Raw genomic sequence first — 105,285 nt, forward strand, 5'->3', positions numbered from 1 at the left:
GACTTCGGATCTCCTTAGTATCACAGAGTCTAACTGGAGATGTCTCAGGATTCTTAGAGTCGGCCTCGGCTCAGTGGACGTCCAAAGGCTTCGTCCCACAGAGGACGTTGGGAGCTGGTACAGTGTCTGGATGGGTGCAAAGAGAGAAGCAGTGGAAAGGGATTAACATATCTGTTGTTCATAAAAATGTCGTTCACTGTCGAGCTACTAGTAACAGTACATCCCTCTAAATGGGAGTTAAGTTGTGAGAGTTTCTGTGCACTGGTTTTTGGACCTATGAGTAGTATTTCTGTCTTATCGGAGTTTAACAATAGAAAGTTGCAGCTCATCCAGTCTTTTATCTCTCTAAGGCATTGAGTTAATTTGGACACTGTGGCTATTTCATCTGGTTTTGATGAGATATATAACTGTGTGTCATCAGCATAACAATGGAAACTAATCCCATGTCTTCTAATAATGTTCCCTAATGGAAGCATGTATATAGAGAAAAGCAGATGTTCTAGAACTGATCCTTGAGGGACCCCATAATTAACTGGTAATAAACTGGAGGATTCACCATTTAATTCTACAAAATGGTATCGGTCTGACACGTAGGATCTAAACCAACTTAAAGCCTGACCATGAATACCTGTGTAATTTTGTAAGCGATCTAGAAGAATTTTGTGGTCTATAGTGTCAAATGCAGCACTAAGGTCAAGTAGAACTAATAGTGACATACAGTCTTGGTCCGAAGCTAAGAACAAGTCGTTTGTAACTTTAACAAGTGCAGTTTCTGTGCTATGATGGGGCCTGAAACCTGACTGAAACTCTTCAAGGATGTTGCTCTCCTGTAAGAAGGAGCTCAGTTGAACAGACACAACATTTTCAAGTATTTTAGACATAAATGGAAGGTGTGAGATAGGTCTGTAATTTGATAGTTCATTAGGATCTAAGTTAGGTTTTTTGATGAGTGGCCTAATAACTGCCAACTTAAAAGACTTCGGGACGTAACCTAAAGATAACGAGGAGTTAATGATATTGAGAAGAGGCTCACCAGCTTTATGTAACACTTCTTTCAGTAGTTTAATAGGGATGGGGTCTAGTGAACATGTTGTTGATTTAGCTGTAGTAATAAGTTTATCTAACTCTTCCTGTCCTGTACTTGTAAAGCTCTGTAAAGCCTTAGGTAAGATTGTGTCACTGGATGCTCTCATATGTTGAGCGTCACCTATTTTATTCCTGATACTTTAGATTTTATCAGTGAAGAATCTCATAAAGTCCTCACTACTGAAATGTGATGGAATAGTGTGTTCAGATTTCTGTTTTTTTGTTAAACTAGCCACTGTGCTAAATAAAAACCTGGGATTGTTCTGGTTATTTTCTATGAGTTTGCTCAGGTGCTCAGCCCTAGCAGCTTTTAGAGCCGGTCTATAGCTGGACATACTGTCCTTATACGCAATTCTGAAAACCTCTAATTTAGTTTTTCTCCATTTCCGTTTGAGGTTACGGGTCTCCCTGTTGAGGGTGTGAGTATGACTATTGTACCATGGTGCAAGTGTTTTATCTCTAACCTTCTGGAATCTGACTGGGGCAACAGTGTCTAATGTGCTAGTGAATATAGCGTCTATGCTGTTAGTCATTACATCTAGGTCGTTTGAGTTTAAGGGTACAGTAAGAAGTCCAGAAAGATCAGGCAGGTTATTTGTGAATCTGTATTTGGTGGTCGGAATAATGGTTCTACCGAGTCGATAACGTGATGTGACATAGTTAGTCTGTTCTATAGATAGTGTGTACAGTATGAGGTAATGGTCTGTGATGTCATCACTTTGAGGTATGATATCTATATCAGTGACATCTATTCTGTGTGATATTATTAAATCTAGTGTGTGGTTACTGATAGTTGTGATTTTTCTGGGGTTTAGCAACCCTCCCCTCCACAAACTACACCCCTGCTGTGATTACAATAAGAATAACCTACAGTACATATGTACAGGGCTTTATTCTTAAATATTTATAAGGTTTCTTCTCATTTCTTCTCATATAATGAAATATACTGCCACAACTAAAACTAATCCACTTTCAGTTTCACTATATTGCTTCCCGCAGTGATGACTTTCATCTCTGCTATAATTCTACTATGTTACTATGATATTACTTAAATAATAAAAAATAACATTAGTTATTTATTTCTTGATATCATATTGTCCTTTGTATGTTCCCATTGGGGTTCACCACAGTGTCTCATCTTTTTATCATCTTATCTGACCTTAAAATGTGACCTCTCAGTGTCAGGGTTGGTTCCTGCTAGGGAATCAAACCCATGCCACGGTGGTGAAAGTGCAGGATCTTGGTGCTGCTGTTTTATAAACATAGAATATCTAACAAACTGATTGATTTCAAAGCAGCTGGTGTAAAAGCATCAAATATTAAAGTACATTTATACTGTAAATACACATTTCTTCAGAATTTATTGACTTACACAAATGTTTGTGCAGCAAATCTTAAATTTCAATTTGGTTAGATAATGAATAACAGACAGTTATGATTCCTGCAATAAAAGAGGAGAAAAACTTCTTAAAACTGTTTAGTACTCAAACTTTGTAAAATTGTACAACTCAATTTATACATAGGACAACAACCTCATAATCAGTACACAGATGTCAGACTGTATATGACTGTAGAAAGGACATTACTCATAATAATACACAATTTATGATTACACTCTCCAGTGTCACCCAAATGAGGATGAGGTTCCCTTTCGAATCTGGTTCCTCTCATGGTTTCTTCCTCTCACATCTAAGGGAGTTTCTCCTCACCACAGTTGCGTCAGTCACCACAGGCTTGTTTATAATGGAAATATACAAACAAATTTTAATATAATTCTAATATTAATCTTAAACTGTTTTATAACATGAATATTTATATGATAATTTTAATTAAATGTTTTGTACTGTATGTCTTATGTTCTGTAAAGCTGCTATGAGACAATATTAATTGTTAAAATAGATTGAATATTATATATTACATTACGGTCACGTTTGTAACTTGTGTTTACAGTTTCATTACATTGAAAACAAAGAACTTCTAGCGCTTTGATTTTCTCAAATCCCAAAATAGTTTAAAATAAGGTTTGTTGCAATGTGATACTTTATACGCTATATAAATGTAATTTAGCTAAGATAGATAATAATCATATTTAATGAAAAGTAAAACAGTTAAGCACTTGCAGTTAAAAAACAACGTTCACAACATAATATATTTTGTCATAAATTGCTAACAAATTTAGCACATAAGATTAACTAACCATTATGGCGGGAACCTGAATTACTGATATAACATGCTGAAGTATTTGACTGCCATCTAGTGGAGAAGTATGTAAATGTCACTATTTATATTTCATAAAATTAGAAATTAGTTCTCGTCTAAATACCTCAATTCAGCTTGAATAGTTCATTTAAAAAAACGTATTCTATACTGCATATATAGTGTCTTTATAAATGCATACATATTATTTTTATTTTTCCAAGTTGCTTAATTTGGTTAAATTATCTAGGGTTATCAAGGTTTGGACCCAATTTGTAACCAATTCAGATAACTTGCTATTAACAAATGTCTTATGGATTATTTGGGACGTTTGGTTTTTGGAAACATGCCCAACATCACCTGGGGCTGATTTCTTTCTAGCCCATACTACATGTTCATACACCCCACCGGAGAACATTGTTTCAGGTGATTACACAGAGTGAAAAACTCCCTAGATTTCCCTATGCCCTGATATTTTTCCATCCTGTTTTTCCTAAATCTCTGTGTCATATCATCAGTACTAAAGCAATGTGAGAATACACAAACACAAATTTTTTTACATTCCTCCCCAAAATTGTGTTGGGAAGCGAAGCTAAAATTAGTTATGTTTGGCACATGCTGTCCAAACCATGGGAGTTGCTAGGCATAGGCTAGGAATTCTATTAGACGTATAGCAGCACTGGAAGATTACAGTTTAAAAAAAATCATCTTAAAGCATGTTGAAATATATCAGACCCAATAGAGAGCAACTCTTCTTGTTCAACTTTTGTTTTGTTTGAATTGAATCGAATTTAATGTGTGTGTGTGTGTGTGTGTGTGTGTGTGTGTGTGTGTGTGTGTGTGTGTGTGTGTGTGTGTGTGTGTGTGTGTGTGTGTGTATGTGCGTGTTGTGCTCAGTACAGTTCAGCTAAGTTATTAAGGAGTCTGATGGCTTGTGGAAAGAAACAGTCTGGTCGAGAAGGTCTGAATGCTTGGATACCTTTTTCCAGAGCAGGAGGGTGAAGAGTGTATGTGAGGGGTGTGTTTTTAACAGTTGTTAGTATTGCTCTTGCACTATGTGCATCAAAAGTACAAAATAATCCACCTTAAGATATTTGTTTGTCCATTTATATCAGCCAATCCTGCTTCTGTCTAATGTATCCACCAGTCATCAGTGTGGTAAACCTATTAGAGAGGTCAGAAGGGTGGAGTCTCCTCTGTACAGCCCCTTTAATCACAAGGTGACGCCGCGTCATTTCCACGTGACTCCGACATGTCCACGTGACTCCACTGCTCAAAGTTTTGTTTGTTTATGAAGGAAAGAACACGTCAAACGAACCAGACATCGTTCACATTGTCGCTTTTAAAATGTCATGAGACGATGGGAGAACTGAAATAAACAAAATAAAGAAATAAGAATCGCTGACCACTTTATTTTAGCTGTGAAAAAGGGGTGACTTTCATTTTTAAGCTGATCATGGCGACGGAACAAGACACCAACACTGAGTACCAAAACACACAAGTTGTGGAGAGTTTGATATCTTCTGGGGAATTCGGTAGACCGTCGTTTCAGGAAAATAACGGACATTTCACCAGCAGCCCAGAGGAAGACACTTTTACACCCACATCCGTCATTTACTTTAAAGAAGCCCTGTCTTCTGCTAGTGTCCAGTTTGCTAAGAAAACCTTGAATCCTCCTGCTACAGTGAAGTACGAGTTTCACATCGAAACAACCAAGAAAACCAAAAGTGAGTGTTTATTACGGTATTTACTTTTTGGGTTTGTTTTTGGTGTGCGCGAGAGCAGCGTTAGCTTAGTTAGCTAAGTTAGCTTAGTTAGCTTAGCTAGCTATATGTTTACATGGAGCTCACTTCCCTAAGGTTCAATGTCAACTATTAGGAATTGTTCAAATTAATAGTGTAAAAAAATTACTATGTATATCCCTGTGTTATTTGTTTAATTGAAATAAGAAAACGAATATAATCTGCCCTATTTTTTTTTTGCTAGAATATAAACCTGACACTTGTATTTGCAGATTGTATACATTCTTACTTTTTAAAAGTAAGTAAGAAATTAGATTTTTGTCTCCTTTCAACATTTACCAAATGTCAGCCTTCTGTGTCACTCACTGACATTTACAAATTCATTGTTTAATAATGGTTGGAAGTTTGGTACAGATTTCCTCACAAAACTACACTATTTAAGTCTATTAAGAGATTTTTTGTGTTAACCTGTCAAAACATCTGTCTTGAGAATGAAGTGTTTTCTATTTTGGTTTTAGTTTTATGTCTCTAGATCAAGTTTGACACAAGGCGTGACAAATCAGGTTTACAGGAAAGCAGTTAAGTGCTTAGTGCACAAGCTTTAGGAAAAATGAGGAAACTCCTTAACGACAAACTCCAGGCTTAAACACAACACATTTTATATACAAGTATTTAAGATCTGTTATTATTAGGGTCGTAAAGTTTTGGTTGTAGCTGTATTTGTATTATTCAGGTTCAGGTTTGTGGTTGTCTGCTACATTGAGGTCTTAACAGGAGAAGAAAGTTTATAAAAAAAATAATAACAATAATAAATTGCTGTTTGTTTGTAAAAGCAGTGTCATATTAGTGAGAAATGTATTGCACGAGTGGTAAACAAGAGCAAGTTAAAGCTTTGGAAGTTGCTATGTTTGTGCAGTGTATATATTTCGAGGTGAGAGAGCCAGCCAGACTAAAGGTGAGATGAAGGAAAAACTAAATCACAGGCATCACCATCAGCAGGTAGATACAGGTTATTGAGGGTTGTTTAGGAGACCAAAATATCAGTGAAAAATAATGGAAAAATGGTATAATATTTAATCATAGAATAACCCTTTTGCACAATTGAATATCAAACATCTTGTATTGAATGTTGACTGGAAAGACATTCAGGATGGGGTTTTCCTATAAGAGCATGACCGAGAAATGAGAATTTATAAAGGGGAAGATAATCACTTTTGGCCATCCCCAAAAGCAATGTTACTATATGATGTGTAAAGGAACCAAGTACAGTGTAATTCAAAATGTTTGAAGTTTACGGGAAATAATCTACTGTGTAGAAATGTGAGGAGAGGTATATGTCTTTCAGGCGGTCTGAGCAGGTCGTGTCACTGCCTCACTGTAGCCTCACATTCCTGTTCTTGGTTGATAGAAATAGACCTTGATGAGCTGATGTGTAGCTCATCATTAATCATAACATAGTTTGAGTTTGAAAAAGGAAGTGAAGGTTCTGTGTAGTCTCTGGGCAGCAATGGAAGGCTGAATGTTACAGCAGTTGACTCACCGAGGTCCAGCGAATAGGCAGGATTCGAACAGGGCATGCACATACAGCTCAACAAAAGGTACAGCAGAGTGCACATACTGCATGACAAAAGACACAATGGGTCATTAAATCTGTTTGGAGTGCAGAGTCGTCTGCTTGCCATGTGGTGTTTACAATAATAATAGTGCACGAGGAAGATGTGTCCCAAATTCTATGCACTATGTAAACCTTTGTCTAGTGTATGGATTTTAGAAGGGTAGTAACATCTGAAATATAGGCCTAAAGTTTCCCAGTTTATGACAATTGACATGAAATTGATGTAATGTGATGTCACTAGTTTTTTGTGAAATACAGTGAATTTTTAAAATGTAAAAAAAAATAAATCAGTGACAGTGCAGTCTTGTTGGACATATTGGAAAAAAAAATGTTTCCCATCTTCAGCGTCTGGTATCCCCTTCACCCCTCATTCCACCACATAAGCAAAGTCATGAAGTGTCCAACACTCCACACTTCACACTTCTTCTTGTTAGAATGTTCAGCCTGAACACACTACTGACACAGTCAACAAGTCTGAGTGAGCACAAAAACATTAAAATTCTTTTGCCTTACTTCTGTAGCAGTGAATGCTGAGATCCGCATCTTTTAATCTTAAAAATAATGATCAAATGTATGATAAAGACCCCAGTCTGAACTCACCAGTTCTTTCACTCTTGCTAAAGTTTTCACAAACTTGTAGCTGATTAGGAACTCAGACATTGTGAAGTATGTGTGCTGAGTCCTGTTACACTGGAGCAAAGCCATGCAGGAATTTAGGTCACTTTTCCTGAGCCGTATAGTAGTCGCTTAGATTTTTGCTCATTTTCAACCGAGTGTCAATATTTAGGCATTAAGGATTAAAATTCAACCCCTAAGATCACCGTATAGCATTTTTAGCATTGTGTGTTATATCCTACATATGTACATGATTTAGTACATGAGGTGGAACAAAAACATTTTCAACCATAAACTTCAAAAACAAATGAATGATTTTTTTCCTCTCTAGAAAGGATGTATGGTATGTAGAACACCAAATCTCTTAACCACAACATGGTAAATGACTTGCAGACAGTTTGTCAACGACCTCAACATGATTTTATTAGAAGAAAATAATAATTAAAGGCTACGTGTTTTATGCATCACTGATTTCTCGTGATTTCTGGTTTGTTCTTGTCATGAAAGCTTTTTTAATTTTAGCTTAAAACTACCAGTATTGTTGGTCTACAGAAAACAACCAAACTACAGCACTTCACTAACTGCAGAGGGTGAAGTACTATAAGGCTTGCTTATTTATTTGTTTGTTTGTTTGTTTGTTTGTTTGTTTATTTATTATTACAAGGTCATTTGCTCCACATTAATTAGTCTGCCAAAGATGGAGTTTTTTTGTAATTGTAATCACCAATGTTACTTGAATTGGCACAATTGCAAGCTCTTCCTTTAAATTCTTACCAGTGAAATTACTACTTCAACACGGAACAGGGCTTCGGCTAAATACATGTCGTGATGATATCACACAGTGCGTCTTGGCACAAAATCTTCTGTAATCTGTGACACTGTACATTGTAGAGGTGGGTGATAACATCAGAGTTCTACATCTCTTTTTATTCTGAAAGAAATGGAAATGATCATGGTTACACTACACCTAGTAATATAAAAGGTTTTAAATGCTCCTAAATGGTTAATCAGTAATCAGTTGATTGTTCCTTGTTCCTGTGGGATCGTGGCAGTTCAGTGAGAGGACACTAAAGATCATTTGAGTGAATTATTAATTATTAATAAACTAGAAGCAATTTGTTGTTGTTTTGTTTTTTTAGATGAAAAGTGAGTGTTAGGATTGACAAGAGCAAACAAAATACAATCTTTATTTGATCATCTAATCTAAAACTGTCAACGTTTTTACATCCGGCTGCTTCAGGAGTTTAGGAACTATGACAAGTGCTCATGTTTATTGCCAGAACTGTAATAGGTATGGGAACACTAGCTAGTCCACACACACACACACACACACACACACGCACACACGCACACACACACACACACACACACACACACACACACACACACACACACACACACACACACACACACACACACACACACACAGCTTAGTTTGCTATTGATGAAATATTCTTTCTGCAAGCATTTTTCTGCATGAATATTTTATGCTCATAAATGGGGAAAATTACCAAGGATTTGTGTCTCTTCCATCGTCCGACGGAAACGTGCACTCATTCCATTCTCGAAAGCATTAAAATGTAAGAATAATAATGATTACAGAAAAATAGATATAACAGCGAAGTTCTCTGTATACTTAAGCAACTGTGTTATGATCATATGTGTTATCATATAGAATTTGTTACTTATCTTTCTTTCTCCAGCCCCAAAATAGATACTACTGTATAGCTGTGTAGAGTATATTTAGTATACTGAGGGCTAATATACAGTCGAATGCAAAAGTTTAGGAACCCTTGACAATTTTCTTTATTGTCATTTATAAATATTTGGGTGTTTGGATCAGTTAGTAATTCTTGTCCACATATGATTTCCTAGCTCTGTCCTTGGTAGGCACTGATTCATCACCTTTTATTGATTGTCTAACATCTGGTCTTTTTTTTTTTTGACTATTGTTCGAGTATTGCCAATTTTTAAATATTTTTTTATATGTATAGTATGGTGCTGTTCTTCATGACCAACAGGTCAGCTTTAAATGTAGTCACTGTTTCTCAGTGCAAAATGCAAATCACCAAGCAGCAAATGCATTCTGTTCATGAGGCTCGATTAGTAAAGCCTGTGGGTTTCTCTGAGCCAAGAGAAAAGGATCACAGATGAGCTCAATCCTGCATCATCCCGATCCCCCGGGAGTTCGTCTCTCTCCGCTTGCACCATCTGCTCACGTGACTCCCACAATGCTGCTCAGCATCACCGCAGCCATCTTGGTCAACACCCACTCATTTGCAGCGCAAACAGCCAATCCTGTCAGCTTGAGTGGGGGCAGTGCGGAGCGAGACGGGGGGAGAGAGAGAGAGAGAGAGAGTTGTGATTGTTACTCCACCACCAAGCTGTTTGCAGCATCTCAATCCTCTTGTCCTGCCGAGTGAGTTCAGCTTCTATTCTATGCTTCGGATTTTCTCCTGATTCACTCTGGGAGGCAAGAGGGAACTTGAATATTTTTCTTTCTTTATTTAATTTTTAAAGAAGCCACACAAGAAGAAAATCATCTTGTTTAGTAGCACCGTACCACCGGCTGCTGTCTTCCTTTCACTGGGCTTATCCCATTGTTTCCTCTTCCTCCTAGCTTTCAAGGACTATTGGTAGGAGGTTGCTTTCATTCCGCTTTAATTTGTATTCTGCTCTGTATTTGGGCCCTTGGGCGAAGGAGGCCATCGTTGTTGTTGTTGTAGTAGTCACTGGGCCTCACAGCTGAGTCACTATGTCGGATCTGACGCCGCAGAGTGAGGCGCCCACCCCAACCACAGACAAGATCACCCAGGCTGCCCGCGAGACCATCTACCTGTGCAACTTCCGCGTGTCAGTGGATGGCGAGTGGCTGTGTCTACGTGAACTCAATGACATCTCGCTCACTCCCGAGCCTGAGCCAGCGCATGAAGGTAGGCGCTCGGGCAACCATGCTGCTCAGTGAGCATGCTGGGAAATGTAGTGTTAGAGTGTAATTATTTTTTTTTTTTTTTTTTTTTTTTTAGTAATCGACAAAAATCCACTTTTTTTTATTGTGTTAGTGCAATCCAATTATGGTCATGTTGTAAAAACTAAGCATAGTTTTTCTCTCATAAGCGTTGAAGAGGAAACCCTGGGGATCTGCCATGTTGGCTTTTGTCTTGCTAATGTGTCCCATAATCATTATTGAATTACAAGCAGCATTATTTTCTCTTTTCAGGAAGCTTGCTGTACGTGAAGCGTTACAAAATGTTTTCACATTGTAACTGCAATGAAAACTGCACATTTGTTCTTCTCACTTGTAGACTGGATTTTGTAATCCCCAACCAGAATAGTGGATTTAGCCAAACTGACATGCTTTTGTAAAACAGTGTGGCCTAAAAAAACTTATATATATATAGATTTATATTATATGTGTTACATTTATTAAACCTATGTAAGCAGTGTTAACTGATCCAGCACTGATCAAGCTTTCAGGTTATTCCTGAAGCTTCCAAGCATAGATACTAAACTTAAACTGAGGCACGGACCCCACTTAGTGTTTACTTATAAAACATTGTAGGATCCATAAAAAAATCATCTAATATTTTGACTTAATTTATGCACATGCTGTTAGTATCTCATCTTGTGCACACTTTGGGTTTGCAAGCATCAATAATTCAAATTTGTTCTAAATTCAGTTGCATTGTGAGCTGCATATAAACGCTCTAGTGGACAATAACTTTAAATGGGTATCTCAGCAGGCACAATGCTGTCTTTTTCTCATTCTGTCACTGCTGTTGGAGCTGGTCTATCCAGATAAAAAAGCAAACATTATCAAACTAACAGTGTACATGTGCTGAATAACTCGTTCAAATTCAGTATAATATGACGTCTGTGTCCCGTGTGCCAGTTTTCGGGATCTGCTGGGCTCGGGTAAAGCTTGTATCATTAGCCTGCTTCTAATCACGCTCAGTTTGTTTGTGTGTGGAGTCGTGATTAACGGGCGGAGATGCTCCCAGTAGCTCTGGGCTAAATTACCGCATCTGTCTTAGAGTTGCAAGATGTTAGGCGGAAGAGCTGTCTGTTATTTTTACGACTATATTTCTGTACTATATTTAAAATCTGTCAGAAACTGTGTTTAAAGGAATCCCCATTGTACCAAATATAGCATTAAGATAGCACTGGCTGTCTTTTTCTTTCAGACAAGTATTGATTTATACCAGCATACGCCATGCTCCTTCTATCTTCCTCATCCATCTATCATCACAAGTTAATTTCGGTGTTCTCCACAGGGACATACAATGCCCTGACAGAAGTCAGCTCCCATTTGTGTGTTGTGCCTTTTATACAGAACATTTTATTTGCACGGACAGCTTTTGCCACTATGCCGAGCACCAGTGTTATTGCGTTTGGCTCATCGGGAGCCTTTTATGGTTGGATGTTATATGTAAGCTGTAGAGGAGCTGCGCCAGGAGAACTGCAGGGTGTTTTGCTATGAAAGTGATGTTTCTTACAGTCGTTTATGGTTTTCAGGCATTTATTTAGACAAATGCTGGGTTTTATTTAAGCAAGATGCATGTTGCCTGTGCAGAAACATGAGTTCTATTATGATGGTGGCATTTTAAGACAATTTCATGTTCACTGGATTAACACTAGGGATGAGTGTAAAGTTTTGCAGTAACATCCTGATACATTTGATTCATTTGTGGCTTTGTGTAAAGACCTGGGATCTTTACCAGGTATTTAACTGATTTACAGCAAAAAATAACATTGTCAAAGCAAATCTAGATTATTAGTTTATATTTGCAAGATTTGATTCGATTTTTATGTATATTTATTATATAGTGCTCATATGCAGGGTTGTAATATTGTTTTAGATTCTGCACAGTCAGTGTGTGAAGTCAGTAAAGGTCTTTTTCTCTAGACAAGTCCTGTCTTTGAGGCTTAGTCAGTGATCAGACATTTTTATGTCTGTCTTCATGCTACCAAGCTCATAAACCTGACACAAAGAGAAGAGATTTTCAGGCCAGTACATTTCATTTCTGTGGCTTTGGGCTTGTAAGCAGTGTGTTTAAACAATAAAGCTTTAATTTTTGCCTTATATGAGATCAAGAGTGTAAATAAGGGGGATATGGCTGTGGTATCTTATGCAAAATATATGTGTATATATATTTTTTTTTATAATTTTTTTTACTATATATATATATATATATATTTTTTTTTACTATATATATATATATATATATATATATATATTTTTTTTTTTTTTACATATTTTAAAAGGAATAAAAGGTGATGGGGCTTGCTGAAAATCTGAGACTAAATGATGCAAATGTTACTAACACAAATTATTATTTCCTTGCTTTATTCCTCTTATACAGCGGTTTGCCAACATGTTTTATTCATTACAGAATGTTGTGTCATACTTTGTATCCTTCTCTGGTTATGTTTGTTGATGGGTTAGGGGAAAAAAGCAAAGCATAAAAATAAAATAAAAGGAATTTCTGACTGTTACAAAAGTTACAAACTGCTGACACTGGAGTTCACTTCGAAAAATGTTAAACAATTTTGATTTAAAAGATTTTTGTTTATGTGGAGACTGGGAGTAAGGTGTTGTTTTATAAATAGTAACATATTATATGGAGCCTATTATACATATTATTAATACAGACTGTCCGCTGCACCGGCTGTCAGAGCAGATTTACCGAAACTGAATCAACGCTATTCAGACTAGACATTTCAACAACGCTGAGCGTAATAATAATTTACATTTACTAGAGTGACTCGTTTGTGATACAACCTAAGTAGTTCTAATGTTTTTCTGCGTTTGTTGATTTAGTCTGCATCCATGAAATGCATGAAACACCAAACAATTTCTTTATTTTGTTTCTTTATTTTTGTCCATTATCTTTTGCAAAGACTCATGGGAAGATTTCACAGAATTGATGGAACAAATGCAAATGCTTGATGAGTTCAAAGGTGCGTATAGCGGCATCACTTCCTCCCTTCACTCCCATCACCTCAGGCATCATTTGAAAGCCATATAACCTATGTGACGTAGCCATCGAGACCTGTTCAAATCAACCAGTAGCTACACTTCCACCGAACACTGTTCCGCATGGCTGCCGTCAAGCCCGAGTTCTCATGGGCCGTGTCTGTCTTGCTCGTATGCTGTTTCTCACCTTTTTAGTTTCCTGTTAGTTGTCTAGAAGAGCTTGCTTCTCTTTGTCTGCTTTCTCAGATTCTGCTGCTCTGTCTGCCACACCCATTACTTCTGGCTGATTTTTTTTTCCTGCCACTTGCATGGCATTTACGGCATTTCACTTTCACTCCCATTCCCTGGGGCAATGCACATCTAATTAGTTCCCACAGGCCTGAGATTTTTTTTGTTTGTTTTTCCTGCTGAATATGCTGTAACCTCATCTAGTCTTTAGTACTGCAACACTGCTTGTCCTGTCTGCTGAAGATTTAGGTTGTAAGTGTGATTTAGAGTAGCATAGATTTTTCAGTATTGGGGTGAGCCACACTTTTTCATATCCTCTCACTGTCCTATAAATCAAAACTGAAACCATCTGTCAGGCACCAGACCTTAAGGTCCGTTTATGCCTCTGGGGGATAAAATCCACCGATGCTTTCAATATTCAAGAGGAACAGCAACCCGTCTTTCTGTTACATGTGACGGAGTGTACATGCGACTCGAGGTTAATAACTGCTAATAGCTCCCAGTTTCTTTTAGGATACAGGTACTGAAAACCGGGGAATGTCTCAGTCAGCTCATTAGTTCAGTAGTCAGGGCACCGATCATGGAGTCAATCATTTTAAGTTGTCAGTCAAAGCTCCACAAAGTGCTTACTATATTCTCTTACTGGAAATGATGTTATATTTTCTGGAGCCTCTTCAGAAAAAAAAGGCTGTCAACAAATTCTCAGCCAACTTCATCTACAAATGCAAGCAGGTTGTTATCATTCTCAAATTATTACATACATTAACAATTTTCAACCTTATTTGACTTTTAATATATGGATTGTTTGAGTCTAGTGACCTTTAAGTGTTAACTGATTTAAAAAAGGGGATCTACAATCCTGAGAAACGTGTGATTAAGCTAACAACTTTTTTTTTTTTCCGTTAGTGTTCCAATTTGTAGTGATACAAATTATACATGTATTCACAACCTAGGGAGCTGACAGAGACGCACCGTTTCTTTATACTCGTGTAAAATCCTACTACTTTTATCCAGACTCATGATCCTGTGTTTGTTTCAACAATAATTTCAATAGTGTTTGTTTATAATGATAATGATGAGCCTAGGCTACCTTAAACACTGAATTATCATTAAACAGAATGCAGGATCTAGCGATCACAGAGGTGTGTAATTGATTGCATGTAACTGGAAGATGTCAGATATTTAGTGAAACTTTATGGTATGCTTTAGTTCCATGTGACAGTATATTATTTGGTTTCTTTTTCCCTTCAGGTTAAAGTGTTTCATAAGCAAAAAGCCAGGAATCTTATCATGTGCCTTTTTGTTTCAACTTAACGCCAATGACATCCAGGTCTTTTTTTCAAGCAAGGACGTGATCTCAAATTGGGTTCATCATTTGGAAAGCAGAGACCTGGAACATAAATGGCCAGATTTGGTTTGTGTAGAGATCAGAATGTTAAATAAATGGTTTCAAATTGAGGAACTATATTTGGAACTTCTGCAGGTTTGTTCTTATTATGTACTGTATGCAACCATTCTAGCATAACGGTTGTGTTTCAGCTGGTCACTCAGCGTGCCTGGCCATGTGTTACACATGTTGAAGTGTTTTTTTTTTTTTTTAATATTAATCATGCAAGTTTCAGTCTAAGAACTAAGATGGCTGGTGAATAGAAATAAGAAGGAAAAAAAGCAATGTATTGCATTCTTAGTCTTTGTTTGTACCATTATATTATTTGTACGACAGATTCTTCTATTGTGAGTTTTTCTTTAAAGCCAGAAGCATGTAATCATTTTATTCGACTCTAGTGCTTTATAATGTGTCCTGTGGTGTTTCATGTGCCTTCAGATCCCAAGGATCCCATCGCCATCGAGAGGCTTAACCTGATGAACATGGCCAAGCTGAGCATCAAGGGCCTGATCGAATCCGCTCTCAACCTGGGCCGCACGCTGGACTCGGACTACGCCCCACTGCAGCAGTTCTTCGTCGTGATGGAGCACTGCCTGAAACACGGACTCAAAAGTATGCCACGTAATTTGGAGCACAAATCATTTCATCTTTCTTTGTTCTTTTTCCCTTGTGCTCATACGCCGCTCTCTGCTGTTTTTGGTCCAAATTAAAGGCAAGAAGACATTCCTTGGTCAGAACAAGTCTTTTTGGGGTCCTCTGGAGCTAGTGGAGAAGTTGACTCCAGAAGCTGGTGAAATCACAGCTAGCGTCAAAGACCTTCCCGGTCTCAAGTAAGCCAGGTCTCCTTTTTTTTCTAACCATGTTTTTTAACCATAATTCCCGATACTGATTTAGATTTCTTCTTTTAGAACTCCTTTAGGAAGAGGCAGAGCTTGGCTGAGACTGGCCCTCATGCAAAAGAAGCTCTCTGACTACATGAAGACCATCATTAACAGAAAGGATCTTTTAAGGTGGGCTCTGATATGCAGGCGTACATGTGGAAAGACCAGTTTCCTCTTACCTTGCTTCTAAAAAGTCTTTTTTTGTGCTTCTAGTGAGTTCTATGAGCCAAATGCTTTGATGATGGAGGAAGAGGGAGCAGTGATTGCTGGACTGTTGGTGGGACTCAATGTCATCGATGCAAATTTGTGTATGAAGGGAGAAGACTTGGACTCTCAGGTACTTATTTATTTATATAGCATATGAAATGTCACCTATTATCACTTGCTAGTGTCAGTGTATGGTCAAACTGATGCTGTGTATTTGGACACTTAAATTTTTTTTATCACACAGACAAAATATATTCGTGTTTTTTCCTCAGGTGGTTTATTTTATCCAGCTTGGTTATGTCGTTTAGTCATGTGTTATCTTGACAGGTTGGTGTGATCGATTTTTCCATGTATCTAAAAGATGGAGGTCACAGCAGCAAGAGCACAGAGGGGTGAGTTCATATTCATTGTGTCTCGTCACATGAATAAGAAGATTGCTGATAGTTTGACCATTACTCATATTTTAAATCTTCCTATTTTAGTGATGGACAAATCACAGCAATCCTTGACCAGAAAAATTATGTAGAGGAGCTCAACAGACATTTAAGGTAGAGTTTGTTTTTTTTGATTCGCAGGTTTATACATTTTTGGTTTATAACTTGACTGGCTAACACGTATCGTCCTCCTCGACAGCGCTTCTGTGAATAACCTTCAAGCCAAAGTGGATGCCCTTGAAAAGTCCAACACAAAACTTACAGAGGAGGTCTGTGGTAATATTTTACATCCAGCAGCGTAAATCACAAAAGGCTATAAAAATAAAACTGGTAAAAATCCAGTTATCAGTAACCCGACTCTCCATTTGTGTTCTTATTGCCTTTGTTTCTTTGTGGCAATATGTTTTTGAGATGAGGTTCTGTGATGAGTAAATCTCTGGTCTGTTTCTTACAGCTTGCAGTTGCAAACAACAGAATTATCACTTTGCAAGAGGAGGTAGAGAGGATGAAGGAGGAAAGTTCTTACCTTGTGGAGACTAATCGCAAGGTACAGGGTTGTTAGACTACATAACCATCACCTTTTGTGCACACTCTTTTACATGTTCTTGGGCTTACACACTGGGAAATAACCTGACAAATAAAATCAGAACACTTTTATCTGTTTCTTGCAGGCTTTGAGACCAGATGGAGCAGCAGATGGCCAAGTGCTTGGAGAAACTCGAAAGCAACTCAAAGAGGAAACTCAGCTCAGATTGGTCAGTTGTCATCCTGGCACACGGTTTAGTAGGCGATTTAGTAAAATATGCATTTAAGGCGTTGATATGTCAGAGTTTTTAATGATATGAAAATTTATGCTGACTATTTCTGTGTAGGATGTGGAGAAAGAGCTGGAGGTCCAGATTGGGATGAGACAGGAGATGGAACTGTCTATGAAGATGCTGGAGAAGGACATTTGTGAGAAACATGATGCGCTGGTGGAGCTTAGACATCAGCTAGATGATCTTTGCAGAATCAACCAAGAGCTCTCCCAAAAGACCCAGGTACATGAGAACAGTTTACTCCACAGCACTAGTGATTCGTTTCCTAAAACAGCAGCTCTGACAGCAGTTTCAGCTTTAAGGCAAATCACAGGGCTATATGAACATACTTGTTCATGTACGGTATCAAGTAACAGCTAATATAAAAGGGCCTGTATGGGTGATGCTCTGTGTAATGTGGTTAAAGCGTGTAATCAAAATAAAAAAATCTGTCTGCAAGATGCATTTTTCTTTCTTTCTTTCTTTCTTTCTTTCTTTCTTTCTTTCTTTCTTTCTTTCTTCTTCTTTCTTTCTTTCTTTCTTTCTTTCTTCTTCTTTTTTTTTTGAAGTCACAATGTTAGATATTTGTGACCACCAGAGTTGCAGTGACTGTCCTATTTAGACATATGACATCTGTCAATGCTGTAACATGACAAGCTGTTTCACGGAAGGTCCATAACGTTTAATTTAACTACAAATGCATACAAATTACAGTGCTTCATTCTTGAATAAATCAAAGTTTTGTAACGATAAATTACTGTGTTATAAGACGAATAAAACCCCGGGGCATGATGTCATAAGCTCATAAACTAATGAACACTCACTTAGCTTGATACAGAATTATAAACCTTATAACATAAAAATAGGTTTTGTGCATATGGTTATGTGTCTGGGTGTGTTGCAGAGCTCAGAGACCAGTGTGAAACAGAAGAGTGAGATCATCAGTCGCTTTGAAGAGAAAACAAACCAGATGGCTGCCACTATTAAACATCTGGAGCACAGGTAAGAGTTCATGTGCTTGGCTTCGGAAATCCTGTTAGAATCTGTGACTGATTATGCACGTCAGGCTAAATATATATTATTGGATTGCTTATCTGTTCAAGTTCAGCACTCTACCGTTTCTTGGAATAACTCCTCTCTGCTTCATGTCTCTTGTTGTTTTTGCTTTGTTTCTTGATTTTGCATCCCATCCATGCCATCCTCTTTTCTGTTACTCCCGTCAGCGAGAAAGACGTGGTCAAGCAAGCCCGGAACTTGAATCTGGCTGCAGGAAAACTGCTGCAAAAGCAACAATAGATCACTTGCAAACACATCATAATAGTTTCATCAATACATATCTTAAATTTGACTTTGCATATCATAGAAACAGCTAGGGTATTTATTTTCTAACGGGTTCGAGATCTGTCGCACTTCCTTTCTCTTTCCTCATGGACTCCATGTTTTTGCTTCTACAGTATCGTGATGATCACACTCCAAATGAGCGCTCCTCTCTTAGTCTTTCCAGCCTTATTTTGTGGTTCACCAGATTTAAAATGCAGCCGTTTCAGATAGTGGGAGAAAGATTCAAGAAGGTCGCTTTAATAGAAACAGCTTTCTTTTGTTTGATATTTTTTGGGTGGCGAGTTTATATGTAGGAAATGTTAACAAAACAACGCATCTCTCGTATCTCTGCAGTGTATCTCTTTACTCTTCGAATAACCGAACTTCAGGATGTTAGAACGAAGGCTTTGGCTAAGAAAAGCTTTAACACGCTTTTAACACAATCTGGTAAAACATGTACTATTAGTTATTTGCAAAGTATGCCATTTTTAATACTTCTCCTGGCCAATTTTTAACTTTTGGCCAAATTTATGTTGTAACTTTTAAGCCCTATGAGACTGCAAAAGTGAAATGGACCTGGTTAAGAGACCAGATACCTGTGTGAAGTGTTTAATGAATTATGCTCCGTTGTTAAAAAAAAAAAGTGAAAGCATATACTCAGGAGGATCTAGTCACAGGTTTCGCTTGGGAAGAAGAACATGAAACTAGAAAGCATTCAAGTGTAATATCACCTTGAGTCAGAACCAGCTGCTGCTGTGTTAAGCCCCAAAATAAATTCTTCAAGGTTTCGGTGTATGAGGTTATTCTCTAAATTGCAATTAAATGATCAAAGTGTATGTGGACTTTAACAAACTATGTAAAATGTAGTACAGTAGCATAATAAAGATCAAATCCAACACTTCAGCGTTCTTCAGCTTCTTTGTGTTTCCATATAGCCTCTCACATTTACTACCCTCATTCTCTTGTCTTAGGATTTTCAATGCTTGTTTTAGTCTCTCTGTTGTTCAGTTCAGTTTGCTATTATTGAGATTCTTTTCCCTCTCATGGCATTTTAGTTCTCATTTTTTTTTACCTCATTAAGTTCATTTGGCTCAACTGCAGATCTAAACAGGCAGAGAAGCAGAGGGACCTGGCCGAGGAGGCGAACAGACTCTTCAAGCAGGAATTTGGAGACAAAATTGCAAGTCTGCAGCAAGAGGTGGAGCATTTACTAAAGCAGAGGTATAAAGCATTGTTACACATTGATTTTGCTAATTGGTTTATTGATTGATTTGATCCAAATGTTATGAATATGATTTGATTCCTATATATTTTGGGTTTAATCCTGAAGTGGGTGTGGCCTAAACCAGGAGGTTTAAGTAAATATAAACCAGTAAGACCATGGAAAGCTATGGGAAAACTGTGTAATGGTAGAAATGGCAGCACTCTCTTAACCTTTTGGCTGTTTTCTAACAAAGTTAGTTGGTTTTAATTCCCGTAATTTAAACAAACTGCTATTAATTTAAACCCTGACCAAACAAACTGTTATTAATTTAAACCCTGACCAAGCAGTGCCACATGTCGTGCATCTTTTAAATCTTGATAAGATCACTTGAAAAAAAAAAACAAATAATGTGCATTTGTATCTGTTTAGTACAAATTATTTGTTCAGTCAGTAATATACCTTCGTATTCGGGTTCGATTGTACATTTTCTTTCTGTGTTTTTGTGGTTTACTCAGAGGAGAAAAAAAAAACGAGTTTTAGTCTGAGTGGCATCTGTAAATTTTGTTTGTTGTGTGTGTGATGGTTTGGTTCCCCCACCTTGTGTTCAGAGAGATTTTTGTGTAAGGGTTTATGATCAGGGGCAATTTCTTGGGATTTAGCTTGTGGAATTCTATCTATTGATTTATTTATTTATTTTACATTGACCCCTGTGAGGCAACATCTAATTACACACAGGTTCCATGTCAATAACTGAAATACATTAACTTAAATGTTGCAAACATTACTGGATGGAGGTGTTTAATGGTTGGTTGTGACATTGTGAATTATTCCTAGCTAGTTTACTTGATAATCTTCTAGACAGTCCTGAGCTACTGTTATCTTTGTAATATATCTTTATTTTTTTATGAAACAGACCCATTTAAGCCATAGACTTAAACTCAACTGTGTATCTTTCTTTGGTGAGCAGAAGCAGTTTGGAGCAGGAGCTGAGGAAGGAGCGAGGGAGGCGAGGAAGTCAGCATTCAGATACCATGCTGGGAAAAACCCCTCCGAACAGAGACATGTGGCAACACGTGCAGGACATGAGAAAGGTAAAACACCATTTGAAAACGAGTTAACATTTTATAACTGCAGAATTATTTCTTCTGAAATTAATATTTTATTTATTTATTTATTTATTTAGGAGCTGGAGGTGGTTAAAAAAGAGAACGACACACTTCGAAATGTGCTGGAAGAGAAAACGAGCCTTAGTTCGTCTAATTTGTAAGCACTTGTTTATTCCAACATAAACTCGCACATGATTACTGAAACATTTGTAAACTTGTCCAGTCAAGTGGTTCAAAATTGCAAATAAATACAAGCAGTACATGTTTTGTGTTGTCTAGGTCACATGAAGACGAGCAGGTACATTAGTTTGTTCAGCCTTTATTCATTGATGCATAACAGAATCTATGCATGCTTATGTACATACGATATGATATTTCCCTTTCATACAGAACCAATCACTCGATGAAGAGCCAGAGCTGTTTACCTGCACAAAGTGCAAAGGATCAGAAGCTTTAAGCAGTTCTAAGGTATCCGTTTTCCTCTCTCAAGGAAGATCATGAAAACTACCATAGAGATGGCTGATTGTTTGCTATGAGAAAGAAATAAAGCATTAGGGAACGTGAGCTGTGCTAGGAAAATAGTCAACTTGGTGTGATGTGAAGATCTTTAGGCCGATTACACACTCCAACTTGCAAAAAAAGAAAAATGCATTTTTAGAAATTGTAAGCCATTTCAAATCTATGATCCATTGCTTAACTTTGTCCTTTACTTTATTCCTCTTATGGATAAGCTTTTAAACATGTTTAGTGTTCAGTAAGAGTCATCATATTTACAAAATTCCTATTTACTTCTTTCTTTGATAAATAACCTTTTTGTATTGTCTAAATTAGCTTATTGTTCTTATAGAGAATATAACGTATTGGAATGATTTATAAACATGTGATTTTCCTTGCAGCAGGAACTAATTCCAAAAATAAAAATAAAATAAAATCAATACATTTCGACCAATCAAATTCAAGAAGTCATCAGCTTTGTGGTATAACAATGATTACAGCCATTATTCCTTTGTCATTTGAGTAGATTCAAGGAAACTGTAAATGCTTGATTTGACCCTTTTTTATTCAGCAAAGCCATCATTCGCAAATAAAATAAAAAGACCAATTTTTACACATTATACACACACATTTTAAAATTCTCACAATTACAAATCCGAGCCATGAAACAAGGTTGAGCGTGGATCTCACTAGTCAGAGCTTTGATCAATAAAAAGAAATTAATGAAATCATCACTTGATAGTATTATTAATAATTCTGTTAACATTTTTATATAATTTTATATAATCTTGGGGTTGTAACACATGCTATATTCTATACTGAGAAATCCATTCCCTTCTCAGACCACTGTGCTGAAATGTATTTCCTCTTGTGTTACCATTTTAGCAGGAGTGTAAGAACTGTAAAGAAGTATTCTGCCAGAACTGCGTGCTCAACGAAATCCCCCTGCCATCGTCCATCACCCCAGAACGTGTGTGTGACGTGTGCTACTCCCAGCTTCTGCAACAGTATGCCTCAAACCCATCCTGAGTCTCTTACGTTCATCTCAGTAAAGAATTTTCAATACGTCAACACACTCCATTTAGTCCATGTTTAAGCTTTAATCAGCAGCAGCAGGTTTTTTTTTTTTATCTGGGTATGCTTTTCTGAAAAGGGACTGTTGGTTACTTAAGTCTTACATTATTTGCATCAAATTCAGCATTGTGTTGTAGATGAGTGATGTCCACCAAGTGGACTTGTATAGAACTACTAGAATTGTTCATGAAATCAACTGTACCATTCATATTGTTTTCTTTAGTGATTATGCAGAGCAGACATATCTAAAACTTGATTTCTTGGGTGTGTGAGAAGTGCACATGATTTTAATTATTTTTAGAAAGAAAATATTTTAGAGATCATTTTGTACATCTGAAAAAAAGTGTGTCTGATATTCACTAGGGTTTTAACAGACCGGAGCCAAAGCTTTTTAAAAGCAAATGATGCTTTCAAACATGCAGAATCATCTCTAAATATTTATCAAGCTGTGGGCGCTGATGAAAATTCACTTGTAATAAACTTGAATGTAATAAACAGTTTACTGCACTTTGTGTTTCTCAGCTCTTAACGGCTCAATAAAGATTTACTATATGTCAAAAAAAGTGCTTGTAAATTGTTTCTAATATGTAATAATATATACTACTTCATTTTGTATTGAGTTTATTCATCATTCTGAATAACTATAAACACACACACACAATATTCAGGCAGGTTTAATTACAGTTTTCTCCCCATATTTATTTCAAATAAATATTGCCAAAATGCTCTGTACACACGACCATTCACCTAGAGAGAAAAGAAAAGAAAAAAATAAATAAAAGCAGTGTTAGTAAGCAAATTATTGATTTAATATTGGTTGACAAAATAGCTGACAAGTTCAACAAACCTTTTCGGTCCTTTGTCTCCGTTTACGAGGAATTTAGGTACAGCTCAATATATCTGTCCTCTGCATTGAAAAGAAAAATGAAATCGATTCACACTTGGAACTACTTTTTGTTTTTTAGCACAACACTAGTTATTAGAAATGCCAAAGTGAGATGAATTAATGATTAAATAAGATGAATTAAAGGGCCAGGAGAACCAAATGAATAACTGACTTCATCTAGGCAAGCTGTGGTGAAGGTAATAGTTTTGCCCTATAGGTTTGAGATAAAGATTGAGATGAATCTTTTATTTATTTATATATATATATATATATATATATATATATATATATATATATATATATATAAACACACACACACACATTGTAGCTGATGGAAACAGAAATGTTAATGTACTAAACAGCTTGACCTGGATAGAAGCTTTTCGAGAGATACGGCATGTCTTGAAGCACGTTTCATAAACCTTACGTATGTATTGCTTGTCTTTGGTCATTGCTTCCAGCGCATCCTGTCGCGTTGTGAAGTGAGCGGCTGCCTCGCCGCAAGGTCTCCCGTCGGGCCCGTACTCGATCAGAACCTTTGCCACCCTTATAGGGTGAAAAAACTGAAGACAAATCAGAATACATTATACTCTGAGAAGTGCAGATTACAAGTACGCAATGTTTACAATAACATCTAATAATAATTACTGACGATGTCTTTTATCGGTCATGTCTGGACCTGGAACTGTACACGGAATTGCCTGTTTATTACATACGCACACTGGGATAAGTTGTGAAGGAATCCTGTACCACAATTGTTAAACATTTCCCCTTCTTGTGACTTCCCTTTCTACTTCATATGAAAGAATATCTGTGGAAAAAGCCATGCGTTTATCCATCCATTTTCTGTAGCGCTTATCCTACACACTGGTTACAGTCTGTTACGTCAAGGCAAGGGACAAGCTAGACAGAGTGTTTTCCCATTGCAGGGCATAATCACACACTCATTCACACACTACAGAGAATTAGAGATGCCAATCATCCTACAACACGTATCTTTGGAAAACCCTGAAGTACGTGTAAAACTTTGTGCACACATGGCGGAGGCAGAAGTCGACCCCCTAACCCCGGAGGTGCGAGATAAACATGTTAGTGGAACTCAGGACAAAGTATCGAGATAGTTAATTGTAATAAATTAGTAAATAGGTTCTCACGTTTATGATGTCTTCAGCTGTGGCTTGATACGGTACACCCCTCATGTGTATATAGTGTGTGGGAAGAGAGACACTGCCAGCTGCAAAGAAAACTATTTGTTAACAAAAAGAAGAAAAAAAAAGAGTATTTATAACAGCTACAGTAATCAGCCACTTAAGGAAAAAAAAAATATATGCATCTGCTCCTTTATGCATCTATTTCATATAATCAGCAATTCACAGATACAGATCAAGAGCTTCAGATCAGAATGGAGAAAAATATCATCTCTGTGACTTGTTTTGTTCCAGACTGAGACTTTGAGCACTTAAAAAAAAAAAAAAAATTAAGATAGATCTGAGGTGGTTTAAGAGCAATTTGGGTCCTGCACAGTATTGGTATAGTGTTCCTAATAAAATGGCTGATGATTGTCTATGATCACACTGTTAAATGAGCCAAAACTTGGAGTGGCATCTGTACAGTATATACTGTAAGTCAATACTTGAATCTTAATTATGCAGTTATTACAAAAAGAAATGTACTCTTTTGTGTGCGGACTGGGTTAGCTGTAGCGTCTCCTCCTCCTCTCGCTCTGCTGTACTGCGTCTGAATCTCGCTCTTCTTGCTGGGGTACACCTCAATGTACCTGTTGGGGAAGTCGACGTTGTCAAGTAGTATGTCAAATGATGTGGAAGTATAATAAAGGCATTATCCTGTATGCAGGGAAATTACAGATGTTTCATTAAATTTCGTTCTAACACACATGGTTATTTTTATTTTAGCAGAGTCGCACACCAAAGCTTCGTTTCAAGTTTGACACAATTGGTATCTTTTAGTTTAACATAATGGTCTGACCTGTTTCCAATAACGTCTCGGTCTCTCTTCAGCGCTTCATCAGCCATCTCTTGTGTAGCAAATTGCACAAACGCGTCCCCTGAACTTCGACCCCAGCGATCCATAACCAGCGTGACCCCATCCTTCATGATGCTCAGTCCTGAAAGAGTCAATTTTAGAAGATGACTCAATTTTAGAAGATGAATTGGATCTGTAGGAGGACTGTTATAGTGTGTTAGGTTCACACCTGAAAAAAACTGGATAATTTCCTTCTCTGCGCAGTTAAAGGGCAGACCTCGGATGCGAACCACTCCGTCTAGGCTCTCACCTGTGCCCTTCAGTATGGCCTCGGCGTCCTGATTGGTCACTTCATACACTGCAATACACAGTATAATTCCATGTCATGCACTAGATGCAGATATGTTGTTATACGTTCCTAACTACATTATAAATTTTAGCTGCACATGCCTTCTACATAACGGGGCCCAAGATACTGCCTGTGCATCTCCAAGGCTTTGCTGACATCCTCCTCGTCCTCCAGCTCGATGAAGGCTTGTCCGGTGGGCTTTCCGTTCTTGTGATACATAAGATGAATCCCGTTCACACCTTTGCGAATGCGACACTCTGTATCAACAGATAAATTGTTGCAGTTATGGATCTCTTAAAAGAGAGCTTTTCCATGAAGGTAAATCTTTTTCCTCGTAGGGCAAGTAATGGAATTTCTGCCCGTTTTGTGACGTCCATATTCAGCACTGAATTTTTTTGTTATGACACAGTCCAGAGTGGTGCTTAATGGCTCATATAAAACTAAACACTCAGGGCTTTTTGTTGTTTTTTGGGGCAATATATTCATAATAAACAAACAAACAAATAAATAAGGTTAGTATTATTTTTTAACGCAAATCCTCAAAGTCGTCATTTCTGCTCTGTGAGACTCCCCAAGTGCTTGTTCATAAGTATTTATCCTTATTTAATTAGCCATTATCTTCAACTACTGAAATTCTGTGTAAGGTTTTCAACAGAGGGAAAAAACTCATACTGAAAGCTAACAGTGTCGCGACTCATTTTATATCAGACGTCTTGTGATACAATAATACATTTGTTTATACCGAGTGAAAAAGTCTAATAGGTCGACTGCACCAGTGAACTGATATAAAGGGGTAAACAACAAGCTGCTGGTCTACATTCATCAGTAGACTATATTTGATTGTGACTTGACATTTGTTATAAACAGCAGCAGGACATACCTGAGAAGAATTTCAGCAGATCCTCAGCACTACACGTCCACGGCAGACCTTTAACCCGAACGATGAACACTTCCTTCTGCTCGCCCTCTGGAAGAGGAGCATACTCTGGAAGTGGTGGATAATCATCTTCTTTGTACGGTGTCTGAGGGGAACAATTACATGTTAGTATAAACATTGGTGCTGAGAAGATCTAAAAACTAGGAAATAAGCTGCCTGGGTAACAAAACGGCAACAATTCTGTGTTTCTTAGATGTTACTGATATCATCATGGATATACACTGATCAGCCATAACAATACAACCACTGACAGGCGATCAAACACTGGTAATCTTCTTGTATGGTATGTCTCAAGGATTGGGCATTGTTCTGGGAAACCTTGGAAACCTTGTGGATGCTATTTTGACTTGTACCACCAACCTACTTAGTGCTGCAGCGCAAGGAAACCACTTCGGTATACAGCAGCCTTTTTCTGCAGGATAATGCGTCTTGGAAAAGGTTCAGCAATTGCTTCACGAACATGAGAAAAGTGTTGACTTGTTCTCCGAATTCCCCAGAACCCAATCAGATCAAACACCTTTAGGAGGTGCTGGGCAAACACATCCCATCCACGAAGGCTCCACATCGTAACTTAAAGGATCTGTTGCTACCGTCTTAGAATCAGTTACCACGACACACCTTCAGAGGTCTTGTAGATTTCATCCCTTGACAGGAGCTGTGAGCTGTTTTGGAGGAACCACACAATATTTGGCAGATGGTTTTAATGTTATGGCTGATTGTTATAGAAAGCAAAAGGTTTAGGTTTATAAACAGAGTGGCAGCAGGAACTCTAGTGTCAAAGTTTTTCAGTTATTTATTCATTCATCTAAACATTTTGTCCTGATCAGGGTTGGACTGGATTTGGGTTCATGAGCCCATTCCCAAGTACACAGGGCATGAGGTGAAAATACACTGCACTGTCTTTCTGTCTTTTGTCCTGCACTGTCTTTCTGCCCTGTTCTGTCTTTCTGTCCTGCACTGTCTTTCTGCCCTGTGCTGTCTTTCTGTCCTGCACTGTCTTTCCGTCTTTTGTCCTGCGCTGTCTTTCTGTCTTTTTATCCTGCACTGTCTTTTTGTCCTTTGTCCTGCACTGTCTTTCTGTCCTGCACTGTCTTTTTTTCTTGTCTATCTTGTTGTCTTTTGTCCTGCACTGTCTTTCTCTCTTTTACCCTGCACAGTCTTTCCGCCTTTTGGTCTTGTCTATGTTGTCTTTTGTCCTGCACAGTCTTGTCTTTTTGTCTTGTCCTGCACTGTTTGCACCAGGTCACACAGATGCACTTTATGTATCTAGGACTACGTACTAAGTCCTTAGCTCTGTCTTTGTTTTATGTAGCACCATGATCCTGGAGAAACGTTGTCTCATTTCACTATGTACTGCAACAGCTATATTTGGTTGAAATGACAATAAAAGCTTCTGGACTTGACGTTTCATATTATAGCGTATGAAATAATATGCAAATCAAGTGTCCGTGACGTCACCTGCGACTTCAGGGGCTGCATTATAACAGCTGTCCTCTGAAGAAGGAGGCAACGGTGAACTTGGAGGAAAACGATCAGTGTAAAATAACGTTACTAACATTAAGTTGTAAACATCACACGTGTGCTGATAAAACATCACTGACCCAGATTACACGCTATTTAACGCTTACTTCAGAAGAAAGACATCTGCGTTGTGCGGCCCAGCTGAATGTAGCCTTCACAGGATGCACTGAACACACATGACTTTCTCTCCCCAGTCTGTATTTTACATTACAAACAACTCGCATGCTTTGGTTTGTCTCGAGGAACTTCCTGACGCATGAAGAGCGACTTCCGCTGAAGTGGCGCACGAACGCAGAGACAAGCGCCGTCCTTCCGTAAGCAGCCATTACCGTAAAATATATATTGTGTGTATATATGTGTGTGTATAAAAACAAAACACACAACTAACTAACACGTGCTAACGAAACAACCACGTTGACCTGCACCGGCAGAGGACACGCTGACACATGACGTGTGAAGTTAAGCGCTGGAAAATAATAACGACGCTTTGATGTGTTTCAAAATAAGAGCTCTAAAAAAACAGTTTATTTTATCTATCTATCTATCTATCTATCTATCTATCTATCTATCTATCTATCTATCTATCTATCTATCTATCTATCTATCTATCTATCTATCAGGAGGAACAATTTTTGAGCTGTGAAAGACACACAGCTGAAACGTGACACTGTTACCAGTTTTGTATGATATCCATTTTTTCCCTTTCTTTTTAATCTGTAAATTATTGAGTCATTAATAAAGAAATAATAACATTATGGTTGTTATTGTTACTGTCTTTTATGTCACATATTAAACTACTGTCTTCTAGTAACGCACACCTTCAGGCCACACAAACATATTGGAGAATTCAGCTGTAATATGGTATAATAAACTTTGTTTATATGATAACATCATTTATATATTTTAATTTCTGCTCAATGTGTTTTGAGGAAACTGGACAGCCGAAGACTGGAAAAAAGCCTGATATTTAAATCTGATGTAGCCTAAAAAAAATTATGTGAATTCTGAGATGATTTTTCTCTTTTCTAATATGCTTTTTATTTTTATTTTTTTAGCAGCACATCTATTTCGTACGCCTTTGCATTTAAACTCTTATTTTGAAAAATTAATACGTTGACTGGACGTAATGGTTTCCTTTTTCAACTGTTGTTATTATTTTCATCCATACTTGTTAAAAGTTTCCCTGCATCGTCTTTACTGTGTATTCGGCAGTTCGTTTAAACTCTTCGCTTTGACATCTTTTACACGTTTTACACATTCGGTGTCTTTAAATCCGGATTTCAAATCGGCGCTGAAAACGATTTCACGCGAGAAACCTTCTTCTCGTGTAGTGTTGCTGAAATGATGAAACCACGCGAGACTTTACGATGCCGACGAGACTTTGAGTAGCGATGAGAAGTTTTGTTGCACAGAAGAGAAAACTGTCGGCCGTCTGTTCGTAGTTCTCACCGTCGCTCGGAGTTTTATCACCTTATTGATCCATTTACGTTCGTCTCGACGGTTATACTAGTGATTTAATAACTGGATAACATTGGTGATAGATATGAGCTTTCTATTGTGAGTATAAAACGTTGAATTATCGGTTTATATCTGTGTTGTGATGATGGTGGTAGCTGTGGAGCTAAGCTATGCTATGCTAAGCTAAAGCTAGCGACATTACTTTTAGAAAGGTTTGGATGTGTTTAACTGTTCAGTGTTTTTCTTTACTGTATTAAATACCACACGCACCGTGTATATGAGCACTAAATACTTATATATAAATTTACTGGTGACGTGAATGAAGAAAAAGAAAAAAACAAATAATAAACAACCCTTAGACAGTGGAGTTTGCTAAAGCTAGTCAGATTGCTAACAGCTAGACTGGTTTTGTTGAATAGCTTCAATTTTTACCTTCATGCTGAAACTGTCGTGGTGTTTTGTGAATTAAACATGGTAGGAATTTTAGCTGTAAAAACGTGTTAATGTTAAAAGTTATTAGTTGTGGGAGTTGTGGTAGTTATTACACATTTATATAAACCGTGTAAGTTTTGTTCTGCTTTGAATATTTTGTAAAGGAACCTGTAGGTATATATTATAATTATAAATATTATTATTATTATTATATTTAAACATTATAAATATAATTATAAAAGTATAAATATTTTCACAATTTATGTAGTTTTTATATTGTTTATACTTTTTTATTTATCTATCTCCATTTGGTTTTGGTTTTATTTTTTTTATCCCTAATTGCATTCCTTTTATGCTTAAATACCGGACAGATGCAAAAAGCATTTCACTGCATGTCGTACCCTGTACGTATGTGTATGTGATAAATAAGATTTGATTTGATATATTTTGGTTTAGACCCAAATCCCTGTGTACTCCATATACATAGTGACTTTCTACACCGTCCACAGTGAACTACATGTCAAAACATAAAGCTGTTTGAGATTCTTCCAGTGTTTTGAATGTTCTCCTTGTTGCTTGATGGTCTGGTGTATCTGTTATATATTCTGTCTGTTATTCTGAGCTTCTGTTAATCAGGAAATATAAAAGCCAGAGTGCACTTCTGCATGAAGTAGAGCCGGGTTTCAGGGATGCAGAATTAAATCATGTGCTTGTCTAATTGAATCTGCTCGTTTGAGGACAATACAGGGGTCACATGCTGTCTTTCAGTTCCTTTAATCTAAATTTAATCTCATCTATGTTTACTATTTAAGGTAGTACTTAAAGTAAAGCATTTAAAACAAATCAGCAACTGGATTGTATATGAGTGCTGGCTGAATGTTTTTAAAAAAAAAAGTAATTTCAGTTGTTGTATTTAGGCCGGTTCTTATTTCAACCAAAATTGGCTTAAAAGTGTCTATTTTTAGACTAATTTTTTTGTCGCAGATAAAATCGCTTGTCGTAGAAATACTTTGGTCAGTGGTCTTGGATTGCATGATGTGACGCTTATTGGCAGCTGCTTTTAGTGCCACTGTGATCAAAGATAAAGTGCTGACAAATGGTTGGTTAAAATCTCACGATTTTATGACTTGCTATGATGTGTTACAAAGTGTAACAAATGTGTTAGAACGTGCCAGCTTTGCGTTGTTCAACAGTTGACCCTGATTCATTGCTGCAGGCACAATGTAACATAAGGGATAACGTAAAGGATAATCTTTGGCCATGAGGTGAGTTCGGTGGTCTTGGATTGTATATGATGTGCTCACCATTAGCTGATTTAATGCCACCTAGCAGTCAGCTAATGACAAAATTCTGGTAGTGTCAGAAATATGTGATCAACATCGACGAGTCAGCCAATAGGAGAAAGGTGTAGGATGACAAAACTCGTAGGAGAGTTATGAATGTTATCGATAATGGTGAAATGTATACAAACTATATGGGGTTTAAAAGAAGAGCAGTTTGTTGTGTTGTGACTGATGAAAATGCCTCTGTAGTGTCTCATCACACTCCTGTCATGACGGAACATAAAGTGAGGCAACATGGAAGTTTTATACCCGACAGAAGACGGATTTTTATTACATCAAGCTAATTTTGCAAGTTTTTCTGTTTGTGGTGTTTTGTGCACAAGCCCTGATTGCTCTGATTGATGATGTAGGCAGAATGAAGTGTTTTTCTATGCGGCATGACGAGTAATAAACTTGAACAAGCGTAAAGCCGGCTTAACAGACAGGCTGTCATGTCAGAGTCGACAGTGACAAACCTATTATTTTTTTATTTTATTAACTTGTTAAAAGTAATGCATTTAAACAATAATGTAAAACATACCACCCACTTAGCTTTTTAGGATTAAGGACAAAATGATGCACAGTTTGGAACAAGTTGTGACCTTGAGTGTGCGAGAGACATTACATACATTATTGTTGTGCTAGATTAAGGTCAGTAGTTTCCACCCGCACTCTATATTAGGCTTTTTTCCATCAGCCAGCTTTGGTTTCACGAAAGCCACAGTTCCTCAAAATGCCCTCTCTCACACTGTGCTGCAGTGTGTTTTACAACAGCTTCTTAATTTAAGAAAATGTCAGCATAAGCTTTATTATATAGGCACATGATGTATGCTCTAGCACAGAACATTTGGTTCTGCCACATAGCAGTCACTTGACCTCAGGAATTGCTGTTCGCATGAGGCTTTTACTGAAAGAACAGCAAACCACTGTTTCCTCAGATTCCAGGGAATGACTTTCGTTAAAATCTGTCTATCTCCATTTTTCTAACATTATCCATAGCTCACTAGAATAGTCAAAGGCTGACAGTGTGTATACATGCATTACTAAGTAGCATATTTATTTGCATTGTAGAACACAACCAGTTGTCTTTAGATCACCTTTTTACTCATTTTTACTGAGACGAAAATCATCCAAAAGTAGTTTAGTGATATAAATAATATCAGTTTCATGTCCTGATGTGACGTGACATACGGCTAAGTACGGTGACCCATACTCAGAATTCGTTCTCTGCATTTGACCCATCCAAAGTGAACACACACACCGTGAACACCCACCCGGAGCAGTGCGCAGCCATTTATGCCGCGGCGCCCGGGGAGCAGTTGGGGGGGTTCGGTGCCTTGCTCAAGTGCACCTCAGTCGTGGCCGACCCGAGACTCGAACCCACAACCTTACGATTAGGAGTCAGACTCTCTAACCATCAGGCCACGACTTGCCCCAATGATGTGTTCAGTCAGTGGAAATATCAGGAATAAAATGACTCCAGTACGTACACTTGTTAATCACAGCTGTTTGCATTTCATCTCTGTTTTAACACGTCCCCACTGACTTTATCTCACCACTCTGGGAAATTCCTCTCACAGTTTTAACGACTTTTTTCAAAGCATGATTAATTCCAGTGACATTTATTAAATGACCCCACAGAGTGCTCAAATGCCGTCAAACGCAGATTAAAAAAAAAAAACCTCTCTATTTTGTTTCTCATCATCTCCCACCTTTTAGCATTTGATTTAGCTTGCTATTTCTCGATATTAAGTACTGAATTAACATGTTCCTGCTCAGGTTTGGAACAGCTGCTTAAAAACACTCATGGCTTGACAGCCGTGTCATTTTAACACGTCCCACTGTTGAGTTTAGGTAGTTTGAATAAGTAGGTTGAGAATTGCAGAATTTCCTCCTGAGGTTTTTTGGTATTCAGGTCTGTAGTAGACCGAACAGTATACAAGTCAACAACAGAGGTTTGTAGTGTAAGACAATATGAATATTAAGTAATAGTGGGCAGCCTCAGAATGTGCATTATATTGGTCAGGAGTTAGTCACATTAAAAATACAGGATTATAGTCACATTAAAACAATACACAGATGTTGAGGACACTCAGTGCTAGAAAAGTGTTCAAAGATAAGAAAACAGCCTAAAGCAAATTACGTGCACTTTTTGGTGCTGTGCGTAAGTGAGGCTTCATGTTAATGCTGATTGGTTGAGACTGGGAGACGTATCCGGTTACAAACTAGAAAAGGTTGTGACCCTCCTTCTGCATGTTTTATCCTCATAGGCTGTACTCATCTGGGCAAATCTCAAGTTTAAACAACATTTTCCTTCATCACACGCAGCACATTACTACTTCTTAACATTTTCCGTTCTGCGATGAAATGCAAGACTCCCTTTAACATTTCTGTTTTCTTTTCTCTGTATATTCCTGTTTGTTACCTGTAACCCTGCCCCTTGGCGCACACGTTCACATTAGGTGCTATAGCACACTGGCAGACACACAGATGTAAATCAGGCCTAACTTGAAGCTCCTATGAAAATAATAATGGGTCAGTTGACGTTGCTCCTCTGCTGAAAGGTGTTGCCTTAGAAGGCCAGGCCCGCGGGAGGGCGTATCATTGTCTAATTTTTTGGGGGCTGGACTGAATGACCAGTGGAAGTCATTTACATTCACATTTACATTTGCGGCTTTTAACTCATGCCCTTATACCGGCGCGACCTGTAGAAGTGCTTTGAAGTCTGTGTATTAAAAACATCCTCATAGTCGTTCACTCCCGTAAACTCTTTATATAGAGGAGATTAGTTCAGCGTGGAACTTAAACACACAGGACACTTTCACTTTATTTGCTTTAACTATCTGGATGATCTTATTTATGCTACTTCTAAAAGACCACAGTCTTCCTGGTTCCCACTTCCTGTGTTTAGTTAGACCTTAATGCACTTTAAGGCTATGTACAGTAAATAATCTGTATTCTAATCACTGTAGTTTTGTACAATGCTCATTTTAATACTTATTCATGCTCAACAGAATCCTATATAAGTAATGCAGTGTATTGCATGTTGTTCTGTGGACCTAAACCTGGACAGGATCTCAGTAAATACTGACTTTTCTTGATGTCCAGACCCTGAAAATTCAGGCTCAGGCTTTAGAGACCGATTTGTTTTGGCTCTCCTGTTCATTGTTGGTTCTATTTAATATTTCTGTTTAACAAGTCATTGCTCAAGCACATCCTTCCCTAGCTTCCTTCCTGTTGTTTGGCTCTGCACCTTTCGGCTCAGACATGCGTGTGCGTGTAGGGTCCAAACATGTGAGAGCAGGGATTTTTATTTTTTACAATTATGAAACTCTAGTTTAAACTCTACATGTTCTGCCAAATGCTGTAAATGTAAATGTGCACTTTAATAGTACTATTGTTTCTTTTCTGAATCAGGCTTAACATCAAGTTATTGCTGATGAGTTTGTGTTCGAGATGGTGCAGCACTTTAAACTGATCCACAATTAAGTCAGTGTGACGGACACTGACATTTCTCTGTTGCTTGACATCTTTTGATGCTCTGCAGATGTAGACGCATGCAGGTTCTCTAAAGCCTGAAGGAAGAGTGCTGCTTCCTTCTCCTCCAGTATGAGAACTAATTTTAATTCTGCGCTTTGGGCAATAAGATTTTGTGTGTTTACATGAACACCTAGAAGGCTCTCGATCAGAAATTGTGGCCAGGAATAACTTGCCTGGGGGATCTAGCTTAACAAGTGATAAAAATTTGTTATTTATTTTTGCTTTCTTCTCCACAGCGGTAGTCGCTCATCGAAGACGTTCAAGCCGAAGAAGAACATTCCGGAGGGCTCACACCAGTATGAGTTGCTGAAGCATGCCGAGGCAACTCTGGGCAGCGGCAACCTGCGCATGGCTGTCATGCTTCCAGATGGAGAAGACCTCAACGAATGGGTGGCAGTAAACAGTAAGAATTGCGTCTGTCTGTGCGCGTGTGTCACTACAGATTTGCTCCAAATCTGTTTTAATATTCATTTAGAAGAAAAATGACCACTCTGATATTTGTGTGTTTGGATAGACAGCTGTTAAATTCTCCATGCTGATTAGTCAGAAGGTGTTAATTCATCAGTGGTTCATATTAATGCATTCAATACATCAATTCTAATACATTGACATTTGTACAGTAACACAGCCACAGCATGATAGATGGGCCACATAATCTATGCCCAAAAATAGACAGATTAAAAATATACTGATGAAGTTTTCTGTAAGATGTTTGTTTATGATTTATGCATCTCTCGGGTGAGAATAAGTTTTGAACGTCAGAACAGTCAGTAACATGACAAACTGCTCGTAAGCGATAACGGGAAATAACTTCTAAACATATCTAAAAAATGTTAGTACAATAACTAGTAATAGGAAATCGCGGTTGTATAAGAGGAATAAAACCCTCGGTGACATGCTATTATAGGAATAGAGTCAGCTTTAGGGTGCTTATATCTGCTTCATGTGTAACTTCACCCTATTCTTGATTATGTTCCTAGGACATATTCCAAATAGTTAAGTTCATACATTAACACACTTTGCATCTTGTGAGCTTGTCTGTGTATAAAAAAGATCTTGTGCCTGTAAGTGGAGTCATTCATGATAACAATGATTTGGAAATCAGAGCTGCTGAAGCTCTCCAGGTGATGACTGTAGCTGTAGGACAAATCACTTATCTCCAACTCCTGATGTGTGGCATCATGAAAGCAATTATGTATTTAGAGTGTGAACAGTTTGATTGGGGCTTTCCCTTTCCCCCCATTTTTTTGTTAAATCTATAAAATTGAGTTGTTTATATGCTATAGAGTTTATTGTAGGGATCAGTGTGTCTGTCTGTGTGTGAGCCTATATGTGTGTGTGTGTGTCTGTGTGCAACATCACATTGCAGATTTCATCCCCTGATATTAGTACGGTAAATAAATTTAATATGCTGGACCCAATATAGTCTATTCGTGTAAGGATTTTCTACTATGTGGTCCAACAAGACGGGTACAGCTAATAAATATATTACTTTTTAAAACAGCAGTATGTTTAAAGCTGCAGTCACTAGCAGGGTTCCAGCAGTGATTTTTTTTTTATGTTGCATAATTTTATACTATGCCACTTTCTCTCTCTCTTCTCTAAAGCTATGACCTGGTTCTAATGCATTTTATATAGCAGTCTGACCCAAGGCATGTGCTCGGTGCTGTTGTATCTCAGTGCAGTTTTTTATTAACAACAAAGACACAGCAGCGTAACGCGAATGGCTGTAAGTGATAGCCTCAGGGAAGGGTGGATTTGTGACAGCAGCTGCTTACTTGAGATGACTGAAGTGTTTGATTTCATCTAATTACAGAAGAACAGGAAAAGATAGGCGTGGCCTCTTACCCGTCAAATGAGAGGAGATGGACATTGGGTACTGTCCATCCCGTTGCTGTAAGGGATAGCTTTAGACTAATTTGTTTCCACAGACGTGTGGAAATGTCCTTGTGGTTAGCGGTGCTGTTTGGTTCGTAACTAATATACCTGCCTGCTCAGATAGATTAATGACAGGTTTGTGTGTCTGCACTATTGTCCTGTTGTTGTTTCTATAGTAACATATGAAGAACCTATCGAAGCAAAGCACCAGAGCGTCTGTAGCTATGGAATTTGTAGTGTTAGAAAATAGCCACAAATATTTTTCTTTCCCCCAAACACCAATACAACAGTTGCACAAATCCTATTTTACAAAAACTGAATTAACTAACTCACACACATGCGTAATAATGACGTGTAAAGTAATAAAAAAATTGTCCAGGAATCAGTATGCTCACCTAAAGAATATTTTCTTACAAATTATTTTTTTCTTGGAAATGTTTCTAGCACAAAAACGAGTCAGTAACTACAAATGCTGCCGTTTTTTTCTTCTTCTTTTTTTTAGTGTCATTCTTTATGTTGCACAACAATGTTTAATGAAATGTTGAGTAAAAGTGATTTGTGCAGTGAGCCCAGCGTGGACACTGTACAGAGATCAGAGAAGTTTTGGCCAGTTTCCTTTCTTTAAACACCTAAAGCACTTTTCTCTGTGACTTCAACTGTACTACACTTTTTACATCTGATTAATGTCTACAACTACAAATGCCACAGTCACCGGTGCTCAGTTGTTTGGTCCAAACATAGCAATTGCTTGTATGCTGGATGCTCCACATAATCTAAGGCTTATAATGAATGGAGTTAATTGGTATTTAACAAAGAGGATAATGACACATGAGCAGGATGATTATTATTAGTAGTAGTTGTAATAGTATTAACAGTCATGTTAATTGTTAGATGTTTTGTTTTATGCTCCATGAACTTGTCATACCAGCTTAAGGAATTTCAGACAGAAGGTCAACAAAGTGCGACATAATGAATTCATGTTATGTCTCGTTCAATAATTAGCAGATGTAAAGGAATGTAGGCCATTGTAAATGATCATGGAGTTTGTGATGTAGTATTTGTGATGTTATTAATGCTTGACATTGTGTTTTTCTCTAGCTGTGGACTTCTTTAATCAGATCAACATGCTGTATGGGACCATCACTGATTTCTGCACCGAAGAAAACTGCCCGCTAATGTCTGCTGGGCCAAAGTAAGACCTACTTTTTTTTTGCTTTGCAGTCTTCAAAAATAGATGTGCTGACCATCTGCTTATAACTTTGCCTCTAGTTATTGATTACAAAGAAAGGATCCTCCGAAAATTTCAGCATGCGGCAGTTTGCGTTAAACAAGTCGCATTTAAAAAAAAATCTTTATCTTCAGGTACGAATACCATTGGGCCGACGGGACCAACATTAAAAAGCCAATCAAATGCTCTGCTCCAAAGTACATTGATTACCTGATGACCTGGGTTCAGGATCAGCTTGACGATGAAACCCTTTTCCCTTCAAAAATTGGTGAGATCTTATTTTTTTCCCTTTAGAATGATGAGCTCATGAAGTAAGAAGCCCTTTTTGCAGTAAAGTAATAGCAAACGATTTCTGCTACACGAGGCAAGATGCACATCTCTTGAGAAATTGGACACAATGAGCGGTTGAGCTTATTTCCATAGCAGCCATTACCATATAAAATAGACTACACATACCAGTATGTTTGCACAGATACTACTGTTGTCAAAGTGAAAGGAAGATTCTCTCGGTCTCCCTTTCTCAAAGCGAGAGATAGTGAAGAAAGGAATTAAAGCATAGCAGGACACACAACCCAAAACACAGACATCCAATGATTGTGCCTTGCTGCTTACTGTAGACAGATAAACAGCAGGATGTAGGTTTGTTGTATAGAGACACGAGCAATACGGAGGGTATTTAATTATATTCTTGCTTCATATCCAAGGGCAGGATGAGACAGGATGTTTTATGTGTATCCAAAAGTATCGTTGTTTAGCTATAGTTAAAATGCATCCAGTTATTTCATCAGCTTTAGTCTTATATACCACAGCTCTGGAGAATGCAAATTAACTGAGAGTTAAGAGTTTACAACTGTTTGTAACTCTTATAAATGATAACAGGAGCTAACTGGTTGCTTTGAACCATGCGAGAGGACAAAGTGTGGCTGTCTAAATCTCTGTGGTTTTAGAGGAATAAGCACACCAAGCAGCAATTGATTATTTACTATAACATTACGTTTCTGAGCCTGTTGTGTAACAGTATTGTAAAAATGTCGGGTCTTTGCGTTTGTATTTCAGGCGTGCCGTTCCCTAAGAACTTCATGTCTGTGGCGAAGACGATCCTGAAGCGGCTGTTCCGCGTCTACGCTCACATTTACCACCAGCACTTTGACTCCGTCATCCAACTGCAGGAGGAGGCTCATCTCAACACCTCATTCAAACACTTCATCTTCTTTGTCCAGGTGCGTACGGCCATTTTCTGTAAATCTCCTGAAAACAAAAGCACGTTCCCGTTAATGTGCGGTTTCCACTTGCCCATGCTAACAAGGCTCTGTTTGTTTGTGAACAGTGATCATCGATGATTATAATATTAATTACTTTTTCAGGTCTCTCATCTGTTTTTGTTCTTTGTAGGAGTTCAACCTGATTGACAGGAAAGAGCTGGCCCCTCTTCAGGAACTGATCGAGAAGCTTACCTCTAAAGACAGATAGGTTAAATGGATCATTATTTTCCCCCGTTTCCCTGATTACTGTGCACAGCAGCCTGGTTTTGTTTTCTCTGTCGTTTTACAGGTATGTGGGACTGGCTCCTGGATTAGTCTTTTATTGTGTACTGTTTTAAAATAGGCGGCGAATGCTCCTCGTGTTTCTAATGTCTGTGTGACCTTTTGTCTAAAAAAGTCGATCGTATCTACGTAAGTGCCTGGCGTACGTCCACCCGCAAATAGTAACCGTTCTGTGAAAAAAGCACCACTCGTCTCCATAGTGCAAAATTTCCTCAAAATACGGTTTTGGGGTTTTCTTTGTTATTTACTGAATAAAGCATGTAGACACTTTGGTAAGAGATAAAGCCAGTAAAATGCACCTCATTTCTGCTGATGTTTTCATAGCTGGAGTTGTTGTTTTTTTTCCCCCCCTCATTTCTTGAGTATCATATTTTATTTCTCCTGGTCACAAAATAGTTCTGTATTTTTATTTTTTTTTGCACTGAGTCCGCTGTCACCTGACATGACTTTTTTTTACAGATAGAGTAATTCAGTAGTAATGAATCGTAACATAGATAGCTTTACTTCGATTTTATCTATAGGCTCTTTAAAAGTGGGGCGTTTAGTTTATAACAGGAAGGGAATAGGGTAATGATTACTATGCAATGTCCATCTTTTCTTTCTTTTTTTCCATTCTTTCTTTCTTTCTTCTTTCTTTCAAATGTTGTCCTTTCCATAGGCGAGGCTTGTAAACCCCAGAGCTAGTGCCAATATCTAACCCTGAAAAACTGAAGCAGCAGAAAACCTGAGAAAATTCTGTCACATCTTTTTATTTGTGTTCATTTTCCTCGACTTTGTTCCTGCACGTCGGTCAGGTTCTTTGTCTGTTTAGCTACACAAATGTTAAACAGAGCAAAACATGGATTAAGCTTATAGATGGAGTATACAAGTGTAATAACTTTACACATAAATGACAGGGTTGTGGTATCTAATGTGTGATCCTAGCCATGCATCTGATGTAATATCGGTTGCTGTTTTGTTGCGTGCACTTTGAATTATTTGCATAACGAGAGGTTTTTTATTCCACTACAGCTGACTTATTATTGAGACACCGCAAACATGTTGCAAAGTGGTTAAATATCATGTCGAAACTGCTCGATGATGAAACGTTATTTGATTTTAAATCTGATTCACCTCATGGATGTTAACAGGATGTAATAGATATAAATGCTAGGCCTTTTCTCAAGCCCTTATTTCTAAATAACATTAGCATTTCCTTTCAGCCGTTATTGAATACACTGTATTGTTTTTGCTGAGAAATTGTAAATAATGTACACACATAGTATGCAGTGGAAATGAGATCAAAATGTTTAACGTGCAAAACTTTTGTGGTACAATATTGAATGCTGTTTATAGTGTAATAAAATGTTTGACCAAGATTGTCCTGTCTTGTTTCCTGTGTCCTCTGTAATCAGCTAACACAAGCGCACATGCTTTAGTTAATCAAATCTAAACTGTTAGTGTGGTGATTCACATCATCTTCCTGTGGCTCCTTGTAGGTTTCCTTCAGGTTTTCTGATCATCTCTCACTCAAAAGCATTCTTGTGCTGTGGAATTTGAAGTTTACCTGAAATTGTGTCTTTGTGTGTGTGTCTGTGTGTGTGTGTGTTTGTGTGCGTCTTTGTGTCTGTGTGTCTTTGTGTGTGTGTGTGTGTCTTTGTGTGTGTGTGTGTGTGTGTGTCTTTGTGTGTGTGTGTCTTTGTGTGTGTGTGTGTGTGTGTGTGTGTGTGTGTGTGTCTTTGTGTGTGTGTGTGTGTGTGTGTGTGTGTGTCTTTGTGTGTGTGTGTGTGTGTGTCTTTGTGTGTGTGTCTTTGTGTGTGTGTCTTTGTGTGTGTGTCTTTGTGTGTGTGTGTGTGTGTGTGTGTCTTTGTGTGTGTGTCTTTGTGTGTGTGTCTTTGTGTGTGTGTGTGTGTGTGTCTGTGTGTGTCTTTGTGTGTGTGTGTCTTTGTGTGTGTGTGTCTTTGTGTGTGTGTGTCTTTGTGTGTGTGTGTCTTTGTGTGTGTGTGTGTCTTTGTGTGTGTGTGTGTCTTTGTGTGTGTGTGTGTCTTTGTGTGTGTGTGTGTCTTTGTGTGTGTGTGTGTGTGTGTGTGTCTGTGCCTGTGCCTGTGCCTGTATGTGATGTGTTCATGGTGTCCTGCAGATTGGCTTCCCTTGCAGGATGTCTCTAGATCCTTATCCCTACCCCTGAAGAGAATAAAGCTGTTCATGAAGATAAATGAATGAAAATAAATCATAAACACACAAAGTGTGTGTGTACGTGTATGGGCTCATTAGATTTTATTTAGCTTTTGGATAATTTAGCTGTCAAAATTCCATATCTTTTAACAAGTTATTATAGTCAGTTGCAAAGTCAAAATAATTACAAAATCTTTTTGCTAATTGTGAAAAATTACTGTCAAAAAATGTAAAAGTTAAGTCAAAGAAATAAGATATGTGAAAGTAATGAGAAACTAAAATAATTAAATAATGGGGGGAAAAATGTTGAAGTCAAAATATTAGATGCTGTACCATCTTGAAATATTGGGTTATTTAAGCAAGAAATGTGAGATTTTTAAATAACGTATTGAAGTTGAATTAGAATTAATATGTAAAAAAAATGAGTTGCTCAGAAATATGAACAGTAAAATATTTAAATAAATGTTTATGGGTTATAAGTCAATGAATAAAAGTGAGAAAAGTATTAAGTTGGGATAATTAGATAAACTAATGACAAAGCACTTTGTGTGAATTATTTTTCATATCTTGTGGTTCAGGGCTTCTGTAAACTTTAGCCAAGTGGAAGTATTTCTACTGTGGCGAGTAATTTGGCCACAAGAGGGCGTCGGCTCACTGAATATAACTGAGACCCATAAAATATCTTCCTGACAAGTTTTCTATAGTTTCAAACCTTTTTTAGTCTCAGACATTTTTCTACATGATCTATGACAAGTGTTTTGCATTCATATATTACATTTCCATTAATATTACTAGAAAATTAATTATTAGATAATGAGCCATTTGAACAATTGTGTATTATTTTATACAATAATTTTTTATTGTAGGGTTTCATTCATGCTAGACTTCACTGCACAGATATCCTTTACATTCCTCCTGTGAAGGAGATAACTGTTATAAATCTTTATCCTACATGATATACTGTCTGCATACCCCGCCAGTGATGAAATGAACGCTATTCTTTGTTTCAGAACATTTTTGGGGGAAATATTTCAATGTCTAATGAGTCATATCATATTGAATAAAAAGGCCAAAAAGATTTCATAAAAAAAATTACACATATGAATATAAACATGCACAAAACTATTACACATATACACATACACACAAATCTATTACGGTACACATACAGATATACGCATGCACAAAACTATTAAACAAATACATCTATACATATTCATCTATACATATACATGCACACTGTTTTCCTTGTAACACAGAAAATCTCTCCTGGTCATTAAACAGCTCATAAACAGGATATTTGGATAAGTTTCTCCTAGTGTTGAAAAAAATGTGATTGACATTGTAATCCACCTTGTTCACGCTTAGTTAATAGCAGTTACACCCTCTACTGGCCCTATTACAACCGTAATCACACTCACTGTTGTGTTTCATGCGTATTATGGGTGTGTCATTAAGGTGAGTTTAAATAAATTAACCTCTGGGGTCACTGCACCACATTTAAATACTAGAAACAACTGTACAGACTGGGCTAGAAAGAAATCAGCCTTAAACCTATTAATTGTTTTTTGTTTTTATAGAAGTAAAAAATCTATTTTTAGGCCAAATTTGACAAAATAATGATTCTTTTTTTCTTTGTGTAGACTTTCTTAACCTAGACGTAGGGCTTAACTCTGTTAGCCTGTTATACAGGCTGCTGCAGGTTCACTTTATTTGGTGTAGGATGGTTTTGGCATCGTTTCCTGCCTGTACTCTTACAGAACATTATGCTCTGCTCTCATGATTCAGCCTGAGCTGAGGAATGTGCCCAGAGGCACATGGTGTGTCAGAACGCTTTGAGGTTGACGGCGAACAGTCTTAGGAGTCCTTAACTATTCCTTTAGATGTTTTTGTTTCCAATATTGCGTTATTAAACCTTCTCCTCTGTAGGCCCACATTGAGTTGACTGGAATAAGCAGGTAGCAAGGAAGCTCTCCAAAATATTTAACACAGACAGAAAGCATGACTTTTCATTCATGTCCTTGAGTATCATCTCTTTTGAGGCGATTTGAGTTTATTATTATCACATGTTTCTGAACTCAGCAATCGATCAGATCTTTTAAGTAATACTTTAACTCCACGTAGAAAGCCACTAAATCAGACTGCACGCCAAGGACACTATTGATGGTCACAAGGCCTAGCGTGGGAGACCTGCAACCTTTTAGCTAATGGTTGATCACTATTTAGTACATCCCAGGCTCTGATGAGCGTGTGTGTGTGTGTGTGTGTGTGTGTGTGTGTGTGTGTGTGTGTGTGTGTGTGTGTGTGTGTGTGTGTGTGTGTGTGTGAAAAATCTGTACGGTCACAGGTCAACCTTGAAGAAATGCAGTCATATGGTCACACCTGGTCCTGATTTTTCACAGAATTAGTATCAGTCCGTGCGTCATCAGTGGAATATTGACTATGTTGTAGGACACATTGCAAATCAGTTTATCTCTTCTGACTTTCTATAAATTTGCGATTTAAATTCCATATAATACCACTGTGATTAAACGTAGTGACTACCACTAAAATAAAAATTATTTCTGAAAAGCTTTTGCAGAAAGCATCGCGATTTTTTTTTTAATCGTCATCATTCTGCAAAACTTTAGTCGACCAGATTATATTTCTCGCACATCAAGCATCATTTTTCATTAATTCACCAACAGAAGCTAAAGAGAGGGATTTTTGTCAAATGAAACATTGTAGAATAATAAAAATACCAAATAACCAGATGGCTATACTGCATCTGTCTCCTGGCGAGTGACCAGCATCTAATATTGTGTTTTAGCAGTGTAACTACTATTGTGTTGTCTCACACGACATTATTCACAGTTAAAGATATACGCTAAATTTCTTACTTTAACAATAAATTTCTAAATAATCAGTGTTTAGTCTAAATGTGTTAGTCCAAGAAGTTCTACACTCATTCTAAATTGTTATGGAAATTGCAGATGTTGATGTCAGAGGGTTCACCCTACGTTTACTCTAGCACAAATATGATTTTTTTTCCCCCCAAGCGTTCAAGCTGTCCATCTGGAAATTCCTCCAGAAGAGGCCATGCTTAAAGGAAAGTAGAGCATTAGCTGTTGAAGTACATACTGTAGGACTTCTGGCTCAGGAATTTTCCATCTTCCATGGAAGCCATGCAGGCTCAAATAAACAGATGGCTTAGTCATTAAGTTTCTGCACCAGTGACTGAAAGCTTGTATGTTTAGATTTAAGGACAGAAAGACAAGCTAAACTGCTTTCCTGGCCTTTTGACACCTAAACTATGTCACGCCTAGTTATGATTTCCTAACTGTCAGATCTCTAAATGGCTGTTTTTACATGGAACCTTTAAACATTTCTCAACCTGCCTGATAAGTCTATGCTTTTGAAGAATAAACACTTTTTGAATGACACTGCTGCCATAACTGCTTGAGTCATTGGTTGTCTACAAACAAAGGCTAAAGGACTACCTCTTCAACAAGAGCTTGAATCAGTACTTAAATGTATTTAAAAACTACTGACTTGTGTGTTTCTTTTCAGCCTGTTCTAATCTCCATTACAGAGTTTTTAACTATTCTACTAATGTGATGTAGGATATGTTTTTGATAGACTTCCTTGGATAATCTTCTATAAGTCGTTCTGGACAACGGTGTCCGGTAGAAACAGTAAATGTAATTGTAAACTACTCTTTTAGTGGAAAAGGTCAAATCTAATAAGGTCTTTGGTTACCTCTTTTAAGCAGAGTTCTCTTTTAGGAAGCTTAAATCAACCAATCAATCAATAAATCAATCACTCAATCAATAATTCAATCAATCAATCAATCAATCAAATAAAAACATTTTTTCCATTGCCTTGATCTTTCATTAAATTTTCAAAATTCTGTCTAGACTATTTAAAAAAAGAGTATTATTTGTTTGTTTGTTTGTTTGTTTGTTTGTTGCCAATAATGTCATTCATACTTGAGGGCACTGTAAGAAGAATCGTATTGTACTGTACCATTATATTCCCTCATAGTCACTGGTAATTGATTCTTGGGGTTTTCTTTTCTTGCATTTTTTATTTTGTTTGCTCATCTCTCATTAATTATTCATAGTGCAGACAAGCCTGTGAAGCATATTGTCAATTTAATTGTCTGACCGATTAGTGGCCTACATCTCCTCCTAGCCTGATGAGGCACGTTGTAGTAATATGCATCTCTTTGTTCATAAAGAACACGCACAGAACATGTTGTCACTATGAGCACTGCACTGAAATGAGTCAGCCATCTGATAACGTGCTGTCACAATGCAGGTTACCGAGCCGGGTATGAGATTGAAAATATTTATTTTTGTTATTTAGAATGGTATGTTATGCTATTTGCTACAATAGATATCAACAAGCTTAAACATTGTCTTCAGAAAAATGGAATAGTTTAATCAATTCCATTAATTCATCTTCAGTGACTGCTTTATCTGTGTCAAAGTTGCACAGGTTCTACAGTCTGACTAGAATGTTGGTCTGCTGGCACCATGCACACATCATCAATCCATCTGGTGGACAAGTGTGAGGAACTGGAGAACCTGGAGGAAACGCATTGCGCCCACACACCACACACACACACACACACACACACACACACACACACACACACACACACACACACACACACACACACACACACCAATTTTGACCCACTGGTAGCTCATTTTGCAGACTGAAGTGAAATTGACTTAATTGCCTGATTGAAGATTAACTACTAAACTAAGGTCACATTAGATTAAGTTAATTATTACATTCATGTCTGAATGTCTGATATTTACATGAATTTCAGAGATTTTTAGAATTTGGTACATTCCCTTTAATGACATTGTGCACTCCAGTTGGCATGGACTCCACGAGTTCATGCAGAATTTTACGAAATGTTTTAGATCCAATCAATCAGAACACATGACAGGAGATATTAAACATCTGACCAATATCACCTATTTGTTTATATTTAAACGGGACCTAGAAATAGTGCAAATCTTGAATATTTAATATTAGATATATTTGTTTGTTTTTAATATTTCAAAATTCTAAAACCTTTTCTTAATTTCCAAACAAAAATCTCACATTTTCATTGTAGTTAGACTTTTGGGACCTCACTGCATACTGTATATGACAGTAAACGTGGGTTAATGCAATTAAAATTAAATACAAGAAGGCAGAACATATTTCTGGATGCTAAAGATCATAGTAAGACTCTTAAACCTGGGAAAATTACAATGTATTTATTTGACTTTACAGTTTATATTAAAATGTCTGGAAATGAGTTGAACAAAATTGAACACTCTTCTAAAATCTTGGGAAAAACTCTCATCCACGGTTAAAAGCAATTGTTTGCGGCTCTAGACATGGACCAGGGCAGAGGAGGTTTGAGATGTAACTTGGTGCTGTGCCATGTAGAGATTAGAGCTTTACATTTTTAATATGTGTTTCAGTCAGAAGTGGAGAGAGGCCTGTACAGTGAGATGGAATCCCATGTGGGGTCCAAAAAAGTTTTGAGATACAAGTAATAGTTCATACTATATACAAAGTCATTGGAAGAGAACATAATGTCCTACATTACAAAAAATTATGATACAAAAAAAATACTCTAAATAATAAAAAAAAGTTAAAGTACTAATTTTTGTCTGTCCTATTCCCTCCAACTCTTATATACCATAACATTACCACGCTAAATAATTTAATCAGGAAGAATACCTGAATACAAATGCAAATCCATTTAAAAATATTGGGAGGTAAATCACAGCCTTGCATGTCTCATGTGCTTCAGTTAAAATTATTGATCGGTGAACTACGAGGCGACTTTCTACTTCTAATACTGAAATGGCCTGCCGTGCTACTTAGACCTTGAAAATGCAATTAGATATGGTTGGTGTGACATAAGAGCTACACCTCAAAGAGCAGACCCCTAAAATAAGGATATGAGCTCAGGGTATTTCCTTTAAGTGCCATGACAGACTGAGAACTTCAAATAGGAGCTGAGTCTAACATGAGACAGTGCACTAAAGTTATCCTGGATCAAAAGTGTGCCATAATAGATTGATTGAAAGTTTCAATCCCAAACCGCAGGAAGGTGGCACTCAAAACAGAAGTCCAGTTGAGGACATGGAAGGTCCCATAGCAGATATAGCTTTCTTTTTCTCTTAGTAATAATGCACAGGATTAATAGCTGTGAGATAATGCATTAGAGTGCATTAGGCATGTTTATTGTGTTTATTGTGTTTCCTTTAAAATATGTTCAATATCCTTGAGCTTTTTTTAATCAATATATTGTATATGCTGTCTTTGCACAAATTCTATAATTGATTATAATCTACTCAACATTTATTGTATTCTGATGCACCTAGCCTTAATTGTATCTGTGTTTGATGATGTTACCTTAAGACCATGACAGACCTCATACAGCATGCCATTTTGGTTCACATTTAAACTCAGAACCATTCTTTTCAGTTGGACCGAGTGCCCTAATGGACCGAGGATGAGAATCACTACAGAACTCATCACAGATCACATTGCATGCAATGAAGCAACATCCAATCTGTAAAATCTGACAATAAAAATAATTTAAATTTTGACACCACTGCAGTGTTGTCTTGGATGGAGCAATATCATACATTGAAGGAACCTCTCAAGCTGCATTTGTGTATTCTTGTGTGGACCCTTCTTCATCCAGTGGACTACACTTTGTGTAGTGCTTCTCAAAGTACACAAAGAGCTGCTCAGTTCCACATAGCGCTTCAGAGACCTAGCTAGACCTAAAGCTAACCTGGACACATTCTCCTCCTCAGGATTAATACAGTTATAAATATGTTGCACTGTCGACATATTGGCAGGACTGTTGCGTTCAGCCACAGTGCAATGTGATTGAACTCATGTATCCCGAAACAGGTACTGAGTGCTAACCATTAATACATGCAATTCACTGATTCGTTAGACACAATGCTCGCTTACAACAAAGCTCAATTCTGTAAAATGTGTAGTTTGTTGCTTGTATTGAACTCAGAACATTGAAGCTCAGTATATGCAGTTTATTTTAACTGACAACAACAAAGTGTGTAAGAGACTGATGACTCAGCTCAGTTCGATGTCCAGGCTAAATTGAACACTAAACCACTGTGACTAATAGACGTGCAGTATATTAATGTTTAACAGTACACAAAATCTTATATGGGATCAAATTTAGATTTCTAATGCTTGAATTAGATTAAGAAAATAAACTTCTTATTGGGAATTCACTTTTAGAATGGTATGAAAAAAACGTCTGTGTGTCTGATTATTTATAGCACGTCTTATGGGCAAAAAAAAAGAGTAAACTGCTTTTTCCTTACGGCCAGAATGTTTAATAAAGAAAAAACATTTCATAAATAATTATGACTACTAGTACTACTAATATCTTTCTAGAACTCCCTTGATTTTTTTTCTTTTTACTTCTTTGAGTAAGTTATGGCTATGACACTTGCATGTTTTACAGCATGTTTTAATATATTTTAGGCATTTTCTGACTAAAAATAGCAGACCCACATGGACAGCTTGTTAAGGTTAAAGCTATGATATGAAAACATGTCCCAAATTATCTAACTATATACACTATATATAACTGTCATTATGAACGAGATTATGAGATATTACACTATTATCAAAATTGCACCACCTCTTTTTCTTTCCCATAATTTTATTTATTTATTTATTTATTTATTTATTTATTTATTTATTTATTTATCCATTCATTCATTTATCTCTCTGTATATCTATCTATATAATTACAAGTCTGTATTTCTATCTAATACATCTGCTTTGTGCTTTACATCAGTGACAGACACTGAACACTGTCAGTGACACCAGTAACCACAGACTAGACCTGCACACTGCCCCGAATCCGTTTTACCGTTGAATGATACTTACTTAAAGTACTATAAGTATTACAGCTTTTTATTTTACAAATCTAATGAGCATCAAGCCAAACTATTTACCAGCCTGTTCATTTTTTTCAAAGTAAATCTATTTTGATTTGTGACCAGTCATAAAAGCAAACATTTATAAGAACTGAGTAATACAAATAAAAATAGTAAGTCAGATATTGATAGATTGTTAAGGAATTAAGCAAAAAATAATTATGAACCCCCAGAGATCTGCTTCACAGGTCTGTGTATAACAGCCACACTTTGAAAAAAGTGCATTTTCACTAAGCCTTTTTTCTTTTTTCTTTTTTTTTCTTTTTTAAAAAACAACAACAACAACACAATAGATGTTTTTAAATGTTTTTAAAACACAACAGAATTTAATAGAATTTTTAGTATATCCGATAGGGGTCGCTGTGCTCAGCATAAAGAGGCTTAATCTGACAGTGAAGAATACACAGTAACAACCTTGTGACAAATACAGAACTAATATACAGAGTAAATTTACAGAGTATATATATATATATATATGGCTGAGAGTGAGAAGAGTGTTTAATTAGAAGTGAGTAAAATAATAGTCTATAATTATTACTACAGCTATTATTATTAATTATTATTATTATTATTATTATTATTATTATTATTATTAGTAGTAGTAGTAGTAGTAGTAGTAGTAGTAGTAGTAGTAGGTTCCTGTGTGGTTTATTCACCTGTCTGTTGTACAGGATCATCTCTCTCATCTCTACACAGGTGAGCTCGCGCTGTCACCCCCTTTTTTTTTCTTTTTTTTTTTTTCCTCTTCTGACGTCTCACTTCTTGTCGTGACGTTTTCGGATGAGTGACGCTTCAAATATGAACCGGAGACGTCGAGGCTTCACGCGCTTTAGCGGAAAAGTGCGAGTTCACGTGTCGACCTAAAGGTCTGCGGAAGAAAAAATAAATAAATAAATAAATAAATAAATAAATAAAAAAACACTGAAGGTAATTTTTTTTAAATATCTTTGCCTTAATGTATATGTAGAATCTTCCTCTCGTCCCCCCTCCTCCTCCTCCTCTTCCCTCCTCCCCTTTGTTGTTATCCTTGTTAGTCTCTGTGAACTTTTGCTCCCCAGTAATATTGAGCTCATATGAAATCCGCTGCATGTGTTTACTTCGCTTTTCAAGTGCATATGTACAGGAAGTCATTGTTTTCTTTTGCTTGTTGTAGCAGAGGAAAGAAGACCAGCTGGACTAAAGCTGAATGATCGACAAGATACAAAAAACATGAGCGGGGCAAAGACCAAGTAAGTGAACGCAGCATTCATGTGTGCTATGTTCAAAAATTCTACTCTCAGGTTACAGCAACAGCTCCTGGGTTGAATGAATACAGTCAGTGTTTAATTTTAGAAATGGAGTCCAAATATGCTGCATATTTATACACACAGACAGACAGAGAGACAGACAGATATGGAGCATTCATGAGATTGAAGTTCTTTATCATGTAACTGAACTTGCATTTAATATTCAGGTCATTTAAGGCTTGTGCATTGTGCTGAATGAACACCTAGAAGATTTCTGAGTAAATGGTTGTGGAAGCATTGTGTAAAAGATCATACAAGGTGATTTTAATGTTTCAGCACAGCAGAGCTGATGTAATAATGCAAATATTTAGAAAACTCTGTGATATAGAATTATATGCATGTTGCGTAAGAATGTACTTCCTCACGCTTTGTATTGAAGATTTCTAAACATCGACTAAAAAAAGCACCTAAGACGGAAGTTAAGCAACAGTTCATTTTTTTGCTTTTCTTGCCTCAAAGACAGCTCCTGAGTCTGACTTTTAGAACGAGCTTCTACTTAAAATCCTTATATCTCAACCCTTAAACAAATGACCAGCTGAAGAATTGGCATTAGAATTAGTTGACTGACTCCTATACAACTCTGATTTGAAATGAATTTCCCACAAAATAGTCAAACACTGAATAATTAACGTGACAGGTTTTAAGTGACCTCTTTTTTCCCCTGCAACAACCAAACAACAACAACCACCAATTTCACATTAATAAATTATTCCTTAAACAAGAACTGCCAATTTCACATTAATAAGTTACTCCTTAAATTAGCTGATTTTGTTTTATTGAGCTTTCATCTGTGTAGATCCTAAAACTTTAAACTTCATTGATTTGTCAGGTTGATTTCTATGCAGATATGGCTTTCAGCACAGGAAAGTAGAATGTGATCCCAGCACAGAGCTGTAAAAGGATCTGACGGCGATACAAGTTCAGAACTAGAACCGACACACAAAACCATAACTAATTTGAGAGCTAGCACTTATGTGTAATACACACATACACACATAGACATGCATGTACACACTCACATAGAGAGAGAAAGAGCCACGTCTTGACATGAGAACTGGAGTGTGTACGGTAGTTGCAGTCAGGAGTGCAACAATTGTGACACTGTTGTTGTGCGTTCAGGTGTAATGCAATGTACATTTAGAATGTTATGTACATGTCTATATTCCAGTCATCAGTGCATGCCTATTTTTTTTCACCCTGAGGTTCTCAGAGACTTACTGAAGTTGTGTGGATGTGTTTCATTGCTGTCAGGATGAATGCTAACATGAGGCAACATGCCACATTCAGCAGGATTATGGTATACTGTTATTAAACTTGTTGGCACACATTGGCAGTGGGAACTTTAATGCCGGCAGTCCTGCCTGCAGAAGGCTTGTTTTTTCTGGGTTTGTTCCATAGATGGCATTGGAGTTTTGGGGGAGGCAGAAAACTAGCGAGGGCCAGAGAAAACATCTGAGTATTTTTAGCACGGAGGTGTAATCGATACATGTGGACCTTCATATTAGTGCTTGTATCCATGGAAATGATTAATAATATTATTAATAATAACAATAACAAAACAAGAACAACAATAATAATAAGAATAACAATATTATTGTTGTTATTATTATTATTATTATTATTATTATTATTACTACTACTACTACTAATAATAATAATAATAGTAATAATAATAATATTGAGATTATACTTTTTATTATCCAATCAAATTACAGGGTTTGTCAGTGTTACTTAGAATACCTACCTACAATATTCTTGGGAACCATCTTATGATGTCATGTCCTGTGATACTGATATATCATAGTGTGATATGATTATATATCATGGACTGAATCATCATGTGCCTAATTAACATTTTAACACAGAAATCATTTAATAATTTATTTCTGATGCCCTAGACATGTCCACCTGCATGTTTAATAAATTGTCATAAATGCATACCTTTTATGTTTTATGTAGTTTTAGTTAGGAAATTTTACCTCTGACATGTTTGCATTCACAAGTTCTCTGGGAACTGATACAGTTTGTGGAAACAGCAATTTCGGAAGCTTTGCTGTTTATATGTAAACAGTTATTCCATAGTAATAGCCTTTCTGTGCCATTTCGCTGACTCAGGAGAAGTGTGTACTGTATGTGGCAAAGACTCATTTTTTCTCTCTCACTGTCTTTCTTTATCTCTCTCTCTCTCTCTCTCTCTCTCTCTCTCTCTCTCTCTCTCTCTCTTTCTCTTTCTCTCTTTTTCTCTCACTTTCTCTCTCTTCTCTCTTTCATGTGGCAAAGACTCATTTCTCTCTCTCTCTCTCTCTCTCTCTCTCTCTCTCTCTCTCTCTCTCTCTCTCTCTCTCACACACACACACACACACACCTACACAAACACACATTTCTATCCATGTATCTGTCTCTCTTTGTCTTTGTCTCTGAGATTCTCTCTCTCTCTCTCTGTCTCTGTCTCTGTCTCTCTCTCTCTCTCTCTCTCTCTCTCTCTCTCTCTCTCTCTCTCTCTCTCTTGCTCATTCTCCCTCTCATCTACTTCCTTCTCTTCTTACATGCACAGTGCTTAGAGAAGTATGAGGGAAAGAATCTAGGTTCAGACTGACATACCCTCCTTGCATAACTCTGTGTACTTCAGCAATTTGCTGTAGTTACTGAATAATGCTGTCTGTGATGATGTGGGAATTTTAGTCAGAAGTTTTATAACTTTGTTTCAGTTAAAATCTAATTATTAACTAAATTGATTGATATGTAATGGAATTATCACTTGGTTTAGAAGAAACATTGCTCTGTGCAATACCTTTATGAGCTATAAAATGTATTAACTTTGCAGCTGATAATTGTCCTTTTTGCAACTTCTGTTATATTTTTTTTCATGAGAAATGCTTCTTCACTCGTAAGTTAAAATCTCAAGACTTTGACACATTACATACGATCTTTAGCTGAATCTCAGTGAGGAAAAGGTGCTCTGATGATCTTGTCGACAGGGACATAAGGACAAGTTTGCTGTGCAGTCTTTAAGAAGTAAACGCATTCTACGAGTTTGACCGATTGCATCTGGAACACAGAAGAGATTTGTGTCTCGGGGTTCAGTCACTGCTATCAGATCAAACAGATTCATCTTTCCTGGCTGTGTTGATTCTCTAGCATTATTCGGTTACGATGAAGGAGCAAAAGTGTTTAAATGTTAACTAGACTCATGCTGATTCAGTCTAAAACTATAAGGATTTATCAGTATCACAACACATCACAAGATGGTTTCCTAGAATATTGTAGGTACATATTCTAGGTATTATAACACTGAACAACCCTGTTGTTTCTCCCATTTTGATTGGATAATAAAATAGATTTTTACACCAGATCTTAGATAAATTTTAAACTGCCACTTTCTTATATTTACAGCATTTGGCACACACCCTTATACTGTGCAGCTTACATTTATCTCAGTTATATAGCTGAGCAATCAAGGGTTAAGGGCCATGTTCAGGGGCCCATGTGTGGCAGAATGGTAGGTGAGATTTGAACTCAAGACCTTCTGATCAGTAGGCCAACAATTTAACCCATGAGCTACCACTTCCTTATATACTCACTCCTTATATACTTACAGGAGATACATACTTAATTCCACAAGTATTACATTTACATATATGTATTATGACAGCGCTTTGTGATGACGTTCAGTATTACGTTACCAGGATGTTGATAGACAGCATGTGTGAGCAGCGTTTCTGTTGCTTGGGGCTCTTCTGTCCTCTAGACAGCACGAGGACAGCTTTTGTTAACATTTGAATTCAGTATTGTATGGAAGCTCTATGCTCATCTCCGACAGGCCAGTTGTTTTGATACGACTTTAGACTTTAGCTTTAGCAAGGCTCAAATAAAACCTCAAACAAACCTGCAGAAAAATACCTTCTTGTGACAGTTTAAACCCCAGGATATGTCATCAGGTTCAGAGTTCCATTCCTCACTCTTCTAACTACATCTTTTTCTATTAGTTACTGAATAATTCGTACTAGTTACTGAATAATGTGTTTTTAAAATGAACATAAACTGGAGGTTTAACTTCAAGTCCTATTATTTACATCTTGCTGTTATGGACATGCTTACTGTTATGAATAACAATTCCATATTTATAGAAAAATGTTGATAAATATAACCTAACTGTGTCTAGCTAGCTTGCTATGTTACCCTACTTTGTCGAAGCTTGTTGGTTCTTGTACCATTGGTTAACGGCTACAAATATCATGTACACTAAAAAGTGGCCTGGATTTCTTTTTTTTTCTTTTTATATCAAGGACTTATGGTTTGAAGGTCAACAATACAAAAGATATTATTTGTTCTCGTTGAGGATTTAATAATGTTACTTTATGAGTTTTGGCCAAACAGGTCATCATGGGGAATTTTACTTATATGATAATACACAGCTGAAATTTAGAATGCAAAAAAAAAATACCTCAATCCCCCAAGGATAACAAGTCTCCGCTATATATTATATACGTTCATAAAACCATATACTTAGGATTAACACGTTTCTGTGCTGTTTTGTTGGTTGAGTTGGATAAACCACGAGGCAGCAGTTTGAGATGTATTACATATATATAAATGACAGTAGTACGCAATAGTGAACACATCTATTCACAAGTAGGTCACAGAGATGGTTGAAATCTCAGTTTAAATAATACAGAGTACCATACTACCATACTAGTACCTAGTAATAACATACTACTACTGTATGTGCAACACTGGCATTGTGTCATGACTGTATTATTTGGTCTTTGGACTGTTTACACTTAAAAAATTTCACAGTTGCACGTGTCATATCCTGCAAGGAAACTCCTAACCACTGGGTTTTAGCTTAGAGTGAACAGCTTCACTCCTGCCTATAGCTGTTTCACAACAAAAATAGGGTTAACGCAAGGCAATTTCTATGCAGATTTCTTTGCAGACTGAACAGTTAAGCTTAAATAGGGATCCGTAAATGGCCTCATAAGCACTTTTTAGAAGGAGTGTTGGCGTGCACAATCTGAGGAGGTGAGCATGTCGTTGAAGGAAAGTTCTTTGAGTGGTTCAAATGATCCGAGTGTTTAGGTTTGAAATTGTTTGGGTTTTGTTCCCTGCTATTGGACTTGTTTCTCATCTATCAGTCATGGTCTTACAGAGAAGGTAAAAAAGCACCACAACCCCCTTAAATCCCTTGTTTTTGTTGTGATATTTGCAATGTTTATTGTGACAGACCCGAGTATATTATTCGCTAACTACAGTAAAGTTATAGGAATTGTAAAGTAATAGTGAGCAAATATTCATGTTGAGTGTTATAAGTCTTTAAAACCCACCAGTATTTAAAGCTTGATTTTGACAGATTATGAAGAGCACGTTCCTATAGAAATACTTTATTCTATAACATTAAATATCACGTGCCATGTGTTGTTCAGTAATAAATTCAAAATTGGTAAATAACTGTGGTTTAAGTGGAATAGCACACGTTATAGGAAATGAATCCTGGTCTACCTTCCTCTTACACAGACACAGTGTTTTGTTTTCAGTTGAACCTCCTTCATTTTTAATTGAGCTAGATATTATTTAGTAAACGGCATGTATTACATGTCTGCTATACCTATTATAAGAAAGCCTGGAACCGGAAATGAGCTCTATATTATACCCCCAAAACAAGCTCACCTAATCCTACAGAGTAGACGATTGCACGTCAGCCATGTGCCAACCCACCTGTCTGTTCTCTTGGTGTGTGTTCGGATGTGTGTCTCCTTATTTAGGTCAGAGGACATCTCCCTCTATGCAACATGTGAGTCTAAGCTTGCTAAGTGTGTTTTCTGACCACGTGGATCCTTTGCGGCTCATCAAAGTCAATTAGCATCTAACAGGGACTCTCAGCCTGCCCCCATCCAATGGATTACCCTCCCATGTCCTTCCAGTATCTAACCCCCTGCTAACTCCCCTTCACCTAGATCCAGGTCCAAAGCTAGAACGCCATCATTGTTAGTGTGAGCTGCTAACCTGGAAACATGGCTGGTAACATGTTGCAGGTTAACCAGCCGAGGAGCTATGGCTCCATGCTGTCCTTAGAAGAAAAATGCGAGCAATCTTTCTTCCTCTTCTACTATTACAGGATGGAGGACGAGGCCGTGTTGGACAGAGGGGCATCCTTTCTCAAACATGTGTGTGATGAGGAGGAGGTTGAAGGTAAGATATTTAAAATGATTTTTTTTTAACTAGATTGTATATTCATGTCAAAGTGTGATTTTTTTTTACATTCATTGAGTTAACCTTGTAAGTTATCTAGCTACTACTGTAGCTCAACAAACCCAGTAAAGATATATATTCATATTTATTTATCTACAGAATATTTAAATTCAGTACAAAAGTTCGCCATTATAACTTTCAGCAATTATGAAGCCCAATTATTGGCCCAGCCTTTAGTATTAAACATTCAGCAAACAGATAACATATGGCATTGTCTGCTTAATGTTATTTAGACTTTGGTCTAAATCCCAGAATCTCCTTTTAAATTGCTCTATAATTAATGAGCCATAACAGTTACACCCAAATTTTCCTCCCAAAGCAGGATTATCTGTACCAAGTTCTTTAAATTGCTCAATGAATGAACAGAATTAAAAAGTACAATCAGAATTCTTTTTAGACATGTGTGTACATGTATAGCTTTTAATTCAGTTCACATTTCATTCAGATATCTTTAGTTGTCAGGTTGTTAGGGCTAAGAGATACTATATATCCCAGATGCTAGTGTTTGATAAAACAGCAGTTGGAATTAATCTTAACATGTGAGAGGCTTGTTAATGGGTCTGAGATTGGTTATTTATCCGATTCACCCGTTGTATGTGTATGTTGTTGTGCCAGCTTTGGCTAGATGCGTGTGATTTTGTGTAGGTGTGTGTGGGACGTCTTAAATTGTAATTAGCACAGAAGTTATAGTGACAACCACAGAATCTTGTTATTCATCACCTTCTGACAAGCTGTTAGCTGACCTTCAGCAGTCTTTGGTTTCTATTCATATTTACTTTATTTGTGCTCACTGATTGTTGAGTCGCATGCTGTGAGCCATAACTAATGGCCATTGTTGTTTCTAAACTTTTTACAATTTGGACCAGTTCTGTTAGAAAAATATCACTCAAGAGAGCTATATAAAAACGCAATAAAGCAATAAGGCTTGTAATATGAACATCACCATTTATACTGCATTAGAAGGAAAAAAAGTCACCTCCATGCATCATGTCATCATTTTAAGCTAGCTGATAGGCTAGTTAGCGGTTAGCAGATGCTAACATTCAATGGGAATGTTGCTCACATTCATGTCTACTAATGTTTACAGTGCACTATCAGCTACAAAGGCTGCATTATAGAAACAGCTGAAATGTCAGTGAGTCTTGATAGTAGATTTTAGGGTTTGGGATAAAAAAAAAACTAATGGCCTTCTGTTAAGAAAACACATAGCTTAAGTACTTTGTCAGTACACACAAGGTTGTCTTGCAATGGTCGGTCATTTTTTTAAAATTTTTTTTTATTGTTTTCAATTTGTCCTGAAGGATCTTCTCATATGAGTAGAGAATTAGTATGAGATTAGATTAATATTGATATCCAGGTTTCTTCTGTAATATGGCTGTGATTTTTCCTTTCACCTCTCAATGAACTCTCACACGATTCCTCCCTGCTTCCCTTTGTCAGAGAATACTGAGTGTTCCCAGGTTGTGGAACTAAAACACTTTTGGTGGACGCTTCCTATTCTACTTAGCCCCCAAGTATACTTGAGCACGAGAGTTTATGTGTCAGCCATACTGAAGGAATGCATTACATTTAAAAACAATAAGCAAGACAAAACATTCTCATTCATAAGACAAGAATAAAAATGGACACACGTTTATGGAGCTGGTCAATGTTCTGTCCTGTTCTTATGATATAAATATGCACTGCCCATGTGGAGTTTCTGTGCATGTTTTTCGGTCACCTCCCACTTCCCAGAAGCATGCTGGCATGTGGACTGGTTGTGTTAAATTCTCACTAGGTGTGAATGAGGGTGTGAATGTTTGTACATGGGTTCCTTTGGTGGACTGGAATCCAATGCAGAAGCTACTAAAGATGACTAACTGAATGGAAAAAAAAATTCTGTTTTTTTTCTTAAATTGAAGTTGAGCTGTGAATATTTATAAGTCTATACCCTGTTAAAATCAGGATATACTCTATGTGCTTTTTTTGCTTAAAGGTAGTGATAGGAGGTAGCAAATATTTTGTATCTTTATGCTTGAAAGTTATCCAGGTACTGATTTTTCCATACAATTCAACTTTTGCATCCTGACATGCTTTTCTACTCACCACAGTTGTAAAGATTGATTATTTTCATTCATTCATTTTCTACCGCTTTATCCGAACTTCTCGGGTCACGGGGAGCCTGTGCCTATCTCAGGCGTCATCGGGCATCAAGGCAGGATACACCCTGGACGGAGTGCCAACCCATCGCAGGGCACACACACACTCTCATTCACTCACGCATTCACACACTACGGACAATTTTCCAGAGATGCCAATTAACCTACCATGCATGTCTTTGGACTGGGGGAGGAAACCGGAGTACACAGAGGAAACCCCCGAGGCACGGGGAGAACATGCAAACTCCGCACACACAAGGCGGAGGCGGGAATCGAACCCCGACCCTGGAGGTGTGAGGCGAACGTGCTACCCACTAAGCCACCGTGCCCCCCTTGATTATTTTCAATTCAGTTCAATTTAATTTTAGTTATAAAGGTCTGTTTATGTGTGAGCAACTTTACCAATATTCAGATATTAGATATATTTGATTTATTTTAAATACTGTAGTCATTGTTTCCAGGTCAGGATATTTGTTCTTTTTCACCCCATTCTGTCTACAATAATAATTTACATACTGAATGACTGACCGAGCAGGTGTACAGGTTTTCTCAATAACAGGTATCAGGATATTTAGCTTGGTTCGAATATTTTTTTAAAAGAAGCATAAAAACAAGAATAAGAACGGAAATGTGAAATAATTTGTAAAAGAATCAGATTACTTGCCGTTAGCTATTGGTAGACATTGTAGACCTGTTGATGGTACTATTAGAAAGGTGTATTTTGACACAATTTATTGTATATATACTATAATAATAGTCATAGACACTACACTGTGAATGCATTAGCATGCTGGAGAAGTGTGTATCTGTATTGCTCTTGAGGAACCCCATGTTCCAGCAGATCTGTTATTTGGGGAAACAAGAGGTGCTGAGCTCTGGAAGCCCGCAGTGTTTGGCCAGACTCTGGCAATTAACTTTCACCACTGACAGTCTGTGTGCGTGTGTGCCACTTTAATTCACACTGCTTTCTATGGGTTTGCCCAAATGGACAGGATGTCTAGTACAAAGCTGCCTTCCACCCTCCCTGTTTCTTTTGTTACCATTTTTCACATTCACTCCCTTTTCCTTATTTTACACACTTGCCATCAATGTGATTTCCCCCCCTCTTTTCCTACATCTTGCTTTTTTTTCCCTCACTGTTTTCCTCACTATATCTCATTCAATGTCTGGCACCATTACATTTCTACTTGAGTCATTCATTTCGCAGATCGGTTACCTAGCACATGCCTAGAACTGTTTCACTTTTAGCTACCGCCATGTTTTCACATTGGATTTAATTCCGGGATAGTAAACTTATCATTCTTAAATGCAGCTTTGAAAACAATCCAGCATTCAGAAATACAATATTTGACATCCTAAAACATTAAACACATTAAACATCAACATTAAACAACATTTTATATTTATAACACATTTCTGATTGGAAGCAAAGGCAAGAGCCCCATAAACCTTTCTTTTCCCCAATAACAAATCTACCATAGATGCAAAAGCACCCTAAGCAGTCTGTTTTTCGGTCAATTAATCTGCATAAACTGCATAATTTCTGACCCAGCAACAGTTAATGTTTGTTATCTAATATAATATTTATGAAATCAAGTTGTTAATTGATGGCTCAGATCTAATCATTAAGTCATCATAAGTTGAGTAAGACTTCAAATGCTTGGAGAAATGTGATACCTTTACTTTATCACATTTAACAGGGCTTAGTAGACTATGTAGATTGCCTTTAATTTGCATTGAAATAGCTTTTTAAAATATCAGGGTTAATGTCCTCCTGGCTGTTTTTGTCAACTATGAAAAGGGATTTTTAACCTACTTCTGGCAGTTTATTTAACAACATGGCAGGCACTTAATATTTAATAGGTAAGTGAGTGGCAATAAAATGTATAATGTACTTTGTAAAATGGACTTTAGTACAAAGTAACATACTGTATCTAAAACTACATGGTTTGTACAGCAGTAACTGTGTACATAAATCACTAATAACTTTTAAAGATTAGTATATCACACTTAATCAGTTGTACATACTTAGTAATACTGTAAATACTTAGTAGCTAAAGCTGAAAATGTACCCCTTATAATTCAGCATTTTATGCGAATAAGTAGTGTTTCATTAAATATATGCACTGACTGAAAAGAGTGTTTAGATTGCAATACAAGTGTATTAATGCTTGTAAAAATATACAGTTATTTAATATGTGACTATAAGTAATTGGCTATTGATGATGTCAGGTTCAAACATGGCTCTCTAAACTTTATTGTATTATTTTAAGAACTACGTATTTACTTATTAATTTGCAGAATCTAAGGATTATTAGATTATACAGGATTATACAGGATTATACGGCCAAAAATGAACTAATGCATTAATTACTCCTGCTCTACCTTTGTTAAATTGTTATTATTCCAACAACAATGTTAGAACTGTTAAGTCTATCTTCTCGTGTTGTGTTCTTACTTTTTATCTACTTTACTTTTTTGTATTTTGTACTTTACCACTGATGGCTCTTATTTATTATTCTGTACCCTTGGAACAAGTGACATTTCTTGCAGGGATCCATAAAGTTTATCTTATCTTAATCTTTTTTTAGGATGTGTAATTCATACATGAGACTGAAGGTTTGATTATTTCAGTTCAGTCGATCTTTAGCATTTAGCAAATGAAGTTAAATTTCATCGTCACTAATGGCTGTGGATTTATTTTTGATCATTACACGATGATCAATTTAGTTTTACATTTAAACAAATTTCTTACTTACTTTCATACATTGCTAACATTACTCAGGTTGTAACTTTATGGCTGTATGGTTTAATTAATGTAGTGGTAAATAATGTAGCTTTAGAAGAAGCTTAAGTTACAAGCTTTATGGAAAACCTTTATTTATTATCTGTTTGTTCCATCGTTTCTGGAAAGCAAGCTGAACAAAGACGCCGCTCGATAAGCTCCGATAATGTTTCACTCACAAGCTTTATTTCACTACTGACCTGGTTTGTTTCATGAAATGACCACTGTTTACTGCGGTACATTACATTAAATACACACGGCCTCTGGTTCCCGAAAGCAGTCTCTATATAAATGCAAATAATGTTAGTCTTCAAATGACTAACTTTCTAACAGGAACACATACAAAACATATAATTTGTCATTAAAGATAAAGTCTTAGTTCAACATAGCCTAGAGAATAACAGTTGCAAATGTGCATGATAAATGTTTCCAGTGTGGAGGCCAGTGTGATAAATAATCTGTTGTGTGCATGATGATAAGAAATCTCCATAAGGAGTTTTAATAAAAAAAAGAAACAAAACAAAACAATCAGTGCTTTCTAGCTTTTCTAAGGTCAACTATTCGTCTCATCATCTCACTCTGATTTGAGAAGTGTGTCATCTGTGTGCCTCTGTACATCCTCAAAGGTTACGCACAGAAAGCTGGAACATGTTCCCATGAGAAGAACCTAAGCACCTAAAGTTCATCACTACCTGCTAAAGCCTGATGTCCTTTCCCCAGTTAAAATATTTGCGTAGACGGTCAGTCGCAGGCCCTTTTAACGAGGAGCAGACCATTTTTTTGTGGATGTCTTCTTGAATGACGAAGCCATTTCCTGTATACTTTGTGAAGGAAGTAGTTGGCATTTATTTACATCCTCACTTTGGACAGAACACCAAATGGCTGTCCCAGTGGAGCATGAGGAAACAATTGACACCCAGCTGCTGACCTCAAGGTCTTGTATGTCATTTCCTCTGTTAGAATTGCTTATCGCAAGGCTAAATGGCTGTAAACCCTTTTTTAAAATGATATAATTCGTAGTTTTTCTCATACTGAGAATTTCTGTGGCACTCTGGAGCAGAGGTAAGATGGTTCTGGTTTGTGTTATTCGCAATGGAGTTTGGATCAACTCGCATTTATATTACAGAGATTATATTCAGGTATTTTTGCTCCTAAACAAATGATTTCCTCTTAACTTTGACAGAAGAATTTTTCATTATATAAATGCATCGAAACAACTCAAATCATATATTCAAAGTTTATTAAAAAAATATTTTTTAGCTGAATATTTTATTTTATATACATACACTTACAGTACATTTCTGATGGTAAGAATAAATGTGCATTCTGTCTATAATCAACTGGGTTAAAAAAATTTTTTTTAAGACCTTAACTGTAACAGGGCAAAATGTGATCCTTATGCTAGTATTTAAAAGATATTTTTGACCTCCCTTGCTTTTTGAAAGTTAGCTAAGACTTCTGTCTTATTTTCTCCACTTCTCTCTCACAGGCCACCATACCATCTACATCGGTGTGCATGTACCGAAGAGCTACAGACGACGGAGACGCCATCGCCGACGCACCAGCCACAAGGAGAGGAAGGAAAAGGTGACAGAGCAAACGGAGGAAATGAGCAGCAGCATCCTCAAACCGACTGGTATGTGCTGATCATGTCAACACTCAATTCACTTCTCACACACACACGCGTACACACACACACACATGCACGCATGCATGCACGCACGCACGCACGCACGCACGCACACACACAGTTCTTTACCACATCCAGGATGCTGATCTGATGGGTAATTTTTGAAAGCAAATGTTTTTGATTCATCAAATTCCATTTTTTTAAATTTTGAAAGCAGAGCCCAGTGTTTTGAACAGTGCTTCTGGGAAATAAACATGGGAATGTCTTGACAGGGTCATTTGGTCATCAAAGACAACATGTCAACATTAAGAGTTACAATGAACATACACACACATGCACACACACACAAACAAAAAAATACTGCGACCCAAATCATCTTCAGATTGCATAGTAAGCACTGTCAGCTAACATCAGCACTCAGCATAAGAGTTAAGAGGTCTCTTTTTTAAACACACACACACACACACACACACACACACACACACACACACACACACACACACACACACACAAGCACAACCGACTCACACAAACGACTCAGTAAGAACCGTCAGCTCATATCAGCACCTGCTTCTCTTTCAAAGAGATCACACACACTCCCATGGTGCATGCACACACAAAGCCATACCACACACATGGCCATAGGACACTGCTGGCTGCTAATCAGAGCCAATATCGAGCCTTTTTTATGGTATAAGTGGGTTTGGACAGACAAGAACGAAGGCCCCTATGTGTAAGTAATGGCCTATTCTAATCGGGCCATTATTAACTGATGTGAGGTATAGAGTGAAGTCTATATGAGTTTTTATGTGGAGAGAGCGAGCGAGTGAGAGAGAGAGAGAGAGAGAGAGAGAGAGAGAGAGAGAGAGAGAGAGAGAGAGAAGAGGAACTATTCAGGTAAATGCTCACACTCGTTTATTATATATGTAAATACCATTCTTCTTCTTCTTTTTCTTCAGTTTTTAATTGTTTTATTTTTATTACTTTAGATCAATTAATATAATAAAATACATATTTACCACTGAAAATGTGAGGGAAAATCTATAAAAATGTTGAACCTTCAATATCTCAGAAAAGTATATCATGCCGTAATTTATTCTGACATTGATGAAGTCTGAGTTCATCAGGACTCTGGTATGTGTGTCCAGGCGAGTGATTTGTGCTGGGAAACTGATATTGTAATAGAAAGGATCAGCGCAAACAGAGCAGTAACAACCCGCTGGATTCATGCCACTGACCCTCTGTAGTCTAAAGCCTCTGTATACGCAGTCGAATTTTTGTCTTTAGATGGATTGCTTCCTGATTGTTATCTGTGATCGGGATGCTTGTTTTCAGTTATCAATCTTTCCCTATTAAAAGCCACAACAAAGTAATAAATCTGCCCAAAGCAGGAATAATTTGCCTTTTCGGAAAAGCACTGTAGGATAAAAGATGTTTGTGTATTAATTTCATAATGGTGACCAGAAGTAATTTATCTTCTGGGTTTTTGTAAGTGTCGCAAGTTAGAAATCCCATCATTTGATCCCAAACATACACAGCTACGCTATGCTATACACTGCTGTATTATACAGTGGCTAAGCTGCTGTATTATGCTAATGTGAACTAAGAGGACTTGCTGCAGGACTCTGTGTTTAAGACAGTCCCTCAGACTCCATTTTAAATATTTGCTTATCAAATCTGTTGGTGTAAATGTAGAATAAATGTCAGCTGTGCTGTATTGTACTGTAAATAATGTTAGCACATAGCTAACTTGCTAGTTAGCTCACTGTTTGATTAGCCTGGGTTTGTCACAGGTTGAGACAAGTTAAGTTTCTACATCTGCATGGTTATATCCATAGCAATTGATTTAGTAGCCAAACCTATCGATACATACCACAACAATCAGCAGTGTTTGCTAGCTGTCTAGCTTAAGATTGACATTCTGTAGTGAAAATATTTCCTATTATCTGCTAATGATGTGTTAGCAGATTTGCAATTTTGACTCGGAGGATATTTTTAGTTATGTCAGTGCAAAAATAAACTAACAATATTTACATAAGGGCCTTTTTTGCATCTGTATTTGTGTGAGGAAATACTTCTTTGATGCTTAAAGCCGATGTACTGTAAACTATCTGCTGTATCTTTGTTTTTTTTTCTTACAGTAGGTTAAAATCTGTTATTTTATAACAGAGGTCTCTGGGGTGGCTCTTTGGGTGGGTGGCCCTCATTCCTATAAGAAGTCATACACATTTGCTCTGGTTCTAAAGATGTGGGGAAAAACCTTTTTTCCTTCCGAGAAATGACATTGCTATTTACATGTATCCTATAACAAAAAAACAGGTATTACTGAAAGCTGTTCATGGTGTGGGAAAAATCTCTGGTCTAGAAGAAGGATTTGAATCGATTCATGTAGGAACAATTTGTTCTAGCTTTACTATAGGGGAAGTGGTTGCACAGGAGTTGGTGTTGGACTATGAATCAGAAGGTTGTGAGTTTAAATCCCAAATGCTGTAAATGTAAATGAATGTCAGAGCTGCTGCTCAGTGTTTTATACCTCAATTGCTTGTACTGTTCATAAACATAAAAGACTTATGTTGACATTTGAACTTGTTAAAAGGCAAAGATGTTAACACATGCAATCATTTTTACATGTAAATCTTTGTCTTTTTTTCTGTTTAATTATAGATAACACATGGGGAAACAGTTCTTTTCCAGGTGAGCTCAGTTACATTTGTACGAATTATTAAACCTTTGATCCAAAAGAAATTAAATAATTTAGTCCTGTAACATTTATTACATATTTGCCTGATCAATCTTGTATATACAGTACATACTGGGTTTGCATCAAATATTGTAATTTAATATTTTTAATTTAAATTACTCTGTTGCAACAGAAAAGAGAAAGAAATGCAAATATACGAACAACCTAGATGATTAGACATATTGGCAAGCATGACATTAACTTTGTGAGGAAATAACACTTGATTGCTAGCATGAATTTAGACATTTTTAGACAGAAAAACCATAGGAAAGTTTTTGCCATATTTTTTTTAAACTAGCCAATAATGTCTTGCAAGAAGGAAGTATTCATTTTAATCACAGTGATTTTCCAACAATTCAAATTTTTTATTTAATAATCACTCACTCTAGGACTTTGCAAACTACCAGAAACTTCTTATCTATGTTAGCTGTATTCAGATTTAAGTCACATGACACATATTAGCCCAAATTATAGTTAGATTTAATGTTACGAGACATCCACAAGACGAGGTATTTCCTGTTAGCACATAACAGCTGAAATCAGTTTCCCCATCAGCCATTGAAATTAAAACTGAAGATGAAGTTGACTAAGAAAAAAAACCTCAGCTAGTTAAGTTACAAAGGATGATGAATTCGATCATGTTTCATTTCTATTCTAAAACTTACACAAATCAAATTACTTACTTTACCTTTATTGTAGAAGATTATTGTATTGAAGAACAGATAAAAGAACCACAAACCAGTATAATAAGATTAGTCATTGACCATTGAGTCATGTTACTGGGTGAGGTTTGTGAGCTGTAGTAATCAGCGCTAAATACTGTGTAAAATAACACCACGTTATGTGTGGTGTAGTGTGGAGTTGTATTTATAGTGCCGGGGCATCTTATTTTTTCCATGCAATTACAACACAAAGTGCACAAAGTACAGTATGAGGCTGTTATAACATAGGCTACAGTTTAAGCATAAATCAACTCTGTGAGCTAACATTAATGCTAATTATACATTAACAAGCATCCTTCAATTATCAGAGGATGAAGTCCGTCATAGACGAGGCTCCTGTTTATACGTAAATAAAGATTAACCAGTCGACCTGATGCAGATCTGTGGATTTCACAGAATGTGTTGAAATATGTTTAACCAGTTTAACATTAAAATGTTATGCGATTCCATTTTTATGTAAATCCATTTTACACAAAACACTTGTACCCTAAAGCCAGCTGCAGAATGGAGTGATAGCTGAGATTCCTAAGAGAGCGGATAATAACATAAACAAATAAAAAACACTTGTCGTATTTTTTTTCCTTGGTTTTCACAGTTTTCTTTGAGGCATTGAATGATAATATAATAGTTAATAACATATAAGCTGCTAGATCAAGTTGTCTTTTGTGTCGTCTGCCTTGCTCATGTTTAAAGTGTGTCACTGGCATTTAGCTTGAGTTAATCCTCTTTAAAGCAGTCCATCCTTCTTCCAACCACAGGTGGTAATTAGTTAATCTCACCTTCTTCTGCATCCTGCCATGGCTTCAAAGTGTGCAATGTCTGGTTAAAAAGACAGAATGTCCCTCTAGCTCAAACCCAAACTGCATTTTAAAAAGTTCTCTTTATCTAAAATGGAGTTACATTTAGATTTTGATGCACACAGTGATGATGGAGTGCTTTTATGGGAAAATAGTTAACGGTTTTATTCCTTTTGTACCACGGCAATTTGTCAATGCTATGTCATGCTGGAGCAATATTGTTTATTATATCAGTAGCTAGTCTGGATGTATAGTTTATGGTACAGTAATGTTGATGTGAGGTTATGTGGACTGTATTCAGCACTGATCCAAATGTCTAGTCCTGTAAATTTATTTTGTTAACAGAGCTCTGAATAAAGTGGTCAAAATCTGAAGCAATCAGTAAACAGTAAAAGACTACCGATTTTGGTTCATTTTTAGAGCAAGGTCCTTCACTACCACCTTAGTATTGGTGAATTTTATCGTGCTGTTTTATACAGAAGTTGAGTATTTGCTTCCTAGCCATTGTTTGGAAGCAATAAGCAGTAACTGGGTGGGCATGAGCTGAAAGAACAATCGCCAGTCTCAATGCAGTACCATTGTGCTACAAACAAAAGACAAGAGCCACTGATCATAGGCATGTGACACCTCAAATGTGTTCTTTGCTTTCTCCATCTAGCACAGAACATGACCTATGTGAAAAATACTAACAAGGCTCATGATGGAAAAATCATCTGGTTGTAAATCAGAAAGACCAGGACTTCTGGTTATCTGACACCAATGACTCTACATCAAGTAGAGCTGGAATATAGCATTTTCTAGTAGTTTTGTAATATCTATCTATCTATCTATCTATCTATCTATCTATCTATCTATCTATCTATCTATCTATCTATCTATCTATCTATATATATATATATATATATATATATATATATATATATATATATATATACAGAGAGAGAGAGAGAGAGAGAGAGAGAGAGAGAGAGAGAGAGAGAGAGAGAGCAATAGTCAGTGCTAAAATCTTTTTTTAATCTATTTTTTTTTTAATTCTACCTCTCACAGGGTAAACAGTGAATGTGGACCAGTGAATTGAATCAGAAGTGAATTTCAAGTCCTCTTTGTGTAATGATATGTAGCTAATCACATGCTTCCAGGCAGCTTGTGTTGCCAGGAGCAAGATACAATGCCACTGTCCTTGTCCTATTTATTTCCAGCCAGGAGATGTACAGTGTTTTAACAGACAACCGGAACAGGGATTTCAACATGGAGATCATTCAAAACACCTAGACTTCCTGTTATCTTTTATTTGCAATGCTTGCCTGTTTATTTATGCAGGCTTTATCCATGGTTAGACTCCGTATCAGGATTATGAATATGGTGGAGCCAAAGTATGTCTGGTTCAGTTCTGGACTCCCGCCCAGTATGGTGAATGCTCCACATCATCTAGTATAAATAATATAATAAACAGATTTAGGAAAGAAAAAATAGTAGTTAGAGGTAAGAATGTTCCTTCGTGAAAGGAAAAGTCTTCAGGAAAAGACGTTACACTTTGCAGTTTTTTAGATACATGATAAGCTACATTTTCCTGTCATAATAAAGGAAAAAAAGAGAGAGGCTGTTGGGGATGAGTGTGTAAGCTATAAAACAAAACAATTTGTTTCTTGCATATTCCACAACATTAATGTAACTATAAACAGATAAAAAAAGTACAAGGCATTCTTTACTAAATAGAAATTGTAATTGTCATATCAATGTCATTGTCATTGTGGATTGATGATGAGGATCAGTACACCATGTTCACACTAATCACACAATTGCCTCACACATCATACTCCTAATCTAGCTTTCACCATGTTTGTCCTAAATTTCATAGCGATGATGTTCTGTTTAATCATCAGTGTTTAATGACTTAGTGAGAGTTCTCAGACGTCAGCTTGGTGTACACGTTCTCAGTATTTACTACATGTACTGTATAGTGGATGTAGTAGTTGTTTGGGAGATTGTAGCAAGATTGAGACTCTCCAACTGGAGTGGCAGCTTCACTAAGACCTACTTTGGTCAGTGGGCATTCTCTCCCTCCCCTTCAGTTTCCCATGAGCCCTCGGTTCCACGGACAATGTCCCCTTTGTGCAGTCCTGTGGCTCTTGGCGACTAAGCATGAAGCATTGAAATGCATTTGAACGATGCGATTTTCATTCCCATCTCTTCCTTTTCATGCTTCCATTTCCCTACTCAGTTGCCCTTATTGAAATACCCACTCTTCTCCATTTTTGATCCCTCCCCTCATCCCATCTCTATTACAACCTTGCTTAGCAACTGGGTGAGATGACTTCTTTTTAAGGCTCAGTACATGGCATCCATAGCGATATCGTCTGTATGCAGCGCAGGGGAGCAGTGTATGGGGACTTGGTCAAGCAGCTATATGACCTAAATGAGTCTTGCTGTAGCAGACTCTAACTTCTGCTCAGTTGCTGTGATCAGTAAACCAATCACCAGTGCCATTAAGCAAAATGTTAATAATACTAGTTCGTTTTGATGCATAGCTTATAGTATGAAACACATTCATTTCAATCCCTTTAGTTATTGTATTGCAGTCATTGATGAGACGGTTACATCAAATGTCAAAGCCATAGAAGACCATAAACTGAGCTGAAAAGCATGTTTTAGTAGTAAACCATCTACTAGCTGTACTGCTGTTAACATGTAATGTAATGTATTAAATATCCAAATACAGTTTTAAAAGCCGTTTGCCATCATACCTTGGAAATTTTTATGATTAGATATATAATTTATTCCAGTCAAAAGCAACTGCATAAAAACTGCAATCTGCACTCTTTTAACAACATCCAAAATAATTTGGATTATTTTAGCATTAACATGCAACTCTGTTACTCTATAAAATTTAATTACTATTTATTTACATTCTATAACTCTTTTATCTAAACCGCAACGTCATAGTGTGTCACAGCGGATAAATGCTATCGGAGAGAGGGTGATGCGACAGAATTTGATCGAGTGGGAAGCTGCTTATTTTGTATGCATTGCGCATTACATGCTTCAGGGAAAAAGGTTTTTAAAAAAATATTATATATCACAGTTACTCAAAAGGGGACATTGAGCTGATCAACATAAAGATAACAAGAATTTAAAAAATAACAGTCTAAAAATAGCTTTAGTCAATATTTCATTGATGATCTATCACATCTCGGAACCGGTTTGTCATATTACACAAATTATAACTATGATTGACAGTGCTACAAAGAACCTGAAGATGATTATTTCTTTTTCAGAACTGGACAAGAATGCAAGTTACAGTAAGACAATAACACGATCTGCATCTGCATGTATTTAGTTCTCAAAATATCCATATTTTTGCTTGTTTTTGTATTTAAAAGTGGATATAGAATTATGATTAGCATTCGAAAGGTTGTTTTTGTAAACTACCACCATGCCAGTCACAGTCGAAATGCCAGTGCCTTTGTTTGTCTCATGAGCTTCATATCTGGCTACTTACTTTTGCCCGCATGAAAGGAAAAACCTCCTGTTTGCAGGGCTTTTTTTCCACGTCTTTTTGAGTTCCTCTGGTTTCAACTAGATTCCCCGGGAACATTCTGGCAAGCTTTCAATAAACAAGCAAACAAAAAACGTATAATGCTCCTCCTATTTATTTCTGTATTTCTATCTGTTTAGAACATGCTGTCTGTTCAATCTGAATAGTGCATTCATATATGGTTACATCTCTAGTTCTAGTACTTCCAGGAACATCCTAAATCCCAGAATCTGAGGATTTGCCAGTCAGTGTTTGAACAAAAAAATCAAGTAATTGACCTGTTTGATTATTATAGCCTCATTTACGAGGAAGCCTGTAGCGTGCATCTACTGTATATAACTGACATTTTAGTTCCTTATTTTTAATCCAATCTCATGATGACATCCTCGGGGTGGTTAAAAAGCTAAAGAATAGTAAACTAGTGTTGGTTGTTCTAGCTGTGAAGAATTAACATAAAGGTTGTCACATTTCCTATTCCCATTCCTCTCCCTTGCTTAGTCCTTTTACATTCTTAGATTTCTCATCTTCACCGTATTGAAAGTTGTCATACTGTTTTAGTGAGCACTGATGCCTGACTAATATTCAAATTAGAAGACAAAGGTGTAGCAAAGCAAAGCCTTTTGTAACAGAATGAACTGTTCGGGAAACATTTCCTAATTGTTAATGAGGGACTGAGGGCAGAGTGCCAGAACTTTTGGGCCAATGGGAAAGGGGGAGTATTGATGGATAAGCAGAGGGGTGGGCTATATTGCAGTCAGGGGATCAGGGGACCCCGATTTTTAACTACCAAGGTGTCAGTGTGCTCTAATAGAGGACAGAAGACAGCAAACAACTGAGAAGACTGTAATGAAGGTCTAAGTGCACTTAGCTTAGGGACTGGAGGATTGTTAATTGAACCTTCTTTCCTCTTTCACTCATCCTCACCAAGTCAGGTCCAGCTGTCACTTGGAGCAAAACTTTTTTCTAGGGTTTTGAGATGGAGGCACCAGGGAATGACCCGGAGAGCATGTCGGACAATAATAATGAGGAGAAAAGTGAGGTAGAGGAGGAAAAGGAAACGGTGATTGATCAGAACAGTTGTGCAGTGCAAGATGTTTCCAATGTGAAGATTCCTCTTTCACCTGACTCAGTAACTGTGGTTAACGGCAGGCCCAATGGTTTAGGGGATAAAGGTGAGCCAAAGGTCCTTGGGCATCCTCGTCAACCTCTGAGCAAAAGTATTTTCTCCCTCACAGTTTCTCCAGCGGCTGAACGCATCCGCTTCATCCTGGGCGAGGACGATGATGGGCCAGCGCCTCCACAGCTTTTCACAGAGCTGGATGAACTCCTTGCTGAGGATGGACAGGAGATGGAATGGAAGGAGACAGCCAGGTAAGACTACCTAAACTTCTGACCTGGTGTTTAAAGAAAGTTTGGGAAGATGGGAAGAGATGAGAAATAATTACAAATCTAAAATAATTGAGTTTTACAAGATTTAACATTTCCCATGTTTTTTTTAGTTTTAGTTCTGTGACTTGTCAGACTTGAAAAGTTTGAGGTTTTAAAGAAATATTTTTATTTAGCAAGAACAGTTTGGCCCAAATTGGCTATGAAAGAATTAATAATTTTCTCTGAGAAAGAAAATAATATATAGATAGAAGTTAAATTACTCATTAATTGCACATGAAACAACAACAAAAATCTTTTTATTTATTTATTTTTTTTTTTACAAATTCTTTTCAACGTTGTTGGATTTTACTCATATATTTTTATTTAGCAACAACAGGTTAACCTAAGTTGGCCATTAAAACATTTGTTTAGAGAACAAAAATAAAAATCTACAGGCAGAAGTTTAATTACTCATTAAAAAGTGCAACGTGATGAATGGGCTGTGTACTGCAGCACATTTGAAGCACCGATAAACTCATGAATAAAACATCTCGAGTCCGTGGCTCATTGCCAGTGACAGTTTGGTGCCAATATGCTAAATTGTACCACTTAGGCTGACCAACACATTATGGCTTTTCTTTTGAAAAAAGAACTCGGTGTACAGATTGTTTTTTATGTAATGGTGGATTACTACATTTTAAATTAATTCATTATTACACTTAGACCACAGGAACAGTGGTTCATAGTTGCCAGTTCCCACTTTAGTTCTGCTTGGCATAATAAAAAGTCCCATAAACAGATCATGTTACATAATAGGGATCAGGACCACCTATGCACCTGCTCATTCAGGCAGTTATCCAGTCAGGCAATCTTGTGGCAGAAGCATAATGCAGGAATTCATATAAAGATGCAGCTCAAGAATATCAGGTAATGTATATGTCAATGAACATTAGCCAGAACAATGCCAGAATGGGGAATCTGATTTGAGTAAATTTGACTGAGGCATGTATTTGGGCACCGGATTGGCTGGTTTGAGTATTTGGAAAACTGCTGATCCTTTTTTTTTTGCTGATTTTCACACACTACAGTTTGTATAGTTTGTACATAATCCCTCTATTATTTTTTGATTGTTGTGGCCAAAAATGCTTGATTTATCTGCAGAACAAAAAAAATACGGCTTATCTATCTATCTATCTATCTATCTATCTATCTATCTATCTATCTATCTATCTATCTATCTATCTATCTATCTATCTATCTATCTATCTATCTATCTATCTATCTATTTATTTATTTTCAAAAAACTACTTAAATTGGCAAATTTGCAAGCATTCTTCAATTAAACTCCTATCGGTGAAGACAAAAACGTAATTACTTGTCTATGATAGCTGTAATCATGTTTGATACACATGAACCAAGGAAGGCTTTAGCGTATTGCAAATGTAGCAAATCACAAGCGTTTCATAATATTGTGATGTTGTGTTCATTTCACGATTGCAAAACCATGAGCTCCTGGAGCGACTGTGTAGTGGTTAGAAAGCACAAAAATCATCCACTGATGAAATTAAATCCACAGGCAGAATTGTCTTGCTCATGAAACAGGTCAGAAGAGAATATCCAGGCTGCAGTAACTTCAATAAGGACTCTTTGTAAACCTGGTGAGGACAAAAGCATTTCATCTCAGTGCACAAAACATGTAGAACTTAAGTTACAACGGCAGAAGAGCAAACTTGTTTCCACGCCTGTCAGCCAAAACCAGGAAGCTGGACAGTTCAAAACCTGTTGAAAATGTCAGCAGGTCTTTTTCCTGTCTTCATTGGTCCAGTTGCAGTGAGCAAACCTGTATTTACAGTTTATAACAGGTTTGGATTTGTGCTTTTCAATGCCTCACAGTAAAAACAGACAAATAAAATAAACATCTAAGAAAAAAAATAAGATACCTTATGCTTTTGCACAGTAATGTCAATTTCTAAATAGTTTGCAATCACATTTATGCAAAATACTCTTTATAGTGTTAGAGTCAACATTAGAAATTACACGGAAGAGAAATAAATGGGGTTGGAGGAGCTTCATGACTTGTTGCTTGCTCAAGATGCTTTGTTTTGTACACTGAAAAGCCAGGTTTATGTGTAACAGGTATTTAGCTTGACTGTAGCATCTGTAATTAGGATAGCCACGAAGTCACAAATCATTTTAAGTGTTACTTAGACGTATGTTACAATTAAGACAGTTTTGAATGGTAGGACAAATGAAATATTTGGCCAACATGAGCTTCAGTGAGAATTTGGAAATGAGTAATATTTTAGGGGATATTTTATAATGAGATTAGTGATGCTGTGTGTATATCTATGGTGCTTTCCCTGGCTAGAGTTATTTCAAACTTTCTGTGCTTTAGAACTTGTTTTTAAATGAGTAATAATAATCTAGCAGGGGGACTCAACTGCTGCTGACAATTTATGTAGTTAAGAGTGCAAATGTTGTTATTTCGGATGCTTCCTGTTTGGGGTCACCAAAACAGATGACATTAGATTTGGTGCAGGGTTTATAGAGTTAACTCTTCAGTGCTTGTGTAAGATCCCTGCACGGGGATTAAACCCAGGCCGTAGAAACGAAAGAGCAAGATCCTTCCACTGAAGCACTAGCAGGCTAGTTAACAGTGCAAATGTAAATGCCGTTATTAAAAGTACAGGTTAGCTAGGATAGAAGCCTTGACATTGTTAACAGTTCCAACAGTAGCTAGAAGTCAGTCAGGTTCATGACAGTGGTTGGAGGTGGTGGTGCAGAGGAACAGTTCTGTGTTTGAGTGCCATGTTCCTGCCTCTTTCCAGGTGGATCAAGTTTGAAGAAAAGGTGGAAAAGGGTGGAGAGCGCTGGAGCAAACCTCATGTGGCGACACTCTCCTTGCACAGTTTGTTTGAGCTCAGAACATGTATAGAGAAGGGCACCATCATGCTGGATCTGGAAGCTTCCACGCTGCCTCAGGTTGTGGGTAAGTAAAGCCTTATAGTGAATTGTTTTCTCAGGAATCTGAATATCTACAGTATCTCCAGTGGTTTTGCAAGGAGTCATTAGAAAAATGATGGCTCTGGTTCTTGCAACTCTCTTATTTAGTCTAGTCCACTTCCCTACCTCCAGTTAGTTCTTCCCTGTCACATGACAGCTACAGTACCAACAGTACTCCCCCAATCTCCCCCTTAGAAAACCAGTGTGGTCTAGTGGCAGTCCTGCAGACTAATGTCCCATGATGGGATTTGGCAAGAGATTATATTGAGTAAAAGCCAAAAGTTGACCATGTCAGGATGAAACCCCTGTGTGGGAAGGGGCCCCATGTCAAGCAGAAGTGCCTGATTAAGCAAAACCTCAATTTGACCAGAAGCCCCTGGCTGCATAACGTTGCACAAAAGCTTCTTGTTAAGCAAAGCACCAGGTTGGGAAGATCTTCTTATCCTGATTCGATGTTTAAGCAGAAATCCCATTCTGATAAATGTTGTATTGATGAGGAGGTTGTCCTCAAAGACCACATGCAGTTGACATCACCTCTTTAGTATAGAGTCTAACTGGAGCTGGAACATCTCTAGATGTCTCAGGATCCTCACAGAGCCTCATTTAATGTAGCTGCTGTTAATGATATTAGCCAGCACGTCAAATGTTTTAGAGCACAAGATTATGGGAAGTATCATGTATATGCCTGACTAAAGAGATGAGTTTTTAATCTACATTTAAACTGGGAAAGTGTGTCTGAGCCCTGAACACTGTCAGGAAGACTATTCCAAAGTGTGGGATCTAAAAACAAAAACACTCTACCACCTTTAGTAGATTTTGACATTCTGGAAACTACATGAAGTCTTTAGTTTTGTGAACTCAAAGCGCATGAAGGGTTGTAACGTGTGATAGAATTATTATTATTATTATTATTATTATTATTATTATTATTATTATTATTATTATTATTATTATTATTATATGGGGGTTTTTCTCCAGGTTCTCCAGTTTCCTCCTACAGCCCAAAGGCTGATTAGTATCTTTATATTATCTGGGTGTGTGAGCTGTCCAGGGCGCACCCTGCCTTGTGCACCTAGTCACCTGGGATGAGCTTCAGGTTCCCCGTGACCTAGTAGGATGTGTGGTGTAGAGGATGGATGGATAGATTAGATTAGATTGCAGTATAACCGTTGGGAACTGCACCCAAAAATATTCTTGTTCGAGGCTTCTTAATTGTGAAACGCTGCTCAGGTTTCCTATTCCTAACATCTCAATATGAATTGAAATAAATGAAGTAAGCTATATTCTCTTTCTCTCGCTCTTTCTTTCTCAGAGATGATTACAGACAATCAGATTGATACCGGCCTTTTGAAGGCAGACCTGAGGGATAAAGTCACCTATACTTTGCTGAGGAAGCATCGTCACCAAACTAAGAAATCCAACTTGCGCTCCCTGGCTGACATCGGCAAGACGGTCTCCAGTGCAAGTAGGATGTTTTCCAACACGGATAATGGTAATACAGGTGCCAGTTTGGTGCAGCTCTTTATAAATAAAATTTAGCCTTTATTCGACTTTCCTCCTTTTCTTTTTTTTTTTTTGTACAAAGATTATAAATCATTAGATCTGATATAATTGACACACCTGAATGAACAAATATAAATAGACATGACAAAAGTAAATAGACATGTGATGATAAATATGTAGAGATACTGTGTGAACTGCAGGCCACAAAACACTGTAGTTAATTGTTTTATTTCCTTTAGGTCATTTTTTACAACTAAGCCTTCATTCCCCAGTGTGCAGTGTTGATTAATTCATTGCTAACCTCTTTTTAATACCAGCAGAATTGGCAGAATTTAAGGCTTATCTATGGACTGTGTGAAGAAGGTCTTAACATTTTTAAAAAGCATATCTGAAACCTGCTCACTAAATCTTTATACAATACTCATCTTTACATTTATAGTTAAATAATGTCCTAAGGAACAAAGATACTCTGTCCAATTTAAATAGTGTTTGAAGGGATACTCCAGCATTTTTAACTTAATCTCAGTCCATTGCCTTTGTAGTATAGTGTATGAGTGATTGCCTCAGACAAGAATGTCAACACGTGACTGTTTATTTGATCATTTGTGTTTCATTCTTGTGTATTTTAATGTTTATTGACAGACTTTAGCTGGCTATAGTTACGATTTATACTGTATGTGAGAAAAATGTATTCTAAAAAAATAAATGTCTTACATGTTACACATAAGGCTGATGGAGATGAGATGAAATAAGTCTGGAGTATTCCTTTAATGAAAATCTTTTCTCTGAGTATTAATGTTTTACATGCTGCAGTCAATAAGACGTTTTATTTTGTTGTTGTGAATGGAACTTGTTATGTGTGGGTTAATCTCAGCCAGTTATTAGCTTAAGGTAATGACCTGGGCAAAGTCATTAAGGTAATGACCTGGGCAAAGTCCTCGACCCTATGAAACATTTGCTTTAGTGCTGCAAAACTTTATGATCTTTTATATCAGTGAACTATATATATTGCTTTCCATCGATCATTCCTATTTTAGAAGGTCAATACCAATGGACGTTGACCTTTAATACTACATATGCAGATGGGCGAACGGTTAAAGGGAAAAAACCCTCATGGAGGTTCTGTTATGCTGTCTGGGCATTTTGCTGGCAAAGTAAGAGTCAACTCTTTGGCTAAATAGGAAATCTCATGACAGATCATGTATAAATGATGATGTCAGGGATCTCTTGCAGGAAGAACCAGATCCCATCCTCTGGGCACTAAATGGTTTGATCAGTATGAAAATGATGTAATTCATATGCTGGTGTTAAAAGCTATGGGAGGTTTCTGAGTGACATCACTCCCTGCCACCTCTCTTCCACAATCCACTTATATTTTTTGATTTAATTTGTTACATGCTTGTATATTATAACATAAGATTTTACATATTATAATATACATATTGTAAGATTATGTAAACACTTTTTAAACCTTAAATCTGACCGTACCTAAAGCTCAAACGATGATTAACCCAGCAAACAAGTTTCTCGGGCGTCTCACAAAATCTCCATGTTCATATTCTTGCAACTTACTCTTAACACCACTGCGTTAACTTTTCGCAGTGCCTTTCTTCACTTTGCTTAACTTCTTTCTCCCTGCTCCCTGCTGCCAAAAAGCTCGTAGTTCATTTGAGAGCTCAGTGCCTTGTCTAACAGCTCCCACCTCCGAGGAAGATCTGAAAACCTCAGGAAGCCTGAATACAGGATGGCTTAGTAAGTCTAATGACTGCTCTAGAATCCCCCATTAGACTCCATGTCATGTAGTATGTCCTTACCGTTGCATGCTTGTTTTATTACACTGTGAAGTAATGTGGAGTGTTTTGTGTTTGCGTCATTAGCATCGAGCCACTCAACCCTTTTGTACTTGTGCCGTTAACATTCTCTGTCAAGTTGTCATAAATCGAGGCTTTGTTGTCTGTTGATAACATAATTATCTCCTTTAATATTCTGTTGTATAACCGGAGGTCATATTGCAGTTTGCTCTTTGATCTTTAGCTCAGTCATTCAATAACTATTTTCCATCGTTCTATCTATCTTTCTATCGAACATAGATTTCCATCAACGTTTATCAGTAGTACTGGATTGCGAAATCGAACTACAAAGATCTGCCGTTGTATGAAATAAATGCATGGTTTCAGCTATTTTTAAAAATATCTGTAAGGGCCAAGGTTTGTTTTGTCTGCATCAAACTGACACCCATGCCACTGTTGTGTTATTGAGTCATTTTGTATTATTAGTCATTGCTAAATGTATAAGTATTCCTAAATGTTGTTCCCTCAGCATAGCAGACTAGTCTTTGGTTCATATAGCATAATGATTAATCTGCAGTACAGTCCACATCACCAGTAAGTATTCCCAGTGTTCCAAATATTAAATTAAATCTTAAAATAAACCCATTTATGTGAGAATGTTCATGTTTAAAAAGTGTAGAACAGTGTGTCCTAACATGTTATGCTTGTTTACTTGAACAGTGCAAATTTTCATGATTTTCATGCATATTTAGTTTTGTGGGGGCCGGTTGCTCCTTTGGCATTGCATAGTCTATTTTACGAGGTGTTCCCTGTGTCATTTCATTTGGATACCCCTGACAGACATTGCATGCCTTCCCTCTCCTGCTTGGGATTTGCTTTCTGGTCTTTGTCTCCAGCTATGCTTGCAGGCTGAAATGGGCCACTGTCTCTTTTTGTGCTGAACTCTCTTTCTCATTGATTCTACTGTGAATTCTCAATGATTTGGCAGCTGTGATGAATGAGCTAACCATATCAGGACTGATCATTTTTCTCAGGTAGTCCTGCCACCGCTCATCGAAACCTGAAGTCAAGCAGCATGAATGATATCTCTGACAAACCAGAAAAGGATCAGGTACATCTTTTTTTCTAATATTCTTCTCAAATATTTTAATGTTTAACTTTTTTTCCTTTTTTGCCAGTACACTGGTGTTCCTGTCTGCTGGCGGTTGGGAAATCGACTTTAATCACTATCATGTATTATTTTATAACAAGTCTGATATAAAATATATCCCTCTGTTGGGAGAACCTTACTTAGAATTTTAATGGTTGAATGTAAAGTCTGCAGTTTGCTGATGAACAAGCACTTGAGCATCTCAAAACAAAAAGTGGAAATAAGTTTATCACCATTTACTTTAAAGATAGAAACATTTGAGTGAAAAAAACTTCTATAATGATATTGCCCTTAGTAGGCTAGGTAAAAACAGAAATACTGCAATTTTTTTTAAAGCACAGCGTATCTACTTGCATCTATTATCCATTGTGGACAAACAATTCAATTTTCAAATTCAAAATTCATTTTTGGACTTTTTCGGAAAATGTGTAGAAGCTTACACATTAGCAGAGTTATGACGAATGACCTTTATCTTAGTGGGAAAAGCTACTATACTACTTTCAGCCTAATTGTTGGTGATTAAGCAAACACATTATATAAGGCTAAAAAAATCCTTGATTAAGAATTGATATCACGCTGAGATTTTTGCCACATTTTTCAAGGAACAGTAAGCATGTTTATAAAAATATTTTCATTTTCATTACCATTTCTGTATCAGAAATGTTTCTAGTAGCTACAGCTTCTGTGTGATGCTGTGAATGCATTATGTCCTGTGAAAATTTAAAAGTAACTCCCAACACTATGCACTATCAATCTAAACATCTGGTCAAATAGGTAGACAAGACTCAATGTTTCTGTAACTCGAAGCAATGTCTCCAAAGCCATAAGACATAAGCCAGTCTTTATAGGTACATAAGTTGAGCTCTCTCTTTTAAAAGACTTGTGCGGTCCCTCACAAGAAATGTCTCTCATGTCTTATCATGTTTCTTATTTACGAATCTATTTTTTTATTTTTCTCCAGCTTTTGTTAACTTAAACTCACAGCCTTCTTGTGTTTAGCAGGCACTGTAAGCTTTAGCAGGCACTGCACAGCTACACTAAATTCTGATATGGTGCTTTTTGGCTGTTTTGCTCCCTAAAAACCCCATAAAAATGTGGAAACTTTCCCGAACACCCTGATGTCATCATTATCATGTCAGAAAAGTATTTCCTGCAGATGTGGCTATGACCCATGTGAGATCTGCATGGACACTTTTTTAAGCTGCGAATATGAACGAATGTAATCTTATAGTCGGTTAGAGCAGTGCGATTTCTGAATAAATACATATACTTTGTACACTTCGGTTCCTGAATAAATCTGTTATCTTGGCACTGTTCCTGTAATTTAATGCTATTCAGTTACTTCAGTTATAGAGGCATGACTTACAGCCCTTTAAATGCACTATATAATCCACTATGTGCTTTGGCTTTGGGAAATAAAGTGAACAGTAAATCTGCCTGTGCTGTATATCATGCTGCTCCACTGTTGCCACACTTCCGCTGCCCCTTGGCACAGAAGCAGATAGTAACAACAGTAGCTCACTTAGATTGACTGCATGTTGTTCTGTGCTTTAGGGTGAAGTTTATCCACTGTTGTGTTCTCCTGTCAATGAGTATAACATTACATATCATAGTAGTAGACATTTATGGCAGGATATTAATGTAATCCTGTGTTGGATTTATATATGTATTGCTGTCTTGAGAAATCAGAGTTTTATTACAATATGGTTAATAGATTTTTATCCTTAAACAGTCATCGACTAAAGGGTTTCATTCCTATCAGCTTTTGAAGTTGACTGTCGACATAGAGAAAGTGGTAGGTTTAAAAGGTTATGCCATTATAATGTTAAATGAACAGCTACAACAAAACGGCACTCACAAATCACAGAGAGCAGTGATGCCCTTGGAGTCAGTGATGAAAGATAAGATGTCTAACAGCACTTTGTGTTACGGGGTGGACACGGTCGGAGTTGCAGGGTACTAATTATCTGCAGCCTGTAAATTGTAAGGTTGGGCACCAGTTCAGTGGCTGTGTGTCAGCAAAAGAAGTGAGCATTGAAGTTGACCTTCAGTATACCAGTAGTAGTGTGAGCATGCCACTGTTAGAATGGCATCAGGTCTCTTCATTGTTAATGTTTCCAAAGGTTTTTGTGTGGAAAAAGAAATGCTATGCAAGACTAAAATAAAGAGGACCTGCATAATGAGAGCAGACAACGGTTACTTGTTGCCTTTCCCTGGATAACATCTACCACTCTTTTTGTATTGCTTTAGCATGTAGAACAGCAGAGCGCTCTTTTTGTCCAAGACTTTTGGCATTTGTCGGGTTTGTTAATATACTACAATGTCTGTTTGTTTAGCTGAAGAACAAGTTTATGAAGAAGTTGCCCAGGGATGCAGAAGCATCCAATGTCCTAGTCGGGGAAGTGGACTTCCTGGATGCACCCTTTGTGGCCTTTGTGAGGCTGCAGCAGGCTGTCATGCTGGGAGCACTAACAGAAGTGCCAGTTCCAACCAGGTATGACCTAAACCACACCTCAAAAATCCGAGATTACCAAGAATATTTCTTTATCTAAAACCCTTGACTACTCATGGAGACAGACCTCGAATAAGCACAAATGTGAGGTCATGAAGAATTTGATTAGCTGCATGATAATTACAGTTAAGAAATCTATAGGTCACCATGGGCAGGTCTCGGCCTCCATATTCTAAGTACATACTTTTTGTGCCAAAAATTTATTTATGTGCAATCCGCCTCTAATGGTTTTATGTAGTGTACAATATATATATATATATATCATTTCAGTAATTAAGGCAACACACTTATGTGTAAACTTGAATATATTTTGTAGTGTACTGTTTGTTTGTTTATTTATTTATTTATTTATTTATTTATTTATTTATTTATTTATTTATTTATTTATTTATTTATTTTACTTTTTAATTTTAATTCATTTCAGTTATGTTTTAAATGCCCTTGTTGCAGTTTGAGAGTTGACACACTTTAAAATATCTTGTATTACCTTTAAGGAAACATCAAGTAGATCTGCTTCAAATTTCACGCTATTCTAAGATGTGCAATATACTGTATATCAATAAGGTGAACTCTTCCATACAGGTTCCTTTTTATTCTTCTTGGCCCCAAAGGCAAAGGCAAATCATATCATGAAATTGGTAGAGCCATTGCCACCCTTATGTCTGATGAGGTATGAGAAATGAGAAAAGTTTGGCTTATACCATATAATTATTTTGCTTTAATTTGATATGAAGCTTTTAAACACTGACCTACATGTTCATTATGAAGGTTTTCCATGACATTGCGTACAAAGCCAAGGACAGACAAGATCTACTTGCCGGCATCGACGAGTTCTTAGATGAAGTCATCGTCCTTCCTCCTGGTGAATGGGATCCTGCCATCAGGATAGAACCTCCAAAGTCTCTCCCATCTTCAGACAAAAGGTCCGAATTAACATTTGCATAGCGTCTATTTTCTTTATCTTACGTTCTTTATTTTTTTTTTTTTACAGATTTATACCGATTAATACAGATTATTATGATTTCATTAGATCATCATCAAAATGAGTAGGAGAAAAACTGTGATAAGTTAGATCTTCCTCTAAAGGTGCATGTGTTTATCACCAAAGAGGCTGATAGTTCACACCCTAATCGTGGTGGAGTTTGTGAATTCTTTTTAGACCTGGAAGTGGAAGAGCAAGAGGTCGAAAGTTAAATAAATGTCACCTCTGGACAGGACAGGTGACTACATTCTGATGCCTTAACCTGCTAGGAATTTATTTAAAAGGATTCCAGGTAGTGTAAAACTTCTCAGAGGAGGTAAAAGCACCGGAGTTGGATTTAATCTGACTAAACTAAACTCCAAAGTGATTTGGAGTGACTAATAGATGCAAAAGTGGCCTTAAAGCACTGGCTAAATTGGGATGCTATTTATACTGTACTGTTCAGCATCTTCTGTGTGCCTCTGTCTGTTTATCAGGAAGAACATGTACGCCGGAGGGGACAACACACAGATGAATGGAGACACTCCTCATGATGGAGGCCAGGGTGGTGGAGGACATGCCATTGGTGAAGAGCTGAAAAAGACAGGGCGGTGAGTTATTAAGTGCTTCTAGTTTCTGAAATGTAATTCTCTTTTCTATTCTGTTCCCCTCAGGTCAGCAGTTCTAAAAATAGCAGCTCAAAAGGAAACAGCCATTGTAAAGTGCCAGCATGTTTTGAGGTTAAGCGATCCGTGGAACAGGAAGACTCCAGGCTGATTTCTCATAGACGTATTAAAGAGCTTAGATGAAACGGTTTCACTTGTGGAATACCAATGATGTGGATGCTATTGTACAAAAGCACTTTAATGTAACGCTGGAGTGTAATAAAGTGGATTTATAAATGGAACGTCACCTGTGACATTCTCATATAATCCAAGATCAGAATACTCAGTAGTTTTAAATGGATATTAGTATAAACAGTCTGTGTAGAATATGATACGTTGGCATATTATGAGAATAAACACAATGATATTCAGAAAAGTTCAAAACAAAAATACAGCGAAAGTTACTCCTATTTAGAGATTTGGAGATGCAATTGCTTAAGTAAATTTTCTTGGGCTTTTCTATGTTGTTTTCTACATATGTTGTTCATGGCTATGGGGTTGCCAGATTGTTCTTACGTAGAACAAAAGACACTTCCAATACACGTTGAGGGATAGACTAATTCAGCAATGTCACAGAAATATGATGTAACAGTAAAGCATAATAAACACTTTTTGGGACTTATATGATGAAAAGCACAAGATAGAAATGAGAAAATTGGAAGCATTTAGCTAAACATCTAGTACATAAATAGCATGAATAGTCTGTCGTGATATAACAAAATGGCCCCTGTTCTAATCATTCGTTTGCACTAGAACTTGATCTAAGGCATCCTGTGTTTTTGCATGGTACTATCAAATATTAATAGATGTGCTCCAATTACATGCTTAACATTTTGCGGTACAGTTCCACTGTTTTTAAGCGTGTATACAAGACAAAAGTATTTAGCTGATATTACACACACACACAAAAAAAATGTTTACTTCCGAGGGTCAGAGGTGTACATAAACGAGACATGCTGCTTTACCTTTTGCAAACTATTCATGTACAGTGAGGAAAATAAGTATTTGAACACCCTGCTATTTTGCAAGTTCTCCCACTTAGAAATCATGGAGGGGTCTGAAATTGTCATCGTAGGTGCATGTCCACTGTGAGAGACATAATCTAAAAAAAAATCCAGAAATCACAATGTATGATTTTTTTTAACTATTTATTTGTATGATACAGCTGCAAATAAGTATTTGAACACCTGAGAAAATCAATGTTAATATTTGGTACAGTAGCCTTTGTTTGCAATTACAGAGGTCAAACGTTTCCTGTAGTTTTTCACCAGGTTTGCACACACTGCAGGAGGGATTTTGGCCCACTCCTCTACACAGATCTTCTCTAGATCAGTCAGATTTCTGGCCTGTCGCTGAGAAACACGGAGTTTGAGCTCTCCCCAAAGATTCTCTATTGGGTTTAGGTCTGGAGACTGGCTAGGCCACACCAGAACCTTGATATGCTTCTTACAGAGCCACTCCTTGGTTATCCTGGCTGTGTGCTTGTCATGTCGGAAGACCCAGCCTCGACCCATCTTCAATGCTCTAACTGAGCGAAGGAGGTTGTTCCCCAAAATCTCGCAATACATGGCCCCGGTCATCCTCTCCTTAATACAGTGCAGTCGCCCTGTCCCATGTGCAGAAAAACACCCGAAAAGCATAATGCTACCACACCCATGCTTCTCAGTAGGGATGGTGTTCTTGGGATGGTACTCATCATTCTTCTTCCTCCAAACACGTTTAGTGGAATTATGACCAAAAAGTTCTATTTTGGTCTCATCTGACCACATAACTTTCTCCCATGACTCCTCTGGATCATCCAAATGGTCATTGGCAAACTTAAGACGGGCCTGGACATGTGCTGGTTTAAGCAGGGGAACCTTCCGTTCCATGCATGATTTCAAACCATGACGTCTTAGTGTATTACCAACAGTAACCTTGGAAACGGTGGTCCCAGCTCTTTTCAGGTCATTGACCAGCTCCTCCCGTGTAGTTCTAGGCTGATATCTCACCTTTCTTAGGATCATTGAGACCTCACGAGGTGAGATTTAGCATGGAGCCCCAGTCCGAGGGAGATTGACAGTCATGTTTAGCTTCTTCCATTTTCTAATGATTGCTCCAACATTGGACCAAGCTGCTTGACAATTTCCCCGTAGCCCTTTCCAGCCTTGTGGAGGTGTACAATTTTGTCTCTAGTGTCTTTGGACAGCTCTTTGGTCTTGGCCATGTTAGTAGCTGGATTCTTACTGATTGTATGGGGTGGACAGGTGGACTTTATGCAGTTAACGACCTCAAACAAGTGCATCAAATTTAGGATAATAAATGAGGTGGAGGTGGACATTTTAAAGGCAGACTAACAGGTCTTTGAGGGTCAGAATTCTAGCTGATAGACAGGTGTTCAAATACTTATTTGCAGATGTATCATACAAATAAATAGTTAAAAAATCATATATTGTGATTTCTGGATTTTTTTTTTAGATTATGTCTCTCACAGTGGACATGCACCTACGATGACAATTTCAGACCCCTCCATGATTTCCAAGTGGGAGAACGTGCAAAATAGCAGGGTGTTCAAATACTTATTTTCCTCACTGTAGTTATGTTTGTGGTCTTATGAATTAACTCCTCCCCTAGTTTACATTGTGTGGCTCACTGAGCTCTCTTAACTGTTAGACTGAGAGCTCAGTGAGCCACACAATAGACTCTAACACTTTCTCTGTGACCACTCTATGCATTTTTGTACCGCAAAATGTTAAGCATGTAAGAGTTTTTTTTAAATCTGCTGACTACAGCATATAAGTTTGCGATCTTATCTGGAAATGTAACTGTTTTGTATTCTTTTTTCAGTTTTTGTGGAGGCCTTATACTTGACATTAAAAGGAAAGCCCCGTTCTTTGGCAGTGATTTCTATGATGCGTTGCACATCCAGTCTCTGTCTGCCATCTTGTTCATCTATTTGGGAACAGTCACCAACGCAATCACGTTCGGGGGTCTGCTGGGAGACGCCACAGAAAACATGCAGGTAAAACATCAAAGCTCTCCTTTTACTGATGCTTTATTATTCCTACAATATAGCGCTGTTACTGAAGTGTCCTTATTGTGTGTAACATTATAGATTACAACACTATAATGTAATATGTATTATGCATTTTGTATAACACTTTTAACAATGAACATTGTCTCAAAGCAGCTTTACAGAAATTTACCGGAATATAACACAAAAAGTTCAAGATTAATATTAGGCAGAAGTTCAAAATTGGTCTTATATTTAAATGTCTTTGTATTTATCCCTAATGAGCAAGTCTGAGGTGACTGAAAGAAGGAAAAACTCCCAAGAAACCTGGAGAGGAAACAGACTCAAAAAAAAAAAAATTGTCATAAACACCGAAAAGTGTCCTTTCTATAGTCATGTACAGTCCGACAATAGTGTATTGATTAAGAGGTTGTTGCCCTCAAAGACCTGATATGGCTCTGATATCGATTCATATCACAGACTGTGATTTCAAAAGTGACTGCTTAACTCCACCAAGGACATTCACTACTGATAAACATAACAATGAAGCTTGACTTCATCACTCTCTGAACTGCACATACCACACACAAATAACACAGATAACACTGCACACAAAACAGCGCACATGATGACCTCATGTCAGGACAGAAAGATCCTCACTAGAAAGGTTGCCTTTTTTTATGAATGCTGACACACACACACACACACACACACACACACACACACACACACGCTAAAGCATTCTTAACTGGGTCAGGGTGAGCTGGTGTGCAACGGAAATTAACCTTGCCTCTGCTACATGGCTTTGCATGTGTAGCCCTCACCTTGCTGGCTCTGTGCAGGGTGTGCTGGAGAGTTTTCTGGGAACAGCCGTGTCTGGGGTGGTCTTCTGCCTCTTAGCTGGACAGCCGCTTACCATCCTCAGCAGTACAGGGCCAGTACTCGTGTTCGAGAGACTCCTGTTCAACTTTAGCAGGTTTTTATCCTATTTTATATACACACAGCAGGAATGTTACCCCTAATAGTACATACAGTGTACTCATTATAAAGACCAGTAAACATTTCAACACACCTGCCCATAGATTTTTTCCTATTATTTTTAAAATAACATTACTAAAAATCAACACTGTAAATAATACAGATAAAATATGGAATTGCCAAGAAATTCTGTCTCCTATGTTCCACTGGAAAAAAAATAATTGTTTGGGGGAAAAGTATTATAAGTACATTATAATTAATTGTTTTTATTTCAGAAAAAAAAAATTAACACATAGGCTTTAGCTTCACTATTCAAACTTAAGCCTGTTATATTGCACGGAGATAAAATGCCATGCACTAAAAACAGTGCACTATGTACAAGCCAATTATGCTTTAAGCTTAAGTAAGTGAATAGGGAGTGATAAGAGATTTAGCTAAACTGTTGTTTAGGAATTCGAAGTGATTTTTTTGGAGATATTTTGAATGTTTTACATTTTTTTCTCGATGTTATTCAAATGGCACGTGCAGGCAGGTTGGAGTGGGCGAAGAAAAGTGTCGGTATTGTCAAAGGAAAGGTGTACAAGACAGTAGTGAGAGCAGCTCTGCTGTATGGGTTAGAGCCTGTAGCAGTGAGGAAAAGACATGAGGCAGTGATGGAGGTAGTAGAGATGAGGATGTCAAGGTTCTCTTTAGGAGTGACGAGGATAAACAGGTTTAGGAATGAGCACATCAGAGGGACAGCTCAGGTTGGCTGTTTTGGGGACAAGGACAGAGAGACTAGATTGAGATGGTTTGGACATGTACAGAGGAGGGAGATGGTTATATTGGTAGAAGGATGTTTGAGATGGAGCTGCCAGGTAAGAGGTCAAGAGGAAGGCCAAAGAGGAGATATATGGGTGCGTTAAATGAGGACATAAAGGTAATTGGTGCGAGCATAGAGGATGTCGAATATAGAGTTAGGTGGAAACAGATGATTTGCTGTAGCATCCCTTAACTGGAAAAGTCAAAAATATTAGAAGAGATACATCTGTTTTTTTTTACCTCTTCACTGTAGAGTTTTTCCTAGAAGAAACATTGTGATATGAGCTGGTTAAATTGCTTAAAGTTTCTTAATAGGAATTTTAAAATATATGAACATACATTATGTATTTTACTTTTCTGTATGAGCTTATATTAGACACTGTACTAAATAATGTGCTATTATAGTCACAATTTGTATTTCTTCTGTCACAAACAATACTGCTTGCTGTTATTAAACAAATATCCGATGTTGCAGAGATAACGAGTTCGATTACCTGGAATTCCGGCTGTGGATTGGTTTGTGGTCAGCCTTCTTCCTGCTGCTGTTAGTGGCCACAGACGCTAGTTTCCTGGTACAATACTTTACGCGCTTCACAGAAGAGGGCTTTTCTTCACTCATCAGCTTCATCTTCATATACGATGCCTTCAAGAAGATGCTAAAGCTTGCACACCACTACCCCATCAACTCTGAATTCAAAGTCGATCATGTCACGCAGTATGACTGTATGTGCATGGCACCCACTATAGGTAGGACAAGACTGCTAGCTGCCAGATTAAAAAAATATGGGGTTAGATATTAAGGTCACGTCATGTCATGTAAGGTTTTCATGTTATGTCAGTTCTGTGGTCACATCATATAATGCCTTGCCACCATGTTACTTAGTCATAATCATGCCATCATGTCATGTCATATTGTCATATACTGTGATGATGCAAACAGCAGGATTTCATATGTTACTTATTCACAGAAGTGCAGTAGGGATGTAAACAAGATAGACAAAAAAGCAAATGTTAGGTTGTGCTAAGGCAAACAAAATGATTAAGAATAACAATTTTAAGAATAAATGCATGAATAATGACACAAATAAATGTTTGAAGAGAGGATTTTAGACATTTGCAAAAACAATTGAGGCTAGGGATGACACATATCCATCCTAAGTGGATATCTTAAACATTATGAAGAAGAAATATGCAGACTCTAATGACTCAACCTTGTCAAACCTGATGTATATAAAAACTACATCATAACAGTGACACGAGACCTCATCACTGCCCTCCAGTTAATTGGTATATAGAGAGAATATGAATGGACCATGTACTGAGCCTTGAGGGACGCCAGCAATGAAGTGATATAACTGCACCACTTCAAGCCACAAGAGCATTATTGAAGTCAGGGACTGATGTTGGTCAAGGCGGTCTGGGGTGCAGTCATGATCGAATTAATCAGGGTTCTATTAAGGTCACTCTGCTTCTTCCACTCCAACTTAGCAAGCCATGGCTTTATAAATCATACATTGTGCTACTTCAGGGAAGGGAAGCTGTATTGAAATACAATCACATCCTGTACCATTGTGTGCTTCCAACTTTGTTTCAATACTGGGAAAGGCTCACTTATGGGTGTAATGGTCAGGTCTCCATATTTTTTTATGTGGTAGAATCAATCCACTATAAGAGCTAGATCAGAGCAAAGCTCCCAGTCCCAAATTCAACAGGAAATGAGGGTGTAGTGATTCAGAGTGCAGAAGATGAAGAGTTGTTCCTTTCAGGAACCACCCCACTTAAGCCCAACCTTGCAGTCACATTTGCTGGAGATTCATGACTGAATTAATTTTAGAGTAAAATCCTTACTTGTTAGTGGCTACTTTCAGTCTACACCAGATGCAAGTAGTGATAGTGGCTGAGGAGAGCTAAAATGTCTGCACTTATGAACTAATGCATATTACATTAATTGCTTCCTGAAGCAAAGCTGATTGAGCACAAACTGTCCTTTCACTATCTTTGGTTGCCTTCGATATCCAAGCTGCAGGATATACAGTATATACTGTATAGTGCTTATATATAGTAGGCCTATAAGCCTCGTATACTTTTGTTAAATAAGATTGTGTTGTGCAGTTTCTGTGTTCAGGATTCTGTAAATTGCTTACAATATGGAATATGGTTCATGGCATGTGTTGATTAGTATAAATGCCCCTGGGAATTTCAACAATTTGGTCTTTTTTGTTATTTCGTATGGAGTATGAATTATTAATTCAAGCATTAATGATCAATCAACCCTTTTGGATCCCTATTGCAAAGCAAGATAAGTCATAATCTAATTTCTTCTCAAGAAATAGGAATCTTCAAAGTAGCAACAGTTACAACATGCTGCTCTATTTGGATGGCTGATGATTAGTAACAGAGTTTTCTTGCCAAAATCTGAAAATATAATGTACACAGTGATACTAAGGGGCACTATGTAGCAAGATAGTATAGAAAGGTAAGGTGGGGTAGAAAGGTGAGGTACTGAGGGAAGGTGAGGTAGTGTAGAAAGGTAAATTAGGCAGAAAGGTAAATTAGTGTAGAACGGTATGGTAGTGTAGAAAGGTGAGGTAGTGTCGAAAGGTGAGGTAGTGTCGAAAGGTGAGGTAGTGTAGAAAGGTGAGGTAGTGGAGAAAGATGAGGTAGTGGAGAAATTGAGGGAGTGGAGAAAGATGATGTTGTGTAGAAAGGTATGGTAGTGTACAAAGGTGAGGTAGTGTAGAAAGGTATGGTAGTGTAGAAAGGTGAGGTCGTTTAGAAAGGTGAGGTAGTGTAAGGTAGTGTCGAAAGGTGAGGTAGTGTCGAAAGGTGAGGTAGTGTCGAAAGGTATGGTAGTGTAGAAAGGTATGGTAGTGTAGAAAGGTGAGGTAGTGTCGAAAGGTGAGGTAGTGTAGAAATTGAGGTAGTGTAGAAAGGTGATGTAGTGTAGAAAGGTGAGGTAGTGTAGAAAGGTATGGTAGTGTAGAAAGGTGAGGTAGTGTAGAAAGGTAAGGTAGTGTACAAAGGTGATGTAGTGTAGAAAGGTATGGAAGTGTAGAAAGGTATGGTAGTGTAGAAATGTGAGGTAGTGTCCAAAGGTGAGGTAGTGTAGAAATTGAGGTAGTGTAGAAAGGTGATGTAGTGTAGAAAGGTGAGGTAGTCTAGAAAGGTATGGTAGTGTAGAAAGGTGAGGTAGTGTAGAAAGGTAAGGTACTGTAGTGTAGAAAGGTGAGGTAGTGTAGAAAGGTAAGGTAGTGTAGAAAGGTAAGGTAGTTTAGAAAGGTGAGGTAGTGTAGAAAGGTAAGGTAGTTTAGAAAGGTGAGGTAGTGTAGAAAGGTAAGGTAGTGTAGAAAGGTAAGGTAGTGTAGAAAGGTAAGGTAGTTTAGAAAGGTGAGCTAGTGTAGAAAGGTAAGGTAGTGTAGAAAGGTAAGGTAGTGTAGAAAGGTAAGGTAGTGTAGAAAGGTAAGGTAGTTTAGAAAGGTAAGGTAGTGTAGAAAGGTGAGGTAGTTTAGAAAGGTGAGGTAGTGTAGAAAGGTGAGGTAGTTTAGAAAGGTATGGTAGTGTAGAAAGGTGAGGTAGTTTAGAAAGGTAAGGTAGTTTAGAAAGGTAAGGTAGTGAAGAAAGCTTTTATCATATAGCTGATATGAACAGCAGCGTCATGGAGAGTAATATTCACTGAACTGTCATCTCTGCTTTGTGTGCAACAGCTGATGCATGCCTTTGTTGTGTTAGGCAGGCCATGCAGATTGGAGGCAACAGGGTTAATCTGTCCCCACGTGGGTGGGTCGCCAGGGGTTAGCCTACTCATCCGCCACCTACTACCTCTCTCCGAGGGGTTCTATCCGTCCTCCCCCTCAGTGCACTGCAAACACACTGGGAACAACAAGAACTAGGTGGAAATTAGCTGTGGCTATTAATTAAAGATTAACATTGGGGGAGGGGTGGCAAGTATTTCCCAGGGTGCACTATGCTGAGGCTCAGTCGTGCTGTGTTGATCATTACCGGCTGAAGAAAGTGATGCTTTATATATTACAATTATATTGTTGTGTTTGTCATATGTCTTGCTAAATTTGAAAAGCAAACAGTGAACTGTAATGTGTCAGTGGTAATGTTTTTGTCTAAACACCTACAGAAAGTTTATATGGAAACCATGCAATTGATAAAGAATATAAGTTACAGTACTGCAGACTTTTGCAGCAACAGCATGAATAACAAATGAACGACAAATAATGTATTGTGCAGCCTAAAAATGCCTGCAGTCATCCATGTAAAATCCTCCATGTAAAAAAAGATCCATGTGAAAATGTTCTTATTTATGGGTCAGAGTTTTATCTGTTTTTTTTTCTTTCTTTCTTCCAGTAAACAACACAGAAGTGTTCACAGACTCAATAGAAGGGACATCTGTATGGTTCTACAACTACACTGATCTAGTAAGTCGATCTACAGTACATTCAGCTTGTTTTAAATGTATGGGGTATACCAACAGAACTTACAGATTGCCACCATTCTTTTGATAGTTTGAACAATCTATACTTCTTTGTAAAAGACTAACACAAGACCACAACCTTTGTATCTGACCGAAATCACATACCGCTACTTCAATACTGCCCCAGATTCAACTGAAATTTGATTCAATATCCTCCCCCTCCTTAGCCATATTTAACACAGTCACATTATCTCTTAGTAATAATGCTGAAAATGGTCACAATGGTTTCTTTGAGCTTGAGCCCTCAGTCAGAGTTCACTGAAACATAATGAGCAAACACAAAGTCCCTTCCATCATTTAGAAATCTTATTGTTGTAATAATTTGTTCTTTGTTAACTAGGGAACAAATGTGTTCCTGTGGGTATAAATTCAGAATCTATTTTGTATTCAAATTCAGTGGTATTACAATGATTTTAGATGTTTTCTACCCAGATCAAAACATACCGCGAAAGTAACAGCCCTACGTTTAAATCTAATTTGTTCTGGTGTCTTGAATTCCAACACAGAACAAAGGAGTTCGTCAAAATGAACCACATGTAACCAAAGCACCTCTTTTCTTTCTTAAAGCCATTAAATGCTACCTGGTCCTCTCTGACAAAGAAGGAATGCCTGAAGTACGGTGGAGAGTTGGTAGGAAAGTCCTGCGAGTATGTGCCCGACATCACCCTCATGTCCTTCATCCTGTTTTTTGGCACCTACACTTGCTCTATGTGTTTAAAAAAGTTCAAGTTCAGTCCCTTTTTCCCCACCACGGTAAGCAAATCTTTATTCGCTATCTCCTTCTTCAACCATTGCAACAACCCAAACACTTTGTTTTCAATAGAGGGAATACAGTTATAATACATTTGTACATTATAGGCACAATTTATGAAAACAGGCATATAGCATGTGCTAGGATTTTCCTACAAATGCTGTAGGTTAATGGAGGTGACTTAAATAACCTTTTAATTTTATGTTATTACTTTTAGTTTAAAATTATCTAAATATGTATTTATTATAAACCTGTTTTCTTAATGCTTTTGATGCACATTAGACAAATTGAGGCAACCATTGAACTTGAACAAGAGTCAACTAGATAGAGGCATTTTTGTTTTTTTTCTCCAGGTGAGGAAACTTATCAGTGACTTCGCTATCATTTTGGCCATCCTGATTTTCTGTTGTGTTGACGCTTGGGTAGGAGTCGACACACCAAAACTTATTGTGCCATCCGAATTTAAGGTGAGACTTAAAGATGGTGTAACTTCCTAAAATTACATCCTGCCACCCAACAGCCACTGAATTAAATCCTGGATGGTGTGTTGTAATGTGGCTTAAAACATAAACGAACAGCTTTATTTCTGAAACAGTGAAAAATCCCTCTGTTGCTTGTTACTATAGACGAACAACATGTATTAGTATAGCAGTTCTACGGTTGTAGAAAATGAATCAACTCCTTCTGACCATGAGAAGAACGAATGGCGATGGATATAGTGGTCGACCATATGGACAGAAACTTATATTACATTTTCTCCTAATTTGGACAGTAAAGAATAATTTGACATGTCTAGTCAGGAGGTGTTTGCTATAAACCCGTTCAGTAGCAGGGCAAAACTAGCTAATGTTCTTCATATTCAGTAATTAAATATTAGATTATTGTTACATTTTCTTAGGTACATTTTGCTATCCTCTTTTTGTTTATCTGATAGAATTTAAAACTGAGTGCTACCATGCCCAGTTAATGCTGGACTTATTTGCTTTTACAAGTTTTGTCGCCTTGAGGGACCATGGGGTAGGGTTGCACATGGGGTATGTTATTCACCGACTCATGTAAAAATAAATTAAAGCAGGGCACATTTTTGCTCTCTGCAACCCTGCAGCTGGATGTGCAGCATTAAAGGGGAAAAAAACATCTTCGTTGCCTGTGTTGTTGGGTCTGGTAGTGGTAAGCCGTACAGAAAACAGCAAATGAAAATCTCTACCTGCTACTAAATGTATACAACTAAATGGAATGACCAGAAAAAAAAACCTTGTTAGACATGATCTCTTCTCTAATCCTCCTAACCCATGAAGTCATGTTACCCATTGCTATCTGACTCTATAATAACAAGGTACAACAAGGTATATATTTCCGATAATCTGTACAGAAATCTTAGTTATCTTAGTTAGAAATCTTATTTACATGTAGTTTTATTCTTTCTTTATTATTTTTTTATATAGTGAGTCTATTGGTACACTATTGTAAGTCTTGTGAACTGTTAAATCTCAGTCCATCATGTTGCTTTTGTATTGTTAATAAATAAAAGGTTTAATAAAGTATTTTCTACTCCAAGTTACTCTGCTGCACTTTACTTCACTTTACTCTACTCTACTCTTCTCTACTTTATATGTTAATCTGCTCTACTCTACTTCACTCTAATCTACTCTACTCTACTTTGTTGTTTTACTCTACTCTACTTTACAGTATATGTTAATCTGCTTTACTCTACTCTAAGCTACTCTAAGCTAATCTAATCTAATCTAATCTACTCTTTCTCATTCCTCAGCCAACAAGTCCAAATCGTGGCTGGTTTGTGTTACCGTTTGGAGGCAACCCCTGGTGGGTTTACCTGGCATCAGCTCTGCCTGCTCTGCTGGTCACTATTCTGCTATTCATGGACCAGCAGATCACAGCCGTCATTGTCAACCGGAAGGAGCACAAGCTGAAGGTAAAGCCTACTGAGAGGATTATCACGTTCACTTTGAACACCCTAGGAACCCAGGAAAGACCTCCAGCACAGCCAGGATTGCACTCTGTGGCATTTATGCTATATTTATCTCCTGTGAACATAGTGGAACTTTTATTTGTCTCTAGATTTATATTTAGGGAGTGAATAAAGAAATAAAAAAAACATCACTTCCTTTAAGCACAAAGGTCCAGTTTTTCTGTTTCACTTTACCTTTTATATTTATGAAATGACACCCAAAAAAAGTTATTTTCCTCCATTTCTATTTAATCCATTTTCATCCATCTTCTTTGTTGCTTTTAGTGTGCATATATGTTGAAGATCCTAACAAGGAAATGATTGTGAAGCAGCTAAAAACAATCCATCCATTTACCTGTAGGCAGCGTAGCATGATACTCACCTTACGACTATGTTCTCTGTCAATTTCAAAGCTATGCTAAGGGGGTTTATTACTTTTTTTTAAGAGTGTAGAGGATGTGCCTCAAGTTACACAAGTGCAGCTCTGCATGTGGATTACCACAAAGGCCTGTAATAAAACCTATTATTGCACCAGTAACTCTTTTCTCAAATGACCTCATAATCTGTTGCCTGAATGTCTCTTTGATGCTATGCTGATCTGTGTATGATTCTGCCTCACAACAAGCCTCTTTGTAAACTCCTTTCCATGGTTTCTCTATTGTAGAAAGGTGCAGGCTACCATTTGGATCTCTTCTGGGTGGGTATATTGATCGCACTGTGTTCTTTCATGGGTCTGCCTTGGTATGTGGCTGCCACCGTCATCTCAATTGCCCACATAGACAGCCTGAAGATGGAGACAGAAACCTCTGCCCCAGGGGAGCAACCCAAATTTTTGGGTGTCAGGTAAGTTTCAGAGACTTAATCTCCTCATGACCTATTTGTAAGATAGTATGAGCTAATGGAAGCTCTATTTCAGATTGTATTGTGGTGATATTGATGCTTATTTTATATTATGGATGAAAATTCAATTTAAATTGAACACATGATGTTCTATACAATCAGTATCTGTCCTTTGTGGGCAAACAAATCTGTGGTTGTTTACCATCAGTGTAATTTTAAAGTACATAAAATCGGAGATAACAACAGGGTTGTTTGCTGCTACACTCTGGTGTTAAGCTCAGTAGGACACTTGTTTTGAGAGATTGTTTATTTAGTTAAACTTCAGGGATGCTGTATTGGTCCAGCTGTAAGCTGCATAAGCAAATAGGTTTCTAGAAAATGCAACCTAAAATGATAGTTTCAAAAAATAAAAAAAAAGGAAGAAGAATATAGCAGAAATACACTAATAAATGAAAAAAGAAAAAGAGCACATTACTTTTGAATTTGATCTAATGGAAATGAAGGTTGGAATGTATGATTTTTTTGCAGGGAGCAGAGGGTAACTGGTGTTTTCGTGTTCCTTCTCACTGGCCTCTCTGTCTTCATGGCTCCCATTCTTAAGGTAATCCAGCTTTTTTGTACAGGAACTGTAATCAAATATAGTTATATTGCACAAAAACAATACAAGTTGTACATCATGGTGAGCAATTGAGCAATAAGAAAGTGGATAGTGATGCTTTGAATTAATGTTGTTTTGGCTTTAGAATATGGGATTTGATGTGGCTAAGTGCAATGTATTAAATGTATTTAATATAATTAATGTTATATTTAGGGGGCATGGTGGCTTAGTGGTTAGCACGTTTGCCGCACACCTCCAGGGTTGGGGGTTCGATTCCCGCCTTGTGTGTGTGGAGTTTGCATTTCATAAAAGAACCAGAAGAATGTTTAAAGTCTATTTTAGACGTAATCTTTACCCACATCACTTACCTAAATAGTACCAAATAAGGAGAAGTTCACATTATTAGCTTTTTTTAATTACTTCCTCAGGTCAGATCTGTCTAGAATGATAGTTCACATTCATGGCCACACATTTAGACTGCATGTGCACATCAGTTTTGCTTAAAATAATTCAACTAATATTAAGTGAATCATAAAATTTCCCATCCTTCCACCAAATATAGTCACTGCTGTTTCCATTGGTGTTTGGCAACACTGCTGACACTGGCTGATGACAGTGACAGTGATATAGTATGCATCCACAGGCATATTTGTTCAACCCATATGAATTATGACCTGAGGTCTACAAATAAACGGTGTTGAATATTTTAGTTGATAGAATATTTTATGTCCACATAGTGCTGAGAAAATTCAATTAAATTCATTTATTTTCATATAGAAATTTCATATATTTATTTGTATAGCGCTTTTAACAATAGACGCTTTAAATAAATCTATACCTTTAGAATACAAAAGCTTAAAAATACATTTTTATTTATCCCTAATGAGCCATAATAGGTCAGTCAGCAGCCCAAGTCTGTATGGGTCAATGGGCTTTCACTTTCCTTTAAAATTAAAATATTTCTATGTCCCTCCCTGTAGTTCATCCCCATGCCTGTCCTCTATGGGGTCTTCCTGTATATGGGTGTGGCCTCGCTCAATGGAGTACAGGTAAGTTAGTCATATATCTTTCTGGGATATTTTCACCACCCATGTCTTTCCTGTCTTGTTATCTGTTAGGGTTAAGTTTCCTTTAACACTTTATTTTGTTGCTTATTCAGTTTATGGACCGCCTGAAGCTGCTTCTGATGCCTGCCAAGCACCAGCCAGACCTGATCTACCTGCGGCATGTGCCACTGCGCAAAGTTCACCTCTTCACCTTCGTCCAGCTGCTGTGCCTGGCTCTGCTGTGGATCCTCAAGTCCACTGTGGCTGCCATCATCTTCCCTGTCATGGTGAGTTCATAGTTCAGTTCTCACTGTGCTTGTTTCAGACTGGCACTAAACTTTAGAGATGATTTTCCTTACAAACTCTGGCATATAAATAAAGGATTACAAGAAGGAACCATATCCAACAGAAGTGTAGACTGAGGCTGATTTGTGACTGGGAATGGCTCCTGGTGCTTATTTCCATAAACGTCTTCTAAACAGTTATCATTTGCAACAGATACATTTGCAAGAGTTCATTTAGGTACAGGCGGAGGGGCATGTGCAAATTTAATTCTTAATGATGACTGAAAGGAAAATCTAGCAGTAGTAAAGCAATCCCAACGATTTGAACATTAAAGCACGCTCGCTATCAGCTGTATACAGTAGTCCAGTGGCATTGACTTCCAATGTCACTGAAGACTGGCCTTGAATTGTGATAACTTACAGTATGTTGCTTTATAAAACAGTGATTATTATGGTCAGTGTTATAGATTTAAACAAGGACTGTGTCTGTATATTAACTGATCTGAACAGATATAAACCGATATAAATGGCTAAGGCAATCCGGAAGCTCACTTGTCATGCGAGATGTAGGCATACTTCACTGTACAATGTGCACAGTGTGACTCAAAGCCATTTTGAGTTCATGTCACGAAATCTAAATAGGGAAGGAAGGGTAGGGTAGTTGGTAGGGAAGGACATGGTAGTACCCCGGACTACTGACTAGCTAGAATTACAAGTTGAGGTGGATTTTTGGTGTTTTTAGAATTACAAGTTGCATAATCACCTACATTACATTAGGCCACATAAATGCATCTTGGCGAATCGGATATCAATCCGATCTTTCTACTCCCGCCCAAAATGCAAATATATTTTACCTCATTTCTGGGGTAATTGAAATGGAACACATTTTGGTGTATGCGGGTTTCAGAATGCAATCAAAAAGAAAACGAAAAAACTTGTTACGACGGTTATGCTACAAAAAACAGCATTTACTTAACAGCGATGCACGACTCGTGAGTTCCCTCCGTTTGGGAGGAGTATAGCGCTGATGTACAGTATGTGGCTTGAACAACCACATTCATTTAGACCTGTGAAATGCGTCCCAGACCACCTCCTGAAGTGGTTTGAACGATCAGATTTATATCCCTCTCGAAAACGTTTCGGACGGCATTTAGACCTGGTCTTTTTACCATCGGATAGCTATCACAGAAAACGCATGAAGTGACCAGGTGTAAAAAGCCTCTTACGCTACATCTTTTGTCACCTTCCAAGTGTCTCCAAACTTGATAAGCATTACATTAAGAGAGTCAGTACAGTTATTCTCTGCTGCTGTTTAACAAAATAATGCATTATTTGAAATACACCCTTTTGATATTTTAAGTCTGTTGAGTCTTTGCTGTATCGACCGAAAGCCTGTGATGATGCGTGTCTCTTTGTGAACTCTTTGTGATTGGCCAGATCCTGGCTTTGGTGGCTGTAAGGAAGGCTATGGACTACTTCTTCTCTCAGCATGAACTTAGCTTCCTGGATGATGTCATACCAGAGAAGGACAAAAAGAAGAAGGAAGATGAGAAGAAAAAGAAGAAGAAGTCAAGAGAAAGCATAGACAGTGACGTGGATGAGGTAATATTATTACTGCTGTTATTATTCTGCATTGTTACATACTATACATTGAAGGCATTGCCACAGTGATGCTAAATTCTCAAATCTGATTAGTCAGTAACTGTTAATTACTTTGCTATAACGGTGTCTTTTCCAGCTACAAGCTAATTCACAGGTTTATATGAAAGTTCTAAAATGCTGCTGTTTCTGTATTAACTCTTTCAGACGTACTGGAACAGGAATGGTTCAGACAAGCTAATCCTAATGATAGACAAATGAATACCATGCTATTATTTATTAAAGATAAAAGTCATTATTGATATGGTAAAGGTTTTTATATGGAGATGGTTATTAAGTAATAATGGAAGGTGTTCCGAGTGTCCGGAAAGTCCATAAGACTTTCTCTGTTTGCATTTTCTCTGAAAGAAGCATCAGGAAATGATAGTTAATAGCTGCTAGAACATAAATAATAACAGGAAGTAACTAGCTCATTAGATACATTTAATGTAACGTGATGTAACAGGATAAAAAGTATGTGCTATTTTAAAAGGAAGAAAACACGCTTGGTCTCTTTAGGATTCCACTGGTGAATATTTTCCCATGACACCATGAACCATCATGTTTTATTTCTTACTTGACATGTTTTAAAGACATCCCTGGTATATTCCTCACCCTAGCTACTCAGTAAACCCCTTTCCCTTCCTGCAGTCTGATTACCCATTCAACGAGAAGGTGCCCAGCATTAAAATCCCCATGGATATGATGGAGCAGGAGCCTTTTTTAGGGGATAAGACCTCTGAGAGTGAGTGAAGCAGAGTTTCTCAGATCGCCTACAGCCTCTTTAACACTCTCAGATTTCTGTGTCTCCTTATGATTTCAGTGCATGCTGTTACTAACATCTTGTCTCATCAACAATCATCATCATCATCATCATCATCATCAGCTTAGTTTTGACTCCCTTTCTCTTCTGAATTACAAATGTTGCACTCCTTTTTCATTTGATTACTTTCTCATGTGCATGTTTTGGGTAGCAATATAAGTAGGTCTGATTTTTTTTTTACAGTCTGATCTGTTTTTGTTTTTTTTGATAGCGGTGGAAGATGGTGGATACAGAATTTTGCTTGCAATTGCACATGCATGTAAATGGCTCCAAGTCGGAGAGATAACAGATTTGATATTTCACTTATGTGCAACCAACCAGTGCTGCTTGTGATCAGTCTGACTTCATTTCCATTGTGTCTTATCTGCTGTAGTAATATATCTCTGTGTCCTATCTCTGTGCACCATAATGCATGTGTGTGGGAGATTTTATAACCCAGCCCACTTTTTTTCTTTGCAGGAGAAAAGTCAGTCCTTGACCGGTACACGTCGTGTTAATAAAAAGCGCTACTATGAAGACAGTCCGATATCAAGGTGAGTTGGAAGGTGTGTGTGGTCAGAGAGGAGTGGAATCTCTGTGTCCATGTGTGAGGAAGATCTATTTGAATATGGTACATTTAAATTTGTGGGTGTGGGTCTTGGTGTGTGTTTGTGTGTGTGGTTATCACATGGTTCTAGCAGTAGTGAGTCATCTCGCATGACTAGTGAGCTTCCGGATTGCCTTAGCCAGGCTGAATGAGGGATGTTAATAGGTGGGAACAAAGGGTTCTGTGTAGATGTGAAGGATACACCCAGAATAATTAACACAGGCCTCAATGTTCAAGGCCACAGTTTATAGCAGTAGCCATTTGTACGTAAACATACAAATAAAAAGTAACAGGAAGCTATAAAGTAAGTTGCTTATTGACTTGAATGTACTGATGAATTCATATTAATTTTTTTTTTCTTCAGTCCAGAGAGAATACCACTAAATGTGCCTCAAATTAGAATAGACTACGGTTCAGACAATGAAGACAGTGACTACTTCTGGAAGAGTCGAGGGTCCGAGGCGTAATTTTAGCTCCTCCCTCCGTCGGCTTATTTAGCCAATAACAAACCTAAAAATTATGAATCTTGGAAAGTCGGACAGAACGTCGTCTTGATCATGGGAACTTTTTTAAAGGCATTTTCGTCTGCCTGCCTGCCTGCCTGGATACATTCCATTCCAGAGTACAACATCTGGACTCTCATCTTCACGGATGCCATTTTTAACCTTTGTTTTATGACCAAGCTCGCTCATTTTTGATTTTATTTTTTTTGCTTACTTCTTAAGAACACTGCCTGACATAATAATTCCTACTACTATGCAATTCATATACAGTTCATTCTTGTGTTGATCAACTGAAAATGCTGTACATGGTTTGTGACCACAGACGGAGAGAAAACACTCCTCTATTCTTTTGTATAAGGAATTACCATTTTCCTGTAGCAGGAAAATTAATATTTTGATCTTTCTTGTTATTTTGTAGTTCTACCTCTATAGACGGAAGGAATTGTGTAAGAAAAAAAAAACATCGAGGTGTTGATTTTTTTTTTACTCAGCATGAGTTTTAATGTTATCCTGCCTATTGTACCTTCTGAACACAATATTGAACAAAATAACTGAAGCATTACGCTGTATTATTATAATGCAGAAGAATAATAATCGTATTGATTTCTGCTGAACTGTATGACCTTCCATTTAATACAGTATTATGTCATTTTATCCCTTTAAAAGCGATTGAATCATTTTAAAAAGTAAAGGTTAATGCAAAGAGATTTAAGCTAATCAATTAATAACCAAATATCAGTCTGAATTGATTTCTTCTTTATACATTGCACTATGGTTGTATTAGTCAACCACATCTGGTTATTACAGTCATTAATGTCTTCCTGCTGTTCAACCGAATGACTTTCTTAAGTGGCTTAATGAAGAATATAAATAAATTTCTAATACTTTTTGTGAAGTGAATTACTGATAATGAAACCTGGAATATTAGAAGATATTTTTACACCATGATTTTTTTTCTTTGTGGAAAAAAAAACAAAAGCCAGTAATATTTAATAAACCCATTCTCAGAAATATATGAATGCATTGTAGCCATTGCTATAAACAATAATGACATTTCATAAATAATTAACAATAAAACATGTGCATTGTTTATGAACGCATTATAACACGTTATGAATGCGTTCATACTACACTACACATCTGACCCTTCACCTTTTATGAAGCCTGTATTCATAAAGCTTTTTTTTTTTTTTTCCGTGGACGTTTGAGACATGGTGTATGTGGACGAACCTCGATAGAGCTTTCCTCCAGTGTGTTATGCTGAGCAGTCATTGTGGTTGGATTTATTCACATGTCTCAGAGGAAGCATGTTAGCCTTCACTCTTCCTGATGGGTAGCAGTCATATGATGGAGAGGAGAGATTTCTGGTGGCCAGGATTTGGGTGATTCTGACCTTTCTACCCTCAGTATGTTGGCTGATTAGTGTGTCATTACATGGAGTGCAGAATTAAGTGATTTTACTAAAAGCAAAATGACATGAAGGAAATGTTGCGATGTTTTCAAACCTTCAAAGCACTAATTTACAATAAACATCTAATGAATGCAGGCTGCATAGAGAGTGTAATCAAACCTCTTGTTTTCTAATAACTGACTGAAGTTTATATCGATTTCAATATTATTTCCACATTTTGATTGTCTCGTAGATGTGAAATATCAATAATGTGATCACCAGTTTTGATTATTTTATTGTCTGTGATGAGAAGAAAATTCCAGTGTGTGTGTGTGTGTGTGTGTGTGTGTGTGTGTGTGTGTGTGTGTGTGTGTGTGTGTGTGTGTGTGTGTGTGTGATCCTTCAGCCTTGTTTCTCAACATCATGTTTAGTTTTTCTTTTTTTTTTCCATAAAACGAAAAAAACAAAAACAAAAAATCTATAATTCTGTATAAATGATGTCCTACTGAATCGCCATGTTTTAAAATTGTACTGTATATCGATGTATTTTTAACTTCTATTTTGGGGGGATGGTGTAACAGAGGAGTGTTGGGAAAATTACAGACTTTTTAAACAAATACTTTATGAATAGTGGCATGTTTTACAACTCCAGTAACATTTTAATTTTGGTAATGTTGTAGAGCACAGTGCTGAAGTGATTCTTTTAGAATTTATATTTTTTAAAAGAAATGAATATTAAAAATAAACAGAATTTAATAAATGGTGCTGGCATTTGCTGTATTTAACACATTCTATATGTTCACATTATACATAATGTTATAAATACTTGAATGTGAATAAAAAACATTACACTTTACAGCTGTGTTTTCCCATAGCACAATGAAACCATGAGCATCGGCTGATATCCATTTTTCCCCTTTAAAATATTTTTTTAATATTAATTTAAATAAGTACAGGATAATTTTTAGTAGCAACATTTAGCTGATATTTTTGATGCAAAAAAAAGGCAGCTTTTATTATTTCATTAATTATTATTTTTTAAAACTTTTTAATGTTAATACGTACATTTGCATTACAAATATAATAAATATAAAACATGTTCATAGAATTTGATAAGGATCTGGTAAGAATTCCCATTAAACCTGTATTTATAATGTCTTATAGATGCGTTTTATAAGATGTTATATA

General features: G+C 37.2%; 4 protein-coding genes across 21 annotated transcripts; 3 read left to right on the forward strand and 1 right to left on the reverse strand.

Moving 5' to 3' along the window:
- Positions 1-4,511: 4,511 nt before the first annotated feature.
- On the forward strand, positions 4,512-22,927 carry rufy3 (RUN and FYVE domain containing 3). Of its 12 annotated transcripts, none has more exons than XM_047818314.1 (19): positions 4,512-5,009; positions 13,156-13,215; positions 15,285-15,458; positions 15,559-15,676; positions 15,755-15,856; positions 15,941-16,064; positions 16,262-16,326; positions 16,417-16,482; positions 16,568-16,637; positions 16,823-16,915; positions 17,040-17,123; positions 17,241-17,408; positions 18,070-18,167; positions 19,587-19,706; positions 20,657-20,780; positions 20,873-20,952; positions 21,075-21,093; positions 21,186-21,263; positions 22,179-22,927. In XM_047818314.1, exons 1-19 carry the CDS (start codon positions 4,739-4,741, stop codon positions 22,317-22,319), a joined length of 2,055 nt encoding a protein of 684 aa, XP_047674270.1. In that variant the 5' UTR covers positions 4,512-4,738; the 3' UTR covers positions 22,320-22,927. The 12 variants fall into 12 exon arrangements, 11 of the variants coding, with proteins under 11 accessions (XP_047674270.1, XP_047674271.1, XP_047674272.1 ...); XM_047818313.1 differs by having other exon boundaries at positions 4,513-5,009; positions 22,176-22,927; XM_027138397.2 differs by lacking the exon at positions 4,512-5,009 and adding an exon at positions 8,876-10,187 and having other exon boundaries at positions 22,176-22,927.
- A 95-nt stretch (positions 22,928-23,022) lies between these two features.
- On the reverse strand, positions 23,023-28,524 carry grsf1 (G-rich RNA sequence binding factor 1). The gene is made up of 10 exons (XM_047818319.1): positions 28,148-28,524; positions 26,463-26,604; positions 25,684-25,839; positions 25,463-25,591; positions 25,237-25,375; positions 24,924-25,027; positions 24,405-24,484; positions 23,678-23,813; positions 23,212-23,271; positions 23,023-23,111 (listed from the first exon to the last, which is right to left on the reverse strand). The coding sequence occupies exons 1-9, from the start codon at positions 28,364-28,366 to the stop codon at positions 23,234-23,236; spliced, it is 1,143 nt and encodes a 380-aa protein (XP_047674275.1). The 5' UTR covers positions 28,367-28,524; the 3' UTR covers positions 23,023-23,111; positions 23,212-23,233.
- A 706-nt stretch (positions 28,525-29,230) lies between these two features.
- On the forward strand, positions 29,231-40,800 carry mob1ba (MOB kinase activator 1Ba). The gene is made up of 6 exons (XM_027138507.2): positions 29,231-29,597; positions 35,029-35,195; positions 37,769-37,862; positions 38,033-38,166; positions 38,955-39,118; positions 39,291-40,800. Exons 1-6 carry the CDS (start codon positions 29,584-29,586, stop codon positions 39,366-39,368), a joined length of 651 nt encoding a protein of 216 aa, XP_026994308.1. The 5' UTR covers positions 29,231-29,583; the 3' UTR covers positions 39,369-40,800.
- A 9,573-nt stretch (positions 40,801-50,373) lies between these two features.
- Positions 50,374-104,496, forward strand: slc4a4a (solute carrier family 4 member 4a). 7 transcript variants are annotated; one of them, XM_047818669.1, is made up of 28 exons: positions 50,374-50,508; positions 50,735-50,810; positions 56,983-57,056; positions 63,529-63,675; positions 66,334-66,363; positions 71,204-71,227; positions 72,699-72,834; positions 75,660-75,820; positions 77,147-77,326; positions 80,162-80,238; positions 82,614-82,771; positions 83,372-83,459; positions 83,558-83,712; positions 84,248-84,361; positions 87,242-87,416; positions 88,250-88,383; positions 89,662-89,933; positions 93,543-93,613; positions 94,237-94,422; positions 94,774-94,887; positions 96,192-96,353; positions 97,054-97,232; positions 97,758-97,830; positions 98,808-98,876; positions 98,987-99,160; positions 100,595-100,759; positions 102,078-102,151; positions 102,569-104,496. In XM_047818669.1, exons 2-28 carry the CDS (start codon positions 50,791-50,793, stop codon positions 102,669-102,671), a joined length of 3,315 nt encoding a protein of 1,104 aa, XP_047674625.1. In that variant the 5' UTR covers positions 50,374-50,508; positions 50,735-50,790; the 3' UTR covers positions 102,672-104,496. The 7 variants fall into 7 exon arrangements, with proteins under 7 accessions (XP_047674625.1, XP_047674624.1, XP_047674628.1 ...); XM_047818668.1 differs by lacking the exon at positions 50,374-50,508 and having other exon boundaries at positions 50,624-50,810; XM_047818672.1 differs by lacking the exon at positions 50,374-50,508 and having other exon boundaries at positions 50,624-50,810; positions 77,147-77,299.
- Positions 104,497-105,285: the final 789 nt, after the last annotated feature.

Source organism: Tachysurus fulvidraco, chromosome 9, assembly GCF_022655615.1.
Source record: "Tachysurus fulvidraco isolate hzauxx_2018 chromosome 9, HZAU_PFXX_2.0, whole genome shotgun sequence".
In the NCBI taxonomy this organism is placed as follows: domain Eukaryota; kingdom Metazoa; phylum Chordata; class Actinopteri; order Siluriformes; family Bagridae; genus Tachysurus; species Tachysurus fulvidraco.

Excerpts from the sequence above, each read along its gene's own strand:
- mob1ba (XM_027138507.2), top strand. Across the intron at positions 35,196-37,768 it reads CGAATGGGTGGCAGTAAACA|CTGTGGACTTCTTTAATCAG; the intron begins GTAAGAATTGCG and ends GTTTTTCTCTAG. Across the intron at positions 39,119-39,290 it reads ACTTCATCTTCTTTGTCCAG|GAGTTCAACCTGATTGACAG; the intron begins GTGCGTACGGCC and ends TGTTCTTTGTAG.
- rufy3 (XM_047818313.1), top strand. The coding sequence starts at position 4,739 with ATGGCGACGGAACAAGACACCAACACTGAGTACCAAAACACACAAGTT. Across the intron at positions 18,168-19,586 it reads ATTAAACATCTGGAGCACAG|ATCTAAACAGGCAGAGAAGC; the intron begins GTAAGAGTTCAT and ends GCTCAACTGCAG. Across the intron at positions 19,707-20,656 it reads GAGCATTTACTAAAGCAGAG|AAGCAGTTTGGAGCAGGAGC; the intron begins GTATAAAGCATT and ends TTTGGTGAGCAG.
- slc4a4a (XM_047818669.1), top strand. The coding sequence starts at position 50,791 with ATGAGCGGGGCAAAGACCAA. Across the intron at positions 82,772-83,371 it reads GAAGTGCCAGTTCCAACCAG|GTTCCTTTTTATTCTTCTTG; the intron begins GTATGACCTAAA and ends TCTTCCATACAG. Across the intron at positions 88,384-89,661 it reads CTCCTGTTCAACTTTAGCAG|AGATAACGAGTTCGATTACC; the intron begins GTTTTTATCCTA and ends CCGATGTTGCAG.
- grsf1 (XM_047818319.1), bottom strand. The coding sequence starts at position 28,366 with ATGGCTGCTTACGGAAGGACGGCGCTTGTCTCTGCGTTCGTGCGCCAC. Across the intron at positions 25,592-25,683 it reads TGGGCCCCGTTATGTAGAAG|TGTATGAAGTGACCAATCAG; the intron begins GCATGTGCAGCT and ends TGTGTATTGCAG. Across the intron at positions 23,814-24,404 it reads CAGCTGAAGACATCATAAAC|TTTTTTCACCCTATAAGGGT; the intron begins GTGAGAACCTAT and ends ATTTGTCTTCAG.